Genomic DNA, 144,179 nt, shown 5'->3' on the forward strand with positions numbered 1-144,179 from the left:
AAGGCCTTCAACACCATCCCCCTCTCTGGAATCATAGATAAACTTACTAAGCTGGGCATTAATCCCTACATCACTTGATGGGTTGCCAACTGGCTTACTGACAGAACCCACACTGTAAAGGTAGCTGACTCAAAATCCAGCTCCAGACAAGTGACAAGTGGAGTGCCTCAGGGTTTAGTCCTGGGACGCTTGTTTGGCATCAACTTCTCTGAAGTACAGGCCAACACTAAGGGACTCTGGCTAACAAAGTTTGTAGATGGCTGCAAACTGGGAGCCTTATTGAATCCCCAAATTATGTGGATATTCTAGAAAAGGACCTTACAGAAACAGATGCTTGGTGCCAGAGCCATGGGCTCACGCTCAATGCCAAGAAATGTATAGTTATCCCCTTTTGGAAAAACCATGTACCCATGAATTACCAAATAAGTGGCAGTACACTGAACACCGAAAGCGTGATAAGGGACTTAGGGACACAGGTGGACAGTGGTCTCACCTTCGATAACCACATCGCCACAACAGTCAGGAAATCCTTCTATGTGGCACACCTCATCACTAAGGGCTTTTCATCCAGAAAAAAAGGAAGTCATTGTCCAACTGTACTCATCACTCATTAGACCAATTATAGAGTACAACATCTCGTTTGGTATGTACCTCACAAGACATCTGCAACAACTGGAAAGGCCACAGAAATACCTCACTAAAAGAATCACAAGCCTAAAGCAGATGCCCTATGATGACCATCTAAAAAAAAACTCCAGCTATACTCTGTCACATATCGCCTACTCAGAGGTGATCTCTGCTTAACATACAAGGTCATGTCAAACCCAAAGCTGTTGGACATGCTACACTTAAAGAAATCCCAATCCCTCAATGCCACATGCTCCAGGGATCTAAACCTGGTCATCACAATGAACAAAACATGCTGGAGGGATAGTTTCCTGACCCAGAGACTCCCCATACTCTGGAATAGACTGCCCATACATGTCAAGCTGGGCACCTCTTTGGCCCTCTTCAAAAGGAACCTTGATAATTTGATGGGAAATAGGAAATTCACCTCGGGGATCACATCAGTCGCCCTGCTAGACAGGGGACCAAGGAAGTAAATATTCTGGGAAGAAATAGCCAGGGAATTGTTATGGCTAGGCTTGTATAGGCCCTAGGGCCGATAGCCTAGTACCAACCTATGAACATGGGGAAGTGAATATAGACTATGTACTTGTAAACATTGACTCCCCTACCCTCTCCATTAACCTATTCAATTTTACTCAAGTAATCATTTCACCCATTAGAATCAACAAACACAACAACAGTCATTCACTAACAGACTGGATCCTTATCACCTTACCCTCAAACACAAAAACCTTTGACTGTCTCCCAGATACATCAGGGACCATCTCCCCACATTTATTACAAGACAAACAAATCACACTTCCAAACATACAGTAGTAAAACAAGTATGTAGACTCTTATCTTTTAACAAAGACACCTTTATAAACTACCTCTTCCACTACAACTGGAACAATCTAAAAAAAAAAACTACCACTAGAAGATGTTACTCAGTTCAATAAAGCATTCCTTAACATACTAAATGAGTTAGCTCCCATAAGATCAAAAAGAGCCAAAGGTAATCCTGCCCCATGGCTCAACAAAGAAGCCAAACATCTCCTGCTACATAGAGATAGTCTGCAAGTCATGGTATAAGGAGAGAACGCAGCAAAAGTGGGAAATTTTAGACAATTTAGAGATCAGTGTAAACAACAGGTCAAACTAGACAAAGTTGCATTATTTCACTCATTTCAAGGCAAACATCACAATCCCAAGCAATTCTGGATAACCACAAAATCCCACTATGCTCCAGTCAAGCAACTACCCCATCTCCTACTTCAAACAATAATGCAGACCTATAGCTCTCAACCTCTTAGATCAAGAAATACGGAGAAAGCCCTAAATAATGGGGTGACAAAGGACCAGAAATAGGGACACATTTTAAATACTACTCTTACAAACTTAGAAAGTTGATAAAATAACAGGTCTTGCATCAGCATGAATTTTCAGAAGTGTATTAAGTTTGAAAGCCAAATATCTATCATTATTTTCTGACTTCAATCCTTAATGATTTGCCAAAACATCACAATTTTATGAGAAAAACAACAAAAAGAAGAGGCAAAAATCTGGACATTCTATGAAAACCTTTACAGCTGAGAGGTATGCAAAGACCCCACAGCACCCAGTTCAATATGTATGTTATTCAAACTGTCCTCTCTATGCTAGAATCTACTCCAGCCTTCTGTCTGTCTGTCCCCATCACAATACTCACAATAGCCTTGTCTTTTTTTCCACCAAATACTTGCCTCAGTTAGCAAAAATTGCCTTCAGAAACTGAAAACCACTGCACCATATGCTGACAAACTCCCACCCAAGTACCTTAAATTATCTGCTGATAGCCTGGCATACTCCATCTCACTAATCATAAGTAGATCTATCACAGAAACCCACGTACCTGCTATTTAAAAAAAAAATCACATATTATACCATTTCACAAAGGCGGATCAGCACCTCTCCAACTACAGCTGGATTGCCATTCTCTCCCATCTGTCCAAAATCTTAGGTGTATACACTCCCAACTCCTGACCCATCTCATAAACAGCAAACTACCCTCCCCTGCATAAAGTGGCTTTCAATCACACCACAGCACAACAGCTCTGCTTAGTTTCTCAGAAACCAAACATACCAACAGAAACAATGGTAAACTAATAACCTCCTGTCAAAAACATTTAACACAGTGTCCCACCAACTCCTAATCAATGAATTATCTTCCCTATCAATACCTCATTCAGTTCTTACTGGGTTCACTAGCTATCTCTCCAACAAACAGCAGGCCATAAAATGGAATAAGGACCTATCTCCCTTCCTCCATGTTTCCCTTGGTGTACAACAATTCTAGGCCCAGTACTTTTCAATATTTTCACAAACAGCTTGCACAAAGCCAGCAAACATGGGACCTTAGTGCAATATGCTGCCGATGCCACCATCATCTGCTCAATCTCAGCCCTTCAACTAATTCAACAAATTTCTCAAGACTCCTTCACTTCCATAGAAGTATTGCTAAAGGCTCATCAGCTTATCCTAAATGCCAGCAAGCAAAGGAGAGTAGTATAGCTGAAACTGAATTAATCCTTAAGTCTTGGTGAGTATGTTTATGGGGTGGACCCTGTTTTTAACAAAATCTCACCAAGATGACACTGACATATAGACTGCATTTTATACAGCATATGCTATGGACAAAAATAGATCAAAAATGAAAAAAGATAGCTGGGTGCACAAGAGCCAGGAATTGTGGTAGGCCCACTGGTGCCAGGACTGGAAAAATGACAGTGTAGAATCTTGAAAATAGGGTAACATTCCTAAAATGGGGCCATGCCAGGCCCAGTGGGAGGATGGCTCACCTGTTGTAGAAGAGAGAAGCAGTCCACAAAATATCACACAAACTGATAGGCCAAAGAAGAGCCATAAAGATGACAGAGTGGACTATTGATGATAAGAAAGAAATTATGTATTGTTACTGTTATGCAGAAAGCCCAGAATTTCCACACACAAGATATACAAAAAGATTAATAGACAAATTAGAGGAAAGAAAAATGCTTCCACAAGAAAAACCGTCAGAAGATTCAAATAAATATTTATGTTCACTAATACAACAGATTTGTGAAAAGTATTGTATAGACTGAGAAACTATGAGTTGCTTAGAAAAAGAAGCATCTGAGGAAGTGTAAAAATATAAACAACAAAACCTAGACATATTTGAAAAGTATAAAAAAGAAATATGGACATGGGAAAGAAAGAGAGATTTGATATGGTGCAATATTTATGCAAAGTCAAAAGCCAAATTAATCGATACAAAAAGGCAGGCCCAAAGATATTTGAAGAGAAATACAGGCAAAAGCATCCAGATATGGAACATTTCACAATAAAAAAGTAATATCACAAACAGGGAATGTAGAAAAGAAGATTAGTAAAGTAAGTTAAAAAAATAGAAGTTGAAGTTATGAAATGCATGTGAAGTGAAGAATTTGATGTAGAAGGTGTAACACAGGTTACAGTACAGCATGATGGGAAGAGTCCCCAAAGTAAGGAGAAACAGGAAGATCGGGAGACATCTGAAGAAGCATGGACATGGGAAAGAAAAAGAGATTTAATATGGTGTAATATTTATGGCAAGGAGAAAGCAAAACTAATCAATACAAAAAGACCAGCACTAAAGATATTTAAAGAGAAATACAGGCAAAGGAATCCAGATATGGAAAACTTTACACTACAAAAAATAAGAAGACAAAGAGGAAAATTAGAAAAGAAGATTAGTAACAGAGAAGTTAAAGAAATAGAAACTGGGATTATCACCCTAGGGCCAATAGCCTAGTGCCTACCTATGAACCTATAAATATTTGTGGGAAGCAATAGCCAGGGAATCACTATGGCTAGGCTTGTATTGGCCCTGGGGCCAATAACCTAGTACCTAATTATGAACCTATAAATATTTGTGGGAAGCAATAGCCAGGGAATTGTTATGGCTAGGCTTGTATAGGCCTTAGGGCCAATAGCCTAGTACCTACCTATGAACCTACCTATGAACCTATGGAGAACTTGCAAAATGAAGGATTCAGTGTAGAATATCTAACAAAGAAACCACCACAGCAGGATAAAGTAATGGACAGCCAAATTAAGGAGAAACCAGTAGAGCAGGAAGCAAGTGCTCAGTTGCCATATAAAGATACTTTGGAACCCTCCACAGGAAACCAGTATAAACATTCACTTGAAGCTGGACAGCAAGGGAAGGAACAGGAAACTGTGGCAACTCTGACACAGTCAATGTTGAGAAGTGGTAAGTTAGTGAGTTCCCATATGACAGAGCAATGGATGACACAGGATGAAATTGAAGAGAATGTGCCAAAGGAAGATGCTATAAAACTTTCTATAGAATGTTCGCAGGAAATGAAGAACAAAAAATGTGCCCTCACTTTAGAAGAAAATGAGGTAAGAGAAGAGTTGCTTGATTTAATAAATACAGATAGACATATTAAGATCAATGAATGAAACAGAGTACAGAAGGTCAATAAAACCCCAAAAGTCAGACGTTTGATAAAACAAATGAACACAGCAATTAGCATTGCGCATAGAGATCCATCTGATATAATAGAAGTAAACAGGATATATTACCGTGCAGCTAGATTAATAACAGATACATTTCCACCACAAGAACACAGGGTAGGAAGGGAAAGGACGATGAGAAATTGACTACCATCATGGAAGTATTGAATAGTGAAAACTATAAAGCAATTATGGCAAGAAGTGTTACTGTCAGAATAGTACAGTGGAGGGAACAGATCAACAAGATTTTTTTCAGAAAGATAGGCATGACAAAAGCAATGAGCAGTATTATAATGGATCAGGAGTTATCTTGCACTATCACAAATAATAAACTAAAAAGATCAGCACAAGCAGAAAAATGTAGATATACAGAAAAATATAAAGGAAAAGTACAAAATAAGCAATTTATTGATGACCCCAAAAAGTTTAATAGAGAATTGGGAAAAAAGGTAAAAGGAATTGAAAGACCACCAAAAAAAGAAGACATAGATACAATTTGGAGAAGTATTTATGAAGATCCTGTGGAACATAACAAAGATGCTAATTGGATAGAAGAGGTGAAAGAACAAGAACTATCTGTCTGCTTGGGATGACATGGTCGACAGGCCACGATACTTTGCCAGAGATGGCCTGCACCTGTCCCCCCTGGTATTCCAGATACAGGCTAAGGATCTTGCCATCCCTATAGTGCCTTTTTTAGGCAAGGATCAAAAGACGAATTCACCACCGTAACCGGAACAGGCAAGCAAAAACTGATGGTAATGCTACTGTATGCTAGAAGTCTAAATCTCAAAATGCACTCACTTGAGGCACTCCTTAAAATGGAGAACATCAATACCTGTGCAGTGACTGAGACCTGGTTCAAGGCTCCAGAGAGCACCCCTGCACTACCAGGTTATAACTCATACCACACCTTTCGGCTATGTAACCTTGACCGGAACACCAAAGCCGGAGGTGTGTCCATATTCATTAAGGATATCCACACCTCCAGGCTAGTTGCTCAGCACAATACATCCGAGGTTATCCAAGTGCAACTAACTCAGGGCAAAACTGCAATCCAAATTGTAGCTTGATACAGATCCCCCACCATGCCCCAAGATTCCCTCTCCTCTTTTCTTAATGTACTGGAAAATATTAGGGTTCACCCAAGCACCCTAATAATGGGCGATTTCAAATACCCCACCATTAACTGGGAAAACTACTTGTGTACCAACTCCTTCACATGCTTTCTGGAATTCATAAACTCCAATGCCCTGGATCAACTTATCCATACCCCCACCAGGGGCAACAATATCCTAGACCTAATCATTACCAACATGAGTGGTAATGACTGAAGTCAACTCCTCGTTGGTCCGATCTGACCATAAGTGAATCACCCTTGATATCCACATCCCACCCTCCACCCCCCATTAAGGAAACCATGGTAAAAAATTTCTCTAAAGCCAACTTCATGCTTCTTAAGACAGAACTGGTGAACTTCATGACACCCATGCATATGGACAATACAGTTACGACTGCTGAAGCCTACACAAATGCACTCTATAAGCACTTACACGAGTGCATGGATTATGCTATCCCAAACAGAACCAAGATCTTATCCTCCAAAAAAAAGGAAGCCAATCTGGTGGTCTCCTGCCATAAACAAACTGTAAAACAGAAGGAAGAAATTGTTGCAAAAGAGAGTAAAATCCCATGAGTGGAGGAGCTCCTTGATCAGCCTCAGTAAGAAGTTGAGATCCCTTATAAGATCCTCCAAAGCTAGCTACGAAAACAAAATCACCACTGATTCTAAGGACAACCACAAAGCATTCCATAGCTATGTCAAGAATCTCAATGGCAACACCCAGAGCTGCTCTGAGTTACAGCACAACGGCATGAAAATTACAGAACCAACTGATATTGCCAACATCCTGACAGATAAGTTCAGTGCTAACTTTAGCACCCCTCACCCCATAAAGGGCCCATATCTATACAGGAAGAATGCAGAGTCCCTGTAATCACAACTACGCAGGTAAAAGCTGCACACTCTAAAGCCAAAAACACAGCATCCATGGGACCGGACAACATCCCAGGCTGCATTTTACATGAATTTCAGAACGAACTGGCTCCCCACCTAAGCACCATCTTCAATCATAGCCTCACATCAGGCTTTGTGCCCACTGAAGGGCATACAGCAACAGTTATCCCACTCCACAAAGGGGAACCACCACTGATCCCAGGAACTATTGCCCTATTAGCCTGATGAGCCTGGGCTGCAAGGCCATGGAACGTATCATCATGGAACTCATAAATAAAGAAACTGGTAACCTCCAAACTCTGGATCCTACCCAGTTCGGGATTGTGAAATGCAGATCATGCCTCCTGAACCTGAACGACTTCTTTGAGGCAGTCACCAAAGCCGTAGATGAGGGTAAGGTGGTTCACACAGCCTATCTTGACCTCGTCAAGGCTTTCAACACCATCCTTCACTCTGGAATTATAGCTAAACTCACTAAACTAGGTATAAATCCCTATGTCATAAGATGGGTTGCCAACAGGCTCACTGACAGAACCCACACTGTAAAAGTTGGACACTCCAAATCTGACCTCAAACCAGTGACAAGTGGAGTACCACAGGGTTCAGTCCTTGGACCGTCTCCTGTTTGGTATCTACTTCTCTGAAGTACAGGCTAACACAGAAGGCCTCTGGCTAATGAATTTCGCAGATGACTGCAAACTAGGAACTATAGTCGATTCTCCAAATGATGTGGGAATCCTACAGAAGGGCCTCGCTGAGACAGATGCCTGGTGTCAGAGCCATGGCCTCACGCTCAATGCCAGAAAGTGCATTGCCCCCCCCTTTGGTAAAAACTCTGTACCCATAAACAACTACATAGACAGCAGTCTACTTAACACCGAATATGTGATAACAGACCTTGGGACCCAGGTGGACGGTAGTCTGTCTTTTGATAGTCACATAGCCGCAGTAGTCAGGAAGTCCTTCTACATGGCACACCTCATCATAAAAGGGTTCTCATCCAGGAAAAAAGAGGTCATTGTCCCCCTCTACTCGACACTCATTAGACCCATTATAGAGTACAATGCCCCTTTTGGAATGTACCTCATAAGACATCTGCAGCAGCTGGAAAGGCCACAGAAGTACCTCACAAAAAGGATTACTGGCCTCAAACAGATGCCCTACACTGACCGTCTCAAAAAACTCCAGCTTTACTCCATAGCATATAGCATACTCCAAGGTGATCTCTGCCTAACACATAAAGCTATGTCAAACCCAGAGCTGTTGGACATGCTACACCTAAAGAAATCCCAATCCCTATGAGCTACACTGTCTAGGGACCTAAACCTTGTCACTACAATAAACAGGACATGCTGGAGGGATAGATTCCTGTCCCAGAGACTTCCCATACTCTGGAACAGGCTACCCATCTATGTCAAGCAAAGTTCTTCCTTAGCACTCTAAGAAAAATCTTGAAGAGTGGATGTGAAATAGGAAATACACCCTGGGGATCACTTCTGTGTTTCTGCTCGACAGTGGCACAGGAAAATAACTTTCTTGCGTGGCATAAGCCAGGGAACATTGTTGGCTAGGCTTATGTAGGCCCTCGGGCCGATAACCTAGTACCTACCTATGAACCTATGAACCTATGAAAGAATAAGAAGTTCAAAGGTACATTACATGAAATGGGATGAAGTAACAGCCAGTGAGACTGAAGCAAAGTTAAGAAAAGGCTCTTATTGGAAAACCCCAGGCCCAGATGCATCCAGGCCCAGATGCAGTACCTAAATTCTAGTTAAAAGTATTAACACCTTTGCATGAAGATTTAGCCAGAAGTAAGAGCTATTTATGTGTGCACCCTGAACAGATATCAATCTGGCTAAGAACAGGAAAAACAACGCTCCTACTTAAGAGTGAACCTGCAAGCTACCCTAAAAATTATAGACCAATAACTTGCCTTCCAACAATGTATAAACCATATAGTGGAATTGATAGAGTTTATAGTTATTTAGAAGAAAACTCAGTTATGGCAATAGAACAAAAGGGCAACAAAAGAAAGTCATATGGAACAAAGGGCCATTTGTTATTAAATAAAGTCATAGTGGAAAACTGTCAAAGGGGAAGAATCTAAGTATGGCATGGGTTGACTACAAAAAAGCATTTGACATTATCCCACATTCATGTATAAAAGAGTGCTTAAAAATGTATAAGATATAGTCTACTCTGATAAATTACATCACAGCGACCATGAGACATTGGCTTACCACTTTGCATTTACACTATGATAAAGGGTAAATTATTATTCCAGGGATAAAAATCCAAAGGGGGATATTCCATTGCTCTTTTGCCTTGCCCTTAACCCACTAAGCTGTTTATGTAACAGACTAGGTCATGGCTATAATTTGGCTCCCAGAAAGCAACGAAGTGTAAAGACGTATCATCATCTATATGTTAATGATTTAAAACTGTATAGCTCATCAGACGAGGAACTGAACGCACAACTGCAAGTTATCAAAACTTTTTCAGATGATATAAGAATGTCGTTTGGTCTTGATAAATGTGCAGAAGCAACCTTTAAAGCAGGAAAACTGTCAGCACCAAGAGAACATCAGTTTGGGAAAAGAATGCAATATTAAAGACCTTGAGCAAGAGGGAATACATAAATATTTGGGAATTGATGAAGGATCAGTGATAAAACACAAACAAATATGAATAAAACATAGTAAGGAATATTTTAGAAGACTTAAATTAATCCTGAAAACAGTGTTGACATCTAGGAGCAAAAGTCAAACTGTAAACCAATTTGTTCTTCCTTCCCTAACTTACAGTTTTGGAGTGACTGTCTGGCCCCAAAAGTTGTTGAATAGATTAGACAGGAAAACAAGAAGGATGTGTCATGCTCATCAATTGATTTATAAAAATCAGTACATACCAAGATTATATATTCTCCATTCTGAAGGAGGCATGGGCCTACTTGAAATTGATTACATGTATAGATCTGCAACTGTGGGACTGCATACATATCTGCTGACCTCACAAGACCCAAATATAATGAAAGTTTTGAAACATGAGGAGAATAAATCTAAGATGACTTCCCTTCTTAGTTTAGCAGAAGCATATCACCGTCAAGTGGGAATTGAAATCAAAGCAGAAGTGGATAAAAATCAGGCAGCAACTGAATGTGCCAAAAAAACAAAAGAAAAAATATAAGGCGAAGGATCAGATGAGAAGGCAAGAAATGTGGAAAATGCATAAATATAGTTGCAAGTATAGAAAACTCCTGGAAGAACCTCATGTTGATCAAGAACGAACACAAGAATGGTAAAAGAGAGGCAAATTTAAACCAAAAGATGAAAGGTTAATATTGGCAGCCCAAGGTAGTGGGCTATGTACACACTGGTTTATAAAATCCATTGAACATGTGGGAGAAACAGACAAATATAGGTTTTGTAAAACAGAATTGGAAACAGCCACACACCTTGTTGTTGGTTGTGATTTACTAATGGCAGAAGGACTGTATTCTGAAAGCATAATAAAGTGGCAAGACTGTTGCACTGAGGATTGTGCACACATTATAATACTAAAGTAGCTGAAAAGCACTGGAAACACGAGTCACAAAGCATCATAGAAAATGATGAAGTCTACATCACATGGGATCACCCATTACCAACAGTTCAAATGATAGATGTGAAAAAAAAACAGATATAGTGGTCCATGAAAAGAAGACAAAAGTAACACTGATCATTGAAAACACTACACCTAGTGACTACAGTGGTTTGCTTACACAGAGACACAAAGTCATAAAATATCAGGATTTGCAGGCAGGAATGAGAGCAATGTGGTAGAAAGATACCCAGACAGTTCCAATAGTAGTATGAGCAACGGGTCTTATAAAAAATAATCTACAATCATATTTAGATATGTTACCAAGACATTTAACTTTGTACGAATTGCAGAAGGAGTCATAACTGGGCCCATTGTGAGTGCTGCAAAGAGCACTTCTGGCTGACATCAAAGACTGAAACAATACTAATTTCATGAACTGTAATCATACTTTGACATATCAATGGTGTCTATTCCCATTATGGTATTAGAAACCGAAAAGATTTGGAGAAATTAAAAAAAACAGCCAAATAACAAAAAACAAAACAAAAAAAAACAATATGCTCTTTAATATTACTCCAGCAAACAACAACACCATAGAAACTGTAACACATGCCAAACTACTAGGAGTCATAATAGACAATAATCTAAACTTTGACCTGAATATCACTCAGGCCATCAAGAAAACTCATCAAAACTGGGTTTCATCTACCAAAACAAACCCTACCTCACAGACTACTCAATAAAATCCTTAACATCATCCTACCTTCTCCCCTCCTTCGGAATGTATCGCCCATATTAGCCAGCATTCAAACAACCCTCTCCTACTAAACAAATTAGAGGCAGATTTAACAAAATAACCACATTTTCAGCTAATGCATCCTACTATACACACCACTGTTTAACACTAAAAATGCTGACCTGGCTAGAACTGCTTAATTACCTTGCATTCTCTCAGATTCAAACTGGCCACAAAATAATACACAAACCACACACATACCCTTCTCTACAAAACATTCTAAAGGTCTACTCCACAACATATTGCCTTCACTCAGGTAAACAGAGCCTACTAATAACTTTCAAATCCCATAATACAGCTGGAGACTCACTATTCTCATCCTATGTCACCAGGCAGTTTAACTCCCTGCTTATCCCACTAAAACAGGACATCTGTGCATGTATTTTTAAGCACAACCTAAAACAGCACCCAAACTCCTCCTGTCTCTGTTCTTGTTCACACCTTCATTGAGTTTCTCTTTCTTTCCCAGATATGTAGACTATCAAAAACCCCTAACTTTCCATCTCTTCTACCTTATTCTGTAAAGGTTGATAAATCTTATCTATATTTATAACTTTATACTGCTTTTCATCACTCCTTTGTAAATGACATTTTTATAGTTTTATATTGCTGTATATGTAAATGCAACCTGTTATTGTACCACACTACTACAGAAATCAAATTATATTAACCTCTGGTTTGACTGTATTACCCATTAGATCATTCCAAATCCACATTTCTACTGTTAAAAAACTGACCCCGGGATTCATAAAGCATGCGCCTGGCGTAGCATAGGCGGAATAACACCAAATATGGCCGACGAGCAATTCAGGTATGATCCAATTCCATGTGCACCGGCGTACGCCAGAACTGCACAGCCCACGGCATTGGTATGCTAATCACCCCATGCGCAGTGTCGCACCATGCAAATGACGGCAGATAGCGATTCATGAAGTGGTGCAGGCATAGTGTAAGCCCACGGAAATGTAAACCAAAAAACACAGTTTACATTTTCCCAAACAGAACATCGGAGCTATGGAAGCAGACCAGACTCATGTATTACAAAGTTAACATATGCCAATGGCTAAATACACAGCCAATGGCATAAGAAAAGATGCACAACACCTAAAAAACATTTAATGTCATGTCCACAGTAACGCACAGTACAACTGCAGGACATGTGTGCGCAAACAGGAACATAAAGAAATTATATAAAAATGTTATAAAATCGCAGTGTAATACAAATCAGGTTTACACCATAATACGCAATGGTAGGCATGGAACACCACAACCAAGGTGCAAGGGTTGCTAAGGGCCTGCGACAGTGTTCGGCACAGTAACTATGAATTAGTAGTCAATGCCATGCAAATGAGGCAGGTAATACTGAATCGCAAACGTCCCGCCTGATGAAGGTTGTACCATACGGCACAGCGCTATAACACCGAGGAGTGGCTCAGAGGAGATACATGACATCAGCAGAGGGGTGTGACATCGTAGCAGTAAGCACATTGGATCAATGCAAATCTGGCCTGGCCATTGCTAAGCAAAGCTGCAGGACAGGGGTGGGGAGGAAGGTATAGACTCATTTAGCTGAGAGCACACATGGTGCCCGAAAGCGCATGTGTACGGGGATGAAAATGTGCCCAAAACCTGGTAAGCAGATGCATGCTCCGCAAACAATAGCACAAACAGGAAGGTCAGGGAAAGAAGAGAAGGAAATGCTGAAGTAGGGTAATTGGAGTACTAATGAGCAATTAACACCAATCACCTCATGACAGCCAATCGACGGCAGCTGACAAGTCTGCTCACAGAAACCTGCAAAACAGGATAGGGGAGACATTGGAATGCAAAGAAAGGAGGGGAGGCATTGGATTGCAAAGATAGAAGATCTGTCATAGCAGAGCAAAGCAAACTGACAGTAGACCGGCAATAGCACACATTACGCAAGATAAGCCTGGTCTAGGAAAGTACAAATGAAAGCAGGCTGCTGGATGCATGCCAGAAAATGGTAGGTGGAACATGCAGAAATGTAAGGGGAAGGTCAAGAGGTAATCCACGGCAGCCAAATGTAATTCAACATCAAACGCACCACAATAGTAGTTCCGGTAGTAAAACACATAAGATACCCTGTAGCTACGATCGTACATACACACCCTATGACATCATTGGTGTTCACAGCACAATAGTATAAATTGTGAAAGCACCCCACACACACCTGTGTATTCCCAAACACTGCACCATAGGTGTAAACACACGGGGAACTTTTAAAATGTACATGTTGGGAGCTGCCATAGCTGTGCTTCCTCAGCATGTGTTAGAGACTGACGGTGTTGTGGAGGAGGATGCTGACAACCCCCGCAGGCCCCGGAGGAGGAGAAAAGTGTTCAGACCAAGGGTAACCTACCAGGGGCTACATGATCTGGAGATAGTAGAGCATTACAAGGTGGACAGGGACATCTTACAGCAAATAGTGGAGCTGTCCTGGCCACGCCTGAGAACCAGAAACAACAGAGGGGAACCAATCCCAGTGGACATGAAGGTATGTGTAAGCTTGCAAATACTAGCCAAAGGTACCTTTCAAAGGCCAACTGGAGATATAATGGGGATCTCACAGGCATCGGCATCCAGGGTACTACACCAGTTCCTGGATGCCATGTTACCACATGCCAATGAGCATATATACTTCCCCTGAACTCAGGAGGAGTTGGCCAGCAATATGCGTCACTTCCACCGTGTGGCACACTACCTGGAGGTACTGGGTGTGATAGACTGCACGCACATGCAAATCAAGTCACCACCTGGTGAGCATGGTAGGCGCTACATAAACCACAAGGGATTCCACTCCATCAACTGCCACGTCGTGTGCAATGCCCAGGGCATTATCACGGATGTGTGTACTGGCAGCCCTAGAAGCTACCATGACTCCCATATCTGGCATGCCTCACAGCTGTATCAGGTATTTGTCAGGGGGGACATCCCATATGGCCACATTGTGAGGGATGCTGGCTATGCACTGGAGCCGTGGATGATGACTCCCATCAGAAATGCACACACACCCATGCAAGAACGCCATAATGAGGCACACGCACAAACCAGAATCATCATAGAACGTGTGTTTGGGATGCTGAAATCACGGTTCCAGTGCTTGGACACATCTGGTGGAGCCTTGCAGTACTCTCCAGGCACAATTGCCCACATCGTCATAGTATGTGCCATGCTACATAATATGATCCTGCGGAAACAGCTGCCGCAGGGACAAAATGGTGAAGGCCCTCATAGCCCACCGCAATTGCCAAGGCTATCACAGGCACAGAGGGATGCAGACCACGAACACACTGTGCCAGCCCCAGTAGGCAGACAGAGGCATGCCCAATATGTCTACGCCTTGGCAAAGAGGGAACGTATAGCACATGCTCTGACAGTGTAGGCCCCTATGGACTGACACACCTCTCCACCTGCACACACAGTAAAATGGATGGCACGCAAACATGACCACCTGTAAATTGTAATGTATAGGTGACCCACTGTGTGAATCCTACATAGGCAGCCCTCAAACATTGTACACACAACAGCGATTGGAACACGGAATGTCAACACCTGAACAGTACATGTGCCTATCAGCATATGGTGGTGCTGTGTGTATAGGTTCCCAGGTACATTGGTAGCTAAATGGCCGATTTTCAGAGGCCATACACCAAATGGGGCAAACAGTGTCTGCTGTCACCACAACATCGAGTAACCAACTGTCGCTTAGTGGAGCAGAGGCAATCGCGGGAGCACATGTGTGTAAGCACTGTTCTTCACACACTCATCACGGAGTCCCTGCTGCGTTAAAGAGGGGCTCCACATAATAAAATCATGGATGTTGTGTCAAGGCATGGGTTGTACCCATGACAGGTATTCGTCACCCTAGCATGCCCCACCTACGGTCGTTGGAAGGTGTAGCACAGTATCGTGTGTGGCTCACTGTGATATACATACTCAATGCCGGTAAACATCACATGGACACACCATTAACTGGACTCATCAATATGTAAACTAACTGAGTTACCCATGTGAGTGCAGTATGGAGTAACAGCCGTAGTATACTCCATGTACAAAACGACATAACATGTATACATATCCCAGATATCCATGTGTTAAATGCAGTGACCGTCGTGCATGTTCCCAGTCCCATGTCCTGCAAGGGAGGTAACGTAATCCCAAAGGCACGAGTAATGCATGTCGGATGCAGGTCATCAGATCATGTTTAGCACACATTAGCGGCAATATGCGTTGCCCAGTGCTGGTAAGCGATGTTTAAAGATGACTATACAGATATGCGTGAAACAGGGATAAGCTTCTCCGAATATCGCATAGATCACGGTCAATGATGTCCAGAACAGGTGAAACTCCTGTACTAATAGTGCCTGCCCTGAAGGGTAAAACGACCACTGCCAGGAGTAGAACACACAATCATGTATAGAATCACCTAACACTATTGCTAGCCAAGATGTACCTATGGTAGGGTTGCCACCTCTGCAAATGACCAATGTGGGACATACGTCAGATGTCTGCAGGCCGACACATACATCCGGCCAGTATGAAAATCAGAACTTCACTGTATTGCCTAGATAAATGCTTATTCTTGTAATGTTTTCTTAGTTATTCTGTTTCTATAACTTATAGGTGGTTCAGATACAGAATAACTGTTTTATGCAACTATTACATAAACTATAGGAAATAAGTATGTCCTACAATCTCAGCACATTTGCCATGTTTACAAATATTTTGCAGGACACAACTGCCCAAAGAGGGACTGTCCCTCGCAAAGTGGAACAGCTGGCGACGCTAACCTATGGCAGGTGTGTAAAGTGACAGGTACAGACACAAACGTGCGGAGTCCAGGAAACAGTATACACCGACAAGTACACAATGAAAGGTGTAGCTTGCCTGTCACTTTCCCTGTCAGAGATGTATATATATATATATATATATATATATATATATATATATATATATATATATATATATATATATATATATACACACATATATACATATATATAATACAGATAAAAAGGGCGATAGAGTGATATATGTTGATATATACGGATTCAACGATATCTGCAAATATATATACATAGGTCAACGACATTCATAACACCTTGGAGGTACAAATAAATAGGATACCGCCAACTATGGAATATGTAACATACCGACACGCGTAACCACGAGGCTGAAAGACCGAAAGAACACAGTATCGGAACAGTACAACCGCGAGTAATAGTATGACGATATGAAGGGACATGTAGTTACCGCTGCCCGTGTTGCGGTCCACATAGGTACTGTGTTCAACTGTGTTTGTGAGTGCCGTAGTCTGTGTATGTGTGTGTTGAGGGTGCCGTGTGCATCTCTGTGTGACTGTAATGTGTGTGTGTGTGAGAGTGTCTGCATCGTGTATCTGTTAGTGCCAACTTGGAGGTAGATCATTACAGTAGGTGTGGGTATAGCTAGCCATAGGCATACGGTTACCACCTATCCCACATTAGGAGGGACAGCCCCTCCCTGGGCAGGTGTGTCCTGACATAAAACATAACAAAGGGCAAATGTCCGAGATTGTAGGACATTAATATGTCCCATATATCATGTAAAAGTTGCATTAAATAGTTATGCCTGTATGTAAGAAACGTAAATGTTACATGCAATATGATAAGTAGCCAAAGTCCCACAACAATAGGTATGTATTGAGGATAAAAGTATGTGCTATCCTGTGTACTGACCGTGGCTATGTGTCGGCCTGTAAACACCGCTGTGTGTCCCGCAAGTGTCCAACAATGGCCATATGAAAAGGTGGGAACCCATGGCAAAGAGGTTCTGTTACCAACACAACCGCAATGACTGCAAATATCTGGGACAGAAATACATGGGATAGCTGTCATTTAGACATATCCCTTTACATATCACTGCAATTCTGGAGGTATGGAAGTATCAACCTCACCTGCATACTATATAGAAACCAATTAACAATGGCCCAATGTAAAATCCCGTCACATAAGTCTACTAACTGATAGCTCTTTAATTAGGGACGGAGCCCACACACATATATATGGAATATGTAAAAATGCAAGCCCCACACACCTGTATATGCTACATATACCCACTGACATCCTCCACACTAGAAACTGCAGCAATACAGACTGTAATAACAGCACAAACATTCAGTCAGTCAATTACATCTACAGAACCGTCAACATACCTTGTGAGAGAGACAATTAAAGGTGCCATGCATAATTGTAGCCATTGTATAATGGAACAAACGGCGATGTTACAGGTTTTGTTTGCAATAGTCCGTTATCAGAAGGTTGGGATGACAGGTACACCCACATGTTGAACCACATACTCTAGCTGTCACACACAATCCACGGGGGACATGAATCCAAAGTATACTTGTCTCTACACATAGCAGTTGCAATTACACACAACAAAACACACTGCAGGCCATCTCCCCGAAGGTAGGTCAAATGGGCAATGCCCAAGTGGAGAATTCAATTATACCCCACTGTTGCCACGTAATTGGCGAATGGAGTAGCTGCACAGCTGATGTGCAAGTAATTAGTCACTCAGGAACACCAATTGGCGGCAGGAAACCACATGTTACAGGTATCGACGTATATAAGGATGACTTGCCAGACATTCAAACCATATGTTCATACCATATACCTGTTTAAGCAGTGTGAGAGAGATAAGCAGTGTGAGAGAGATAGAGATGAAAGTCCGGAACAATAAGAAGGTATGTAGAACACTCGGTATGTAAATTTATGTATAGCATGTTTTGTATTAATTATTTACTGTATGTATAGCCTGGTTTGCATTAATTCAAAGTGTCCGCAATGCATAAAGTGGGAAAAGGTATTTATGTAGTGATGTCTTGCTGAGCATACTAACGCTTGTAGAAACTGTGTGTCCAGCAGTGGGCCACAAGGTACACATCACAGACACCACAAGGGATGCTACATGAGTGCTTTAAACTGAACAAATCCACACAACCCACCGTCAGTGGTAGGGTATGTCCAACAAGTACGTGTCATAGCAGGGGATAGTATATGTTGATATACTATCACAGTAGGCATGTGTATGGGCATATAACGACAATGACATGTGTAAGGTGGTCCCGCTGTGCAAGTATGCTTTGCATTATGGGATACTATGTAAAATATGTGTAATGTATAGTATTGTAGGTAGATATGCCAGATATTCTACACTGCATAACAGGCATATCATGCATAGCAAAGGTACCATCTACTGGCATGTGCAATAACAGGATACATATGGCTTGTAGGCACGGGACATTGTAATAGCATGATAGCTAATCTAAATGGAAGAGCTACCAAGTAACCATGCACAAAGGACATGTAATAGCTTCACAGGTTCATAGTGGGGTACTATGCAGTCTGGCAAGTGTATGTGTAAGCACAACTACAGTGTTCACACCAGTGGCACCTCTCTAGGGTAGTGTCCTTTGAACAGCAGAGCCATGTGTTACCTGCACCTCTGCACAGTACAGCAAATGCAGTGATACCTGGCATACATGTGTCTCCTAACTACCCAGGGAGGTATCACATGAACAGCGCTACTGAGTGTCCCTGCGTGATGTACATAGGACTCATGTTCCAAAGCATGGTGAGTGTCCGGTTTGGGAATGTAACCCTGAAGCACATCCCACTCATCATTGCGTGTGTGCACATATCCATGGGCATGTTACTCACAGTGGCTTTTGCTTATGTCGCGTATGTGGAGTATATCCCTTAATATTGTTGTGGACATGGGCCCTGTCTGTTCAGCAGAGGTCACCCCTGAGTATGTAGTATGCAAATGTGCACAGACGTGGTGTCCGTAGTTCAGCCTCATACTTCAACTGTCGGAGCTTAATAAATGTTAAGGTGTGTTAATGTTGTGGTATGTAAAGCTGTAGCTGTTGTGTAAGGTGCACCCTAAACAGGGTGGTGTACCCTTGAATGTGTGTAGAAGTCTTGGGTTCAGAGGTACAATGGGTGCCTATGTACCAGCTATACACCCAGTACAGATAAGTGTGGCAACGTAGAAGGATATCCACACCACAGTGGCAATACGGTAACCACAGGAGTGGGTGCGACATACGTGTATACTACGAACATGTACAATGTGACATGTATGTAGGGGACTACCACCTATGTGGTAGTCAGTGGGTGAATGGTGTAATACAACGGTGATGTTCATGCAGCTTAAGGCCATGATATTCATATCAGGTATCTGTCACAGTGACACCCATATGGATAGAGTCAGTATCAGATGGTGGATCAATCATGGCGCTTTATATGCAGGGGTTTGTAAAGCTAGGCAGGGAAAGTCCCTCTGTGCTAGCCTGTACCTCAGTGAAGCATATACTGAACATGAGGGGCCCTATGACTAAGGACTTTGGTATGCCAAGTGTAACTGAAATTCAGTAGGTACTATGGTATGCGACCCTCATTGTGTGTGTCCTGTCCATGAGCCACATTGCATAACATCCTGAGACATAGGGTACGATGTGCAGGTGGATGTGTATGTTGTCAATACCAGAATGGAGAACGGTGCTATAAGGCAATGAGAGGACAATGTAGGATGTGTGGACCCCCGTACCATAATCAACTACCCTGGTAACTGTATTAAAGGAGTCCACCAGGTGAAGGGGCCATGCTCTGGCCCTAACAAGTCCAACCCGAGTGGCATCACAGGACCGAAGCCCAACAATGTCTCTGTGAATGACGTCCATGATGATGTGCCCCATAGCCATGCAGAACAGTCCAGTCAGGTGTGTAGGACTACAGTCTCACACATGCATTGTGGCACCACCTGTGTGGAGTGTGATAACTGTTGCTGTGTGCCATTCAGGGGCCACAATGTCTGATACAAGGCTATTACTGAATATGGTGGCCTAGTGGGGAGACATGTCATTCAGAGGATTGTGGACATCACAGCCTGGGACTTTGGAAGGTGACATGGGGCCAGTGTCCCAGGACATATAGAGTGCAGGTTAGTACTGTGTTGGTGTGACCGCAGGGACACCGCAATGTTCCTGCATGGATTGTGGCCCTTTAGTGAGTGTGAGGGTGTAATGTTAGCATTAAATCCATCCGCCAGCATGTTGCCTACGTCACCTGGGTCTGTAATGTTCCTGAGTGACTGTTGTATGTGAGAGCAGATGTGGGTATTGCCATTGACTACTGACATACCACCATAATGCCTTGTGGTACACCCCGGAATGTGTTGCAGTAATGTTTACATAGCTAGTCTTGGAGTATGTGATGAGGGATCCCGTGGCCCTACTGAGGCTGACCAGTGAGCTACTCCACCCATGGGAATGTACACCACTGTGCAACAGTCTCCACCTGTTGTTGTACATTATGTCCATGGAACTTGACCACCAGAGTGGCATCTGTTATCTGGTGTGTACCATCATGGCTCTGTGTGGAATAGCATGATCCATGCAGTCGTGTACATGCTAATGCAGTGCACTGGGGTATGTTTCAGCATTTGTATGTGCATTGTCCATCTGCACGGGTGTCATGACGTCAACAACCACTGTCATAAGACGTCTGTAGTAGGTGTTGTAGTAATCATGTACTGTGTATGCCGTGAAGGGTGTGGTGCCGGGATGTGGCTAACAAGGGTGATTAGCATATGTTCGGAATCCACCAATGAGGGGATAACCCCATGTGTGGAACACCAGTCAGATGTTGGTAGTGTTCATGTCAAGGATAATGTTGGTCTTGGAGGTGGTGTGTATGGGTTGATCCAGCCGAGTGGAGGTTATGACTCACGGATGTGTCAGTACATGAGTGGCTATCCCAGTTAAGTATGGGGTAGTGTCAGTCACATATCAGTAGTAGCTGTCTGAGCCCTACTGTCCAGTATACCAACAAATGAGGTCTGGTAACCGTGGGGTGTGTTGTTGAATCTGTAACTGGTTACAATGTGTATAGCAGTTCCAGACACAGTTAGTTGCAAGTGGATCACCTCTGATGCATTGTGCTAAGTAACTAGCCAGGATGTGTGTACAACATAGTGGGATATGGGAACACCTCAGCTGTGGGTGTGCCGGTCCTGGTATGTGCCTGAAAGGTATGGTCTGTCTATAACCTGTCATTGCAGGTGTGCTCTGCAGAGCCTAGAGGCAAGTCCCAGTCACTGCAGAGATATTGGAGTGGTGCATTATAAGGTGTGTCTTGCCTGCATGCGTCACAGAGCAAGATGCAAGCATTGTGTCACATGACCCCATGTCTTGCTTGCCAGTTCCCGTTCCACCGGTGACTGTTATTGGAAACTGTGCAAGACAGGCAGTATAGAAGCAGCAAGAGCCTCACATGTGATCTGTACTCCCAGGGCTGACAAGTGCAGGTCATCTGTGCCAAAGCATTGTGTTTGACCAGGTCAGTCAAAGCGGACAGATACCAGATGCCTGTGGAATGACAGCAGAAGCAAATATTCTGCCACATGTACAACATATCCATCATATAGACAGGCAATAGCACTGGTACGTGACAGTTGGACATGCCTGTATATACAACCATGTCTCACAGGATATGTGAGTTACGTGTGTACGACAGCTGTTGTACCGTAAGCAAGCTGGAAATTTTAGGATAGCCAGTGTACCTGTGGGAAATGGTCTGGAATGGGTGCTATAGAAATCAGTAGCTCATGACATGCTCACAAGTTCTGAAAAAGTGCCTAGCATGTACATACAATACAGATAGGGTGTTGGATAATATCAACCCACAAGTGGTGATGACAGTCATAATGGGTGACACCGCACTATAACCCTGCTGAGTATGGTGTGCATGTCCATGAACCATTATCACTGTAGATGTTAGCAGTACAGATGTACAAGACAGTACGGATGTTTGATTACAAAGACCTTTGTATGTCACAGGAGTGTTCTACCAGTGGCCTGTTCACAGACTCACAACTACAAAAGGTGCCAGAGTTACATGTGCATATCACACCAGTGCCAAATACAGTAGAACAGGGTAAATGTGTTGTACTCCACCCTCATTGTAGCCCATACTACACAGACAAATGTTAGGCATCTGTGTATGTAAGGATGTGAATGGCCATGACCTATGAGCAATAGCTGTGTCAGTGTTGTGAACAACATACAGAATGGGCTGTGTGGGTGAGGTGTGTGACATATGTGCACAGTCTGATGGATGATATCAGCATTGCCACCGCTAGGTGAACATCCCTGTACCCATTAACTACCACCTAGGCTGTGGTCAACATTATGGACACTGTGTAAGGTATGGTGCTGTGCAGTACACCTCCCTGACTTGGTGACATCTCCAGGCCCCTTGGGTAGTCATACTAGGTACCCATGTCATGACAGGGTGCCATCCATGAACATGGAGATCATTGGACAGGCATATACAGCACTGGGGTGACCAATATTGGATCACATATCACCTTTAAGGGGTAATGGCCATGTGTGGATGGGCGATACCAGCCTTTACAATCCTCACTTCCACTACGCAGCATGCTGTCTGCCTTGCATAAAGACATTTGCTACACCATGATGATGGACATGCTACATGTCCATATCCTGATCTGAAAGACTTATGACATGGACAGCCACCATACTAATACTAGGATCGCCACATGCTGGACAGATCCCTGTGCCATACATGCGACATACTCCCACTATACCATGCAACCCTGTCCATCAAAGTTGCACATGTCATCCCAGTCATACATGATGTGATGGCCGCATGGTAAATGTAGTATCAACTGTCTGGATCAGTAATGTGGCACTGATGCACCTCGTGGTGGCATAATGGCTGTTGGTTACAGCTAGGAAACCTTGCCCGTACATGCAATGGTTGATAACCATCCCTGCGAATGACATGCGACTAGCCATTGTCCCATGTCTATCACATGTGCAACACAGGCGATCCGTGGAAGGATGTTGAACAGCTGTACAGTGCTGTGTAGATGTATATGGCAAAACACATGCATGTACAGGTTTCCATGCGTATGGGTGCATTGTCACTGCTCAAGTCCATTAAGGCTGTGTCTGTGTTGATATTTGACATATACACAGCATCAAGGTCAACAGCAACACCGTGGACACATCCAGGCATATGCAGATAGGTAAGAACACCAGTGCAGGCAAACAGACATGCCCACATCAAGACAGCATTCACATGGAGTATGAACACTGTAATGAGATGACACACATATATGGTGATGATATCCAATGCATAACAGGTGTTACATGTGTGTGACACAAACACATCAGTCATGTCAGTGTCATGGTGATTTGCAAAGATAACTGCAGATGTACTAGATGTCATAGAAATGTATGTGCAGCTGTATCTCTGTACATCTCTGAAACTGTGACCTGTCACTATCATTATGTCTTACAGATAATACCTCGTACACGCCTTCCAGCCTACAGCCACCAGGACAATGATGTCCTCATCCCATACCTCCATGAGAACTATGAGGTGTTGTTCAGCCATGTGCCACAGCATGTCCAGCAGTGGGCTGACCTGTGGTAGGATCTGCACAGGAGGGTGAACGATGTGGGTGGCCATAACCGCACCTACCAGTAGGTGCACAGTCACTGCATGGACCTGATACGGCATGCAAAACAGCGTGCCACTACAATCACCAGGGAACAAGGTGGAACAGGTGGTGGGCCACCAACCCAGCCCCCACTCACACACACTGAGGAGTTACTGGCCAGTCTGGGGACACCCTCAGAACAGCATCCACAAACACTATCTGCCATCGTGGAGGTGGGTGTCTCCCAACCAATGAGCCTGGAGTTTCCTGGTAAGTCAGTACTGCACATATGGCTACTATATCCCATTTACGTGCATGTGTCACTGTACATTATGTAATGTAACAACATATGCATGGTATGTGGACACACATGCTGCATACTACAGTATGCTACCCTGTGTATGCACACATGTGCATACTATATGCTATTGTACAGGCGAATGTGTTAACATGCACAGTGCACGCTGTGGCTGTCATACAGTCATGGATAATGTTCATACTGCTGTGTCACCCCTATACAGGTACCTCTGGTGTGCCGCACAGACATGAGTCCGTTGCAGGTGAGACTGTCATCAGTATCAGGCATGTAAAAGCATAGATCTATTTGCCACATGGCCAGTTAACACTTGTACACTTGATGTTCGTTCCATTCACGATATACAGGTCGCATCACCCATCATTCACACAGGCCACCCATGTGCAATATATACAAATGAAATGATACACCGACATGAAACCAGAGTATTTGTCATTGCTACATGTGTGGTCAGCTGTGCATACAACAGTGGAGGTGTTCTACAATGGAGGCATATGTACTATACATTGGAACAGCACTTGTAGTACGCAAACAGTACCACACAGTGAGCTGTGATATGGGCAGCCCACAGGAGTCACCATTGTGTCATATGCCCCTGCAATGGGTGCACACATTGTGATGTGCCATCTGACATGTCCCAGACACATAGTGTATTGGCTGCAATAATGTCACACTATCCCATAACCCATACCCCACATACAACCTGTTGTCTGCATAGCCCTGTGGATGGTGACATATCTGACATTTATGGGTGTATGTCATATGGGACAACACAGACATGTGTGATAGATGGCCATCACACACATTTGTCCAACATGTGCTCACATGGCCATGGGGGATGGCCAGAGATATGTAGCCACACAGTAGATGTGATGTGTATACACCCTGTTTCACATTGTCCACACATGGTCCAATTATAGCCTTAGTTGACCGATTATACAGTTGATGTGGTACACTGGACATCCTAACAGCCTGTTCACAGCCAGTGGAGGTGTCACTGACATCTGCCATATAAGATGTTTTGAACATCACGCCTGTGTCATCGCATGACAGTAGTCACCTCTACAGCTTCCACAGACATTGACACCACATCAGGCCACAGATACTGTACATTTTTCTTGCTGCTGTAGGAGATCACCATTAGCTGTGCACCTCATGTGTGTGGTACAGCAATGTCATGTTGGACATGGTGAATTGACAAGTCTGCTATGTGTGGACATGGTTGCCAGGCAGCTAAGACTCTGTAGTTGTTGTGCATGGGTGTCATCTGTAGGTCCTCCAGTGACCTGTCACATGACACAGCATGGTTTGGTGTGTACACACCTCAGCATCGTGGGTCACAATCCACAGTTATGTCATGGGTATGCATGCAGTTATGGCTATGCAATGTGTACATATTATGCACTGTATAGCAATATAGACACCTCATGATGCCATGCAATGGCACAGTGTCTGTACTTCACACTGTAGAGCAATGCAGACGGCTCACACTACCCTTCCATTCACATACACATTTGCTAAACATGCATTCTATCTGTAGGGCATACAGACAACACTGCAATGTGATGGCCATTATGATGCTGTACATGTCAGGACACCACTGTGCAGTGGCAGCTGGTGACTTCAAATTAAAGGGGGGCTGCAGGAGACAGCTGAATGGGTGGGGCCAACGGGAAGGGGTGTGACCAACTGGAAAGGGGTGGAGCTATGCTCAAAACCACAATAACTGGAACTTTAATTAAATATGCTGCCCTGGGTGCCAAACCATCATTATGACAGACCAATCAAGACAAAATGAAGTGTAGAAGAAAAAAAAATATTTCAATGCATTGGCTACATGACAACTTACTTAATATCTAGATGGAAACATAAAGGTTGTGAGGCATTAAAAAAATAAATTGCTTTTTAAATACATTACAGGAATGCCAGTCAAAATCAAGTATAAAAAACAGCAAGCAGCACTCAGTTGAAACCACTTCTCCTTTTATTGCAGTTCTAATTATAATTTATATTCAGCTTTATAAAATTACCAAGTAACATGCTGAAAGTAGCAATCTCTGTGATACCCCCGCTTGTAAAAAGGTTTCTTATCCAAAAAAGACCTGCTGCCTGACAACAGCTATCCACTTGTTTCATGGAGAACACATGATCAAAGTAAAAAATGAACAGCGAACAAGAAACAAGCTCAAGATAAATTGCTTAAAGGATTACTGCACAAGTTATGGACCACACATGATAGACTGGCATTCTGTTTAGTTTAGGGGTAAAGCCTGCAAAGATAACTGCAAGTCTCCAACAAATGTAATGAGCTTCTGAAAATACTGCAATCCTGTCCTTTATTTCAAATACTGGCATATGCATTTCAATATCTAAGGCTTATACATTATCTAGTTATGTAAATATTCTCTGCATGGCAACAATGAAAAGGCTTTCAATGTTGGTAATTCTTTAACAGTATGCTTATTAAAGTGTACTTGCATCTTACAATCTCCGACAAGCTTACCTGATGGTCAATAAAGCATTGCTACTTAAACACAGAGCAACAGGCACTGCAACAACATGCATTTTCTGAATAATAAGAAGCATAAATCAACAGTATAAAAATATGACAGAAAACCAGAACATTCTGCAAAATCAAGGACAGATGAAAAGCCACGGTCATGCTTGTGGTTTACCTTGGATGAGGGAATACTCTGCACACTTACTGCATAACTGCTCCTTGCCTTGCTTGGACACATCCAGAGCCACTACAATGGGGAGTGGAGTGCAACAAGTAGGTCACAGTTTGAAATGTCTCTGGCTGACAGTGATGGCTCTGACCCTCATACCTCTCAACCTCAGAGTAAGAAATTTGACAAAGCCATACAAAGAAGTGGGAAACAGACCCAAAAATAAAGATTTTTTTTTTTAAATATTGCTCTTATAAACTTATAAAGATAATAGAATAGCAGTAGGTCTTGCATTAGTATGAATTTTTGAAAGGTATGAAATCTGAAACTCAAATGTCTGCCATTATTTTCTAACTTCAATCTTTAATGATTTGCTTTTAATTTGCCAGAAAACCACAATTTTATGAAAAACAGACCAAATATGTTATGCAAAAATATAAAATTGCCACACAATACAGCTGGGAACCTGTCAAAGAAGGGACACCTTTTTAAAATTAGTACTGTTAACTTGAGTAGCTGACAAAAGAAGAGCATCTACATGCATTTCTGAAATAAAAGTAATCTATAACTCTGATCATTACAGTTATTTATAATTGTAAATCCTCCATGTTTTCTTCCAAAATTTCCATTTTGCAGAGGGATTATTAGGGGGGAGCAACATTTTGAGCCAAAATTGGAGACAGTTGAGAGGTTTGGATATTCCTAATTCTATAAAGCAATTTATTTGCACGTACCTCTCAACCTGTTAATGCAGGAAATCTGGATAAGGCCAAATATATTGGGGGAATATACAAACAGTACTAAAAAGACAGTTGATAGAATAACAGGTCTTGCTTTAGCTTGCATTTTTCGGAAGGTTATGACGTCTGAAACTCAATATCTGTCATTATTTAGTGACTTCATTCCTAAATGATTTGGCAGAAAACCACAAATTTTATGAGGAACAAACCAAAAATAAGAAGCAAAAATCTATTCATTCTGCAAAATTCTGGACAGTTGAGAGATATAGTTCAGCCGGAGCTGGCTGAGTTTGCTGCCCTTCCCCCCCTCACAAAATCATGGTTGAATGGACCGTCCCCTCTGCAGCCATTCCAATGTCCCATTCATTGGTTATTTCACCCCATTTGCCATAAACACTGTAATGTGCATACTGCTTTACTTCTGCGATGATATGGATTTCATTTGAAAGTTTTATTTTATATTTTACAGCATAAACCCTAATAGATATCTGCTAAACAAAGCAATGCAGTCTCACAATGAAAATAGACTTAGCATTAAAACGTCTCTGCCCTTGAAACTCACATTTATTGAAACAGCATTGAAACCCACATTCAAAGAAAATACGTTTTGCCAGTGGCAGATAAACATTAATTTTGGGCTGTTTTCAAATCATAGGCCCCTTGAACACAAAACATACACATGCTTTTTGATTCACCTTCCTGACTGTATTAAATTATATTCCTTGCACAATACAGTACAGTTGTTAGAGGGCATTTTAAATTTATTGTTTTGAACATTTTTCCAGTAAACAATAAAACAAAATGCATGCACCAATAATGACAAAACTGCCCAATTCAGAACATTTCCATCATAAAGGTCTACTCATACTTCTACAGTCCACCAGTATCAGTAAATATGCACGATCTCTGAAGAAGTAAAAGTCATCTAAACAATTTCACATTAAAGAAATCTGTTAACTTTACTGCAAGCAAACAACTTTATATGTCATTGTTTCATCTACAAATAAAGTGCCTGTTGCCCTTGAGGAATAAATTGCCTATGTTGCATTAAAAAAATGATAATGCTAGTAATATCGCAATAGGGAATGGATGGCAAACTGCTAACAGGTTCATAGTTACTAGGTATCTTCGCCAAAGAGGACTGCAGCATCCATCCCCTTTACAACAGAGTACAGTATCAGCAATGGATCTACCTAAGGTGGGAGTAGAACCCACAGCCTTCTGCATCAAAAGCAAATACACTACTTGTTGTGCTATTTACAATGGAAGCCAATGGGGCATAAGCAGCACTAAACTTTTGTTCCCCTGCAGCTCTCAGCTCCTTGTAAAATGTACTCGACACTCAGCTGTATCTCTGAACTTTGCAGCACAAGAAATCTGGAAAAAGCCAAAATGTATTTGGGGGGGGGGGCAAAAGCCCAAAAACCAGGGGCACATTTTAAACATTGCTTGTATAATGTTGGAAAGTTGCTAGAATAAAATGCTGTGTTATTACCATACATTTCACTGCCAAGTATTGAACCCAGGACCCTGAGCAAAACAGCCAAAGCAACATATCACTATGCCAAATCATCTATTTTTTATGAAAGAAAGGAAGACTAAAACTTAAATGGCTACCATTTAGTGAATTCAGTTCACACTATAGCTGTCAACATCTTAGCACAAAACACCTGAACAAAGCCAATAATGGGGGAATACAGCCCCCAAACATATTCAGTGAGTTCAGTTATCACCATAGCTCTCAACCTTGGCACAAAAAACATGGATGAAGCCAATAATGGGGGAATACAGTCCAAAAAATAGGGACAAATATCCACTGAGAACACCAGAGAAAACCTACACAAATACAGAGAGACATGCAGACTCCTCACAGAAGGCACCCCAGCCAAGAATCAAACCAGACAACCTGAAGCTGTCAGGCAATACTGCTACCACTGCACCATTGACTTTGTTATCTAACAAAAATACAGAAACCACAGAGTTTATGAGAAACAGAACAAATATGAGGCAAACATCTGCAAATGTTTTACAAATGGTGGTGAGTAGGGAATTCAGGCTCTTGTCACTTGGGCCCAAAGTACAAGGCTCAAGCCTTGTTCTCTACACACACCAATGACTGTGACTGTCCACAACTGAATGAATGAAAATATAACTAATGGGCATACAGAAATGCACCTTCACAACTCAATGTTAGCAGAAAATAATGAATAAATCACTGCACATCTTCTCTTTAACTCTCAACTGCTTAGCTCAGGAATCAAGAAGAAAGACAAAAATAATGGGGGAGAAATGACAAAAATCAGGAACAGATATTGCTCTTACAGACTTAAAAGTAACTAGAATGGTAGGATTTGTGAAAGGATACTTTTTGCTCAAGGTTATAAAATCTGAAACTCTAATCTATGTCATTATTTAGTGATTGTACCCTTATTTGCTTGCCAGAAAGAACACAAACTTTATGAGGAGCAGACAAATATTCTGCGAAAGGAAGGCCAGTTGAAGCCATCTATGTCCACACACATTTGTTCATATATAAAAACACACACACACACACACACACACACACACACACACACACACACACACACACACTTCTCTGTCCTCCATAAACACCCTACCTGTCTCAGCTAAGTAAGCTGCAGCAATCACCTGTCCTCAGCCCAGCTCCTCCATAGTGATCCTGCAGCCCGATCGGTACTCCATAATGGCCTGCGCATGCTGTTGGGTCTCCTGCGAGACATGAGGTGGCTGGAGCCTCCTGCTGTTGGTCCAGCCTGCGGGCGATGCAGTCTGGTGACCTTCCGATTTGTGCGGTCATCACCACACAGACCTCTGGGCTGGAAGGGAGGAGTTTCCTGCCTTCCCTATCTGGACTGCCTAAGAGAGCAGTCTGGAGCTCAGGAATGCCTGAGCATGCGTGCTTGGAGTTCTGGTCTGCCTAACACAGCAGTCAGGAACTAAGCACACATGTGCAGAGTCCGAGAATTTTTTTATTACAGGTGGGGGACCCATTTTACAGGTGGGGGGCTACGGTCCCGCAGTCCTATAGCACGAGCTGCCCCTGCCACTGTGTCAGACATATATGCATGTTAATGCACATGTCAGCAGATTACATGTCAAGGTCACGTCAGCCATGTGTACTGTTATCCTGTTCTGGGCCACATGGTGTATCACGGGGATGCATGCATGCTACCATGATTGTGTGAACTGCATGGCTACTGATATGACACCTGCTTGCTGTATTGTGCACCCCAGGGGGTATGCTTACTAACACTATTAATGTCTGAGATGCATGCCGTCAGCTGTATCACATGCATGCTGCATGCCGTCTGTCAAATCACATGCAGGGTGCGTGTGTCTTTGTCTGTGTGTGTCTGTGTGTATGTGTGTGTGTGTCTGTGTGTGTGTGTGTGTGTGTGTGTGTGTGTGTGTGTGTGTGTGTGTGTGTGTGTGTGTGTGTGTGTGTCTGTGTCTGTGTGTGTGTCTATTGTAATTTAGAGTCTTTCTTTGCATTCACAGGTGATGTAGGTGCATTACCCTCCTGCGGTCCATCTGATGTTAGTGTCCCCACAGATACTAGCAGTGATGAACATATGCATGAGGTACAGGCAAGGTTGTCAGTGGCTGAATCTGTGCCAATGGTTGCCATCCCAGCTACATCCCCCTCTTCCCCGCCCACAGTTCTGCTGCCAACACATACCGCATCACCAGTGGCCATAGAGGAAGTACAGTCAGTGTCTATTAGCATGGAACAGGAATGTGTGGTGGCTACAGATGGTGTGCCTCCACACCATGGTGTCAGTGTAATGTCTGCAGATGTGCCACACAGGCATGTGGCCAGTGCTGCTCATAGGAGGACCTCTGGCAAACATGCAGCTGCAGGACAGAGCACAGCAGCTGGTATCACCAGACGTATGTTCCAGACTGTAATGGCAGCAAAAGCATGTGCTGAACAGCAGAACAAAGAAGGGCAGAGGCTGCAGAGGGCTGCTATCTGAACCGTAAGTGACAACATCCAGGCACTGGCAAATGCTCACAGCAGATCGCTGATGTTCTGGACAGGCAATTGGGTGACATGGTCGGAATCCTTGACCATAGCATGGCAATCTGCGAGCGTGAGCTGTCTGTGCTGGAACATCTGGTAGGAGTGAGGCGTAGGCCACGTGGATGTAGGCCAGCTACACCACCTAGTGCAGGTCGACGTGAGCATGCCACCTCACATGCCTGCTCCCATAGTGCCGGTAGCAGTAGCAGTGCAGCTGCTGCTGCGCTGTCCACACCAGGACACAGCAGGCCACATGGATGTGGCACTGGACGTTCCCAGCGGGGACACGGTTCCAGTGGACATGTGTCGTTGGACAGTAGCCAATCTGTGCCTCCGCCTGGTAGTGCCCATGCAACCCCTGGCAGACACAGGTCACGTGGCCGTGCTCTGACAAAGTGAGCTGTACAACCTCATCTGTACAATCTGGAGCTGTCAATAATACCTCTGTGTAGGCCTCACAAAAGGCAGAACTGTGTGCACACATACACACACAAAGTAAACACATCTGTAGAGCACCACAACACCCACATGTATACTGAACAGACATGTCCAATCATATCACCAGCGCTTACCCACACATATGATGTCACCCACTGGTGCAGCCTATGCCTCTAGCACACATTATCACCCTTTCCATATGATGAAGCCTGTGCTGCATCCCTGTCATCCACACAATCGGTGCAGGGACATGCTCAAATGGTCTGATGCACAGCATGAACAGAATAGTGAGAAGTGTATATTATGTTAGTTGTGTAAGAATGGTGAGAGACGTGTATATTACATTGGTTGTGTACTATTGACATGCACCAGACATACCATGTAGTACAGGTGTAGCATGCATTGTTATATGTGCACAAACATGTAGTACAGGTGTAGCATGCATTGTTATATGTTCACAGTATGTGTCTCGGTAACAACAGTAACAGCATGTTGGTAATGATGCCCAGGTTCCCTTCTTATGGTCTACTTGCATGTGTCTACAGGTAGCAATGTTTGCAGTCTCCCATGTATAACTGTGGAGTACTCACAGGCACGTATGGCAATCTCAGCATGCTATACATGGCCTCAACCGGACAGCTGGAAAGTCTAACATACCACAGATGTCCACACATATACTGATCCAGCAGCCTGTGTGCAGTTTAATAGGCTACAGTGGCTAGAGACGTGACATCCATACCAGGTCACATCACAGGTATGCTGACATGGTGCAGGGGTCGTACACAGTGGTCTGGACAATGATAACGTTAGAGGCCACTTGATAGCATGAGGCCTCACTGTGTAGCAGTAATACCCTGTCACAGTACAGGAACATGCCCACACTCACGGCGTCGACAACACTATTACGCACATCCCATAGTGTTGAGGTGAGGACACTTGCCTATGTGGTCATCATCCTCACAGTACTGTGCACCCACATGACGTGACACAGAGAAGGGACATGTACAGGTAGCCAGTATGGCTGAGACCGATGGCATCAACAGTGTAGTTGACTGCATCACCATGAGCAGTTGGGATCCTGTGTGTTCCGTATGGTAGCATACACCCACACTCCATACACCAGACAGCCATACATACACACACACACACACACACACACACACACACACACACACACACACACACACACACACACACTGTGGAGACCAACTGTCATACACATACGGATAGCTGATATGTGTGATACACACACCACACCTGCCTACGTCATGCTTTCCACACTGCAGTATGTACAGATGTCTACAACAGTGTACAGGGATGTGTCACAATTGGGATGTATTCCCCACCATATGTTGCATATATGGTCACACATGCAAACACACATGGCAGTACTATGAATGACACACCTGCTATATGATGATACGTCTGACAGACATGCAGCCATATTGCCAGCATTATGTGTACCAACACTATGTCCGGCAATTGTGCTGCTATATGCACACGGGAGGATGTAAGTGTTACAGGTGTCAAGTGACGTACAATCGGTAACACCTGACCACTGTGTAGGTATTATGTCTTCACCATCAGGTAACAGTAACATAGCATACTGTTTGCACATGTAATGGTATGATGGCGTTTGACACACCTGTGAGCCATACCCGGCGAACATCCATCTACACAGGTGGATCACCACTTTATGTACACACATCCATCCATACCTGATTTGCATCCTACCGTACTGTCAGTATGTCACCATATACAGGTGTCAATGATGGGGCTGCATTGCAACTACATATTGTATTTCGGCACAGATGAGTTACTTACATCAGCTACTGCACATGCATGGCAGCTGCATGCACACTACAGTTTGTACATGTGTGTTGGTCCTACATGCCTGTCATGTAGTCATGTTTGTATGCATTGCAATCGGTGGACATGTGTGTTGACATACATAGCACATGGACTGTTGTATGATATGATGGGTGTCATGGGTAACTAGTACAGAGGGAATGTGCCCTCGGTCAACATTGCTACCTCATGTACTGTTGGCATTCATCAGCCATGGACCCGCCTCCCATTTGTGTGGGTATGATTGCTGTAGCCACTTGTCTGCATGGAGGACAGCAAAAGCTATGCTATGTACATATGTGTTGTGTGTGTGGTCCATGCACATATTCACTGCAATTACATGTATGACATATCCGAACATGTGTGTTCGTTGGTGTACAGCGGCAGTCATATGTCACAGCTGTGTAAGACCCAGGGCCCCTGGAATGTGTAGAGCCAACTTGGTTATGTACAGTGGCATCATTGCAATGCATAACACATGATGGAACCCTGTCGGTACATGTGTAGTCTGCACAGTTGCTGTACACCTATGTACAGTCCACTGGTCATGCGTCACACAGTGTTGTGTTGATGTATTGCTGGTCCAATGACATGGTGGTGTCTGGGGGCTACATTGTAGACTATGTGTGTACCTCTGTGATCTGCACCTGAGACATCTGTGATGGCTCCTGAGTGTGTACTGGTCAATACATGTGAGTGGCCATCATGTACGTGGGGACAGTAATACCATACTGTGCCCTTCCGTGTTTAGTATCCATGTGCATGCAAGATGGCCCTTTGCAACTGCTAAGTGTGTGAGCATGCCCAGTACGCTGTTGTGTAGTTGGACACACAGTACATTCCAAACTGCGCCCTTATGTGTTTAGAATCCGTGTGGATGTAAGACGGCCCTTTGCAACTGCTAAGTGTGTGAGCATGCCCAGTACACCATTGTGTAGATGGACATGCAGTACATTCCAAACGGACATGTGATACTAAGCGTGTGGGCATGGCCAGTGACACCTTATGCCTCTGTGTATGGGCATGACCACTGACATCCTAAATAGCGATGGTGGACATCCAGGCAACAGATGTCCATTTTCAATGTCACGATGGATGCTTACATTGAACACACTGGCTGACTGTCTTGCAGGGTGTACTGTCTGTGGCGCATGCCGTATCTATGCAGGGTTGTTGTGGTGCTTCATAAATAATTAGTTGCCCCGATCCCACCACTGCCGTGCGTTTACCTACATCTACCTTGGGACAGTAATATGCTTTCAGACTGCTCACTCTCTATGCATTCCCTATCGGCATCCTTGCCTTTGCGGAAGATGTCACCCACCTAGAAGTATGCCTCTGGGAGTGCTGTGTTCAGTAATCTCAGTAGTGTATTCTGTAAATGCATAATGCTGTAGTGTGATAAGGTAGTTAGGTGTATGTTCGAATCCTAGCCCTGCCAAGTGTGTGTGTGTGTGTGTTTCCTGCAGTCTGGGGACATGGTAATACTTTTAGATGCCTCACACCATATACATTCCCTATCGGCGTCTTTGCCTTTACGAATGATGTCACCCACCTAGAAGTATGCCTGTGGGTGTGCTGTGTTCAGTAATCTTGGTAGCGTGTTCTGTAGATGCGTATTGCTGTAGTGTGATAAAGTAGTTAGGTGTATGTTCGACTCCCAGCCCTGCCAAGTGTGTGTGTGTGTTTCCTGCAGCCTGGGGACATGGTAATGCTTTTAGACGCCTCACAACAGATAAATTCCCTATCGGCGTCTTTGCCTTTATGGATGATGTCATCCACCTAGAAGTATGCCTCTGGGAGTGCAGTGTTCAGTAATCTCAATAGCGCATTCTGTAAATGCGTATTGTTGTAGTGTAATAAGGTAGTTAGGTGTATGTTCGACTCCCAGCCCTGCCAAGTGTGTGTGTTTCCTGCACCCTAGGGACATGGTAATGCTTTTAGATGCCTCACACCACATACATTCCCTATCAGCGTCTTTGCCTTTATGGATGATCTCACCCACCTAGAAGTATGCCTCTGGGAGTGCTGTGTTCAGTAATCTGGGTAGTGCATTCTGTAAATGCATATTGCAGTAGTGTGATAAAGTAGTTAGGTGTATGTTCAACTCTCAGCCCTGCCAAGTGTGTGCCTGTGTGTTTCCTGCATCCTGGCGCATGGTAATGCTTTTAGATGACTCACACCACATGCATTCCCTATCAGCGTCTTTGCCTTTACGGATGATGACACCCACCTAGAAGTATGCCACTGTATGACAACAGTACATTGCTTTTACACTATTCACTCTCTGTAGAATCCGTACGGCGTCTTTGCCTTTGATGCTGATGCCAGCAAGCTGGACGTATGCCTGTGTGAATGCTGTGATCTAGTAATCACGTTAGCGCATTCTGTACATGCGTAATGCTGCAGTGTGATAAGGTAGTTAGGTCTGTGTTCTGATCACAACCCTGCCAAGGGTGTGTGTGTGTGTCTGTGTATTTCTATTTCTATATATGTAATGTAGATAGATATCGATATGTATGTGGATATTAGCACTATTGAATGTGCTGCATTATGTGTACGTGAACACCTTTGATGTATGTAAATCTGCCATGGCTCTGTGATAGTGCACATACTGTGTGCTGTAGTGATCCTGGGTTATAGTTGTGTAGTGACCAGTTATTCTGTGGCTGGGTATTACAAGGGACATTGACAACAATGATAGTACAGCACCTTTAAATGGTCGTGTGCACATCTCAGCAACAGTCAGCAGTGGTTGTTACATTGGAGGATGAGTATGGCTCATATGACTATGTATTACCTGACACTACTATGCAAATCAGGTTAACATTACTGACTCCCATTTATCCACAAGCTGTGATACAGATCCCAAGAATGTATGTGTATACATTGACAGGTGCAGGACTGGAATATTGTTGAGTGCATGCAAGGGTGTCCATGGCCAGTAATGGTGATCTGTACAGCCTGGCAGGTACAGTCTGTGACTGTCCCACAACCTCCTGTATATGCATGACACATGCTGAAACTGTGTACATGCAGACACACACATCAAACAAACAGCTAGGGCTAACACATACACACACAGATTGCATCAACATTGGGCCATGCAAACACTGTTGTCCTTCACACACACACATACTTACATGTTGCTTGGATGGCTCAATGACAGGCTCTGGAAAAGAAACACCATACCCTGTGCATATGATGACACCTGTGCCACCACCTGTAATGTGTAACATAGATGCAGGAACAGACTAACATGGTGCTGATGCTCAGGGTGGCTTTATTGCACTGTATTAATGTTAAAATGTTGTTAACACAAAGTGTGTTATCCTTCTAGGTGTATGTAAGCAGGCATGATGCATTGCAGCTATGACCATCAATGTAGTATAGTTTACAGCACTGTTGATTCTGATGATTTATTATCCATTAATGTGCCATTTGACTGATGTGTGTAGTATTGGCAGCATGTGTTTCAGAGTGTGCGGTACGTGTGTGATGTGTGTAGTACAGATTTATACATGCTTACAAATGTGTACACTGGCTTACACGACATTACACGGGCTTCAACATGCTTACACTAGCTTACTCATTCCTCAACGTGCGTACACGGGCTGACGTGTGCACACATGCTTACTCTGGCTTACAGGCGCACACAGGTGTGAACACACTGTCAGCAGGTTTGCATGAAACTTCAGTGATATCCATGGCATACACCATCAGTTTCCTGACTGTACCTAGGATAAATCATAACACGCCTCTTCCACTGATGAGTAACTGACAGCAAACATGTGACACATTGCTCCGATAGGATTACAGTTTTTTATACATACACATCCATGATGTCACCTATCTTCTACTCTGATAGTCCCCTTAACCTACTCTCCCACTGTAGTGGCTTGGCCCATATAGCATGACAAATTGTGATTCACTATACTCAGCCTCAATTGCATCGGATTGCCTACTAATGCTTGGTTACATCTCTGACAAAGCGCTTCCACACATAGTAACCAGTACTCAGTAGCCATCTTGTCTTCAGCTTGCCATTCACCTGCATGGCGAACTAACTGTTAAGGATAATTACATTGTCTAAGTGTATTTTAAATATTTCTCTTGTTTTAAAAGCGCAGCGCGTTTTCGTGCCGCTGCGCTATGCTTACACACCGGAGATCGGGGGAGGAAAAATAGAGTTTTATTAATTTACAATGGAAAAATATGCCACTGGCCTTATATTTGGCCATTGGCATGCTTCTTCAACTGAATTCATCCTTTATTTGCAGTTGACATTGCTCCGTTTAGCTACTTGCAGAACATAACTTGGTTAACATCCGAGTACATTTCTGCACATAACTCTACTTTTGCACGGACAGCTTATTGTTACATGTATCACAGATTTACATCATTTGCATAGCTTTCACCTACAAATGGGGTAATCTGCATATCCTAGCATTGTCTATGCAACGTTCGGTTTAGGGGTTATCTTACACGCCCCTACAGGATATTGCTGAATAGCTCGTCAGGCATCTTACCTTGTTCTACACTTCCTCTACTCGTACATGCCGGCCAAGGCTCCATGACCCCTGGCCTAAGCTTTGATGTGTGCTAATATGTCTATTTGTGGAGTATGCATGGCTGTAGGTATGGTTTGACCTGCTACGTCTGACATTTCTACAAAGCAGCTCCCACCTTCATCATTTGTAATGGTGTCAGCCCTATAGGTTCTATATATACAGCTGTGACATTTGACATGTCAACACATACCTGCAGTCAATACTGAACTGACTACTTCAGCACTTTTCATACCTCCTGAGTTTTTTTGTAGTGGTATAGTCGATAATACTGTTTCCTATCACACGTATCTGTTTCTGATACAAGATATATCATTGTATTACACCACTACACACAAGAAGAAATCACAGGCCAGATGCCATTACATTCCTTTTGCAGGACACACCCGCCAAGAGTGTTGTGTTCCTCACAAAAGCCAACAGGTGCTAATCAAAACATATTATGCTATCATCTACCTTATGTGTTCGCCGGTATTTGCGATGTCCATCAGTGGCAGAACTCACATGCGAGTGTGGGAGACTGGACACTGTATTGGGGACACTGCATAACACCCTGAGGGACACTATTAACCTTCCACATTGATGATCACAGGGCATAAGTATTCATTCACATTTATCAAAGTACATGCTTTTAACTTATTCATGTTTTGTCATTTGTCATCCCGTCTTTCTTCACACCTGTCCACCTGATATCACTAGTTCTGTACATTTATTTAGGACAGGGTTACCTTCATATCTCTCAACTATACACATGTTGGGTAAATGTCCTGAACTTAGGCTTATAATGTTGTTCCTTCTTTGTTATTATTGTGCCTTTCTGGTAGATTAGTGGCAGGTCATTAAGGACTGTGAGGTTATATAACAATGACAGACATTAGTAGTTTATAACTAATAACCCTCAAAACATTCATACTAATGAATTATCCATTATTCTATCAATGTTCTAACTTTGTCAGAGGAATATTTAACATAGTCCCTATTAGTACTTATTTAAATATGTCTTTGTCCAGATGTCTTATTCTGAAAGGTTGAGAGGTATGGTTACCATCTTATTCATACGCATGTACGTCCATGATAATCACTTACATGACACTGATATTAGTCCCTACGTCTTCCCACAATGGTTTACACAATATCCAGTAGATGGGTTCTTCATTTTTGGAAGGTATAGGCGTGTGCTATACCCACATAGGAATGAATATTAATCACTCCCATGGGGCGGACCTAATAAATCTGTGCCAACCAACACCTATCAACCTAGGCCCATTCTTGCATACCCATGATTCCCATATCTGACACCCCTCCACAGTAGTCATAAGACATATTTAACGTGAGCGATAATAAAGTATGAAGATACTTCTAAGCACTATCCACTCTCCACGTATCAGGACATATGTCATACATTCTGTCAACCCATGTTTTATTACCCTTGCACAAGCTACTGTTGCATGTACAGCTATATTGTAGCTGCGGATGTGACGTCCTTTGCGTCGATAATTACTGGCCGTTGCTTGTAGGCAACACTTTTTGGAGTCCTGCAAAAGACACCTATATCCATATTTAAATAGTAGAACTTGCAGATTTGGCACACTGGTACTTTCCAGGCAATGGTTTGGAAAGCAGCAGTGTATTTACCTTTCTTGCATGTCTGTATGTCTATCCATAATAGCTATGATGTAGCCTATTTATGTACATGTGTTATATCTACAAGGACAAATGTTTCTGTGTTTGTTATGTATATATCGATTAATGTAATTGTGTGTGTGTGTGTGTGTGTGTGTGTGTGTGTGTGTGTGTGTGTGTGTGTGTGTGTGTGTGTGTGTGTGTGTGTGTGTGTGTATATGTATATATATATATATATATATATATATATATATATATATATATATATTATATCTATATATGTCTGTACATTCTTTCTTTCATATATTTATTTAGTTTAAGTCTGTGGATATATATCTATACACAAATATACATATCCATATGTAGATATATAAATAAATGTGTAGAAAACAGCATTCATTTGCTATGCTGTGAGCGGATTACACATGCGCAGGCGCACTTGCATATCCTTATTGTGGGTTGCATATGTTTACTAAGTCTTTGTGCATACATGGACTTTCTTAATTGTGACGGTACCAGTACAATATCTGTAATCCGGTTAACGGACATATGCGAAACACACGTTCACCTTTACATATTTAAATGTCTTTACAGCACACACGCATTCATTAACTCATATGTGCTGAAGATGTAGTCGACCCGGGACTGCATTCACGTTGGCCGGATGCTGTAACCACTATAGTATTGGTGTTCTGACTAATTTATATGCATACCCATAGTACATAGCTATATTACCATTCTCCTGCTGGGAAAAACGCGGTGCTACATATTACACATTCCCTATTCCCTACTGCTCTGGACCCAAGCTGCATATTTAATCACTCCAAGGATATGCAGAACTCCAAGGCTTATAGTCCTGGCACATACAAGTCTTTGATTGTCAGGGTGTTCCTGTGGTGATCTGGGTTTAGGCTTGTCCGCCTTGTGAACGGAACTGCCCTGACCGAGTTGAAATGTCAGACGAAGCACATGGACAGCATTTGTCGATTTTATAGAGGTTTCCCTGTGTTTACAGACACAGGTCTTTTGGCACCTGTCAGCAGCTTTTTATGTTGGCAATATGTACTATGGGTGGGGGTGGTTACAATACATAATCCACGGTGAGGGGTGTTCCCATTCACATTTGACTATTTCCTGTATGCATTCATACAAGGATTATTATTTTGGACATGAATTAACTACAGGTATGCAGTGATACAGTAAACAAATGTGAAGGTTTGTTACTGTAAATATGTATGGACCTCTGTAATACACTGTTGTTTTCTGGCAAATCAGTAGCTAGTCATTAAAGACTGAAGTCAGAACATAATGACAGACACTTGTGTTTCAAACTTCATACTCTTCAGAAAATTAATGCCAGTGTACAAACTGTTATTCTATCAACTTTCTCAGTTTCTTTACAAATCGTCCATACTTTTGGGCCTTTGTCCCACTTTTATTCACGGCTTTGTCCAGATATCTTGCTCTCAGAGGTTGACAGGTATACTTTTATTCAGGGCTTTGTCCAGATATCTTCCTCTCAGAGGTTGACGGGTATGGTCGGTCACACCTGCACACACATTAAGTGTCCCTCACACAGTAGATCAGGGTTATCCTGTTTACGTCAGTGCCTTCCTCACCCTTATACCATTTGCCACTATGCGAATGTGTGCAATATATTTCTGATTATTCGTGTCGGGATACGTGCGTCACGGGCAAGTGTTTGATCTTGGGTAGTAGGTTATGCATGACCACTTAGGGCTGGACAGTGTCATACACCTCTAATGCACATTCCAACTTCTATCCAGATATCTACAGGACTGGACTTCGTATCTTCCGTTCTAATGTTTACACAGGTTACATATCCCATGAGGGATATCCAAAAGTTGTACCGATCCACAACAAGACGTATACTGAACATCGTTTTGGAGTTACGAAAATGTGCTGAGGTCGTGTGCAATCCTGCAACCGCCTAGGGTGACACTACTGACTACATATGCATAGTGGTCACTATGTGTAGCTGTGGCTGCACCACACCAGTAGGCCAAGTACAGCTGGATTTGGTGGACGTTCAGGTACGGGAGTGGGTTGTGTGATGTGGAGGGGATGCTGGGTAGTCCATTATGCATCCAGGTGTGCTGCATTTGTTATGGCCTGTTCCATCAGGACCAATCTGTGGGTATGTGCCGGTGACATATCTATACATTTGTATCGCACATTTCAATATTCATCTGTTTGTGGGATTGTGTTCTACAGTATGGCCTGTCTGGTTGTATTGCAGCTGTTTATACATGTGTTAATTTTTCTTTCAGCTTCACCCGCTGCTCCTGCATACACCTTCGGTTCACCTATTCTACATACGACACAGTATCGTTTTGGAGGATTGTACCATTACCCATCCACCCAACACACACAGATTCCTCATGCCCCATACATCTGTGCTTTGGTTGTTGGCCCATGACACAGCCAGAGTAACACATTGAATACCCTACATGTGTTTGGTACCTGTATGGTTGTGTGGACTACCCTGCCATGTTTGCTTTCCACATGCTATACCTCTTGCACAAAGGTACACACCCATACTTCTCTTTCATTACATGTTTGGTATACCCGGGTACTACCCATTCGACTGTGACACATCCTGACAAGTTCGGCTTGTACCGCTGACTTCCGGATTTTGGTGGCCTGTTGTACTCATTGGTAGGATGCCAACTTTTCCTATGTCCAAGATGGGATATATTCCATATACATATCGACTGCAGTGGACAACACCTCTCCACAGTCGACAGTAGGGTTACCACCTTTCCAATTGGCCAAAGTGGGACATTTTTGGTACACACATCACATTTTACAGGCTGACACATACCCACAGTCAGTACACAGGATAGAACTTAGACTTCTTGCCTATATCAAAGCTTATTCATGTAGCAGTTCAGTTGCTTATTCTGTTTCTTATAACATTTATGTAATTTAGATACAGAAAACCTGTTTAATGCAACTATTACATAACGTATAGGGAATAATTTTGTCCTATAATCTCAGGACATTTGCCATTGTTACAGGTTTTTGTCGGGACACAACTGCCCAAGGAGGGACTGTCACTCGCAAAGTGGGACAGGTGGTAATCCTAGTCGATGGTACGGATAATACTGTTCCTTTCAGCCTACATGAGTCCTTGTTGTTGTGGCTGTCTGCATGCTCCTTCTGTTTTGTTTACATGCTTATTCTATTTCCTATCACATTTGGTATGTGAAATACGGACATACCTTTTGTATGTGACTATTACATGCCTTGTGGGATACAATTCGGACATACGGTCGCTAGATATCTACATTTCTCATGTATTGTGTTATGGACACATCTGCCCAGCTCTGTACCCTCCCTCACATTATGGATCAGCTGGTGACCCTCACCATTGGGCTGGACGTACCTACTGGTGGATCGCTAACATATGATGCGTTTCACTTCCACTTGGTATGGCTATCTACACTGCGTTGGACTACGGCCACACGTTCTTCCATGTCATTTGTTCGAGGGATAGGGACCCGTTATTCCCTACCGTGCATTTCTGCTTGCTTCGTCACTTTGTGTTCACAGGTACTTTCTTGCATGCTTTGCATACGTTTCAGTATCCAGGGACACTGACATGGTTACTATCTTGCAACCTGTTATATGCAAGCGTTTTAGGTTGCACATTGACAGCTGCCATTTCCACACCTCCGTGCTGCACTTTGACACGCCCTATGCACTCACGCTCCTTTCCTGTGCATGTGGATGTGTTGGCAGCGCGCCTTCATTACTATGCATTTGGTGCTACTGCACCATCCTCACACCGCATGGCTGGTGCAAGCCTAACGCCGGCCTTGCGCTGAGCTTCATGAATTCTGGGGTGATTCTTTTTTTCTCTATAAATTCTTTGTAATTTTGTAATTTTTGTAACTGTAGTGGACCCTCCACTGAAAATGGGCCTGAGTGCCCAAACTGACCATCTTAGTAACAAACGGTAGTAAATAAATGAATAAATAAATTATACATCATTTGCATATATCCCTTTCTCAATATTTTTAGGCCATTCCTCATAACACTCCATTATTTTATATATTTCTACTTATCAGCTTATTTTAATTGTCAGTGCAAGGGCATGTTCAAAACATCATACACTTACTACAAATACCTCAGAATGTATTTAGTCTGTAAACGGTACACACTGAAATATGTAAGACGTAACTTAAGAAATTATCTCATTGGTTACATAAGAACAATACGTGTGTTGTGCATTAACATTTTTTCTGTATTTCCAGATAAGTTTGCTTTGTGATTTATTTCAGTGGAATAAGGATGTAGCATAAGTTGTTTGAAGAATAAGGTAGGCTACGTCATTTTTATAACCTGTTTTATGAATGCTTTTCTTCTGAGATATCAATGAGTCTTTTTTTTTATATTCTTGACATATTTGTTGTACTATTTAGTGGCATAGTCATGGTCAGGCAAACTGATTTATGGTTTAGATATAACTTTGGTTTAATTTGTTAATGCAAATGTGTAGATTTGAGCCATGTTGCCATGATGTTCATAGGTTCATAGGTTGGTATTAGGCTATCTGCCCAAAGGCATTTATAAGCCTAGCCAGAATGTGTTGGCTTTCGCCGCCCCCTTAGATTAGTTCCCTGTGCCTCTGTCCAGCAAAGCCACCGAAGTGATCCCCGAGGTAAACTTTCTGCTTCCCATCCAATCTGCAAGGTTTCTTTTGAAGAATGTTAGTGGGGAGCTCTGCTTAATGTAGATTAGGATCTTGTTCCAAAGCATGGGAAGTCTCTGGGACAGGAATCTATCACTCCAGCACATCCTATTTATTGTTGTGGTGAGGTTTATATCCCTAGAGCATGTGGCTTGAGGTGATAAGGTTTTCTTTAGGTGGAGCATGTCCATCAATTCTGGGTTCGACATGGCCTTGTATGTCAGACAGAGATCACCTCTGAGTAGGCGGTATGCAACTAAGTACAACTGGATTTTCTTCAGTCGAGCTGCATAGGGCATCTGTTTGAGGCCAGTGATCCTCTTGGTGAGGTACTTCGGTGGTCTTTCCAGCTGTTGCAGGTGTCTTGTAAGGTACATCCCAAATGGGGTGTGGTACTCTATGATGGGTCTGATGACTGATGAGTAGAGGGGCACAATGACCTCTTTTGATCTGGATGTGAACCCTTTTGTGATTAGGTGGGCCACTTAGAAGGATTTTCTAACCACTTTGGCAATGTGATTATCAAAGGTGAGATTACTATCTACTTGGGTCCCTAGATCCCTCATTACGTCTTCTGTAGTTAGGGTACTACCACCTATGTGGTAGTTTGTGGGTACTTTGTTTTTTCCAAAGGGGAAGACTATGCACTTTTTGGCATTTAGCTTGAGGCCATGATTTTGACACCTGGTATCCATCTCAGTGAGACCCTTTTGGAGGATGTCTGTGTCAGCCGGAGAGTCAATTATAGCCCCTAGTTTTCAGTCATCTGCAAACTTGGTCAGCCATAGTCCTCCTGTGCTTGCCTGTACCTCTGAGAAGTATGTGCCGAACAGGAGGGGTCCTAGGACTGAGCCCTGGGTTACGCCACTTGTAACCGGTTTAGAGTCGGACCTAGCTCCCGCAACTTTCACCATGTGGGTTCTGTCCGTGAGCCAGTTGGCAACCCATCCTGTGACGTAGGGATGTGATATATATACATATATATATATATATATATATATATATATATATATATAGATATATATATGTGTGTGCGTGTGTGTGTGTGTGTGTGTGTGTGTGTGTGTGTGTGTGTGATATATATATATATATATATATATATATATATATGTGTGTGTGTGTGTGTGTGTGTGTGTGTGTGTGTGTGTGAGTGTTAAATAACGACATTATGTATGTGACAAACATATTTAGCACCCACTCCCTTTCCAATGTCCATTTCTAGAATAATTAAGTAAATAAATAATTGATAGAAAGACAGATAGTGAGACAGAGAGATAGATAGGTAGAGTTATTTATATGCATAAGCTATCTAATGAAGGTTTTGCATGTTATTTAACTGAATCAAACTAAATAAAATCCTTGAAGGCATCAAAACATGAAATTAACTGAATCCCACATAAAACTGAAATTTTATGTACTATGTAAAATAAATTATTCAGGTTATAAGGGGGGTGACATAAAGGTATAGCCGGGGGCAGTTTGTATGCACTATGAAAATGCTTCATGGAAGAAACACAAAGATAGATTGGTTGTCATATTCTGGCATTATAAAATCATGCAACAGCTAAGACTGTTTGAAGAATGCATATTTATGCATGCAGTTAAAACAATCTTTAAGGATGATGACATTTTGCAATTTAAACCTAAGAATTCATGAAAATATGAAGATGTATGGTTGTCCCACATTTAAATGTGAGCCTTCTGACTTGTTAAATAAAATGACTGGAAGAAATGCCAGTAGCCTATTTTCTGGAAAATCATATTAGAATCATCTAGAAAATTCTGTTGAAGACATGGATTTTGAGCATTTCATAGAAAACAAAATATAATAAAATAATTGTTTATTTTGCCAAATATATTGAGGACCTTTTTGTGAAATGCTTATGCTTTGCTAAATCATGTAGGTTTAGTGACTATTAACAAACATAACTGAACTAATCAATTAACCTCATATTTCTTTGTAATGAATTCATTAAGGCAAAAAAGCATAAAGACCACAGGGAGAACATTTTTCTTTACTGCATACCTCATTCCTACCAACATATCATCAGAGACAGACAAAATAGTTATGATACCAGAAGCAGGCTGTTTACTGAATAGGGATTTATATAGCCTATACACCACATACATACACTTTTTACAGCATTACTAAAACAGTGTGTGCCAAGGCAGTTTTATTAGCTCACAAACATTTTCATATGAGAAATCCCTCTCTGTCAGTCTTAAATAAATTAAATCACCAAAACATACATATTGTATTACTGTATGTGAGTTTTTGCCCCACAAATTACATACTATAATGGATTGATTAATTACTTAAATAAATGATTAATGACTCAGTTAATGTAACCAGTTACTGTGCTTTTGTTGAATGAAGATTAACCTTTTAGATTTATTTTAATGATGTAGGAGAGTTATGCTGTCACATTTTACTTATCTATGAAAGTATGTAAGAAAACTGAAACTGTGATATTGCTGCCATTATGTACATTGCTTGTAAATATTATCTAACCAGGGAATTCTTATAAGGCAATGAAACAATAACTACAAAAGTTCTTTTAAAATTAAATGTTACAAATTGTTTACTATAGTATTGTCGAACCGAACCCCATCGAATGATGGGATTGTCGACCCACATCTGTGAAAACGACTATGTCAAATTCTGACATTGTCCAAATACGACTCATCTTTGACCTCGAAACAGGCTTTAACATGGGTCGAGATATGGGTGAGATTCTTACTTCGACAATGTCGTATTTGACATTGTCGCCATTCGGCCTCCGGACTTCGACTAAGTGGGTTGATCGAACCTACTTCGACCCTACCATAGTAAACTATTACAAACATCATGTGTCATCGCCCTCAACTTACACCAAAGAAGCATCATAGATAACCTAGCCTGCATGCATTTATACACACAACACATGTACATACTCCTATTTTAACTGATTGAGCAAGATAATCGGTGTGGATGGGTCATGATTTTTAGGAGATGACTAAGGAGAAAAGCTCCATCATAAGAAAGTATAATTCGATTTTAATACTTTTTATAAAACAGGAGAGATGTGACTAAAAATAGTCCAGCAGCACTACTTTTTCAATGAAATAACAGTTTAACAGCTAAAGATGTACCATTTAGAAAACAAGGAGCATACGCAACTGTGTTGACGGGCAGGGGTGGGGTTTGCCAAAGAAGATATCCTGATTTTTAGTGAATCCTCAAGCAGAACTGGACTCACCCCATCTGAATCCAGTGTATACTATGGCCATTTAAAGTGTAATGGAACAAAAGAACCAAAGCAGAATACTGTTCTCCCCTTAAATTCAATAGGCAAGAGAGTAAAAAAGCAGCACAGTTTTTTTCTTAAATTAAATATAGCAAGGGAATAAAACAGCAGAGAGATCTTTTCTTAGATAAGTAAAAACAGCAGTTGGTGTGAAATGCAGTCAACGTGCAACAAATGCAGTTGTAAAACTGAAACTTAAAATGCACAAGAATGTTATACTAGTCCAAACTCACTCGTACAAAGGTTTCTGGACATTGTTAACTCAAATGCCCTAAAACAAAGAGTGCACCACCCCACAAGGGGCTCTAATATTCTAGAACTGGTCCTCACCAACATGAGTGACTGACTAAATGCCTCAAGTCTAGGGCCCATGCTGGTTAAAGCCGGCCACAAATCAATCATTTTTGAAGTAGCAATAGCAACAGACCTCCCCAAAGGAGAGATCAGGCTAAAAAAACTTCACCAAAGCTAACTATACCCTCCTAAGCGATGGTATAATAGACTTCCAAGTTCCAGTTTCCACAGATGGCATTCACTGCTATACCAAGGTATACACTGATGCCCTGTATAAACAGTTGCACAAATGTATAGACACAACCATACCTGACAGGATTAAAACAACATCCTCAAGAAAAAACAAACCACCCTGGTGGATGTCTAGCATTAACAGATTATATAATAAGTGAAAGAAGCTGCTGTCTAAAAATATGAAAGTGAGAACCTAGAATTGGAAGAGCACCCTCCTCAGGCTTAACAAGTAAAAAAGGCAATTCATATAATTCTCAAAGAGAACTATGAAAAAATTTAGCAAACATAGCCAAGGATAACCATAAGGCCTTCTTCAGCTACATCTGCAACCTAAAAGGTAGGACTCAGATGTGTGCTGCACTAATTGTGGATGGTATCTCACACACTGACCCTGCAGAAATTGCAAACCTGTCAGTAGACAAGTTTGACAAAAATGTCACCCCCCCCCCATTCCCCCCAGGCATACCACATACCATGTCTTCAGCATCACCTCCTCCCTTCATCTCCAAAGAGCAAGTCATCGATGCTCTCTCCAAGACTAAGAACACAGCCTTCATGGGATCAGATGGGATTCCAGGTTGCTTTCTTAATATTCTTAAACAAGAGCTAGCTACTCCATTAGACACCCTATTCAACCACAGCCTGAGTACTGGCTCTGTCCCCACTGAATGGAAAACATTGACTGTTATCTCCCTCCAAAAGGGCAGCTCAGCAACAGACATAGGTAACTATAGACCCATGAGATTAACTAGCCTCATCTGTATGGCAATGGAACAATTCATCATGGATCTCATAAATAAGAATATAGGTATATTTCAAACCCTAGATTCATCACAGTTTAGTTTTGCCAAGTAGGTTGTGCCTGCTAAACCTGGTGGACTTCTTCAAGTATGTGACCAGAGCCATAGATGAAGGCAAAACTGTGCATACAGCCTGTTTTGGCTTGGTCAAGGTCTTCAACACAATCCACATTCAGGCATCATTGCAAATTAACCAAGTTGAATATCAACTCCTGTGTTGTCTATGCTGTCAGGTGGGTTGCAAACTGGCTCAGAGATTGACAGCACAAAGTCAAAGTGAGAGACTTCACCTCTACCAGCCGATCTGTCACAATTGGGGTCCCACAAGGGTCAGTGCTGGGACCCCCTTTTGTTTGGCATATACTTCTCTGAAGTTCAGTCCAAAATGGAGGGGCTGTGGCTTACATGGTTTGTGGATGACTGCAAATTAGGTGCTATTATTGAATCCCCTAGTGATGTCAGCATTCTTAAAAAGGGGCTTACACAGTCCAGTGATTGATGCCAAAACCATGGTCTTAAATTAAATGCTATAAAATGCATCATCATTATCTTTGGTAAAAACAATGTCCCTGCCGATAATAAAATAAACAATAATACCCTAGGTATCAATTCTGTAGTGAGACACCTGGAAATACATGTTGAATGTGACCTCAACTTCGACCACCATGTGTCTATTGTGGTGAGGAAAGCATTCTATGTCACTCACCTGATTAGCAAAGGCATCGCCTCAAGAGCAAAAGAAGTTACAACTCCCCTGTACTAGTCCCTCAACAGGACTCAGATATTTCTAACTAAGAAAATTCAGGGTCTCCAGCACATGTCTTATGGAGACAGACTGAAGTAACTATCACTGTACTCATTAGTGTATAGACTACTTAGAGGCGACTTGTGTCTGGGTTACAGGGCTATCTCTGACCCAAATCTAATGAAAATGCTGCACATCTGTAAGTCAAATGGGATTAGAGTCACGTGTTTCAGGGAACTCAATCTAGCCTGCTGGACAGACAGATACATCTCTCAGAGGTCATCATCCCTCTGGAATAGGCTTCCAATCCATGCCAAACAGAGCACCTCAATGACCCTTTTTAAGCAGAAAAACACAAACGGCCAGCAAGATGGTTCCAACGCTTTATTGGTAAATCCAGGAATGGACATAAAAATGTCCAAATCAACAGTAAATTCAAACCGGTTTCGGCACAAAGCCTTCCTCAGTGAGACAAGTATATAGATAACTGTGCCAACCTTGCATGAAAGACTATTTATATATGATGGTACATGATAGGTCCACCAATCATATCAGTTGCTATAGTTCTTATTAACATAAAATTTTTCAACTTAAATCTCCACTTTATACATATATCAAAATATATTAATGAAACAACAAATGAAATAGAATGTAAAAATAACAACAATAATGTAATATAATATACACAATCCATAATTACATCAAGGATATGGGGCAAAAGTAATAAAAAGAAATGTATCTAAATCTATGATCATGTTGACATCAACCTAATATCAAAGATACCTAATCTGCTGGACATGATTTGAAAAAAGTCATATTAAATTCAACAATACTGTACAATAATGATAAGGGGTATATATAGTATATACATACTCCATCCACTAGCAAAAGTAATATATAAAAAACTTGGCAATTAACAACAATATATGGTAATATTTATAGTATATTTAGATGAAGAAATACATCTGTGAGCCATGTGTGTTGTGTTCCAATAGGACAACAACACCAAGAAGAACTATACTTCATAAATGGTCATTAAGACCTGGAGAAAACAAGGCTCCAAGATGAATTATCCAATATCTTTCCTTAAAAGTGAGTGTATTCTCCCAACCTTGTTGATGGCTTCTGTCTCCCACTATTAGGTCAATGACAGTAAACATAAAATTGACTGTAGGATGTTTGAGTGTGTGTTGATACAATGCATTTGTGGTTTTCTTATTCCTAATATTGCTCCTGTGTTCACCGATCCTAATCCTAAGTGAGCACGATGTTTTCCCCACATAAAAGGCTGAACACTGACATGTAGCAAGATAAATAACCCAGCTGCTAGAGCAATTACCAAAAATTCTTAAATCGTGCACTTTACTGGTGTTAGCACTGCTAAACTGTTTTGTTTTATTAACCTGATTACAGGACATACAGTGCCCACATGGAGAGGTGCCCACCAGTTCATTTCCACTCATGGTCAATTGTTTATATTTAGCTCCACCACTATCATGGTGTTTATAATGGGAAAAAATTGAGCTCAGTGTTCTACCCCTTCTATATGAAAATTGGCACTGATGACCCAGTTGTTCCCTTAGGTAATCATTGGCAAGTAGAATATTCCAATTATTGTCCATGATATTCCTAATGACCTGATGATTTCTCCCATAGGTGGATACAAATCTCAAAGCGCAATCCCCTTTCCTGGCTTTGTTAGTCTTATACTCCAGCAACTGTGTTCTAGATTGTCTGTCCGAGCATGTTTTAGCTGATATTATATCAAATGGACGATATCCTCTATCCAAAAATTGTTTAGTTAGATCCATGCTGGCATCCTCATAATCATCCAACGAAGAACTGATACATTTCATCCTTAGAAACTGAGATTTTGGGATATTGCGGACAGTGTGGCGTAGATGCATACTTGATGCATGTAGTAATTTGTTATATTCAGGATATTTGCAGTGTATCTTAGTACCCAGTGTATTGTCCAGATTTCTATAAACAGTAACATCCAGAAATTCAATTTGTGTTGGATTACTAGTTACAGTAAATTCAATACCCCAAACATTACTGTTGAGGTATTCAATGAATTCCTGGAGATATTCAGTATCTGCACGCCACACCATCCAGCAATCATCCAGATATCTTCGCCAAATGTCCATTTCTACCAAGTAAATGTTGTGTGATGTATTGTATATCAGGCATTCTTCTAGGTAGGCCATGAACAAATCCGCATAAATGGGAGCAAAAGATGCTCCCATAGCGGTGCCCTGAAGTTGCCAGTAGCATTCCCCTTGGAAAAATAAGATGTTTTTATTTAAAACATGTTCAGACATACAAATAATTAGTGTATTAAAGCCAGGTGGGTATAGATTTGTTTTATCAAGCCAAAACTGGAGGGCTTGTAGTCCTGCCCAATGTGGAATGCTTGTATAAAGGGATTTAACGTCCAGTGTACATAGTAACCAATCCGGTTCGATTTGTGTCTCCTGTATGATCTGCAAAAATTGCGTTGTGTCTTTAATCCTAGCTCTAACATGGACTAAGAGTGGTTGCAATTGTTGTGTAAGAAACACTGATAGAGGTTCAGTCAATGAACCATGGCCAGAAACAATTGGTCTCCCTGGTGGAGAAGTCAAAGATTTATGTATTTTTGGTAATAAATATAGTATTTGTTTGCATGGGTCTTTGACCATAAGATGTTTTGCTGTATTGGATGATATAATCCCTTCCTCAACTGCATTCTGCAAAAATGCATCAATCTCCTTTTTGAATGTCGGAGTAGGATCTATGCCCATATACATGTAACATCTTGAGTCCGACAATTGTCGAAGACCCTCCTGGATATAATAATCCATGTCCAGAATAACCACAGCTCCACCTTTGTCAGCCTGAAGGATAGCTATTTTATTATTATTTTTGAGTTCCATCAAGGCATTCCTTTCTACATCATTGATATTATCATGTAGTATATCACTAGTATATGGTGGGAAGTGTAATTCCCTGAGCACAGCCTGTTGAAATGCAGCTACATGGGTATTCATGGGGGATTGAAATGTGGATTTGAGAAAACAGAATTCAGTTGATCTTTGAGAATTGTTGTTATCTTTATCTAAAAAAAATATTTTGAGGTTAAGACAACGGCAAAACTCTAGCAAGTCAGTGACAGTCTGATATTGATCACAGAAAAAACTCGGTACGAATCCCAAGCCTTTATTTAAAATCCTTTGTTGATCCAAAGTTAGAACAGTTTTAGGAAGGTTAAGAACATTATTGAACACAGTCTCATTTATTTCAATAGCACTTGTATCAACCCATCTATTGAGTCCATATCTAGACCTTTTTGAGTGTTTACGCCCACCTTTTTAAGCAGAACCTGGACAATCGGATGAAAAAACATAAATTTCTGCAAGGGATTGCCTCTACTTCTATTCTGGACATTGGAAATCCTTGCTAAAAGAATCCTGGGCATAGACAATAGCTCTCATCAAGCATTATACTGGGATTTTCCAGCTAGGCTTGTAAACATAATCAGGTCAATAGCCTAGTAACATCCTATGAACCTATGAAACTATTAAGCTATCATGAACGTGTGACAAAGAAATGTGTTTTCGGACAAATGGAATAAAAGGATTCAAAGATAAATCTGACCAGTGATGAGCAATGATACTTAAAGGCTAATTTCATGTTTTGGTTTCCATACAGTTTGGTTTGTATGGGACTCTCAAAGCATGGTCTCAATTTAGTAGTAGAGCAATTGGTGTGGGTTTTCAAGCTTTTATTTTTGGTGGTGCCTGCAATTGTAGTATCTAGGAGATAGAGCAAGATTTTTCAGGTCACCATTTCTATAAGCTGCAATAATTTCAGAATGATGATATGAAAGTAATGAATCACAGTCTTGCAAAAATGTATTTGGGAGAGTTACCTATGGGTGCTATAGAATGGAAACCTTTCAGCATTGTGCTCATCAATTTAGGTACCTTGTGAACTCAAGCTGTAGATTTCCTGCAATTACATAAAAACAATGTGGTTCTAGCTTCTGTAGTTAGTCAGACTTAGTAGAACAAGTACACTGGCAGTTCTCCAGTGATGAATACCGGTGAAATATGGGGTTGAGAAAGAAAGGGAATATAACCACACCTAGCTCCAGCGCCACCCTATGCCAATGCCAGAATGTGCTTTAATTTATTGCCCTTTGTCTTTGCTAGGCAGCACTTGAATAATCAAAGAGAAGTGACTACAACTGTAACCATCAATGTGCTTAGTAAAAAGCATATAAAAAAGGCAAAGTATATAAGTTAGAATATGCTGCTTGGAATACAGCATTTAAAACTAGACAGAGCAAAATGGGAGGGTGGGAGAAGAAAGAAATAAAGAAAGAATGAGAGAAGCCACAGAAAATAAAATGCATTCAGTTAAAGTATAATAGACACCAATGATGCTCAAAGAGCAGAGCCTGGCTTTATAAGAATAACTTATGTTTAAATGTAAACACTGATAGAATCATCTCATCACCTGAAATACATATTTATTATTTCCCATGTGGCTGCTGAACATTGGTCTATTGACATTGTAGCTGGAAGAAGGGATGGAGCATAACAACACTTTGCGATGTCATGACCTTCAATGACCAAATCATTATATGGAAGGCTAACTCTCTCTAGAATGTGTAAAAAATTGTTAACCAGTTTACTGTGTAATTTAATTTAATCCTGACTTGTGCTCAGGGTTAACTGTAACCTGTGGAACTTGTTTAACTTGCTTATTTATGTAATCTCTGTAAATAGTCTGTTTGTAATATGTAATGCTGGTATTATGTAATGCTGTATCTGCTTACCCTTGGAGCTTTTCTCCCCGGGCCTCCGCTGAAAATGGACATGCATCCAGTCGGGACTATCCCGGTCAACAAATGTAAAATAAATAAAAATAAAATAAATATATTTTAACCTGACACGAATCTTATCAGACATAACATATTTGTATCATATGAGACTATTCTTGCAATTTATTTTTATATCCTTCTTGTGCTGCTAAAAAAAGAAGGTCTCCTCTGAAAAAAAAAATATTTTGTCAATAACTAGCCTCCTGATGACCAGCTATTAATGGCTGCAAAATGCTATATTAGTTTGACTGTTATTTAGTTAGTGAATATGTGTATATCTGTGCATTTTTTGTTTGTGTGTGTTTATGTGTGTCCATGGGATTCAATAAACTCCAAGTAGGCTTCATGTGAAGGCTACACGGAGTTTACATATGTGCATGTGTGGTGATGCGTGATGAGCAGTAGCACTCATTGCATATTCATGGCATGCACTGCATATAAATGTAAATGAGCAAGGTTTTGTAGCTGGCAACAGTGTTGCTGGCCAGGAAATCATGTAAGTGAGCACAGATAACACTCCTGTTTAAATCGGCGCAATGAAGATTTTCGGTTTTGCACTGAATGCCGCAATGATCACCATGACTTCACAGTTAGCTCTCAGTCTCTTAGCACAAGATATTTGAAAAAAGGCCAGCATAATGGGGGGACAATGACCCAGAAATAGGGACATAGTTGACACATTTGAGCTAGAGAAATGTACTAGAATAACCAGGGGTTTGTGTGATTACTGAGTAACATAATTCCTGAGATCATCTCAGTGATATGGCAGAAAGCCACTAATTTGAAAAGGAACACATCTGGACATTCTGTGAAAATCTGGATAGTTGAGAGGTATGAAAGTTAAATATATGGTTCAAACACAGTATAGGACTGTATACCTATGGTGCAGAGTATTGTGAAATCCCATTCTGGCATTCTTTACTGAAGGTGTGTAAATAACCTTTAATGGTACATGCACTACCATGTGAAATATACACTCAGGGGAAGTATGTGTATTGAATAAGGAAATACAGAGGAATTGTAGGAATGAACACAGGCAAAGAGGACAGGTAAAGCAACTTAATGTACAGCAGAGGAGGGCATGTCAATGGAAGACGGTTGTAGCAGCAACAACAGTCACGTATCAATATGGTACAGTAGGGACTGCAAAGTAAAAAATGTGTATTGTGTGACTATCACAGAAGGTGACATAACAATGGGGAGGATATCTGTGTGAGATAAGCATCCTTACAAGAATAATGCAGAGGAAATCTGTCAGGGTTCTGACATACAATTGGGGTAGGGCGCATATTGTGAAGTTGTACAAACTAATATCCCTGAATATGAGTGTTCTCTCAGCTGTGGTCTCCAGCAAGTGGGACACAGGTAAAGGCTCATGGAAAACATTAAAAGAAGCAAGCACAGTCATTTACAACATCAGAATAATACCACCAGTAATCCCATGTCTCTCACATATGTAATGTGGAGTGATCAGAGATGATTCTGACAAACACACCTGTACAACTATTATGATACATCCACACTATGAGGGTAATCACACATTGACCTGGCATTAGGAGAGACACTGCTATACCTGTATGCAACATTATGATCAATACAGGCTAGCTGACTGGTATGCATGGTATATGTATATATATTTATATATAGCTATATATATATATATATATATATATATATATATATATATATATATATATATATGTATATACAATATATATTTATTTATGGCACAATCCACACTGTCATGAATGTTAGCCAAGTCATTAATGTTGTAAAACACCTATGTATGTACTGTGTGCATCACCACAACAGGTAGCACATATGCATCTGGTGGAATACCTTGAGGGGTGCTCTATGCCATCAGACAGTAATGTTTATGCAACAAAAAGAATACCTAAGTAGGCCAATACGCTGTGTGACAGCTCACTTTGACAAAGGTGGTGCACTTCAGTTATACATCACTCAAAGATGTGTAGGAAGGTACATGAGGAAGGGCACATTATACTCATTTTTTTGTATGATGAAGGCTGGGAACAATGGAGGTATTATGGCTTCTGATGTGAATGTCCTTCCCATACTCAGTACTTGTGTCACATATAAGGGAGTAGCCAGCACTGTGACCACATAATGGTGGATATTCCATTTACCATCTACCCCAGGACACAGGAAACATACCTACTGGTCTGATTATAGGGTGTGATGTCCACATTATAACTAGGTCATTTGTTTGTTTGTTTGTTTCCCTGAAGTAACAAACCCCCCTATGTTTTCTTGTCATCGCAGGCGTTGTCATGGTTGTGGCAGCAATCTTTGGTGTGTGTTGATAGTTTCTGTATTATACTAATATCACAGTCGGATTCAATGATTGCCCTTCACAAAAACGTTGGACACAGGATCTGTATTTCATCTGTGATATACATTACTTAAATAATGGACAGGAAAGGACCCAGAAGACAGCCCTGATGTACAGACCTGATCACTGGACTTGAGATATAGGTCACTTCACACAATTCAACATAGTTAGATGCCACATATGTGATTCATTGCTCTACCCACTTGGTGATATAGCTGTTTATGACCACATATGACAGTGTTGATTGAATTCCTCAGTGTGGATTTGTGTCAAATGCCTTGGCCTGGTCAAGTTCAACAAGATGATAGTGTTGTTATCATGCATGCCCTCGATGACCTCTTTGAGGGCATGTTTCAGATGTAACAGACATGATGTACCATTAACAACTCACACAGGTCTGTCACATACAACTGGGATATCTCTAGTGTCCATTTTAAAAAGGTTCATGAAGACATGTTGCTCTACCTCACAGTTGAGGAGAGTCAGGATGTGCCTTTGCATGCATGCATCAGGTGCTTCCCCCACAGCTCACATGGATGCATGTTGCTGTACAACCTTCAACAGGAACATAGCCCATGTGAAGGGTGTGTTGAAGTGTGTTTGCAACTGTATCAGGAAGGTGTATGTGCTGAGTCATGCCATAGGTGATCTGTGATGTTGTCATAGTTCATTGATCCCATGTGTTAGGACTGGAAGAAGGTAAGACAGTGCCTACTGCCTGTCTTGACTTGGCCTAGGGTTTGGACACAATCCCCCACTCACTATTATTGAGAAACTCTCCCAGCTGGGGATTAATCCTTACCTCACTAGATGGGTAACCAATTAGCTCACCAGCAGAAAACATACTGTAAAAGCTGATGAATCAACTTGTACCAATAGAGCTGCCAGCACTGGTGTACCCCAGGGATCTGTGCTTGGCCCTTTACTGGTTGGAATATTTTTCTTGAAAGTTCAGGTTAAAGTATATAGCCTTTGGCTTAGCAAGTTTGTTGATTTTTGCATACTTAGTGGAAATCATTGAGTCCGCCAGTGATGATAACATACTACAGGAGGAGCTAACACAGAGAAATGATTAGTGACAAAGCCACACAATCTACACATAAAGACAGAAATGTGTCTTTATTTTGTCCTTCTAAAAAGGGGAATTCCATGCTAATTACAACACTGACAACAATCCTGCTATGCTGAAACCCAGTGATGCAAGCACTGAGAACACATGTAGATAGCAACCTGAACTTCAACCACCAAGTGTCTGCAGTGGTATTGAAAGCCAATGTTGTGCACATCATAAGTCATGCCATCATATTTAAATCTTAGGATTGTATGACAGCACTGTACTCGAACCTCGTCAGAACACTAAAAGTGTATCATATAGGGGTCTGCATGGAGAGATGATAAGTCAGCAAGCAAAGAAGAGTAGTATTGTTGAAATTGAAGTCATCCTCAAGTCTTGGTGAGTACCTTCATGAGGTGGACCTTGTTTATCACAAAATCTCACCAAGACGACACTGATATATAGACTGTATTTTATATAGCATATAGACAGAAGTAGGTCAAAAATTAAAAATGATAGCTGAGTGCACAAGACCCAGGATAAAAAAGTGCCCAATCTTGGTAGGTGCACTGGTGCCAGGATTGGAAAAGATGACAGTGTAGAATCTTCAAAATATGAAAACATTCCTACAATGGTGCAAGGCCAGGCCCAGAGGGGGGATGGCCCCCGTGTTGTAGAAGGAAGTAGCAGTCCACAAAAATTACAAAAACTTATAGGCCAAAGAAAAGCCATAAAGACAAGAGAGTAGACTATTGAAGACAAGAAAGAAATTATGTATTGTTACAATTATGCATTAAGCCCAGAATTTCCAGACACAAGATATACAAAAAGATTAACAGAGAAATTAGAGGAAAGAAATATACTTTCACAAGAAAAACTGTCAGAAGCTTCAAATGAAAATTTGTTTTCACTAATAAAACAGATTTGTGAAAACCATTATATAGACCTAGAAACTTTGATCTGTTTGGAAAAAGAAGCATCTGAGGAAGTGCAAAAATCTAAACAACAAAGCCTAGAGATTTTTGAAAAGTATAAAAAAGAAATACGGGCATGGGAAAGAAAGAGAGGTTTGATATGGTGCAATATTTATGCAATAGTGAAAGACAAACTGATCAATACAAAAAGGCAACCCCAAAGATATTCAAAGAGAAATACAGGCAAAGACATCCAGATATGGAAAAATTCACAATACAAAACTAATATCACAAAGAGGGAAAATAGAAAAGAAGATTAGTAAAGTAGAAGTACAATTCCAGTGAAAATATTACAAAGGCTTCTCTGAAAGCACAGCTTTTCTTCAAATTAAATGCAATATGTTTAAACATCTTGGGCTACAGGTGCACCCCCCTCCAAACTTGAATAAGTACTATTGCTGAAGTGCAATTCCAGTGAATATGTTACAAAGGCTTCTTTGCAAGCATGGCTTTTCTTCAAATTAAACACAATCTTTTTAAACTTCTTGGGCTGCAGGTGCACCCCTATCCTCCAAATTTGAATTAGTACTATTGCTTAAGTACAATTCCAGTGAAAATATTACAAAGGCTTCTCTGCAAACATGGCTTTTCTTTAAATTAAACGCAATGTATGTCTTAACTTTTAACATAAAGACTTAATGTTAATGCCTTCATATACTGAGTTTTTTTGTTGTTTAAAGCATGCACACTTGCAGAGGCCTGTCTAACTAGCCCAGTTTTCCTAACTTTAATCCTGTAAGACCCCATTTCAGACTCTAGTTGATGACACACTGCTGGATTCTGTACCTCTCTCTGAGTAACAAGACAAAATTTAAATATTTTATCTATGACTTTTACATCCAACTGGGACTTTTTCCCCAGTTTCATCTGTGAACAGTCAATATTAGACTATTTTTGTATGGCAATAGCTATCCACTTCCAAACTAAACTGCACTACCCCAGAATTAGTAACACCAGAAATAATTAACTTGTGCTAGTTTAGTTCTCCCCTTGAACTGTACTGCCATTTACTTAACTGCAGTTCATCTATTCTCTTGGTACTCTCTCCCTTTCACTTACCTACAGTTTGAGTCAATTGATTGTTTGTTTTTGTTTGAATTCTCCATCCTCCACAATCTGGCTGAGAGACCTGTCAATCACTCCCACAGGACTCCCCCTGCAATTAGTCCCTACACTCCTCCCCCACTAGGAATGCATAGGACAGAAGTTATATAAGGGCCTGAATTCTCTGTTATCTGATTGTTGTCCAGCCCATAACCCCCTAAGAGCAGCTAACAGGTCTCTGCCCACTTCCCTCCCCACTCTGCCCCCAATTCCCACCCACCCCTGGTGGTCCTACCTTTATTAGAAGAACAAACCCCTCCCATCCTTTTTACCACCAACCACAACAATACTCCCAATTATAACTCCACCATCTTCCCACTACTACCCGTCTTCTTCTAACTTGAATAAGCATACCATACTTATACTCTTTGCATACCCTCTCCTTGCATATCTTACCAAAACTCCATTATATCCCCACTCAACCACTTCCACTGTACAACTATTCACACCATCACTCATGACTCACCCTCACTCTGCTCCTCTCCCATCAACTCAAGAACCATCCCTATGCATCTCCCACATATTTTATCAACTAAAATACTCATACTAAATGCATCCCTGCAAGTTAACAAAATAACCCTCCCACCACATCCATTACTGACTGCACCCAATCATAAAGTTTCCCTAAAATGCAAACTCTTTCACAAACTGATAAAACTAATAATTTCATGCATATTACAACTTGCCCTCAGTGGAGATATCCAACCCAGCCCTGACCCCTCCATCTCCAACCCCACTTCTAATAATCAGACTAACAACCACAACATCTCCCAAATCCCAGCCAGTAGAAAACCAAATGACCTCCTTCTGCTAAGCCCAAATATCAGAAGTATAACCAACAAAGTCCACGAACTCCATGCCACCATAGACTTGTACTCCCTGGATATAATCATCCTGACAGAAACCTGGCTAAAACCCCACATTACCAGTGAGCAAATCCTCCCTAATGGTTACAACATACTAAGACTAGACTGACTAAACAAGAAAGGAGGTGGTATAGCTATAATATTTAAACAGCATCTTAACATCCAGATCTTAAACTCATCAGCTCCCCAAATTGCCAATGAAGAAATAATATATACCAACCTGAAAATAAACCAGAATAAAGCCATCAACATAATAGGATGCTACTTCCAACCTGGCCAAAATATCCCTCCAATACAAAACCTCCTCAGCTTGACTACCCACCATCTCTCCCAAGAGACCATCATTTTAGATGACTTCAATATTGATTGGCAAACTGGTTGTGGCAACCATCCAACCCATCATCTAAACCTTCATGGCTTCACCCAACTAGTCCAGTCACCAACCAGAATAAATAAAAACTCCAACAAACACACTACCCTGGATTGGATAATAGTCATCAAGATTCCCCAGTCATATATAGCAGGCTGCCTATCAGATAGCCACAGTGATCATTCCCAAACATTCATACTCAAAAAACACCTATACCAAGTTAAACCTGTCATCTACCATCAAATATGTAAAAAACTACACTTTAACCCAATCACATTCATCTCATCCCTCAAAAAATGTAACTGGCACCCTCTAAATTACCTCAGCCAAGATGACGCAGTCCAATTTTTCAATACTACCTTCCTAAGCATCTTAAATAACCATGCCCCCATAAGACTTACCAGACCCGAAGCCCAACCCACCCCATGGCTACAGAAAACCAATAGGTCAGAAATGAAATACAGAGATAAAGCCTAGGAACACTGGCATAAAACCAAAACCCCCTCAACTAGACAGAAATTCATAGAACTACGCAATAGAGTCAAAAAGCTAATAAAGCACGACAAAATCCAATACTACCAGTGTACCCTGAACTCCTCCCAACACAACCCCAAATAATTCTGGACCTCCATAAACTCCATCCTCCATCTAGGTAAAATCAATACTCCTCCACCTAACATTCCTCACTCCTCAGAAAATATTGCTACCTCATTCAACACACACTTCATACAAACCGTATTACCACTAGCTAGACAACACAACCCCCCTCCCCTACACCCCACACCTTCACCCAGTAATCTCCCCACACTCTTCTCATTCTCTCCCATTCCTACCTCCAACATAAGCAAACTCTTAACTAAACGTAAACCCACAAAATTAGCAGAAGACAACCTTCTCAAGTGAATTCCTGCAAATTGCAGCTGACACCCTAGCCTACCCAGTATCAATCTTGATTAACCAATCTCTGTCAGAATGCTAAGTCCTTACACTATGGAAAATATCACACATAATTCCCCTTCCCACAGGCAGCCCCTCCACAGAACTAACCAACTACTGCCCCATAGCAATTCTATCTCCACTCTCCAAAATACTAGAGAGATGCATTCACTCTCAAATCTCTAACCACCTCCTTACTAACAATCTCCTTTCTAATACTCAACATGGTTTCTGACCAAACCATAGCACCACCACTGCCTTACTCTCTTTTACTAACACTATCCTTCACCATAAAAACAATGGCCGTCTCTCCTCTGCTACTTTCCTAGATCTTTCTAAAGCATTTGACATGGTCCCACACAAACAACTCATCTCTGTACTCAATAACGTATCCTTCTCTCAATCAATCACCAACTGGTTTAAGAGTTACCTGTCTGACCACCAGCAATCCATTGTATGGCAAAATGACATATCTCCCTAACTACCTGTCTCTATTGGTGTTTCCTAAGGATCCATCGTTGGACCCCAACTCTTCTCTATTTTCACCAATAATCTAGCCTCTGCCACCAAACATGGCACACTCCTACAATATGCAGATGACTCAATCATCATCTGCTCAGCCCAGTCCCTACCCAAACTGCAAAAGGTCACACAGGATGCCTTTTCCTCTGTTGAAACTTGGCTATCTGATGTTCAGTTAATACTCAACTCAAACAAAACTAAACTCCTCATCTTCAAACCCACCAAACATACTCAAAACAACTCTCACTTTAACATCACAGCGAAAGACAACACCACTATCCATCCAACAGATCACACCAAATTGCTAGGAGTTGAAATAGATAACAATCTCAAATTAAACATTCACGTATCCATGACCAGAAAAAAGTCCACAAAAAACTAGGAGCCTTATACAGAAATAAGCAACTCCTCACCAAAGCAGCAAGGATTTCAGCTGCAAATTCGCACCTTATCTCCACCCTACTTTATGCCTCTACAATATATACCAACCTAAGGCAATGCGATCTAAATAAACTCGAGACCTGCTACAACAAAATCGCCAAATTCGCCACTGGGGCATCTTACCACAGTCACCACTCTCTCTCACGTACTGAACTAGGCTGGCTAGAACTCCCTCACATTCTTCAGTGGTATCAACTTGCACTCACCTACAAACTAGTAAACCATCCTCTAAAGGTCCCATCCCTCCAGTATCTACTCCAACCCTATGTCACCACCAGACCACTATGATCCAGCAACAAAAATCAATTACAGGTTACTGGAGCCAATAACACTGCTGTAGAAGCACTATTCTCCAGCACTATAGCCAAATTATGGAACACCCTCCCCCCACAATAACCTCTGTACCATTATGCACCCACTTCAAAGCTTTACTTAAAGTGCACCTACAAACATATTGGCTATGCCCTTGTAACTATACCCTCTAACTTCTCCCATTTCATCTACCCTCTACCTCTCTTCCACCCCACAAACTAACTTTGATTACAGCAAGCTCTGATACTTCCATACCTTTCTACTTATTATACAGCAGTAACTTCTTATTGTAACAATTGTTAATATCTGCTATGACTTCGTGGATGGAACAGATGCTAGTTATCTACTGAATGTACTATGTTCTTCATCTGTAACTATGTAATATTTTGATTGCTTGGATTCTTCATCTGTAACTATGTCTGTAATATTTTAATTTGTGGAGCTTTTCTCCCCGGGCCTCCGCTGAAAATGGACCTGCATCCAGTCGGACATTCCCGGTCAACAAATGCAAATAAATAAATAGTAGTTGAGCTTCTGCCTGTGAAGTGAAGGGTTTGGTGTAGAAGGTTTAACACAGGTTACATCACAGCATGATGGAGCGAGTCCCCAAAGTAAGGAGAAACAGGAAGATCAGGAGACATCTGAAGAAGAAATATCCACATGGGAAAGAAAAAGAGATTTCATATGGTATACTATTTATGCAAATTCTGTCCAGAAACAGCCTACAATGAGAGTAGAAGAAGAGCCCAGCTTAGAAGAAGTAAGAGCAGCACTAAGGAAAAGGAAGTCGGGGAAAGCAGCAGGCCAGATGAGGTAAGAGCAGATATGATAAAGATGCTGGGTGAGCTAGGTGAGAAATGGCTCCTGAGGGTACTAATTGCAGTGTGGAGAGAAAGGAGTATTCCAGATGACTGGAGAATAAGCATACTCATGCCAGTGTACAAGAACAAAGGGGACATCCACAACTGTGGACAGAACAGAGGCATCAAACTCCTACCACATTGCATGAAAGCTCTGGAGAGGGTGATTGATAAACGGATACACAGAATAGTAGAATGTAAGATGGGAGATGAACAGTTCAGATTCAGATCAGGATGCAGCACAATTGACCCAATGTTTGCATTGAGACAGATACTTGAGAAGAAACTAGAGAAGAGGAGAGAGTCAAACTGGGCTTTCCTAGACTTGGAGAAAGCATATGACAAGGTCCCAAGAAAGCTGATCTGGGCAGTACTGCGCTGGTTTGAAGTCTCAGAAACATTGGTAGAATTAGTACAGGCTATGTACAAGGACCCAGTGACTCAAGTACGAACAGTGTTTGGCCTCACTGAGGGGTTCCCAGTGGGAGTGGGTGTACACCAGGGTTCAGCTCTGAACCCACTGCTGTTCATACTGGTAATGGACTACATCAGCAAACAGGTTGGAGGGGTCAGAGCAACAAAGCTGCTGTATGCAGACAATGTGGCAGTACAGGCAGACTCTGATCTAGAACTTCAGCAAAGGATAGGAGAATGGAATGCAAATCTGAAGGCACATGGGATGAAACTAAGCACAGATAAGATGGTGGTAATGGCAGCAGATTGGGGAAATCAGAAGAAGCTGAGAATAGAGATAGATGGGAAGATAGTGGTACAGGTAAACAGCTTCAAGTATCTGGGAGGGGTGGTTGAGGAGAAGGGTAGTCTGAATGAAGAGGTCAAAGCTAGAATCAGAGGGGCTGCAGCCAACTGGCATAGAGTATCAGGTGTAGTATATGACAGAAGAATGCCAAAGAAGCAGAAAAGTAAGGTGTACAAGACAGTGGTGCGACCAGTACTACTGTATGGTACAGAAACATGGGCAGTAAAGGCAGAACAGTTGAAGAAGCTAGAGGTGATGGAAATGAAGTGCCTGAGAAAGGTGATAGGATGCACACTGTGGGACAGGCGAAGAAATGAGGACATAAGAGCAGACGCCAAAGTAGCTCCAATTGCAGAAAAGATCAAAGAAAACAGATTATGATGGTATAGGCACATGTGTAGAAAAGCAGAAGACAATCTGGTGAGGGAGATCTGGGACAGACAGGAAGAAGGTAAGAGGAAGCGAGGGCAGCCAGCAAAGAGGTGGATGGATTGTGTGAAAGAAGATCTATGACAGTCAGGCATGAGTGTTGAAGAAGGCAGGAGAGTGGCACTGAATCAAGAGAGTTGGCGACAGTTAACACAATACCCCGACCCCATGTAAATGGGAAAAAGGGGATGATGATGATGATGATGATGACTATTTATGCAAATTAGAAAGCAAAACTAATCAATACAAATAAAGCAGCACCAAAATATTTGGAGAGATATACAGGCAAATAAATCCAGACATGGAAAACTTTACAATACAAAAATAAGAAGACAAAAAGGAAAAGTAGAAAAGAGGATTAGTAATGGAGAAGTTAAAGAAATAGAAACTGAGGTTATGGAGTACCTGCAAAGTGAAGGATTCAGTGTAGAAAACCTAACTGAGAAAGCACCACAGCAGGATAGAGCAATGGACATCGAAATTTAAGACAAACCAGTGAAGAGGAAGCAACTGGTCAGTTGCCATATGAAGATATGTTGGAGCATTCCACAAGAAACCAGTAAAAATGCTCGCTTGAAGCTAGACAGCAAGGGAAGGAACAGAAAATTGTGGCAACTCTGACATAGTCAGTGTTGGGGAATGATAAGCTAGTGAGTTTACATATGATAGAGCAGGATGAAATCAAATACAATGTGCCACAGGAGATACTATAGAACTCTCTATAGAATGCCTGCAGCAAATGGAGAACAAAAAATGTGCCCTCAGTTTAGAAGAAAATGAGCTAAGAGAAGAGTTGCTTGATTTAATAGAGACAGATAGACATAATAAGATCAACGAAAGAAATTGAATGGATAAGATCAATAAAATGCAAAAAGTCAGAAGTTTGATAAAACAAATAAATACATAATTAGGACTGTCCATAGAGATCCATGTGATGTAACAGAAGTAAAAGGATATACAGTATTACTGTGCAACTAAATTAATAACAGATAAAATTCTACCAAAAGAACACAGAGTAGTAAGGGAAAGGAAGGAAAGAAATCGAATACCATCATGGAAGTATCGAACAGAGAAAACTCTAAAGCAATTAAGACAAGAAGTGTCACCGTTAGAACAGTATAGAAGAAGGAAAAGATCATCAAAGATACTCAGAAAGAAATACATGATAAAAGTAATCTGCAGTATTATAATGGATCAAGATCTATCTTGCACTATTGCAAATAATTAATCTCAGCACAGGCAGAAAACTTAGAAGATACAGAGATAAATACAAAGAAAAAGTACAAAAATAAGCAATTTATTGACAACCCCAAAAAATTCTATACAGAATTGGGAAACAAAGCAAAAGGAATTTAAAGACCACCCCAAAAAAGAAGAAATAAATACATTTTGGAGAAATATCTATGAAGATGTGAAACATAACAAAGATGCTAAATGGATGGAAAGAAAAAGAAGTTTAAAGGTACAAGATATGAAAGGGGATGAAGTGGTAACCAGAGAGACTGAGATAAAGTTAAGAAAAGCCTCTAATTGTAAAACCCCAGGCCAAGATGCAGTACCTAACTTCTGGCTAAAAGTATTAACATCTTTGCATGACGAATTAGTCATGAGTAAGAACTACTTATATGTGCACCCCGAACAGATACCAACCTGGTTAACAACATGAAAAACAGTACTCGTCCTTAAGAGTGAACCTGCAAGTTGTCTTAAAAATTACAGACCAATAACTTGCCTTCTGCTGACATATAAAGTATACACCGGAATTGTTGCCGACAGAGTTAATGGTCATTTAGAAGAAAATATAATCATGACAATAGAACAAAAGGGTAATAAAAGAAAGTCATATAGAACAAAGGATCATCTGCTGCTAAATAAAATCATAATGGAGAACTATAAAAAGGGGAAAAATCTAAGTATGGCATGCATTGACTACTAAAAAGCATTTGATAGTATCTCACTGATCAACTACATTACAGTAACCATGAAACAGTGGCAGACCACTTTGCAATTAAGCCATGATAATGGACAAATTATTATTCCAAGGATAAAAATTCAAAGGGGATATTCCAGGCTGACTCCCTGTCACCACTACTATTGTGTTTTGCCCTTAACCCATTAAGCTGCCTACTTAACAGGTTAGGCCATGGATATAATTTGGCTACTTGAAAACAACAAAGTGTAAAGACCTCTCATATTTCCTTTGTCAATAATTTAAAATCATTAGCTCATCAGATGAGGAACTGAAAGTGCAACTGCAAGTAGTCAAAACTTTTTCAGATGATATAAAATGTCATTTGGTCTTGATAAATGTGCAAAAGCAACTTTTAAAGCAGGAAAACTGCACCACCAAGAAAACATCAGTTTGGGGCAAGAATGCATTATAAAAGAACTTGAGCAAGAGGGAGTGTATAAATATTTGGGAACTGATGAAGGATCAACAATAAAACATGAACAAATGCGAATAAAACTTAGTAGGAATATTTTAGAAGACTTAAACTAATCCTGAAAACAGTGTTTACATCTAGGAACAAAATTCAAGCTATAAACCAATTTGATCTTCCTGTCCTAATGTACAGTTTTCAAGTGATTGACTGGCCCCAAAATGTGTTGGATAGGTTAGACAGGAAAACAAGAAGGTTGCTCCATGCTCACCCAATGATTTATAAAAATCAATGCATACCAAGCTTATATATTCCTCATTCATAAGAAAGTATGGGCCCCTTTGAAACTGATTATATGTATCGATCTGCAGTCATAGGACTGCACACATATCTGCTGACCTCACAAGACCCAAATGTAGTGAAAGTTTTGAAATATGAGGAGAATAACTCTAAGATGACTTCCCTGCTTAGTCTAACAGAAGCATATCAATCTCCGATGGGAATGGAAATCAAACCAGAAGTTGATGAAAATCAGGCAGCAACTGAACTGGCCAAAAAACAAAAGAAAGAATATAAGGTAAAAGACCAGATGAGAAGGCAAGCAATGTGAAAAATGCGTAAATGTAGTTGCAAATATAGAAAACTTCTGGCAGAACCTCATGTTGATCAGGATAGAATGCAGGAATGGTTAAGGAGAGGCAGATTTAAACCAAAAGATGAAAGATTAATATTGGCAGCCCAAGATAGTGGACTATGTACATGTTAGTCTACAAAGTCCATTGAACATGTGGGAAAAATAGACAAATGTAGGTTTTGTATAACAGAAATGGAAACAGTCCCACACCCCGTAGCTGGCAGTGACATACTAATGGCAGAAGGACTGTATACTGAAAGGCATAATAATGTGGCAAGACTGCTGCACTGGGGATTGTGCAAACATTATGGTTGAAAACCACTGGAAACATGAGCCACAAAGCATCATAGTCTACATCACATGGGATCACCCATTACCAATAGATCAAAAGATAGATGACAAAAAACAGATATAGTCATCCACGAAACAAAGACAAAAATAGCATTGAGCATTGAAATTGCCACACCCACTGACTAAATTGTCTTATCTACAGAGAGAGACAAAGTCATAAAATATCAGGATTTGTAGGCAGAAATAAGAGCAATGTGGAAGAAAGACACCCAGACAGTTCCAATAGTAGTAGTAGCAGCATGTCTTATAAAATAAAATCTACAATCGTATTTAGATATGTTACCAGTACAAGTAACTCTGTACGAACTGCAGAAGGAGTCATTACTGGGCTCCTTGCAGGTGTTGCAAAGAGCACTTCTGGCTGACATCAAAGGTTGAAACAATACTTATTTAATATATTTCACATTTGTTTACTGGGAAAGTCTGACTTGGAACAAAGCCAATTTTAGTGGAAGTCCAGGGAGAAACACTCCAGATGCATGTCTTTGTAACATGGGAGGAAACTGGAGCACCCAGAGAAAACCCACATGGATGCAGTGAGGACATGCAGACTCCACACAGAAGGCACCCGAGCCGAGAATTGAACTGGAGAACCTCTTGCTGTGAGGCAACAATGCAACCCCTGCACCACTGTGCTATCCAATACTACTACTACCGGTACTAATTTCATGAACTTTAATTGTACTTTGACATAGGAATGGGGTCCATTCCCATCATGGCATTAGAAACCCAAAATATTTAGAGAAATTAAAAAGAAAGCGTATCATGTTATCTTTTACATGTACCTCAACTGACACATGCAGCATCTGGAGAGACCATTGGGGTTTCTGACCAAGAAAACACGGGGCCTACAAACCATACCATGATGTATGTGGTTAGACTCAATGCCATTTCACTGTAATCTGTATCGTATAAGATAATGTGACTTTTGCCTGACCTCCTGGCCAGTCTCTGACCCTGCCCTAATGAGACTAGAACATACACACAAATCAGATATAGCTAATGATATCAGCACTGTCTGTTAAGGAGAGTAGAGTAATAACAATATGCCATATGCTGCTGTAAAAGGCTCTCTATAATGTCAAGCAATAGCACAAACACATACCCAGTTGAATACAGTGAGAACAGAGTCCCTACCTATCTAAGTACACAGACTACAGATCTCTGTATTTAGAGTAAGATACACACACACACACACACACACACACACACACACACACACACACACACACACACACATGCACACATGCACACATGCACACACGCACACACGCACACACACACACACACACACACACACACACACACACACACACACACACACACACACACACACACACACACACACTTACAGTTGAATGCAGTGAGAATGGAACACCTACCTATCTAAGTACAAAGGCTACAGATCCATGTATTTAAGGCAAGCCTCACATCTCAATTCTGACTTGGAGTGTCTCAGACAACACTTTATAGTTGATTACATCAGCAGTGTCTATTGAGGAGAATACAGTAATAACAGTGCCCCACATGCTGGTTTAAAAGGCTCTCTGTAATGTCAAGCAAGAGAGCAAGCACACATATACACAGTTGACTGCAGTGAGAATAGAACCCCTACCTGAGTACACAGACTACAGAACTCAGAAATTTACACAAGCACCATGGCATAAGTCTGAATTTTATAAGACTGCAGATCAGCTTAAAGTGGATGACATTAGCAAGGCATGTGGGAGAAAAAAATGCTGGGAGACTTGCATGAAGTGGATATGTAGGCATGTGCATCTATCAAAATACTGTCAATCTATGGTATTGGAGTGGTAACTGCAGGATACACACTTATGCTCTTCTGGCTAGACACACACACACACACACACACACACACACACACACACACACACACACACGCACTTGACTGCAGTGAAAATAGAACCCCTACCTAAGTGCACAGACTACAGAACTTATAGTGGATGACATCAACAGAGTATGCTGGAGAGAAGATGTTGGGAGACCTGCATAGGTTTATAGCTTCATAGGAGGCTACTTACCTAATGGTTTTAGGGCATTTATAAGCCTAGCCATGTCAAAACACAAGTACCCATTGAACAAAAGCACTTATTTTTTATTTTATTTTGGCAGCCTATTACAGAGGAGTGGCAATTGTTGGGTGATATATCTGTCTCCCCAGCATGTTTTGATTATGTCACAGGCTAGGTTGACATCCCTGGATCAATTTATTCTTGTCCCAGTTGATTTGCAGATGTCCAGCATTTCCAGTAGGTGAGGGTCTGAGACTATTCTGTAAGCCAGACATAGTTCACCTCTCAGAAGCCTGCATAATACTGAGTACAGTGACAAGTCTTTCAGTCTTTGCATGTATGTCATGTTTTGGAGACCCTGGATACTCCCGGTCACAAACATCTGTGTTTTCTCCAGTTGCTGCAGGTGTCTGGTAAGGCACAGACAGAAGGGAACACTGTACTCCATTAGTGGTCTGATAAGGGTAGAGAACAGCAGAGCTATAACCTCCCTGGTCTTGGATGTGATGGCCTTATTTATGAAGTGCATAAAGTAGAATGTGTGTCTCACCACTATGGACACATAGTGATTGAAGTGTAGATTGCTATCAGCCTGTGTTCCCAAGTCTAGCAATACTGTGTTTGATCTTAGAGGGGTGTTATTTATATCATAATTAACAGGGGAACTTCATTGCCAAAGAGGACAAGGAGGCATTTGTTTGCTTTAATGCTCATGCTATGAGTTTGGCACCAATCATTTGTTTGTGTCTGCCCCTTCTGTAATATGTTAACAGAGTTGGGGGACTCTATATGACTGCATCCAGTTGACAGTCATCTGCTAACATGGTAAGACACAGGCCACCTACCATTGCCTGGACTTCAGAAAAATAGTTTTCAAACAGTTGAGGGCCCAGTACAAATCCCTGTGGTTTTTCACTAGTGGTGGGGGTGCAGTCTCCAATTTTGACAGTGTATGTTCTGTCGTTGAGCCAATTGGCTATCTATCTAGTAATGCATGGGTTAATACCCAGATGGGAGATTTTCTCTGATACCTGAAAGCAGGATAGTGTCAAACACCTTGGATAACTCAGCATAGGCAGTATGTCCTGTTATCCTTCATTCAGGTATTTGGGATCAGTATCAAAGAACACTATACTACAGATTGCTGAAAGTAATCCTTGTAATGTGCATATATTGCACATATGCATGTTCCAGTTATACAGATTACAGTTTACAGTAGGGCATTTGTGCCACTGGTATAGAGTTTTTAATTTAAGGTAAGTATTACTGAAGAAATAACAGTATTGTATTGTTGTGAAATGTGATATTTGAGCCCATAACTACTGACTACAGTCTAATATTGGACTCTTACAATTGGTTTATGCTACAGACTAATGCATGCATACTCGCTTTTACAGTTGAAATATACATGCTCAATTTGATACAACTCTATATCTTTAACTTTTAATGCTACAATAATACTTCTCTTTTGCCGCATACATAACATTTGCTTCCCTCAGTCTCTCCAATCGAGCAACTCGAGTCTGTCAATTGAACTCAAATTTAGTGGGAGCTGAGGAAAGCATAGTAAAGAACAGAAGAGCATTATGCATACTGGTCTTGCCTATATTTAGCTTTCTAAGTCTTACATGTATACTGTCTTATTGTCATACTAATACAGCTGTGTGATGTCTGCAGTTTCAAATACCTGCAACCAACAGTTGAGAGTATCCTTTTTTCTCCTGTGTGGGTCATTAAAATGATGCCTACATTGCTCTCCAGTGTGTGAGATACCAATAAGACTGGATAGAGTCTGGGCCATATTATTCCATGCCTCAGACTTGTACTGGGAGCCAGAATAGTCCCCCTGCAGAAGCCTTTAGCTGTGGTGCTTTACCAGGGGTCCAATAAATATGCTGGAGTCCTGGACACACCACTTCTGTGCCCTAAACTTGGCACCTTCATCTCTAATATCAGCTATATTTATGAGATGAACTAGAGCAATGAAAACTGATGCTTTCCAACCAATTCCAGTTATCACATTTACTGGTAGTGTACAAACCCAAGCAACAATGCCAACCATGAGTGTGTAATGTTAAGTGGAGCACAGCATTGCCAAGCAGGGAGGAATTAAATAATTGAAACTGGAAGGATAATCTGACACTTAGTCTTAATATGGGGTTCTGTACAAATGTAGCCTTGAAATATCTATTGGAAATTGCAAGATAATTGTTAGGTGAGTTAGGTTTGCAGACAAGCACTGGAGACATAAATATAATGACCTGATACTCGTGATAGTTTGAGCTGTTACATGTGTAACTCTGTGACCTGACAACATTATTGACTATAGATCCAGCTATGTGTTGCTTAGGTAATTTTAAAGGCCATGCAAGTTCAGGCAGCAGAATTATACTTACAGAAATATAGTAGCCAGTATACCCTCAGTCAGACATCTGAAAACACAATAATGGTGTCTCATCCCTCATACATATAATTCATATCAGCTCCACTATTTAAAGCATTATAAGCGAGAGTGAATATAATGGGAAGTGCAAAAACAGTAAAAAAATGTTTGGAATATCCTGTATTAGATCCTAGAACCATGGATATGGCCATCCTACACTTACACCTGTTACTACAACAATGTTGAAACAACACTTGTCTATTTTTCATTGCATTGCTATAAACTGCACTGTCACAACAGTATCAATAGGGTGCATACCCTGTACTAGAACTTAAGACCATCTGTACTCCAGCCCTACACTTATCCCTGCTTCTACAGGACTAGTTACATGACATTTCCTAATTTCTTAATCATTCTTAATGTTTCTGTATTAACCACTGCATAATACTACATAGCAGGCTTGTGAAGTACCCAAAAAAACTTAATAGAATGTATCCATTTTCAATTATTGGCTGTCTGAGTCCTGTCTGCAGCTGCTGGGGACCCCTGCTAACTGCTGCCAAATGCTGTGCAATTCTGCTAAGCATAACTGAGGAATCAAATACAGAAATTGCAACAATGTATTATTTTTTACCTTTGCTCTTTTACAGACACCCTATTTGTAGGTGTTCTTTCTGCTTCCTGGGTGGGCCAGTAGTCCAGTTTGCACACTGCTGCTCTTCGTGCAACTGAGATAAGCACAACCATACCTGACAGTCATTTTACTGTGTTTCTCATATTTGCGCTAAGCAGCGCATCACACAAATACTGTCCCCCCCAAAAGAAAACAAAAGAAAAAAGGGTGAAGTAGTCAAAATGAGGAAAAGCGATCTATGACATACACACTAGAACATTTTGGTGCACATGAGATATTTCATAGGTCTAGATTTGAACTCTCATGCCAATGAACCTTATAACACAGGTAGGGTGCCTTATCCCTCTTTGTCACACAAACAGCTTTGCAGCAAGGAACTGCAATCATTCTGTATACAACCAGCTGCAACATCATCTACAGTTAATATGAAATCATACAACTATTTGCACATTTATTATTTATTGATGTAGTACACTGATCACACAATTGCTTGGAAATATACAGCTTTGTCTTAACTCTCTGTGTTTGTTGGTCATGCTTCTCTTATCTGATCAGTAATCTGAGACATGCAGTCTGTAAGGCATTCTATATCATTGTCCTTAAAATGTGTGAGGATATTAAATGGCAATAATATCATATGCAGTTGCCAACAAATGAAGGGGAGGTTGGATGTTAATGAACAGATTCTGTGACCTGTGTGCTGCTTACTTATATTTTCCAACCTTGCATCTCACACTTTGTAAGTCTAGCCTTAGGGCAGCTTGCAGTGCTGTTGTGTTTTCCTTCTCTCACCAGTAATCATTCACAGTTGCAATCCATTAAAAACAAACACTGAGTAAGTGCCTGCATTATATTTACATCAGCTACATGGAGGCACTTATTTGAGATTCAGCAATTCTAATTAGTTCACATGTGATTTGCATCTTCACCATGCTTATAGTCCTGAATATACACGATAAAAGGGCAACTGTGTAGCTGGAGAAACTGTAGGTGAGGAGACTTGCTTATGTGGAGAACAAAGAAAAGAGGCTATTGCTTTGTGATATACCTGCACAGAAGACTACTGAACTTGAGAAGGTATGCATGCATTTTGTCAGCTATGCACTGCATATGCTGGAATATCATTAAAACAAATCTGTATCAAAGGCTTTTATACTTTATTTGCATGCATTAGTTAGACGTGTACTGATGCTATGGGCATGTTTATCAGAGTATTTTACAGGTATACGTGACTGACAGTAGCTTAACATGGAATGTTCTGTGTTAAATCTGTAAACATGTTTCAGGGACGGTTCATTTGATACCAATTTTAGCATATCAAAGGTGATTTGTTAGCAAAATGTGTCATTTGTCTGTTCTTTGGGGGGGGGGTAAAGCTGCATTTTTGTTATGGCACAAACAAGGGTATGTTGCTGTTGTTACTCTCCTTTTTTACATCCATCCTGTTCGTATTTCAAATCTCTAGACTGTTTTATGCTTCTTCGGTGGGTAGTACTGAAATGGTACCTTTTCTGTTTTATCTGGGGACAGTTATTTTGTAGCTATGTGATACTTATGTGTATTATCCTTCTGTTGTCTTTTAGGGCACCTAGGACTATGCCACCTAGACATCTCAATCCTCGAAGACCACACTTTACTGACGGTGAAAATCAGGTCATTGTTGACGCTGTTATACAACATGGTGCTTTCCTGCTTGAAAGGGGACAAGGAGATATGTCACTCAGAATGCAGATTGTCAGTGATATTAATGATGTGGGTGTACATAACAGGACATATGAACAGGTGTGCCACAGGCCCACTGACATGGTCTCATCTGCATTGAGGAGACCAGCTGTGGTGGGGGGGCTGCTACAAAGCCACCACTAACACCAAATGGTGAGTTTCTGTCCCCTGTCAGGGATCTAGACAGCTCCCAGGAAAGTGCAGAAAAGCATGTCCTTAACACTGGTGCTACCGATTCAGCAACAGCAAGCATATCCCAGGAGGTGCTTCAAGGTAGTCTTTTCTATATCAATTTGTTTTATTATTTATTTGCATTTGTTTACCAGGATGGTCCACTGGGTCAAAGGGCCTATTTTTAGTGGAGGTCTGGGTAGAAAAACTCCACAGGTAACAAGACACAAAAAATCCAAGACATACAATAGGTACATAACAAGTGCATAATATACAGCAAATACATTTGGCATGAGTATGTAGCATGTGAAACAATAATATGACATGAATTAAGTACAATTGGAGTAAGTTCATTACAGTGCTATATACAGCCAAGTGAAGCATTTTACATTGAGCTGATAAAAAAATGACAAGATTCAACCCACTGCATAACATTTCTAACAGGTGAATTAAAGTTACAAAATGAGACATGATTCCAAAATGCATAAAAAAAGAAATTCTAACAGTGGATAATAGTAAGGCTTGCACATGGCATTAGTATAGATAACTCAGACAGCATAAAATAGCAAGGCATTACACCTTAAATTAAGTATATTATATGTCCACTATGAATGCCTACATTTAGTAGAGGCTGATAATGATTTGAGGGAGGAGAACAAGGTGCAGGTACAGTTCCATTTGGAAGATAAAACGTTTTTTTTAGGGAGGTATTGAAAGTGTCAGGATTGTTTGTAGTTCTAATAGTCAAGGGTAAAGCATTCCAGGCCTTTGTTACAGAGCAAGAGCATGAGAGCTATCCAGCAGACAGGATTGTTTTTGTACCAGCAAAATGTGCTGACTCACAAATTCTGAGACCCCTATTTGTTTTGTAGGCACTGAAAATCTGGCTAAAGGCAGGGCAGTCTGTTGGTTTAAAAATTAATTTGTGGGCTGTAGTCAGTTATAGGTAGGACAGATAGTGAGGCAGTTCAAGCCAGATGGCAGAGTGAAGAGCAGTACAGTGATGGGTAAAATGTATGGTGTTAGATGAAAATTTTGAAATTGTTCAATACTGTTGTATAGTAAAACAATTTAAATCAATACATTACTTCTGTTTCACAAGATATTTTTTTGCAGGGGGAGGGGGATTGAAGATTGTTCCAGTTAACAACACATTCTGATTGATTAGCTTAGGTTGGAGTTGTCATCCAAGTTCTTGTTGAAAGACTAGTTTATGGACATATAAAGGGGGAAAAGTATTACCCCCTGTTACTCTTAATTGTGATGATGTTGTCCTTACCTTTTACTTAACTTCTTCCAGGACCATCTGGCATGCAGGGGATACCCTCATCTGCCCATGGTAAGCCAAACATTTTTATGCAATTACTGATGAGCAATTGAAATAAATATTTTAGTGTGTCATGTTGATATCAGGACTTGTGTTTATTGCTGTACTGTCTAATAGTGGCAGCACTGTTATTTTGTTAGCATATATTGGAGTATAGTAGTTTAGGTATTCATTTTTTCTGTGTTTGTTACTTATTAAAACAGGTGATCTTGACAGTGGAAGTGTGGGACTTCTACCACCTCATGTCAGAGTATCAGCAGACTGATGATGATTGTGGCCAAAGGGAGGCACATTCAGAGTGTGCACAGGTTAAATCTGACACTGAGGTTGACATACAGCCATCCCATGAAATTTCATCAGACACAGCCAGTAGGTCTATGCCTACTCATTCCAGTGAGCCCACAGATATTGGACAGGTGGAGGGTGAGACAATTGATCAGGGAAGTGTGGTTACTGTGGCTTCACTGCCTGTTAACTCTGGCCGTAGCCAACGTGTGGGTGAGGTGCCATGCAGGAGGGTTGTTAGGGGTACTCAGAGGAGGCCTGCTGTCCTTCCTCCACCTGATCCGGGTGTCTCTTCCCGTGCAACTCAACATATGTTTAGGGCCATCATAGATGCACAGGCATGTTCCTGTAGGTGCTCCAGAAAAAAATGCTTAGGGGTGTAGATGTGCCACAGGCTGACATGCATGACTGCCTCCACTGTGTTGCCAATTCAGTGGATCAGATGAATGACACAATGGAATGAGCGGTGTCTGTGATGGAATGTCTGCTGGGAGGGGCACAGCATCCTTTGTGGGCATAGATCAGCCACATCATCTGCTGTTATCCAATGTGGACATGCCTGATCATGCTCCCATAGTGGCAGTACTTCCACTGCTCAATCAGTGGGAGAGCTGTTCAAACCCAGACATGGCAGGGCATAGGGCCGTGGTCCTGGGCATAATCGAGAGTGGAGCTCATCCAACAGACATCAGTCATGTTCAGGTAGCAGCAGTACATCTGACCGTGGGCATGGATGTGCAAGTGTAACTCTTGGCAGAGCCAGTTCTCATGGTTGGGGATGACAATGATGAACTGCCACCTGTACCAGGCATGGCTCAAACCTGTCCAACATACCAAGACAGAGCTAGCAAAGAGTTTCACTGTGTTCATGCAGACATTCCCAGACTAATTTTACCTGGAGTACCCCTACAGACACACACACAACAGTTACATGTTTCAGTCGTGCAGCATAAAACTCATTTTGTCTCACTGGCCATTTGTTGCTTTATCCAAATGTCTGCTGCTTCTCTTTCTTACTCACATATACTCAGTGACCTTTTCAGTAAGTGTAGGCTTCCTGCCCCCCCCCCCCCGACACCCTGTGCAAGTGATGATAACTGTGCCATACCCCTGTTTTGTATCTTTTGGATTCAGGGATACATAAGCTTTTTGTCTGATGGTCAGGATGCATAGCTAACTTAATGCTTAGTATATCAGCATGTGATGTTGAACTGGTAATTCTACCCTTGGCTTATATTGGTCTTAGAAATTTAGACAGTTTATAGCATCAACATTTTCCAACTTTATTGTGAATGATCTTACCAGGATTATGAAGTCTGAAACTGCAATATGTATCTTTACTTTCTAAATTATCTATTTAATGATCATCCAGTACAAATCTATGGTGCTAAACTGAGGGTACACAGATACCATCACTACTTTTGAGAGGTATGACTGTGTGAATCTTTGATGCCTGAGGTCTACTACTTAATAATGGACATGTATGTCAAATAAGTGTCTGCTGTCACATGTTAAGGTCATTTTTGTACAAATCTCCAACCTTTCACTTGCTTACACTACCAAGTAACAAAATGCAAAGATATGCCAGTCATTCATATTATTACACAATACACTCCAGCTTCAACACTTACCTTGTAAATCCAACAGTTGCTACAGTTTTAGTTCAGGGATGACTCTGTCTGATGCTAGCAGTACACAGCCAGTGCATGGGGAAGTAAAGGTTGTGAGAGTTGCATGGCATCAATGTTACTATACGTATGTGGATAGGAAGAAAGTTTTAAGCCCTTATGTGTTGAATCAGTGTGCAATACATTGCCTTTTAGCCAATACAAGAGCATATTGAGCATGCCTACATCTGCCTATACCTATAGCAGCTGCTGGTTCTTACAGTACTCCTCATCTATGTATGGTTATGATGACCTTGGAACTGGTGGTGGGATTTGTGCTCCTTATCCTTGTTGATCCTGCTGAAGCTCTTTTCTCAGGATGTAGCATGGTATGTACTGTGAATATTTCAGTGCATGCCCATGGATTGTACTGCAGAGCTCCCCAAGATGTATGTAGACACCAGGACAGCAACTTCAGCAGCCTAAACACATGCTCTATGATATTTCTGGTTTCAGAGTGTGCCTCATTATGGTGTTCTTTAGCGAGTGTGTACGCATTTCTGATGGGTGTCATCAGCCATGGTTCCAGTGCATAACCTGCACCCCCCAATAAATGACCCTGTGGAATATCCTCCCTAGCGGACATTTGAAACAGTATGCGAGTTGTGGTAACTGTCATGGTTGCCTGCACACACATTCACGATGATTCCCCTAGCATTACACATGACTTGGCAGTTAATAGAGTGAAAGCCTTTTATTTTACTTACTTATTTATTTATTTATTTATTTATTTATTGATGTAGGATCCTGGATGCTGATGCCTGTGACACCTCCAACATGTCCCCTGTTGGTCTTTGAAAGGTATCTTAGCTAAGATTCTAAGTGGTATACATACCTTTGTCTCCACTGGGATGGGTTCTCCTTGGTTTGTCCTGCCTCTGAGTTGAGGACAACAGAGGTTGCAGAGTTCCTATAGTGTGCTTCTACCCACCCTGTACTGATCTACAATTTTCACATTATGTAGGTTGTGATCAGTTACCTGAGGTCTGAAAAACTCTTCTCCCTCTTGGCCTTGGTCTATTAGCAGCAGCAACATTATAGACATCAGCCTGTTGCATATAAACATGAATTAAAGCAACAGAAGCCCCTAACATTATTTCTATTGCTGCATTCCAATAGGTTTTGGAATTTACAGGATAAACTATCTCTGCGCCTACATGGCTGCTTTATAGCTTGTTGAATAGCTCCTCCATCTTGGATTGATTAATTAGCATCCAGTTCAGCTGCTTATGTTGTAATTTGCATACCACGGTGTTTACCTTACTTGCGTGGCTGTACGCAGCTCTGTGACATGCATATAGTGTAAACTGACCATGTAGGCTTTATTGAATCTGGCTTTGTGTGATTTTGTGTATATGCATGTGCATGTGATACTCTGTGTGTGTGTGTGTGTGTGTGTGTGTGTGTGTGTGTGTGTGTGTGTGTGTGTGTGTGTGTGTGTGTGTGTGTGTGTCTGTGTAAATGATATCATTAATACTCTTTTTATGTTTTTGTATGAATTATCTCACTATTTTTGTCTTTTAATGTACCTTATAGGTTCATAGGTGGGTACTAGGCTGTCTGCCCAAAGGCATTTATACACCTAGCCAGAATGTGTTGGCTTTTGCTGCCCCCTTAGATTAGTTCCCTGTGCCTCTGTCCAGCAGAGCCACTGAAGTGATCCCGAAGGTAAACTTTCTGTTTCCCATCCACTCGTCAAGGTTTCTTTTGAAGAATGTTAGTGAGGAGCTCTGCCTAATGTAGATTGGGATCTTGTTCCAAAGCATGGGAAGTCTCTGGGACTGGAATCTATCCCTCCAGCATGTCTTATTTATTGTTGTGCTGAGGTTTAGATCCCTAGAGCGTGTGGTTCGAGGGGATAAGGTTTTCTTTAGGTGGAGCATGTCCATCAATTCTGGGTTGGACATGGCCTTGTATGTCAGGCAGAGATCACCTCTGAGTAGGCGGTATGCAACCGAGTACAACTGGAGTTTCTTCAGTCAAGCTGCATAGGGCATCTGTTTGAGGCCAGTGATCCTCTTGGTGAGGTACTTCTGAGGTCTTTCCAGCTGTTGCAGGTGTCTTGTAAGGTACATCCCAAATGGGGTGTTGTACTCTATGATGGGTCTGATGAGTGATGAGTAGAGGGGCACAATGACCTCTTTTGATCTGGATGCAAACCGTTTTGTGATTAGGTGGGCCACATAGAAGGATTTTCTAACCACTTTGGCAATGTGATTAACAAAGGTGAGATTACTATCTACTTGGGTCCCCAGATCCCTTATTACATCTTCTGTATTTAGGGGACTACCACCTATGTATGTGGTAGTTTGTGGGTACTTTCTTTTTTCCAAAGGGGATGACTATGAACTTTTTGGCATTTAGATTGAGGCCATGATTTTAACACCAGGTATTCGTCTCAGTGAGACCCTTTTGGAGGATGTCTGTGTCAGCCAGAGAGTCAATTATAGCCCCTAGTTTGCAGTCGTCTCCCGCAACTCTCACCATCTGGGTTCTGTCCATGAGCCAGTTGGCAACCCATCTTGTGATGTAGGGGTTTATGTTCAGTCTGGTGAGCTTGTCTATCACCCTTCCCTCATCTATAGCCTTGGTAACTGTCTCAAAGAAGTCCACCAGATTTAGGAGGCATGATCTGCCTTTAACAAAGCCAAACTGGGTAGGGTCCAGTGTTTGGAGTTTCCCAATGTGTCTGTTAATGAGTTCCATGATGAAACGCTCCATAGCCTTGCAGACTAAGCTAGTCAGGCTTATAGGATGATAGTTCCTAGGGTCTGTTGTGGCTCCACCTTTGTGGAGGGGAATAACCGTTGTTGTGCACCACTCTATGGGTATGTAGCCTGTGGAGAGGCTGAGTTTGAACAGTGTGTTTAGGTGAGGGGTTAGTTCATCTTTGAGTTCGTGTAGGACTCAGCCTGGGACACCATCCAGTCCCATTGATGCTGTGTTTTTGGCTTTAGAGAGCGCTGTTTTAACCTGAGTGTCTGTGATTTCAGGGACTCTACATTCTTCTGGTATGGTCATGGGTCCTTTTAGGGGTGAGAGGGGGGTGAAGTTTGCTCTAAACCTGTCTGCCAGGATGTTGGCAATATCGGTTGGTTTAGTGTATTTTGTGCCATTCTGCACTAACTCCGAGCAAATCTGAGCATTGCCACTTAGATTCTTGACATAGCTAAAGAATGCCTTGTGGTTATCTTTGGAGTCCTTGCCAATTTTTCTTTCAAAGTTTCTTGCTGATACCGATCAGGGATGTCTTCCCTTCTTGGGATTTTACTCTTTTCTGTACTAGATTCCTCCTCCTATTGTATAGCTTGTTTATGGCAGGAGTCCACCAAACTGGTTTCCTTTTCTTGGAGGAGTGAGGCTTGGTTTTGCTTTGGATGGCATGATACATGAATTCTTGTAGCTGCTCATAGAATGCATTAGTAAAGGATTTTGCAGCTTGGACAGTGTTATCCTTCAGCATGGGGGCTTTGAAACTTTTCACTTCGGTGTTAAGTAACATGAAGTTTGCTTTTGAAAAGTTTTTCACAGTGGTTTTATTGTCCGGTGGTGCAGGCGGAATATGGCTATCCAAAGTGATTTGTTTATGGTCAGATCTAACCAGCGAGGGGTTGACCTCTGGTGTGGAACACTGGTTGCCCATGTTGGTGATGACCAGGTCCAATATGTGGTCACCTCTGTTGGGAGTGTTGACCAGTTGAACCAGGGCATTTGAGTTTATAAATTCTAGGAAAAGTTGGGCAAGAGAGTTAGTACTTGAGTAGTTCTCCTAGTTAATGTTTAGGTAATTGAAATCACCCAATATTAGGGTATTTGGTAGGACCTTTATGTTTCCCAGTGTTTCCAGAAACATGGAATGGGGGTCCTGGGACATGGTGGGTAATCTGTAGCAAGCTACAATTTGAATTGCAGTTTTGTCCATTGTTAGTTGCACGTGGATGATCTCTGAAGCATCGTGTTGTACCACTAACCTGGAGGTGTGGGTAACCTTGATGAATATGGATATGCCCCCACCTTTTTTATTTCGGTCTAGGTTCTGTGGCCAAAATTTATGGTATGAGTTGTAGCCTAGTAGTGCTGGGGTGCTCTCTGGATCCTTAAATCAGGTTTCTGTTACTGCACATATATCAATTTTCTCCATACTGAGGCATGCCTCGAGTGCATGCATTTTGAGGTTTAGACTTCTGGCATTGAGTAGCATTACCCTCAGTTTTTTATTACTTGTGCTATTTATGGGTTTGTCTTTTGAGCCTTGCCTAAAAAAGGCACTATGGGGTGGCAAGAGCCTTGGCCAGTATTCAAAAGCCTAAGGGTGGCAGCTGCAAGCCATCTCTAGCAAAGCAGCATGACTTGTCAAGCATGTCATCCCAGGTGGACAGACACTGGATCCCCTTTGAATGACACCAGAAACTTAGCCAATTTTTGAAATTGAGATTTTTTTCATTATACCGTGGTATCATTCTTGGTGAGGGCAGGATGCTACTCAGGGTCAGGGTCATACTGGCCTGGGCTACATGATCAGAGAGCTCTTCCATGTCTGTCTTCATGTAGTCCAGGGAAGTACAGCTCAGGTCATTCACACCAACATGGACAATGACAGCGTCATATTTGTACTTGTTCTAGAGTGACTTGAGTGCTTGTGTTATGTGGTGGATCCTGGCACCTGACGGGCAGCTAACAGTAACCTTCTCATTATTCAGCCTAGTGAGTGGGGTGTCAGTGTGCCTGACTATAGAGTCACCTATTACTAGTATGTTGGGTATGTTATTTTGCCTTAAGGGCTGTCATTGCATGGCACACTGGTTTTGTGAAGTATGTGTTTCATGGTTTGTGTTGGGGGGTGGAGGTTGCTTGGATGTTTGCTTTGGAGGTCTCTGTTGGTTTTGCAGATTTTTATTTAGACCCTCCGAGTATGTTTTCAAGTATTTATGTGTGTTTTTTGCTGGTGCTGGTTTAATGGGTCTATGTAAGACTGGTGGTGTGATGCAATTATTTCCCTTTTCCTCTTGACTGTCTGATCCAGTCTTGGGTAGAGAGAGCTTAGCCTCTATTTTCTCTGTATAACTGCATCTCCTGCATGTATTAGTGTTTGGTGGTAGGAGGAGGGGGTTGACTGTGTACATGAGGCAGTTATAACATTGCCTCAAAATGCTCAGATTCACCAGTTGGACTGGAGAGTACACCTAAAACTTCTCTTTGGACAGGTCTGGATAGGTACAATGAACTGCTTTACTGGATGGCTGATAAGGTCGAATAGAGAGCCTTGTCCTTCTGTACAGTATGGGAGGGTCTATTGCTAGGGTTTATAAGTGTTTGCTATAAGTTTTGAGCAAGTGCTGCGCTGAGAAAGGAATGGCTTGAGTGCTTAAGTTGAAAGTTTGTCTAGTTCCAAGAGAAAATTTGAAGAGGAGACTTTATGGAGCTGGGAACAGTTTTACCCTAGCAAACCAGCACTGCCCGGCATGCAAAACTGGGCAAATATTGTATTTATTGCAGGGAATTGAAAGAGATAGAAATTAGCCCCAAATGGACAATAAACTACTAATTTCTGGGCTGAAACCACTCCTCCAGGGACAGGCTGCTCAAAGCTCCCCTCTCTCACAGGTGAACAGAGAAACTTCCTTCTATCCAAGTAAGGTATGGGCAAACCAGATTTGTAACACAACCCCGAATTCAGCACTAACCTGAAAACTGGACTATACTAGCTTAGAAAGGTGGGAAGCAAATATATATATATATATATATATATATATATATATATATATATATATATATATATATATATATATATATATTCTTTTTTTTCACAAAATAAAGCAGATACACTCAAAAAACAGTTTAAAAGCACAGAAAAGGATACTTATTGTTATATATCGCAGATCAGAGTTGTAGTCAATGTCCCCAGTAGTAAAGTAGGAAGAAACACAAATACAGTAAAAGCAGATGAATAAAGTGCAATTTATATATATATATATATATATATATATATATATATATATATATATATATATATATATATATAAAAAACAATAGAAAACAAACAAACTGACTTAAACAAGTTACCCAATTAACCAGAAAAAGGCTCAAAACTGAGCCCTGTTCCAGCAGTCATTAATCAGACAAGTTCTAACTGCACACCCCTGCTTACTAGGGTGCAGGGGAACCTTCTCCAAAAAAAGATGGCCTAGATTTGTGCTCAAGTTATACAAACAAAGCTAGATTCAGCAGGCCTGAATCTGGTCTATGCTACAGCAACAAGGTGCACCAATTTCAGAAAAAAAAACAGTTCAAATAAGCAGTCACAATAAGCCTGTGACCAGAAATTCCCAGCTCAGAAGGTCAGAATCCAGCCTCTCCTCCCACAAGAGTGCAGACCACAAACCTTCTTAATGTAGAAAAACTGGCCTGAAACCCAAGTGCTTAAGCCAAAACTAATACACTTTTAGAATAGCAGACACTGGGCCTTCAATCAGCAATTCCCAACTTAGAAGAATGTAAGCTACCTGTCCTGCCACAACAGTGCAGACCACAAACCTTCTTAATGTAAAATGAAGCCCAAGTGCTTAAACCAAAAGGCTTAGAATAACAGTTACAATTTAATCAGGCTACAACCAAGCAGTAATAAATGCAGCAGAATAAATAAAATTGAGTACTTTTAAGAAAAGCAAAATAAAGTAGGAGGAAACACAAAAAGAGTAAAAGCAAATGAATAAAGTGCCATTTTTTAAGTGCAAGAAGAGAGGAAGGAAGAACCTAAGTGGGCTGGCCTTCTCAAATCTTCTCTCTGTATTAAGTAGAGTGAACACTAGTCTCAGAATATGATCTAACTGTACTCGGTTAAGTGAGCAAATGAGATGGACTCAGGAGGAGTGTTCTAATACAGACTTACAGGAGGGGCGGGCAATTCCAGAGCCACCAACACTAATACCAACACAGGAACAGGGAGGGAGTGTGTGGAACTAACTGCAGAGAGACACACAGCACACTGTTCAGAAACACACAATTAGGAAACAGAAAATATGAAAATACAGTACTTTTAAAACTGCAAGTTTGTAATTAACAGAAGACTAAAATTCATTACTGCAAGTTTCACTTAGTTTCAGCTTGTAATGCAGATGTTTGTAGCCAAGCAAGTCGCTCAGGAGTTCAGCATAAAATAATTTCTCAAACTCTGTGGCTAGCACTTAAAGTACAGGGGAATCCCTCTAGACTATTAAATATAAGATAACAAAGAAGTGATAACACCTGCTCTTATAGCAAAATAACTGCAGAGAGACACACATCACACTGCTCAGAAACACACAATTAGAAAACAGAAAAAATGAAAATACAGTACTTTTAAAACTGCAAGTTTGTACTTAACAGAAGACTAAAATTCACTACTGCAAGTTTCAGTTAGCTTCAGCTTGTAATGCAGATGTTTGTAGCCAAGCGAATCTCTCAGGAATTGAGCATAAAATAATTTCTCAAACTTTGTGGCTAGCAGTTAAAGTATAGAGGAATCTCTCTAGGCTATTTAATATCAGATACCAAAGAAGTGATAATATCACCCACTCTTATAGCAAAAAGAGAGACACACAGCACACTGTTCAAAAACACACAATTAGGAAACAGAAAAAATGAAAATACAGTACTTTTAAAACTGCAAGTTTGTACTTAACAGAAGACTAAAATTCACTACTGCAGGTTTCACTTAGCTTCAGCTTGTAATGCAGATGTTTGTAGCCAAGCAACTCTCTTGGGAGTTGAGCATAAAATGATTTCTCAAACTTTGTGGCTAGCACTTAAAGTACAGAGGAATCTCTCTAGGCTATTTAATATCAGATAGCAAAGAAGTGATAACACCATCCGCTCTTATAGCAAAATAACTGCAGAAAGACACATAGCACACTGTTCAGAAACACACAATTAGGAAACAGAAAAAATGAAAATACAGTACTTTTAAAACTGCAAGGTTGTACTTAACAGAAGACTAAAATTCAATACTGCAAGTTTGACTGGGTTAGTCCTACTAGGTAAGGGTAGACAAGAGGTCATGTTCATAGTGACTAGAGGAAATTTGGCTAGGATACCATGGAATTCCCATTTGCAATATATGCCATGGGATCTTTTATATCACATAGGAAAATGAGACCAAAATATGTCATGTCATGCACATTTTTGCTTTAAGCATTTGTTTGATTTATTTCAGAGAAGTCCACGATGATGTACTGTCTTAGTTTTATTAGAAATTATGACCAAATAATACTTTTGAGTAAAATGATTAACCCATTGCATTGGAGAACATTCTTGGTTTTGCATAGTCTAGCCATTATAAAATAATAAAAAATAAAATAATAAAATGCATCCTAATACTGTAGTTAAACACTGTTACATGATCTACCACAATTTTAGCTGCTGCCTTTACATACATAATTTTAACATAAGCACAGTTGTACAATACTCTGCCTTGTCCTATGTAAATATTACAAACAGTAATCCATTGTATGACAGCAGCATAAAAACGTGGTAAGACTGGCCTCACAGCAGCATGAAAATGTGGCGAGACTTGCATGAGTAGTAGTCCCGCATTAGCCAAACTAGTGATTCCCCTCACTTATCATTCTTGGCTAACCTAAGTCTTTCTTTTCAGTAACTACTGCTTGATGTGCTGCTGTGTAACCTAACTTTGGAATATATCCCAAAATATGTAATCCATAAATCACCGGGATCAACTTGTTAGTTTTCCCTCAAGTGTTTGTCAGTGCCCTGCATAGAAGCAGACTCCTTGAGTTGACATTTTTCCTGTAAGAGCATTCTTGAAATTTTGCCAATACCTAGTTGCACACAGGGCAACTATTTTGCAGTGAGAAGCACCGCTCCTAGAGCTGCAAACCACATACTCCTGACATTATCTTATGTTCTCACTGCAACCATTTAATCAATGAAAAAAGGCCTGTTGCCTTGGATATGAACTGTCCCTCTATCTCCATTGCTTCCTTTGTGGATATGGGCATCCACAGGCAATGTAGAAACTGCCTTGTGTTTACTAACAACCAGCTAATTTTCAAACAAATTGACAAGGTATGTAAGAGATGCATTTACATGTCACTGGATGCAAAGCTCTCACATAAAAGAACTCCTAATGTCATTCAGGTTGTCAGTAGTAGACAAGCTGCACCCATTACACCCAGTTCAAAGCAGTCACATAGACTCCCATATGCTGAGGCATTTAAATGTAAGTTTCCAAAATCCAAAATCCTTCTAGATAAAATACAAATAACATATACACTCAGCAGCCCCAAATGTACTCTTTCAAAACAACATCCACATCAACTTATAAAGCCACATTTCATGGAGCCTCTATGTGTAATCCCATAAGGCAAGCCACCAGACAATCCAACATTCTGGTTATTGGAGACTATTGTGAGACACACTGAAGTCCCTCTCACAAGACTGAGTAAGGAGAAAGTCATGGTCAGTTGCTTATCAGGAGCTAGGATCTGCCACATAATGGACCTCTTGAATTATGTGTCCCAGCCTGGTATGAGCCTAGCACTGAGCAGTATTTTACCCTCTATAAGGATGATAATATGAGCAGAAGATGACTGGCATTAATAATTGGCTTAGTTTCTGGTGTCATTCTAAGGGGGTGCAATATTTGTCAGCACGGAAGGATATTGTCAACAGACCAAACTGCTTTGCCAGGACTGGGCTGCACTGCCTTTTATGCTTTCAGATATTAGTAAAACATTGTTCTTTCCAATTTTCCGTTTTTTAGACAATGCCAAACTGAAAGCACTTCTGACATCGCAAATCAAAACCAAGGAAATATAAAGATGTTACTGCTCAATGCTAAGAGTCTCAACCAGAAACTCAACTCTCAACAAACTTTTCTTGCCCTAGAGAAGCAAATGCTTCTGCAGTCACTGAGACATGCTGTAAAGCTGCGTACAGCACACCAGCAGTGCAAGCTATAATACATCCCACACATTTAGACCAGCTACTACACAGACAGGGACTAAAAGTGGAAGTGTCTCAATTAACATCAATAATAAATGTACCACAAAAAGCACCATCAAATATGTAGTAAAACAAATAATCAAATTAGATATTGGCTAAAAGAGCAGATGAGAGAATGAACCGATTTGAAAACATTTTACTTCAGTGAAAGTTAAGCACTTTCATCCCTGCATTAAATTAAATCACTCAATCCATTAAAAGAGATAATTCCAGCATTAAAATGCCTAAAATTATTAGATCACTTGAGAATACTACACTTGTTTAAAACATTTTAAAAATATTCTGTCACAAAATAAGTAATAAAATTACAAAGCACCTTTATGAATGACCTTTAAAAATAGATATGCATGTATTCATTTCACAGTTTTGCAGCTCTTAATTTTAACAAACTAGCCAGTGAAACATTGTCATTTAATCCTGACTTTTCACCCGCAACTAACCTCACTTGCCACAAGAGTTCCCTGTATTCCATAGTTTGCTCCCAGGGAACACCTTTTGGGTTTTTCATCACCTGTTCTAATAAAAAACAGACTAGAAGAAAATCATGGCAAAAATTAGGAGGTATAGCACATAGCAGGATAATAGCCCTCTCATTGAAAGAAAACAATCCAGAGGACAAATAAAGTCTACCAAGGCCACATTTGAGGTAAATTTGAACTTCCAGGCAAGGGACAACCACAAGGCATTCTTTAGCTATGTCCATTACCTCAAAGACAATGCACAATTGCATACAGAGATCATTGGTAACATAGCCACATGTACTGTGCCAGAAGATATAGCAAAACTATTGACAGAAAAATTCAGCTCTAACTTTACCACTGTCTTCTCCTCAACCTCCCCTCAGGAAATACCATCAAATATAACTCCCATTCCTATCACTAGAGAACTGGTCATCATTGCTCACTCTGAGGCCAAGAACACTGCATCAATGGGCCCAGACAATATCCTAGGATGCATTCTAAGCAACATTAAACATGACTTATCAGGCCTTCTGGAACTGTTGTTTAACTGTAGCCTCCAAGCAGGTTTCATGCCTCACAAATAGAGAACAGCAATAGTCATCACTCTGCACAAAAGTGGGCCATCTACAGACCATGGAAACTATAAACCCATAAGTCTCACAAGTCTCTTATGCAAAGCAGTGGAAAGAATTATCATGGAAATGATCAATAATGACAGGAAACCTCCAATCACTGGACACAACCCAATTTGGTTTTGTCAAGGGTAGGTAATGCCTACTCAACCTGGTGGACTTCTTTGAGAAGATCATCAAAGCAAAGAATGAGGGCAAAATGGTTCACACTGACCTGGCCAAAGCATTTGACACAGTACCCCACTCAGGCATCGTTATATTCCCTCATGTCACCAAGTGGAGAGCCATCTGGCTCACAGACAGGACCCAGGAAATTAGAATTGCAGAGTTCACCTCTAAAACAAGGCCAGTCAAACATGGAGACCCTCAGGGATCAGTCTTGGGACCACTCTTTTTTGGTATTTACCTCTCAGAAGGCAAGGCCAATGTCAAGGGCTTCTGTCTGATTACATTTACAGATGATTACAAATTAAGAGCAGTCATAGCATCCCCCACTGACACTAATGTTCTTAAGAAAGGGCTGACACAGACAAACAACTTGTGTCAGAGCTATGGACTAAAACTAAATGCCAAGAAATGTATAGCAGTATCTTGTGGGAAGTCATCTGATCCTGGTAACTATCATACTGACAGCACATCTCCAAGGGTCAAGCTAGTTGTCAGGGACTTAGTGACCCACACACTGTCAGTAATCTAGCCTTTGACCATCTGTGTCTACAGTAGTGAGGAAATAATTCTATGTTGTGCAACTTATAAACAAAACTATGGCATCTAGGCCAAAGGAGGTCATTATTCCATTGTAGTCAGCATTCATCAAACCTATCATTGACTATAGTACCCCTTTGTTATGTACCTAACCAGACACATACAACAAATGGAAAGTCCACGGATGTTCCTCACTAAAAGAATACAGAGCATACGTAATATGTCCTATGCAGACCACCTCAAAACCCTACCCCTGGATTCTGTCTCCTACAGGCTTTTGGCGAGAGATCTATGCCTGGCAAGCAAGGCATTTTCAGACCCCTCCCTGATGGACCACCTGTATATCTGCAAAACAAACATCACCAGAATTACCCATTCTAAAGACTTAAACATTGCCTGTGATATAAATAGGACCTGTTAGAGAGATAGGTATGCATCCAAGAAACTACGCATCCATGTGATGCACTGTTTCTCTTTAACCCATTTCAAGTGTAACATAGACAGTTGGATGGGGAACAAGAAATTCATCCCTGGTTTGGCAGCTATGCCTCGAATGGACACAAGTAGCCTGTAAATGGTTCATCTTCCAGGCTCCTGCTTGTAAATGTTTCCTCTCCCAATCCCCTGCTTACACTTATCAAGGGTACTGGAACTTGTCAGAGATTTGAGATGCATGGCTAGACTTAAAACGCTGCTTGTAGTCAATAGCCTAGTACACACCTATGAACCTATGCAATGATGACATGCTCGATAAACCACATTGCTTCGCAAGAGATGGCTTGCACCTGTCATCCTTAGGCTTTTGAATACCGGCCAAGGCTTTTGCCACCCCCCATAGTGCCTTTTATTAGGCAAGGTTCAAAAGACAAACCCACCACCGTAAATACCACAAGTAACCAAAAACTGAGGGTAATGTTACTCAACGCCAGAAGTCTAAACCTCAAAATGCATGCACTTGAGGCACTCCTCAGTCTGGAGAACATTGATATCTGTGCAGTAACAGAAACCTGGTTTAAGGCTCCAGAGAGCACTCCAGCACTACCAGGCTATAACTCATACCATACCTTTCGGCCACAGAACCTAGACCGAAACACAAAAGGTGGAGATGTATCCATATTCATCAAGGATACGCGGCTTCTCAGCGCTTCTGTGGATCACTAGTGATATCTGCATTGCTTACTGTACTTATTTCCTTGTTTCACTTGAAAGAAAGTTACTGTTTGTCGTTTTTGCATATAAGTTACCTGTAACACATTGCACTTAAGTTACCTGGCACTTGCTCACTAAAGCAATTATATAAGTCAGCACTAAAAATTAAAAGCAATACACCCTCACTCCCCACTGGCCCTGGTTTTCAATTATTAAGGAATTCCCAATATTATTCTAGCATGTCCAAAGGTCAGTTGTCAATCTCCTCTCCGGTCCAGCTGGTGAATCTGGGAATCTTGAGGCAATGTTACAACTGCCTCATGTACACAGACAACCCTCTCCTCCTCTCAACAAATTCCAACACATGTGAGAGATGCAACCATATAGCCAAACTAGAGGCTAAGCTCTCTCAACTCAGTACTGGCATAACCAGTCAGGAGGAGAAGTAAACCACACTCACTACAATTCCAGTCTCACATAGACCTACCACGACGGCAAACCAAACACATAATCACACAAAAACATACTCGGAGGCTCTAAATAAAGATCTGCCGAAGCAGCAGAGACCTCCAAAGCAGACACCCATGCAGCCGCTACCCCAAAACAAAACACGTGCAACACATATCTCACAAAGTCAGTGTGCCAAACAGTCACAGCCCTTAAGACTAAACAACACACCTGATACACTTGTAATAGGTGACTCTATCGTCAGGCACACTGACGTCCCACTCACCAGGCTGAACAAGGAGAGGGTCATGGTGAGCAGCCTGTCGAGTGCTAGGATCCACCACATAACACAAGCACTCAGGTCACTCCAAGGCAAGTACAAATATGACTCAGTCATTGTCCATGCTGGTGTGAATGACCTGAGACGTACCTCCCTGGACTACATGAAAAGAGACATAAAGGAGCTCTCTGAGCATGTTGCCCAGGCCAGTATGACCCTGACCTTGAGTAGCATCTTATCCTCACCAAGAATGATGCCACAATATGAAGACAAGATGATCAATTTCAACAATTGGCTTAAGTACTGGTGCCATTCAAAGGGGATCCAATGCCTGTCAGCTTGGGATGATATGCTCGACAAGCCACGATGCTTCGCTAGGGATGGCTTGCACCTGTCACCCCTGGGCTTTCGGATATTGGCAAAGGCTCTTTCTACCCCCATAGTGCCTTTTTTAGGCAAGGCTCAAAAGACAAACCCACCTCCATAGGTATCACAAGGGATAAGAAACTAAGAGTAATGCTACTCAACGCCAGAAGTCTAAACCTCAAGATGCACGCACTCAAAACTCTCCTTAGCATGGAGAACATCGATATCTGTGCAGTAACAGAAACCTGGTTCAGGGCTCCCGAGAGCACCCCAGCACTACCAGGTTATACCTCATACCATGCTTTTCGGCCCCAAAACTTGGACCGAACCACAAAGGAGGGGAGTATCGATATTCATCAAAGATACCCACACCTCCAGGTTGGTGGCAAAGCAAGAAGCATCAGAGACTATCCATGTGCAACTAACAGTGGGTAAAACTGCCTTCCAGTTTATAGCCTGCTACAGACCACCCTCCCAAACCCAGGAACCCCACTCGGCCTTCCTGAGAACACTGGAAAATATGAAGGTCTCTCCAAACACCATTATATTGGGCGACTTCAACTACCCAAATATAGACTGGGAGCATTACTCTAGCTCCAACACCCTAGCCCAAAGGTTCCTAGAATTTATAAACTCAAATGCTATGGAACAACTTGTTACCACTCCCACAAGAGGGGAAAACATACTGGACCTGATCATCACCAACATGGGGACTCTATGCTCCAGACCAGAAGTGTATCCCTCACTGGTAAGATCAGACCATAAACTAATCTCACTGGATATTCACATCCCGACCCCACCCCCTGCCCAGAAAACCACAGTGAAAAACTTCTCTAAAGCAAATTTTACACTCCTCAAAACTGAGGTGGAATCCTTCAAAGCCCCCAGGCCTGTGGAAAATACTGCCCAGACCGCAGAATCCTTTATAAACGCATTCTATGAACACCTTCAGGAATGCATGGATCATGCGATCCCAATTAAAACCAAGACCCAATCCTCCAAAGGCAGACGTCCTGTCTGGTGGACCCCAGCCATAAACAAACTATACAATAGAAGGAGGAAGATACTAAATGATAAAGCAAAATCCCAAAAAGGGAAGGCATCACTGATCAGTATTAGCAAAAAACTACGGGCACACATAAAATTGTCTAAGGCCAGCTTTGAGAGAAAAATTGCACAGGACACTAAGGATAATCACAAGGCTTTCTTTAGTTATGTTAGGAACCTGGGTGGTAATTCCCAGATATGCTCAGAATTAGTCCAAAATGACAAAAAATACACCGAACCCACAGACATTGCCAACATCCTAGCTGACAGGTTCAGCGCAAACTTCTCCCCCCCCTCCCCACCAAAAGGGCAAATATCTATCCCAGCAGAGTGCTGCCCCCCTGACATCTCAGATGCTCAGGTAAGAGCCGCCCTTTCCAAAGCAAAAAACACAGCATCAATGGGACCAGATGGTGTCCCAGGCTGCGTCCTACATGAACTCAAAGAAGAGTATCGCCCCATAAGCCTGACTAGCTTGGTCTGCAAAGCTATGGAAAGGATCATCATGGACCTCATAAATAAAGATATTGGGGACCTACAAACACTGGATCCTACCCAGTTCGGCTTTGTTAAGGGCAGATCCTGCCTCTTAAACCTGGTTGATTTCTTTGAAACAGTCACCAAGGCCATTGACGAGGGGAAGGTGGTCCACACAGCTTACCTGGACCTCGCAAAAGCCTTCGATACAATACCCCACTCGGGCATTATAGATAAGCTCACCAGCTTAAATATAAACCCCTATGTCACTAGATGGATTGCAAACTGACTCAAGGACAGAACCCACATGGTTAGAATTGCTGGAGCCATGTCAGACTCCAAACCAGTTACAAGTGGTGTCCCACAAGGCTCAGTCCTGGGACCTCTCTTGTTCGGTATATATTTCTCGGAGGTACAGGCCAACATGGAAGGACTGTGGCTGACCAAGTTCGCAGATGACTGCAAACTGGGCACCATAATCGACTCTCCAGCTGACACAAGCATCCTCCAAAAGGGCCTCATAGAAACAGACAACTGGTGCCAGAGCCATGGCCTCAAGCTAAATGCCAAAAATGTATAGTCATCCCTTTGGCAAAAACAAAGTGCCCACAAATTACCACATAGGTGGAAATCCATTAAGTACAGAAGAAGTAATTAGGGACCTGGGGACCCAAGTTGATAGCAATCTCTCATTTGACAACCACGTGGCCAAAGTGGTTAGAAAAACATTTTATATAGCCCACCTAATCATGAAGGGATTCACATCTAGATCAGGGGAGGTCATCGTGCCTCTTTACTCATCCCTCATCAGGCCCATAATTGAGTACAATGCCCCTTTTGGGATGTACCTTACCAGACACCTGCAGCAACTGGAAAGACCCCAAAAGTACCTCACCAAGATGATCAAAGGGCTCAAACAGATGCTATATGCTGCCCGGTTAAAGAAACTCCAGCTCTACTCAGTGGCATACAGCCTGTTCAGAGGCGATCTGTGCCTGACGTATAAAGCCATGTCCAACCCGGAATTAATGGACATGCTGCACCTCAGAAAATCCAAATCCCATCGAGCTACGCTCGAGACTTGGACCTCAGCACTGAAATAAATAGGACATGCTGGAGGGACAGATTCATAACCCAGAGGCTCCCTTCACTCTGGAATAAAATCCCAGTCCAGGTTAGGCAGAGTCCCTCATTGACTCTTTTCAAGAGGAATCTTGATGAGTGGATGGGAGATCGTAGGTTTACCCCGGGTATCACTTCTTTGTCACTGTTAGATAGAGGCACAGTATACTAACCTTGTAAAAGGGCATAGCAAAATAAATTTAAAATGGGTGGCGAAAGCCAAACACATTCTGGCTAGGCTTATAAATGCCCTAGGGCAGATAGCCTAGTATGAACCTATGAACCTATGAACCTATACCCACACCTCTAGGTTAGTGGCACAGCACAGCGCCTCAGAGATCATCCATGTGCAACTAACAATGGGCAAAACTGCAATTCAAATTGTAGCTAGCTACAGATCACCCACCATGACCCAGGACTTGCATTCTGAATTTCTGGAGACACTGGAAAATATAAAGGTCCCACCAAACGCCCTAATATTGGGTGATTTCAATTACCCAAACATTAACTGGGAGAACTACTCAAGTACTAACTCCCTTACCCAATGCTTCCTAGAATTTATAAACATCCTGGATCAACTGGTCAACACTCCCACCAGAGGTGACAATATATTGGACATGGTCATCACCAACATGGGCTACCGGTGTTCTACACCGAAGGTCAAACCCTCGCTGGTTAGATCAGACCATAGACTAATCACTCTGGATATCCACATTCTGCCCCCACCCCAAATCAAGGAAACCACCATGAAAAACTTTTCTAAAGCAAACTTCACGTTACTTAAGAATGAGGTGTAAAGCTTCACAGCCCCCATGCTAAAGGACAATGCTGTACAAGCTGCCGAATCCCTTACAAAGGCACTATATGAGCACCTGCAAGAATGCAAGGATTGTGCTATCCTAAGCAAAACCAAGACTGACTCCTCCAGGAAAAGGAAACCAGTCTGGTGGACCCCTGCTATAAACATGCTATAAAATAGGAGGAGGAAACTAGTGCAGAAAAGAGTAAAATCCCAAGAAGGAAAGACATCCCTGATCAGTATCAGCAAGAAACTACGATCCCTCATAAAATCATCCAAGGCTAGCTTCGAAAGAAAAATTGCCAAGGACTCCAAAGATAACCACAAAGCATTCTTTAGCTATGTCAAGAACCTAAGTGGAAACTCTCAGATCTGCTCTGAGTTAGTGCAGAATGGTACAAAAATACGCTGAACCGACTGATATTGCCAACATTCTGGCAGACAGGTTTAGTGCAAAATTCACCCCTCCCTCTCACCCCCTAAAGGGCGCATAACAATACACTAAGAATGTAGTGCCCCAGCAATCACTGACACACAGGTTAAACCAGCCCTATCCAAAGCCAAAAATGCAGCTTCAATGGGACCAGATGGTGTCCCAGGCTGTGTCTTACATGAGCTCCAAGATGAACTAACCCCTCACCTAAACACACTGTTCAAACTCAGCCTCTCTACAGGCTATGTACCCATAGAGTGGCACACAGAAACAGTTATCCCATCCACAAAGGTGGAGCCACAACAGACCCCGGGAACTATCGCCCTATAAGCCTGACTAGCCTGGTCTGCAAGGCTATGGAGCCCATCATCATGGACTTCATTAACAGAGATGTTGGGAACCTTCAAACATTGGACCCTACCCAGTTTGGCTTTGTTAAGGGCAGATCATGCCTCCTAAATCTGGTGGACTTCTTTGAGACAGTTACCAAGGCTTTAGACGAGAGAAAGGAGGTCCACACAGCCTACCTAGACCTCACAAAGGCTTTCGATACCATTCCCCATTCTGGTATTATAGACAAGCTCACCAGCCTGAACATAAACCCCTATGTCATGAGATAGGTTGCCAATTGGCTCACGGATAGAACCCACATGGTGAGAGATGCACCCTCTATGTCCAACTCTAAACCAGTTACAAGTGGCATCCCCCAGTGCTCAGTCTTGGAACCCCTCCTGTTCGGTATATACTTCTCAGAGGTACAGGCAAGCACAGGAGGACTATGGCTGACCAGGTTCGCAGACAACTGCAAATTGGGGGCCATAATTGACTCTCCAATTGATACAGACATCCTCCAGAAGGGTCTCACTGAGACGGATACCTGGTGTCAAAATCATGGCCTCAAGCTAAATGCTAAAATGTGAATAGTCATCCCCTTTGGAAAAAACAAAGTACCCGCAAACTACCACATACATGGTAGTCCCCTAAATACAGAAAATGTAATAAGGGATCTGGGGACCCAAGCATATACCAATTTCTCCTTTGATAATCATATTGCCAAGGTAGTTAGAAAATCCTTCTATGTGGCCCACCTAATCACAAAAGGGTTCGCATCTAGAACAAAAACGGTTATTGTGCCCCTCTACTCATCACTCATCAGACCCACCATAGGGTACAATGCCCCATTTGGGATGTACCTTACAAGACACCTGCAACAGCTGGAAAGACCACAGAAGTACCTCACCAAGAGGATTACAGGACGGTGCAGTGGTGCAGTGGTAGCGGTGTCACCTCACAGCAAGAGGTTCTCCAGTTCGATTCTCAGCTGGGGTGCCTTCTGTGTGGAGTTTGCATGTGCTCCTTGCATTTGTGTTGGTTTCCTCCGGGTGATCTGGTTTCCTCCCACATTACAAAGACATGGATCTGGAGCCTTTTTCCCCAGGCCTCTGCTGAAAATTGGCTTTGTTCCAAGTCGGACTTACCCGGTTAACAAATGTTAAATAAATAAAAAATAAATAAATGACTGGCCTCAAATATATGCCCTATGCAGCCTGACTGATGAAACTCCAGCTGTACTTGGTTGCATACTGCTTACTCAGAGGTGATCTCTGCCTGACTTACAAGGCCATGTCCAACCCAGAATTGATGGACATGCTCCACTTAAAAAAAAAACAAATCCCCAAGAGCCACACGCTCTAGGGATCTAAACCTCACCACAAAGATAAATAGGACATGCTGGAGGGATAGATTCCTGTCCCAGGGACTCCCTATGCTTTGGAACAGGATTCCAATCTACATTAGGCAGAACCCCTCACTAACACTCTTCAAGAGAAACCTTGACGAGTGGATGGGAAACAGAACATTTACCCCGGGGATCACTGCAGTGGCTCTTCTGGACAGAGGCACGGGGAACTAATGGCTCTGCTGGACCGAGGCACAGGGAACTAATCTAAGGGGGCAGTGAAAGCCAATACATTCTTGCTAGGCTTATAGATGCTTTCGGGCAGATAGCCTAGTACTTACCTATGAACCTATAAACAGTAAAACACTTTTTACAGAGGTCAAACTCCCTTCATCCCTACTGTTTCATGATATAAAAATTGACGTCATTACCACAGTACTAGTAATAGACCATCTTAGGGAATTTTGGTGTTATTTATTTTATTAATGATGTTATCCAGTTTGCATTCATCAGCGCAGCTGATTATACATAGGCTGTTTCCCTAAGTTTATATCTAAGATGAATAGTCCTAAAAGAACTGCCCCAGTACAACAGCATATATAACATTATTGGTAATCTTCACTGGGATAGATGGGATACTATCTAAGTTTCCCTTTCTATCTCTGATTGTGTAACTACTATCAATCAGTCAGTAATAGGAAAATGACTTAATACTCCTTTAAATTATAAAGCTATATAGAAAAGGTAAGAATAAAAACTTAGGGAATAACTAACAAATGCACATGCAAACAGACAAATGGCATTGCATTTCTTGTAAAGATCACTACTTTGAAATTCTTGCTATTTGATCCCATTTAATCTTTACCATGATAACCATGGAGGAAAACCCACCATCCCAGTTTTTCACCTCAGGAGAGCGAGTAGAAAACTGGTAATAGTGCTATCCTCCATACAGACGATCAAAGATTTTTCTTAGCTCAGATTTCTACACTTCACCTGTAGCGACCACTTTCATGTTTGCATTGCAGGAGACATGTTTATTACCACATTGTTTCTAGATGCAGAGAAATGTGGAGCTTATTCAAACACAGGAGTCATGGCCCTCTTTCATTGATTAACCAAAGCTCCTGTCCCCAAGGTGAACCTGCTGACACCAATCAGCTTACACCCATTTCACCATGCCAGATCCTCCAGTACTCCAGCCAGTAATGGAACTTAGGTCATCTGAAACACATTCAAGAATTTGAAAGCAACTGAAACTGCTTTGAATTAATTGCTTTGTTTGAGAAAATGCATACTTCATCCAGTCTCTGCTTTGCATCAGTAGTGTTTAGTGTAAATTAAAACAATCAGAACGAAATGTTGATAATACCATGCAAATCCAATACCAGTTTTCAGTTTACAGCAAACCTAATAAGGCCTAATACATAGAAAATGTAAACTGTTAAAAGTGATTTTATTAATGCAGCTACTTTTAAGTGTATTATTTCCTAATATAACTAAGCACCAGCTACAGATATTAAAATACAAGTACATTTTACTGTATAAGTTAAATCTACTTCAGATAAAATATTCAGAATGTTTTGAAGAAAAAGCTGCTATATGAATAATCTAGAAAGCAGGTCTCCATCCTGATAAATCTCTTTGAATCTGACATTTAGCATAACTAAGGTACTCCATTTTATTCCCAAGTCCCTTTGTGGTAATGTACTCTACAGGATTTACATATCAATAGTATGTGTAGCTAAAATGAAGGCATTACCATTTAGAATATTGCAATACAGTACACATTGTATTCGCTATAAATAACATCAAAAATATAAATGGCTGTGCCTGTTTTTAATATCATATTCAGGATCAGACTGTTCAGCTTTATGAGGCACAAAATAAGAGATAAAATTGAATCAGCATCATACACTCTGTAAATGTACTGTCTTTTTCATCTTTAAACAAAGTTTGGTTCATTAAGAAGGTCAAATAAATAAAAGTGTCTCAATACATGCAAATGTGTATGTCGATTTTGTTTACCATTCAGAGAAGTATGACATCATTGGTCAATTTCCTGAATTCATTAATATTTTATATATGTATATATATATATATATATATATATATATATATATATATATATATATGTATATGGATTTAGTTCATAATCTCGAAAGACTGAAATCTCGAATTTCAGTTTTTCAAGACCACGAAATTGAATCCATACAACACAGAAAGCCCAAAACCGTGAAGCCCAAAACCACGAAATTTAAAACACTGAACACACAGCACATACCAGACCACACATATACCACAACACCCACAAAACAAAATAAACAAACAAAAAAACAACACGCATCCACAAATGTACATCACAAATAAGCAGGGGAGCAAGTGCTTCTGCAGCCCCCATGTGGGGGGCTGTGCCCCCCCCTACTTATACATACTAACTCTGAGATCGCACAAACAGAAAACAAAAGCAAACTCACACACACACATTCTGCAGTCACACACACACACACACACACACACACACACACACACACACACACACACACACACACACACACACATCACACATATCAGCACACTCACATACACTCAAACTTCCACCCAAAACCCTTACAAAACATTCACTTATCTGACATTACACCTAAATCCACACACGGCACCACATACGATCCACATACAATCCTGGACATTACGTAGCATAAAGCCATAACTGCGAATTTAGGATATTCTAATTTGTGATTATACACTTTAGCTATTTCAAAACTTCGACTTTATAGTCTCGAGATAATGAAATTTGACATTTCGGTATTTTGAGATTATAAAGTGTTTCTATATATATATATATATATATATATATATATATATATATATACATATAGATATATATATATATATATATATATATATATATATATATATTATTTCCTAAGTTATAACAATACGTAGTCTGATTAATAAAGGGTTTTAGAAAGTAGTAATTAAACTAATACAGGCCAGACCCAATTTTAAAATTTTATGAGCACAGAAATCAGTACATCTCTTCTGTTTACTCATTAGTTAATCACCCATCAGTTGTGAATTTGGGCTGACCTAATAGTTGGAGCATTCTGGGTAATGATATGTACAAAGTACAAAAAGCTGTAGAAAATGAACACAATCAAGACAATTCACTAAAACAGTATGATATTTACAGTTTGCTGTATAGTCATAATGGCACAGTATTTGTTAAGCTTTTGTTGATGGATCCACCCATCCATCCACAACCCCTTTTTCTCATCATTGCACATGGGGTCGGGGTGTCACTTCGATGGTGACAATCATCTAGAGCCAAGATTTACACCACCAGGTGGCGAGACCTGCCATGGTAGTTCTTCCACACCACAAAAATGCATGCACACTCACTCCTATGGCCAATTTAATGGGTCCAATACACCTACTGCATGTCTTTAGATAATATCCATAAATAACAGGCTATTGTGTTACTTATTTTCTTTTACAGTTAATAAAGAAAGTTTATATTTTCCTTGAAATTAGTAATGGAAAGGTAAAACAATACTGTAGGCATCAGTATCACAGCCTCACAGCACACCTTTGATTGACTTCTCATAAGGCATGCCTTCATTGTGGACTACACATGCTCTACTCATGTACATATGAAGTTCCTGTGAAGTCTCCAATCACCATCCACAATCCGATGACATGCTGATACGTTGCATAGGAGACAAACTCGACTTGAAGCTGTTAATGTGGTCTATCTTCCCTTCTGTCTCTCAATTCTCATTTTTTACTGATCTCTCCAGTTTGCTGCCATTACCACTGTCTTATCTGTGCTCAGTTTCATCTCATGTGCCTTCAGTTTTACATTCCATTCCATTATCCTTTGCTGAAGTTCTTACTCAGAATCTACCTGTAATGCTACATCGTCTGCATACAGCAACATTTCTTGTTCTGTCCCCTCTGACCTGTTTGCTAATGTAATCCACCACCACTATGACCAACAGAGAGCTTTGAGCTGAGCCCAGATGCACACCCACTATCACTGGGAACTCCTATGCGAAACCAAACACTGTTTTTACTTGAGTCATTGGATCCTTGTACATAGCCTGCACTAATTCTACCAATGTTTATAGGAATTTGAACCATAGCAGGACTGCCCAAATCAGCTTTCTTGGGACCTTGTCTATGCTTTCTCCAAATCTAAGAAAACTCCCAGTTGGAGTTTTTTCTCCTCTCTAGCTTCTTCTGAACTATCTATCTCACCACAAACAATGGGTCAGTTGTGCAGCATCCTGATCTGAGTCTAAACTGCTCATCTCCCATCATGCTTTCAACTACTCTTCATATCAGTCAGCCTCTCCAGAATTTTCATGCAATGTGACAGGAGTCTGATACCTCTGTACTGGCCACAGTTGTGGCTGCCCCCTCTGTTCTTGTACACTGGCATGAATATGCTTATTCTCCAGTAATCTGGGATACACCTTTCTCTACACTGCTATGTGTGAGAGATATTTTTTTCTCCTATCTCACCCAGTATCTTTATCATATCTGCTGTGACATCAATTGAGACTGCTGATTTCCCTGACTTCATTTTCCTTAGTGCTGTTCTTACTTCTTCTATGGTGGATTCCTCCTCTTCTCATATCATAGGCTGTGTCTGGGGCAGTACAGCTTCTTTGTTTTTTTTTTCATTCAGATGCTGCTGGAACTATTTCTTCTTTTTGCCTCCGATGTCTGTGGACTGGTGAGCAGGTTGTTGCTGGCATTCCTTATGAAAGGTATCTGACTATCTTCTTTATCTTTCTGTCTTTGCCTTGCAACCTGATTTACTTTCTTTGTGCTACCTACTAAGTCCCTTTCCAGAAGCTGGTAGAATGCCTCTGATGCCCTGTTCTTTGCCATTGCAACTCCTTTCATAGCCAACCAGTATTCCTTCCTTGCCTGGTCTGTCTTCTCTATCTCCCATTTTTTCTTGCACTCCTTCTTTCTTTTGATAACTTCCCATACATCTGTATTCCAACACCAGCTTTCCTTCTGTACCTTATTTCTATAACTGTCTTTGCCATATAAATAACGGTTCTGTAGTCCTCACACACCCTGTTTTGAGGTGCTGCCATTCTTCTCCTACTCCACCCATTTTATCCTTTTGTTAGGGTTCTAGAGCTCTGAGTAATTCCTTGAACTATTGCACTTTCCCTCCAATCATTTTCCAGATCTTCAGGCCTGGTCTCTGTTGACTTTAGAGCCTTCTCTGACCATTGCTTGCAGCTGATTTTGGCAACAACTGGTTTATGTTGTGGGCCGACTGTTTTACTGGGAATGACTTTGCAATCACTGATTCTATCCGTGTCCTTTCCTTACTAGGAAGACAGAGATAAGACATTATGATAAAACACATGTGTAAAGGCTATTTTTAGTACATGAGCAATGTTAGGGAAGGAGGAAAAAATACGGCCACTCTGTTACCTTCACACTGTTCATCTGAATTAACCTTGGCCTTTGTAAAGTCTTTGAGGATTCTTGAAGAGGAGTAGGGAAGTATTTAGTGTAAATGAGATTAGATAAAAGCAAACCTAGCAGAAACTGTGCTGTAGTAAGCCTTTTACTTTATATATTAATCATTCTTTCATATGCTACTGAGCTGTTCCTTATATGACTATACTACAGTTAACTATATCCAGTCAAAATGTGACTGGAAAAATACTGTATCAGACAATATAATTAGTAGCATACTATAATATCAGCAACATATAATTTCAGAAATATTGTTCTAGTTTCTACAAGGACCATGAAATTGTAAGAGTATCTACCCCTAATGTAATGTAAGGCCATCAGCAGTTACTAAATATTCAGCAAGAGGTGTAACACTGAGTAGTTAATCATTAGTCAGCTAAAACTTGCAACACGTGTGTATCATTAATATAGAAATATGACTCTATTACAATTACCCTCTACAGTCATGTGTAGTCACCAATAAAAATGAAGTTTATAGGAACATGAAAGAACAACACATGCACAGAATGAATGTACCTATATCCTTTTGCTAACCAATAAAGCCTCTAAAAGAAAACACATTTCCTGAAAAAAATATGATATACCATAAACTAGGCAACTTATCAACAGTAACTTCTCCAGGGGCTGTTGATACAAAAAAAAAAAAAACATACATACGTGCTTTAAGACCATGTAATTAGGCAGCTTAATGTATAGTACAAAGAACAACGTTGGCTGTAGTTATGTTACTGTAGTTAGAAATCAAGCAAGTACACCCTAAATGTAGGTACATGAATTCACTGTCCACACCTGGAATTAACCGGAAAAAAAAAACAGTTTCCAAAACCTATTTACTGTTCCAACTATGGTATTAAAAACAGTAGTAAAAGTCGTATACAATTCATATAAATGGAGTGCTGCCTCAGTGCAAGAACACTGTTTCTATGATTTATTTGTCAACCCTATAATTGCATAACACTTTGCTTAATTTCTTACTTGAGGACATTTTCATGTCTGCATCATGTAAAAAAAATGAACACTTAAACATCAAACCAACAGGATATGTTTATATAAAAGATTTACAACAAATAGTCATTTCTGTACAAGAACTATCTCTGAAAATGGATGCTTTCCCAGAAGAACTGTAAAAAGCAGACATAGCTCCTTGAAACTAAGGTTAAGCAAAATGGAGTTCAGATTAGAAATACAGAATATTTTGTAAAAAAGGCAGCAAAAATATAGAAGAAAAAGGAAAAAAATACATCTGAAATCCCTTATAATATAAACACTTAGTTGTTAGATAAAATGAAGGACTTAGAAATATGGAAAAGAATTTAAAAAATTCAGGAATTAAAAAGAAAGTGGCAGGGACTATCATGGTGAATTGTTTAATTATCTGTTCCCCAAAATACTAAATTTGCAAAGAAGGACTTTATCAGATTGAAAGAGCTCACAGATCAGTTCTGTAAACCCATAAAAAACAGAAACTCCCCACAGATACACAATTGTAAAATTTATTTTATATTTAGGCAAGTAACTGTTATTAAAAACTGATTGATCTGATCATCTGATGAATTTGGGTAAATCATGGCCTTGTCATTACCCGCAATGATGCATACAGAAAATACTTAACTCTAAACAGGGTTCTTATCTTTATAAAATGGCATAGTGGTTATTTAGCTTGGTTTTCCATGCCTGTGCTCAGGCTGGGGTCAGGGTAATGGGGTGAATGAGGGTTGAAAGTCTATCTGCAGGAGAACATAAGGAGGGGGGAGTCAAAAATTCTCACTGGTGTTAATGGAACAACACTGAGAGGGAAAAGTGACAAGGTATGCAGGTGCTGATGCAAAATGGAATGCTCTGCTGTAAAATGGAAACCCATTATTTTGCTGCAATTACATTCAAGAGTGAGGTAGAGAGGAATTAAGTCAGAGGGCAAGAAGAGTTCGTACAAGAACACACAAGAACTTTTCTTGCATGGGAGGTAGGCCTCAGGAAAATCAGGTTTTAATAAACAACAAAAAAAGTTTTATTAGCAAGGAGATGTTGGTAATATTTCATAAAGCAGTATCCCATTATTTGGCTCTCTACCTTGAATTACTATAGACACAGTTCAAAACTGTCAGTGTGCATAGCATTTTCGTCTTTACTTTTGCAATGATTACAGAGATGTGGATTTAAATAAAAACTTTATTTCAGATTTTATAGCACAAAAAACTGTTGGTCAGTTGCTAAATAAACAAAACAATTGCACACTGGAAACAGACTTAGCATGAGCAACCATAAGTGCCTCTTCCTTTGAAACTCACACAGTAAACATTCATCTGGCAACCTATTAAACTACAACAGACTTGCTGGGATTCATAATCAAATAGCATATGCTGAAGTACTAATTAACGTCTATGTGAGAGGGACAAGAATTCAAAAGACAAATATGTAACACATTTGCTAACAGCCAGGGACAAGTCACTGTTTATGTGTCCGTCTTTTGGAAGACACCCAGGAAAACTGTCTGGTGAAGTAACTTGGCGGAATCACAGAAGTCAAAAGAAGGCTCAGTGAAACAAACTATGTACTATAGGAAGCAGTTCTTTAATAGCTCATTATCTTACTCATCGACACTAAGTGTTAGATAAACTGCTGTATCCCAAACACAGTGCATCTCACACTTGTGCAAAAACAAGCTAAATTAAAAATATATTCAAAGTTAAAATTTTAGCATTAAATTTCTAAACTTCATGTTGCCCAATTTATTCATATCTAAATAATATTATACCATGACCCCCCCAAAATGTGCATGCTGATTGGCCAGCGTGCCCATTGTAAATCGAGTTATACTAATGGAAAAAGGTCCGGTCACCCGGACTTTTTTCCATTAGTATAACTCGTTTTTTTAAAACACTATCTCGCTATGTTAAATGGGTTTAACATAGTGAGACAGCTTTAAAATAAGCAACGGAGATCTCCGTTGCTTATTTTAAAGCTGTCTCGCTATGTTAAACCCATTTAACATAGCGAGACAGTTTAAGCAACGGAGAAAGCAAGATCTCCATTGCTTTTTAGTGTTCGCTATGTTAAATGAGTTTAACATAGCGAGACAGTTTTAAAATAAGCAACGGAGATGTCCTTTGCTTATTTTAAAACTGTCTCGCTATGTTAAACTCATTTAACATAGCGAGACACTAAAAAAAAGCAACAGAGATCTTGCTTTCTCCGTTGCTTTTGCCCACAGCTCTGATGTACTGCGCAGGCGCATCTGCGGAAGGGCAGTAAACAGGCATTATACTATGCCATTATTTAAGAAAAGTAATAGTTTATTTTCTTAAATAATGTCATGGTATAATAGCAATAACCCACTTCTGGGTGTGGGTAATGCTAAATTTACCCACGGTTGGCTTTGTTTGGTCCCTCGGGCTTCGCCCTCGGGACTAAACCACGCCAACCGTGGGTAAATTTAGCATTACCCACACCCAGGCGTGGGTTATTGCTATAATAAACATACTGTCAACATCAAGAAAACCAAAGATTGCATCCAAAGAATGTTGCTCCTGTTTACTATAATTAAAATGTCTTCCTTTACACCATAATGACTATTGTTCACAGTTACTAGTTATCAGGCTTGCAGTCCAGAGGACCATTGAGGAACCTAGCCCAAATTTCCAGTTGTCCCAAAGCACTGTCTGGTTAAGTGAGGAAAAACCCGTAATGGAAACAAATAAAAGAAAACTACCCTAAATCACTTAAATCACTTGAAGTTAAACGAATTTTACATGAAAATGAATGTTGTGAAACGCAAAAATTGTAAAACTCTTAATGACTGACATTGACTGTAATCCTCACTGATTTGCCAAGAAAACAAAGCTAATAGCATTTGGTGTAGAAATAAACCAATCCTTCTCTGTCCAAAAGTTCAATACCAATAACAAAAGGGCTCTGACCCATTTTTTTGGCGTTCTGACTGATTTTTCAATAATGCTGGGTTAAAACTATTAGAGCTTTTAACTGAAAATAATACTAAGAATATGAATGTTTTGAAGGATGAGATATTGGAAATAATCAGCGGATCAGTGTCCAATTTACGGATGGCTTTAAAGAACATTCATATTATGTTGGGGCGTTGGAGGAAGTTGAATTGTATGAAAATATTGTCATCACTAGAAATAAATTGAAGAGAGATTTGGGAGCATATGAACTTGGGAATGCTGATTCACATTTTGATGCTGTGAAAAAATCAAATAAAAATAAAAATGGACAATGAAATGCTAATAATGGTGGCAGTTTGGCTGATGGATATAAGCACCAATCAAGATCCAAGTTAGACAGGGGGCAGGTAGTTCAAACGGAAGTTATAAATAGAGCTCTAGCAGTTTCCGGTGGTGTTCAAAACAGCGTTCAGCCAGCGTCTAAAGTTATTGAAGAGACTGAATTAATTAATGGACTATTAGAAACTTCTGAAAACAATTTAAATGTTAACAGTGGTGCTAGACCAAAGACAGGTTTATCCAAAAGGGAAACAAAACCTTACAGAACAAGGGGAATTTGAACAAGAGTTAAGATGACTTCAGAATCGTCTATGGACAATTAATAGGTAGTAATACATATTTTTGCTGCTTCAGTGTTTCTACTGCATCAGTGTTGTGTTTTCCATTATTTTGTTATTGCAGTTGATATAGAAGATTAAGACTTTTACCTCTCTTTGAGTCAATCTTCAGGGTTTGAGTCTGAGCAAGTCACTTAACTGTTCTGCCATTAATAAGTAGGGCATTTCTCTCTCACACACACACACACACACACACACACACACACACACACACACACACACACACACACATATCCAATGCTTACTGATAATACTAACATGACCATACCTCTCTAACATCCCTGATTTTGCCTCATTGTTATCCTGTCCCTTGAAAAATGTATGGTTTTCTAGTAAATCACTGAGCATTACATTCAGACAATAGTTGAAGCATTACTAGGGTTGCCACCTTTTCAAATGGCCAAAGTGGGACATTTTTGGGACAAACATCAGATTTTTACAGGCCAACACATACCCACGGTCAGTACAAAGGATAGAACTTAACTTTTTTGCTTAAATAAAAGCTTATTCTTGTAGCATTTTAGTTACTTGTTCTGTTTCTTATAACATTTAGGTATTTTAGATACAGAATAACTGTTTTATCCAACTATTACATAAAATATAGGACATAATTATGTCCTACAATCTCTGGACATTTGCCATTTTTAATATTTTTTGTCAGGACACAACTGCCCAAAGAGGGACTGTCCCTCGCAAAGTGGGACAGGTGGTAACCCTAAGCATTACAATCCCATACTTTTTATTGCTAACTAAAACAATGAGTGAGAAGGTCACTGAAAAAACAATCAATAAAAACAAAATGAAAACTCCAGCAAAGCTAGAACTTCCACTGAGTGACCTCCCAACCTCTTATATCAGAGGCACATGGGATATATGTAAATGATCCATTATGAACATCAGGTGTTTCAGCTAATTGCTGAGTCTGAATGCCCATGACTTGTTTTGTCATTTTAATGCAAAATTTCAGGCCAATAAAGCCAAACCCCACTAGCTGTGGATATGCATATTTTGGCCTTGTTATGACCTCATCAGCACAGCACCAGCAGAGTGTTTGACTAAACATTAGAAACACAAGGCTGTTACACCCAGCTGATCTTCTTACTGCTCAGAAAATATGTGTTGATACAAAACCTGTTTTTTGATTGAACTAAAGTAATTAAACCAAAAACCTCACAAATAAAAACAGTGGTCATATAAAAACAATGCAATAATGAACCACGAAAGTATAAACTTTATTACATAGGTTCATAGGTTGGTACGAGGCTATCGACCCTAGGGCCTATACAAGCCTAGCCATAACAATTCCCTGGCTATTTCTTCCCACACTATTTACTTCCCTGGACCCCTGTCTAGCAGGGTGACTGATGTGATCCCTGGGGTGAATTTCCTTTCTCCCATTAAGTCACCAAGGTTCCTTTTGAAGAGGGCCAAAGAGGTGCTCTGCTTGACATGTATGGGCAGTCTATTCCAGAGTCTGGGGAGTTTATGGGTCAGGAACCTATCCCTCCAGCATGTTTTGTTTATTGTGATGAAAAGGTTTAGATCTCTGGAGCATGTTGCTCTGAGGGATTGAGATATAAGTTAGTACTAATCTACCTGCCCTTGCAAACCATTTTAAGCCTAGCCAATTATCCCTTGTGAGACTTAAACCCTGCACCTTGTGTTTGTAAGGCAGACACTTTAACCATTAGGCCACCCTCCCAACCTCCCATAAACCTGGTAAGCGCTTTCATTCCAAAAGGAACTTCTTCAGCCTGAAGAAGTTCCTTTTGGAATGAAAGAGCTTACCAGGTTTATGTAATAAAGTTTATACTTTCATGGTTTGTTATTGCTTTGTTGAACTAAAGTAATATTTAAATTGTCCTTGAATATTGTTTTTTTTTTGTTTCCCTAGTTATTTTTCCCTTTGTCCAAAATTCTTGAGCAAATAGGTTGAGAGGCATGATCAGAAAAACTCCTCTCATTTTAATAATTTTATAGTTAAAAAAAAAAGAAAGAAAGAATGTGTTAGATATATCTGGTGTCTTGCCAGCATGTAGAGAAACACCTGAAAGAGATAAACTATCCTTGACCATTCTGTTCCGCATAGCATTGCCAGGAAGCATTGAGATTTCTTGCCTAAATGGGATCATAAACCTATCATCCATGCACTCAGATGGATATAATGAATATTTGGGTGTTTGAGTGACTTCTTGTCTTGTGTGAGCCTTTATTATTCTAATGTCACATTAATAAATAGTAAAAATGAAAAGTCTAGATATACATGGTATCCCACTGATATGGACAGAAACACTTGAAAGGGGAAAGTGGTTCTTGAAGAGTCTGTTCCCATTAGTATCTCAGGGAAGCCCTAAGTTATTGCTTATCTGAAATACTAACAGGGAGCCCCTATCATTTCAATCATTTTGCACTTAGAAAAGAGAGAAAGAAAGAAAGAAAGAAAGAAAGAAAGAAAGAAAGAAAGAAAGAAAGAAAGAAAGAAAGAAAGAAAGAAAGAATGAATGAATGTATAGATTGCTTGTGTGAGTGGTGTAGTTTTACTACTACACACAGATGTATCAGTGATCTGCCAGCATTCATAAACACTGATACAAAAGGAATATCATCCAGGAAGTCTAGTACACAGCTATAGTACAGACAGCTCAGTTTCATTTAACTGCAATCATTTTAAAACTTAAAAAAGATTGCTTCTATGAGTGCCATAGACTATTTTTACTGATCACAAATATGTTTGATGTCTAGTCAGAATGTAAAGAAACAAGTGCAAAAGAAAGAATTCAGCTTGAAGACTGTGAGTGTTTATTCCTGATCTATTTTCAGCTAAGCAGAATGGCAAATGCACTAACAGGATCATAAATATTTTAAAGCAGACAGATCCCATCTTTATATCTAATGTGTGGCTTTTCTGAAGTTGGGACAAAGAAGACAACAAACTAACAGGTGTTAATGAACTTGAAAAAAAGTCATCATCACATTTTTTCTGGCTCCACATTGCTGGTCAATTATTATACTTCACAAATCATTGTCATTTAATGATCTTTTGACATATAAAAGATAGTGGCACTTTAATATTTGATTACTTGTGTTGCCTTGTTTTACAGGTGGAAATGTTGTCTTCTTTGGTCTTTTGTTTTCTGAACAATAAAGAGAGTTTTAGTCAGACCCAGTGGATCCATGTTGGTATTACAGCAGGACAGCTGGAAGGTTTCTTGGCATGGATTTCTAAATTTAAAATGACAGCAGATGTTGGGTAAATTTGATCTGCCAAATCATGCATGCACTGAAGTCATTACATGTAGGGTAAATTTGACCCAGCAAATCATGCATGCACTCAAGTCATTACACCACAGGTACTAGTATGATCCCATCATTGTTCATGTAGCTGTAAGTGCTCTGAGATGTACCCCCCTGGACTATATGAAGAATGACATTATGGAATTGCTAGACTATGTTTCTCAGGCTGGTATGAACCAGGCACTGAGCAACATATTACAATCATAGAGGATGATGCCACAATATGAGCAAAAAATAATTGATTTCAACAACTGGCTGTCTTTCTGGTGTCATCCTAAGGATATCTAATATTTGTCAGAGACATTTTATATGAGGAAATAAAATTCCATAATTAGATTTGGAGACTTATCTTTCTATCTTCCTGGACTTTGTTAAAACCCTAAGTAAAAAAATGATTTTAAAACTCAAAATATCAATAATTTTGGAAAAGGTAAGTTTGTAATTGTATGGAAAAGCTACAAAAGATCTGCATGAACATTAAATTTATCAGATTTTTAAACCAGATCAAATAAAAAAAATCAATTAGGATTCCAGGAAGTAAATTTTACAGGTATTGATGATGTCTTGATGACATGCAAATGATTTTATTAAGAGAGTTTGGGACCCATAGAGGCATTATTCAGTCATAGCCTCCTCTTAGTCTTTATGACCAGTGAATGGAGGACTGCAATTTTTATCCCACTATACAACTGCAGGCCATTCATGGACCTAGAGAACTACCAACTCATAAGCCTGACTAGTCTCGTATGCAAGATCTTGGAAATAATTATCATTGACATGATAAATAACAACATAGAAAGCATTCCGAAACTATATCCATCTCATCAAGGGAAGTCATGCCTACTTATCCAGGTGAACTTCTTTGAGAAGATGACCAAAGCAGTGGATGAGGACAGAATGGTGCATACTCTCTACCTTGACCTGGCCAAAGTATTCAGTGCAATTCCCCACTCAGGCATTGTAGACAAGCACACTGAATTAAATATAAACCCCAGTATTACCCAATGGATAGCCAAATAGTTCATAGATTGGACCCAAGAAGTAAAGATATGGAAGTCTTCACCACATAAAAGGCCATTCACTACCAGAGTCCCTCAGGGCTTGGTGCTGCATTCACTCCTATTTGGCATTTACCTCTTTGAAGTCAAGGCTATCATTAAAAGCCTCTGTATGACCAAATTTGCATGTGATTTCAAAGTCATTGAGTCCAGCGAATACACAAACTTCCACCAAGTGGGCCTGACACAGATGTATAACTGTTGCTGGAGTATACGCCAATGGTCTTAAACTCAATGCTAAGAAGAGCATAATAGTATCCTTCAGTAATACAGCCCTCCCCTGGAAAATTACTTAATTGATAATGCACCCATATTAGCTGACCCAATAGTTGGAGATTTGGGAACAAATGTAGACAATGGCTTGGCCTTTGACCATCATGTGTCTACAGCAACAAGCAAAGCATTCCATATTGCTCAACTTAAAAGTAAGGGTATGGCATCCAGATCCAAAGATGTCATTCTTCCATTGTACTCTGCTATCACAAGAACAATCATCAAGTGCAATGTAACTCTTGGCATGTAGCAAATCAGGCATGTGCAGCAAGTGGAGTGACCACAGACATTCCTCATAAATAGAATACATAGTACAGAAAACAAGTCCTTCTCAAACCACCTGAACATATTATCCTTATGCTCAGTCTTCTACAGGCTGCTGAGAGGCAACCTATGCCTGGCATACAAAACATCCTCTGATCCAGCCTTAATGTACCTATTGTATGTACATCAGCAAAATGAATAACACTAGAAACCCCAAATCCAGGGAAATAATCCTAGACTACAACATAAATAGGACATGCTGGAGGGACAGGTATGTGTCTCAGATGCTGTCTCTTCTCTGGAACGGACTTCCTATCCTTGTGAAGCAAAGTTTTTCTCAGCACTTATTCATGTATGGGTCAGTGAAATGGGAATCACAAATTGACCCCAGCTTTACAACCATATTGCTATTCAATAAAGGGAACTTGTACATGCTTCACCCTTCAGCACAAGATTATATACCCCCGCATAACTTGTGGGACCAATACCTATCTAATACTACTTGAAAGCATGGCTACGCTTATAAAGAAAGGCCCTTTAGCATAGTATTCTCCCATGATCTTATGATCCTATATAAGACATCTATCAAGTAGATATGGAAGATTCATAAGAAATCATATTTGTTTAATTTTAAACAAGAGCACTGCAAATACATTTTCAAAATATCCCAGAAATCTTCTAAAAGTCACAGCAAATTAAGAATTAAATTAATAATATAAAAATAAAAGTTAACAAAGCCCCACGTTTTTATTGATTAAGTCCTGGGATTTATACATTGTTTCTAAAAGAGTTATTCTAGTATGTAAAACAATTGTTGCATAGAACAATATACTTACAGCTTGAATATGGATTTGCTCCTGTGTATCTGCAGGATAAATGCCACTGCAGTCTTCAGCTTGTCATATCATCAAACCATTTCCCTTCACTCAGAATCTGATGCCCCCAAAACAATTTTCACTAATACTTAGATAGTTTTAATTGCACTGCTATAAATGTAATATAAACCTTGTAACAGCTGTATATAACTGTCTCTGAACGTGCTTAATATCCCTCCTCTTAATTGCAATATTACCATATTCTACATTACCAAGTTACTTCCCTTACTTCTAGTTCTTTGACTTCATAAGCATTAACTAAAGATCTATTATCTGTTTAACAAGACCACTTATACACCCCTCCAAATGCTTAATTTTAACAACTACTAAATGCGTGTGTCTTTATATCCTAATAGTCACCTTCATTTCATATGAATGTAATCTAATTAGCAAATGTATGCTTATTCTTAGTATATATTACTTAACGTCGACTCATTTATATTACTGAATATAATTTTAAAAATGCTTGTAATGAGTTGGAGCTTTTCTTTCCAGTCCACCACTGAAAAGTTTTTTTTTTGTTTTTACTAAACCCAGTCAGACAAGCCCAGTAAACATCAGTAAATAAAAAACAATAAACAATTGGCCTGATTCAGAAATAATTGATTGCTCTTAGAGTAAGTGGCCACTTGGACTGAGAGGTGTTTTGGAATCTGTTCCCTGGTGTAAATCTGTTTATAGATAGGCCTTGCACCAAAGTAAATCACTTATACTAAGAGCAAGTCTTTTGGAATCTGGCCCAATGTCATTGCTTAAACAGTCCCAAATTCATGCATTCCATATGCACCAGTTTTGTCATGAAACATAGATTTTAAAATGTTCATGTCAATCTTGGCAAACATACTAAGGTTAATTTTGCCAGCCCTAATCAATTTATTATAAAACTACAAATATACAGTAACATAACAACGTAATTACATACATGTGTTTTACAAATACTAATAATTGAGATTTGGCAGCAGTTAGTTTATCTTTAGTATTTCAAGCTAAGGACTCAACTCTCCCTTATCTCATCCATGTTCACAAAAGAAATAGCTCTGCAAACACTCTTCTACAAAGAAATATGACATGTTGAAGGGACAGGTGTATTACTCAATGCTACCCGCATAACTGGGATAATTTTATGTTACATATAAAAGAGATCCATCCCCAAAATTCCTTTAAGGCTAACCTTGACAATAGGTTGGCTACCATATATTTTTATTTGGCCTGGCTTGCTTTGCCCTCTGGGAAACAGCAGTTGCCCTTTCCGGGTATGTATTAGCAAGGTGATTATGTTTCATGGATAGACTCTGCCTTATAAGCTCTATGAGTCAATGAATCTGTGATTGTAATGTATAGTACTAAATGAATCGACTGTACATGTAATTTTAGTTATTCCACACTGGTACTTAAAAATCACACTAATTTTCTTTTAAAAAATATAGATACAGCCAGTATGTTAGGTTGAGTTAGAACTACAATGTCATCATTATTGAGAAAATAGTCACTGTGAAGTTATTTATTTTCTTACTCTGGATTGAATTGGAATAATATATAAGATAATTGCCACTGTTGGATGTGTAATGTAGAGGCAGCGGGTAATTTAAAACATATTTGAAAAAAATATAATATGTTCAAAGATTTTTGAACACATTTTTGGTCATTTATTCAATAACTGTGGTCATATAAATTTGATTTACCCAAGTAGTTAGATGCAGTTAATGCTCCACTTTGTATCCATGTTATGTCCATACTTTAAAGATCATTTGACACTTCTTGGTGTCTTTTGAAATTTTCTCACAGGAAAATAAATAAGAGTTAGAAAAATCCAAAATATTCAGATGTTTAATATAACTATTATTGTTTATGAAAAAAGAAAAAGTGTTAATGATATAAAACTAATAAAATGTTTATATTTTAGTCTAAAGTAACCATATTACTGGAAAAACATTTTTATTTATTTTATTTTATTTATTTTACATTTGTTAACCGGGAAAATCCAGCTGGACCAGGTCCATTTTCAGTGGAGGCCCGGGGAGAAAAGCTCCACAATTAAGAAGACATTTATACAATTACAGATATACATACATTTATACAATTTGAGATACTCATACAAAAACAGGTAGCAGTGAAAAATGTATTTACAAATAGAGTTATTCTTACTTTGTTTGTATGGATCCTACCTGATAGTGATGTTTGGGGGTATTTACTAATGTCCAGTCAATAGTGGCTTGTTTGTGGGTTTTTTATCTATTCTGGTGGGATGTTGAATTAGTTGTGTGAAGTTGTAGAGGTTAATACTTTTGGTGGGGTTTTTGGAGCTGAAACATTGCCAGTCGGTATTGAGGTTGCCTAGTAAAATTGTTTCCTGAGGGCAATTTTGATTCAACCAATAAAGGATTTATTCTATGGTTTGGGAGTTATTTCCAGGAGGAATGTAGCAACAAAGGATGTTAATTTTCTTCTCATTGTTTATTGATAGAATATAGCCTATGGTTTCAGCATTTTGAAATGATGGTAGAGGGGTTTGAAATGGTTAGAGGTTTATTTCATTTTTAAATAGAATTGCAACTCTACCACCCTTCCTATTTGTTCTATCTTTTCTTAGGATGTTGTAACCTGGTGGTAGAATCTCATCACTAGTGATATGTGGTTTAAGCCATGTTTCGGTAATGGTTACAATGTCAGGGGAGTAGTGAGCAATAAAAGCGTGTAGGTCTACTTGTTTATTTGAAATACTTCTTATGTTGATGTTCATTATTAGGAGATCAGACTGAGCTCTGTTTGGAAGGTTAGTAAAGGAGGGCCCTGGATTTGGGTGTATGTCACCAGCTATGAGGAGTCTTTTACTAAGATTAAGTATGTGTTTGATAACATAGGTTAGGTTTGAGAATGTTATGTATAGTGATTTCCTATTGATAGTAGTAGGTAGATGGGTGTTAGATGTGTGTGGCATAATATTTGTGGAAAATAATGTTGGACAGACTGTAAAGCATACGTGGGGGGTGATGTGTCTTATGGTATGTGTAGTATGGAATGAGGTGGTGTCTAAGGGTAGGTTAGTTTGTATGGCTGTAGTATAGGAAAGGGATGTCAGGGCTAGTAGGAGTAAGGGTAGTAGGACTTGCGTTATGTTTGGAAGATTTTAGTAGTGTTATTTGATAAAGGGGTTGAGGTAGGGGTGAGTGAGAACAGGTATGGGTGTGATGTTAGAGTAGGAGGAGCTATAAATTAGTTCTGGATAGTGATTGGAGTAGGAAAAAATGAGGAGTGAGTGCAGGTATGGGTGTGATGCTAGAGTAGGAGGAGATATGAATTAGTCATGGATGGTGATTGGAGTAGGAACAAAATCAGGTGAGTAGGGTGATGTATAAGTTTAGGTGTAGTGGGGGTGGGTGGAAATTGGGGGTAGGGTAGGGATAGGTAATACTTTGGAAGTTTATGAGATATTTTTCTTTCTCTCTTTGTAACATAATAGGCTATATTTTTACAACTACCTAAATATCTTTCCAATTTTTAATTATTTAGTAAAAACAAAATGAAAACTCCAGCAAAGCTAGAACTTCCAATAAGTGATGTTCCAAACCTCTTGTGTCAGAGGCACATGGGATATATGCAAATGATCATTATGAACATCAGGTGTTTCATCTAATTGGCAATTCTGAATGCCCATGACTTGTTTTGTCATTTTAATGGACAATTTCAGGCCAATAAAGCCAACCTCCTCTAGCTGTGTCAATAAAGCCAAACCCCACTAGCTGTGGCCAATAAAGCCAAATACCACGAGCTGTGGCCAATAAAGCCAAACCCCACTAGCTGTGTCAATAAAGTCAAACCCCACTAGCTGTGGCCAATAAAGCCAAACCCCACTAGCTGTGCCAATAAAGCCAAACCCCACTAGCTTTGGCCAATAAAGCCAAACCCCACTAGCTGTGGCCAATAAAACCAAACCCCACTAGCTGTGGCCAATAAAGCCAAACCCTATTGACCTGAAATTATCCATTAAAATGACAAAACAAGTCATGGGCATTCAGAATTGCCAATTAGCTGAAACATCTGATGTTCATAAGGATCATTTGCATATATCCCATGTGCCTCTGACACAAGAGGTTTAGGAGGTCACTTATTGGAAGTTCTAGCTTTGCTGGAGTTTTCATTTTGTTTTTACTGGTTGGTTTTTCAGTGACCATCTCACTCATTGTTTTCATTTTTAATTATTTAAAAGATGTGATACTCCTTGTATATAGTGTAGATAGTTAAGTTTTTGGTAGGACTTTGACATGTATCTGCTAGCTTAGAACCTAATCACTAGTTTTTAATTAAGTTCATTTTCACTTGGAGAAATTAAAAACTGACTGTCATTTGTATTCCAAGTCTTTTGTGTTTCTAATACCATGATGGGAATGGACTAAAGTTCATGAAATTAGTATTGTTTCACTCTTTGATGTCAGCCAAAAGTACTCTCCGCAGCACCCGCAATGTGCTCAGTAATGACTCCTTCTGCAGTTCGTACAGGGTTACATGGATTGGTAACATATCTAAACACAATTGTAAATTCTTTTTTATAACTGCATGGGTATGTTTCTTCCACATGGCTCTCGTTTCTGCCTGCAGATCCAGGCATTTTATGACTTTGTGTGTCTATGTATGCAAGACACTGTAGTCACTGAGTGTGGTGATTTCAATGATCAGTGCTACTTTTGTCTTCTTTTCTTTTTACCACTATATTCAGTTTTCTAGCATCTACCTTTTGAACTGTTGGTAATGGGCGATCCCATGTGATATAAACTTCATTATTTTCTATGATTTTTTGTCGTTCATGTTTCCAGTGTTTTTCAAACACTTCGATGCCATAATGTTTGTGCAGTCTCTGGTGCAACAGTCTTGCCACATTATTATGTCTTTCAGTATACTGTCCCTCTGTCATTAGTGTGTCACAACCAGCAACAAGGTGTGTGACTGTTTCCAAATTGGTTTTACAAGACCCGCATTTGTCTGTTTCTCCCACATGTTCAATGGACTTAGTAAACCAGAGTGTACATAGCCCACTATCTTGGACTGCCAATATTAACCTTTCATTTTTTTATGTAAATTCACCTCTCCTTAACCATTCCTGTATTCATTCTTGATCAACATGAGGCTCTTCCAAAAGTTTGCTATGCTTACAACTATATTTATGTTTTTTTTCCACATTTCTTGCCTTCTCATCTGGTCCTTCACCTTATAGTCTTTCTTTTGCTGTTTTTTAGCGCATTCAGGTGCTGCCTGGTTTTTATCTACTTCTGGTCTGATTTCCATTCCTGCTTGACATCGATATGCTTCTGCTAAATTAAGCAGAGACATAATCTTAGATTTATTCTCCTCATGTTTCAAAACTTTCACTACATTTGGAACTTGTGAGGTCAGTAGAGATGTGTGGAGTCCCACAATTGCAGATCTATATATGTAATCAATTTCAAGGAGACCCATCCATCCTTCAGAATGGGGAATATATAATCTTGGTATACACTGATTTTTATAAATAATTTGGTGAGCATGAAACATCCTTCTTGTTTTAATATCCAATCTATCCAATTCTTTTTGGGACCAGTCAATCACTCCAAAACTACAAGTTAGGACAGGAAGAGCAAATTGATTTATAGCTTGGATATTGTGAGTTTTATTCACATTTGCTCATGTTTTATTGTAGATCCTTCATTAATTCCCAAGTATTTATACACTCCCTCTTGCTCAGGTTCTTTTATATCACATTCTTGTCCCAAACTGATGTTTTCTGGTGCTGCAGTTTTCCTTTTTTAAAGGCTGCTTTTGCACATTTATCAAGACCAAATGACATTCCAATATTATCTGAAAAAGTTTTGACAACCTCTAGCTGTGCTTTCAGTTCCTCATCTGATGAGCTTTACAGTTTTAAATCATTGACAAAGATAAGATGAGAAGTCATTAGACTTGTTTGTGTCTAGGAGACAAATTGTAGCCATGGCCTAAGCTGTTAAGTAAACAGCTTAATGGATTAATGGCAAGGCAGAATAGCAATGGTGACAGAAAGTCACCCTGGAATATCCCTCTTTAAATTTTTATCCCTGAGATAATCTATCCTTTATCATGGCTTAATTACAAAGTGGTCTAGCACTTTTTCATGGTTACTGTAATGTATTCAGTTAGTGTAGGGTGTATCTTATACATTTTTAAGCACTCTTTTATCCATGAATGTGGGATACTATCAAATGCTTTTTTGTAGTCAATCCATGCCATACTTAGATTCTTTTCCTTCTTACAGTTGTCCACTATAACTTTGTTTAACAACAAATGATTCTTTGTTCCATATGACTTTCTTTTATTGCCCATTTGTTCTACTGCCATATTTGAATTTTCTTTTAAATGACTATACACTCTCCCCAGGATTCAGCAAGCAGCCACGCAGGAATAAGTTATCCCTGCACATCAGGGACCATTCCTGTTCAGCACGGCAGCGCGCCATGCATATTTATGAAAGCACGCTTCCAGGTTCTAAAACGGACATGGTTCCATGTACGAGTGCAGGCAGTGTGTCTGAGAGCAGAGCTCTCACAACACATATGCCCCTGCACTCCCAAATTGCCTTTCATCAGTTAAAAATGAGCAAAAATGCTCGTAACACCCCCAACAAGTCAGGAAAAAAAATATGTGGTCAAAGGCAAAAGGGACAATCGTCCCTACCAAGCATACCTCTCAATTGTACAGATTTTCGCAGAATACCCAGATGTTTCGCTCATATTTTTGATGTGTTCCCGCTAAAATGTGTACCTTTCTGGCAAATAGCTGAAGACTGAAGACATTAAATAATGCCAAAACATTTGAGTGTAAGACTCCACACATCCATCAGAAAAATCATGCTAATGTAAAACCTATTATTCTATCAACTTTTTAAGTTTGTAAGAGCACTATTTAAAATCTGTCCCTATTTGTCCCACCATCATTGTAGGCTTATTCCAGATATTTTGCTCTAAGAGGTTGAGAGGTATGCTACCAAGCCAAAAGTTATTAGGATAACACATAGTGCACTCCTTCCAACCCTTCAGAGTAAGGAATGCGGACAAAGCCAAAAGGGACAATTGTCCCAAAGAAGACAGTTGATAAAATAACAGGTTTAGCATTAGCAGGGATATTCTGAGGGGTATAGATAAAATAACACAACAAAACTTTTTTTTTATGAATGCAATAAAGTTTAAGCATAGCTGTGTGGGTGTGCCCATTGCTTAGCTATGCTTAGTCCAGCTTAAACAGCACAAGAAGTTAAATAGCAAGAGACATCCAACATAAGTGGTATTGCAACAGTGTCATGGTTAGAGTGTACGCTTTGTGAGCAGCCATTCCCAGTTCGATCCCCACTGTAACCAATTAACTTGTGAAAGCAGTCCATAAGCATTTTTTTTTTAGTGTTACCTACCAAATAACATATATTTGTGAACTGGAGTACTGCATTAGGTCCAGATGTGAGGTGTCAGTTTAATAAAGTTGTGAAATCCACATATAAACACAAGTGCCCCCATACAGTATAGTCACACATGAATAAATGCAATGTAAGCACATTGGAGGATGTCAGGGACAGTAAACAAATGTACATGTAATAAATGATGAGTCAATGCTATACAGAAGATAGTCTATAAAATGAAAAATAAACAATGTAAGCATTGCACAGCTCTGCTTACCAGGTGAAAGCATTGTGTAAATATGACTGCTAAGCAATGAGTAGCCCAGCTAAGTGGATTTGTCCATTGGTAATCAGTGCTGAACCTGTCCCTTTAACCAATGCCAACCTTAGCTAAGCAGGTATACCCATAGCTTAGCTTAGTTCAGCATATTCAAAACCATCCAATCACAGCAAAGGGTGGGAAATCAGCCATATTTAAACCCCACAGGTGGGAATACAGCTCATAACTAGTTGCAGCTTCCCACTGAAGGCAGGATGGCAGGAGTTGGATAAGGATTGTGCTTCTGGGCGCACCGTTGAGGCATGTAGGAGTCCAAGGTCATGGCAGGACTCCTGGTAAAAAAACATGATGAGAGACTGCTGCAAGGCCAGTACCAGGGCTCCCAATATAAAGCAGAAGCCTGGGACCGTCTTGCCCATGATCTCACCAGTGCCACTGGTATCCCTCAGACTGATGAGCAGGTAAGGCACCACTATGCTGATCAGAAGTGAAAGAAGGAGGTCTTGGATGAGTGGGTTCAAGAAGCAAGACAGAGGGGTGATATCCCAGCAGTGTGTAAGTAGTCATACCATTACTGTTTACTAAAGTCCAGCATGTGTATGTAATGGATAGGTATGCCTAGATATGTGTATATTTCCTTTACAGCTGCAGCTGAGTGGGCTGTGAGTCAGGAATCCCATGCAAGTGAGCTGCAAAAGCTGCATCGAGAGGCTGGTGAGTAACAATCCTGCTTGTAGTAGTCATACCAAATAAATATAAAGCAGTAGAAAATTATCTGGCAGTATAAAAACTGTTATATGGGTTATACTGAATAAACCAGACGATATGACAGTAATAGTCCGATATAGGTCATATTTAAATAAAACTATAACTGCCTGGCAATTAAGCTCTAAATCCTGGACTGGTTGTGTTTACTCTGGTATTGTATGGCATTTATTGTTGCATTCTCTGAATAGTAATGTTGTATTAACCACTGTTACCCACTCTGTGCTACATATAAAAATGTCTAGGATTGTCTGTATAAGACTGTTGTAAGTACAAGATCAGATTGTATGACCAAGAGAGACTTAGACAGAAAACACTGAAGAGATAGACAGCAATATCCAAATAGCACACTCTACTGTGACTTAAAGTGTTGTATTTTTAGCAGGCACAGCCATGGTTCAAATCCTAGGAGTGGCAGTAAGCTGTATGCATAATCATACCTCCCAACTGTATAGATTTTTCAGAATGTCCAGATACTTTTCTCATATTTTCTGCCTGTTCCTCTGTCCTCCTGGCAAATTGGTGTGACGATCTCAGAATTGTAGTCATGAAATAATGACATACATTTGATTTTCAGACCTCAAAACCTTCAGAAAATTTATATTAAAACAAATCCTGTCACTCATGCAACTCTCCAAGTTTATGACAGCAATATTCAAAACATGTCCCTATTTGTACCCCCATGTTATCAAGCTTTGTCCAGAGTGTGAGCATTAAGAACTTGAGAGGTATGTGCATAATATTAACTTTGAATTTGTGAATATGTGTAGTGACAGTCAGGCACTGTAAACAAACATTCCCTCCACAGGTCTACCAGGTAAGAGATGTAAGAATTTATGAAAAACAAACTGAAAATATGCCTCTGTACAAGTGAAGATTTACAGATAAATATACAAAAAGCACATGCAAGGTGTTGCAATAAATTCCAAAAGCGCTTAAGCCTGTATTTGTGTTAATAGAAGGAAGTTTTCTTTGGAATTCACCACTTGGCAGCTTTTGAATTTTACTGCAACACCTTGCAAGTGCTTTTTGTATATTTAGAAGAATTTAGCTTTTAGACAGTTGAAGTATACACTGTGTATAAACATGCCACTACCCAGACCAAGGCCATAGAATATTGTAATAATACCTGTACCTTAATGATTAGAGCAATGATCATTAAAGTTGAGTAGTACAAGGATATATAAGTGGTTAATTGACATCTCCCCCACCATATCTGCAACAATAGGTTCATAGGTAGGTACTAGGCTATCAGCCCTAGGACCAATGCAAGCCCAGCCAAAAAGGTACCTGGCTTTTGCCACCCAAGAAAATTATTTTCCTGTGCCACTGTCGAGCAGAGCCACAGAAGTGATCCCCAGGGTGAATTTCCTATTTCCCATCTAATCATCAAGATTTTTCTTGAAGAGTGCTAATGAGGAGCTTTGTTTGATATAGATAGGTAGTTTATTCCAGAGTATGGGAAGTCTCTGGGACACGAATCTATCCCTCCGGCATGTTCTGTTTATTGTGGTGACAAGGTTTAGGTCCCTAGAGCGTGTAGCTTAGAGGGACTGGGATTTCTTTAAGTGGACCATGTCCAACAGCTCTGGCTTTGACATAGCTTTGTATGTTAGGCAGAGATCACCTCTGAGTAGGCAATATGCGATGGAGTAAAGCCAGAGTTTTTTGAGACGGTCTGCATAGGGCATCTGTTTAAGACCGATCATCCTCTTTGTGAGATATTTCTGTGGCCTTTCCAGTTGTTGTAGATGTCTTGCGAGGTATATACCAAAAGGAGTGTTGTACTCTATAATGGGTCTAATGAGTGATGAGTACAGGGGAACAATGACTTATTTTTTTCTGGATGAGAAACCTTTTGTGATGAGGTGTGCCATGTAGAAGGAATTCCTGACTACTGTGGTGATGTGATTATCAAAGGAGAGACTACTGTCCACCTGTGTCCCAAGGTATCTTATCACACTTTCAGTGTTAAGTATACTTATCACCTATGTTGCAGTTCATGGGTACAGAGTTTTTACCAAAGGGTATGGCAATGCTCTTTTTGTCACTGAGCTTGAGGCCATGGCTTTGACACCAAGCATCTGTCTCATTGAGGCCCTTTTGTAGGTTGTCCACATCATTAGGAGTTTCAATTATGGCTCCTAGTTTGAAGTCATCTCCGAACTTCATTAGCCAAACACCTTCTGTGTTAGCCTGTACTTCAGAGAAGTAGATACCAAACAGAAGAGGTCCCAGGACTGAACCCTGTGGTACTCCACTTGTCACTGGTCTGAAGTCAGATTTGGAGTCTGCTACTTTCACAGTGTGGGTCAGTGAGCCAGTTGGCAACCCATCTTGTGACATAGGGATTTATACCTAGTTTAGTGAGTTTATCTATAATTCCAGAGTGCGGGAGGGTGTTGAAAGTCTTGGCAAGATCTGGATAGGCTGTGTGAACCACCTTACCCTCATCTATGGCTTTGGTGACTGCTTCAAAGAAGTCTATCAGGCTTAGGAGACATGATCTGCCTTTTACAAACCCAAACTGGGTGGAGATTACCAATGTCTTTGTTTCTAAGTTCCATGATGATACGTTCCATGGCCTTGCAGACCAGGCTCATCAGGCTAACGGCATGGTAGTTCCCGGGGTCTGTGGTGGGTCCTCCCTTGTGGAGTGGGATAACCATCGCTGTGCACCATTCAGTGGGCACAAAGCCTTAGGTGAGGCTATGATTGAACATGGTACTTAGGTGGGGTGCCAGTTCATTCTGTAGTTCATGTAGAATGCAGCCTGGGATGTTGTCTGGTCCCATGGATGCTGTGTTCTTGGCTTTGGAGAGTGTGTTTTTTACCTGTGCAGCCATGATTACAGGAACCTTGCATTCTTCCAGTATAGAGATGAGCCCTTTAGGGGGTGAGAGGTGGGTAAAGTTAGCACTGAAGCTATCTGCCAGGATGTTGGCAATATCAGTTGGATCTGTATATTTAGTGCCATTGTGCTTTAACTCAGAGCAGATCTGAGTGTTGCCATTGAGATTCATAACATAGCTATAGAATGCGTTGTGGTTGTCTTTAGAATCAGTGGCAATTTTGTTTTCGTAACTAGCTTTGGAGAATTTTATCAGGGATTGCAGCTTCTTACTGAGGCTGACCAGTGAGCTCCTCCACTCATGGGATTTTACTCTCTTTTGCAACAGTTTATTTCTTCTGTTGTACAGTTTGTTTATGGCAGGGGACCACCAGATTGGCTTCCTTTTTTTGGAGGATAGAGTCTTGGTTCTGTTTGGGATAGCACAATCCATGCACTCGTGTAAGTGCTTATAAAGTGCAATTATGTAGGATTCAGTAGTCATAACTGTATTGTCCATCTGCATGGGTGTCATGAAGTTCACCACTTCTGTCTTAAGAATTATGAAGTTGGCTTTGGAGAAATTTTTTATCATGGTTTCCTTAATGGGGGGTGGGGGCAGGTTGTGGATATCTAGGGTGATTAGCTTATGGTCGGATCAGACCAATGAGGCATTTACTTTAGGTGTGGAACACCGGTCACTCATGTTGGTAATGACTAGATCTAGGATATTGTTGCCCCTGGTGGGGGTGTGGATAAGTTGATCCAGGACATTGGTGTTTATAAATTCCAGAAAGCGTTGACTGAAAGAGTTGGTACATGAGTAATTTTTCCAGTTAATGGTAGGGTAGTTGAAATTGCCCATTATTAGGATGTTTGGTTGAACGCTAATATTTTCCAGTACATCAAGAAAAGAGTAGTGGGAATCTTGGGGCATGATGAGAGATCTGTAGCAATCTACAATTTGGATTGCAGTTTTTCCCAGAGTTAGTTGCACTTGGATAAACTCAGATGCATTATGCTGAGAAACTAGCCTGGAGGTGTGGATATCCTTAATGAATATGGACACACCTAAATCTAAATACACGAATCAATGGGTATGTTTACAGCAAGCCTACTGTTGGGACATATGCCCTATTGTTCAATAAATATTGAAATGTGTTTCTATTGATGTTTCATGTTGAAATACTATCATTGGAGGCCTGTTGCTATCAGTGTAACCTGCATGCCTTTGTGATGGCCACTGTGGCTCCATATATGTATGTGTTGTGTTTACTATCTAACTGTTCCACATCTGGTGTTTTGGGTTAATGGGAATATCTATGCAAGCTGTTATAACTAACTCTGGATTGTGTTGACTATTACTAACCCACATATATTTTAAAACTGCAACACAATAGCACATATGGGAAGACCGGTCCCAGTGACCCACCTCTCCCACCTCATCTGTCCATGGAACCGGGCCCCAGCATGCCTAGGACCCACCCAGGGACCTACCTGTCCACTGGTCCAGCACCACCTTCAGGTGGAACAGTCTCAGGTGATGGGGCTCATCCCCCCCAGGAAGCGGGCGTGGACAGGATCCTGTCACCCAAAGTCATGTCAGGGGATTGGTGCGTAGCGAGCTCTCAAGAGAGTTTGGAGATCTGCTATGCCAGTTTCAGGGCCACATGGCACATTTAGAGGGTCAGCCTGCCCTTTCTGCTCAGCTCCCAGCACAGCCACCTTCAGGGCCATGAAGGTGCAGTGGTGGCTGCCCATGGGTGGGGACCTCAATCCCACTGTTTCCATTTGGGGGCTCATGTTCCAATTTCCAAACACTCCTCCACTTCCAAGGTGTTTACTCCCCACATGTGTCATGTACCACCCATGTATGCTGTCTTGTCTGTCTTCCTACCAACCTACCTCCCCAATATACCTACTATCCTTCCCCACCATCCCACTCTCACCTTAGAAAAAAAAGATCAATCTGTTCCCCCAAAAAAAAATTGCCCCATACATAGCTGTCCATTTTGCACACATGTCCACTGGACACAAGTAATCTAGTCTAATTGGCTTCACAACACATTATTGTTGTCCTCACCCCTCTCTCATGGGTATGAGTGTCCAAATCTACCTCCAAATGTACATATGCACAGCTGTTAATGTAGAAGAAATGGAAAGCTATGGACCTTCCCTACACCCATACCGCAGATCCCTAGCTACTTTCCCTATTGTTTTGCCCTCAGTGTGCCCCCATTTTCACCACTTTGCTATCACCCGTTTTTTCTTTTCTTTTAAAGAAATTAGCATGGGCTAAGAAAGAGTAAGTGCTTTTAAGCAGTAGTAAGCAGTTTTAAGCCTGTTTGCATGGCGGCAAGCAATGGCTACACAGATTAAGCACTGTCAGGCTAAGTGTCTGTAAGCATATTTAACCGGAAGTTAGCATTACTTACCATCTCGCAAACCCGCAGAAACCCGCTTACAACTGCTTAAAAGTGCCTCAATCACTCTGTGTCCAACAGCCCTTGTTCTGCCCAGCAGCAAAATAATCTGCCCTTGCAAATCTTAAACTCAGAACCCTGCCCACTATAGCTACAAGTCTTAAACTCAGAACCTTGCCCACCATAGCCACAGTGATTTACCACTAAGCCATTTGAGCTATATATAAATGTAATGTTTTCTCAAGCATATCATTCAACAGTAGGGAAAATGTATTTATATATGTAGATGTCATCATCATCATCATCATCTTCTTTTGGCTGTTCCCATTAGGGGTTGCCACAGCAGATCACCTGTTTCCATTTCTTCCTGTCCTCTGCATCTTGCACTGTCACACCAACCACCCGCATGTCCTCTCTCACCACATCCATAAACCTTATCTTAGGCCTTCCTCTTTTCCTGTTACCTGGTAGCTTCATCCTTAGCATCTTTTTCCCAATATACTCAGCATCCCTCCTCAGCACATGTCCAAACCAACGTAATCATGCCTCTCTGGCTTTGTCTCCAAACCTTCCAACCTGTGCTGACCCTCTAATATACTTATTCCTAATCCTGTCCACCCTCGTCGCACCCAGTGCAAATCTTAACATCTTTAATTCTGCCACATCCAGCTCAAACTCCTGCCTTTTTGTCAATGCCACTGTCTCCAACCCATAGCTGGTCTCACTACCCTCTTGTAGACCTTCCCTTTCACTCTTACAGGTACTAGTCGGTCACAAATCACTCCTGACACTCTTCTCCACCCACTCCATCCTGCCTGTACTCTCTTCTTCACCTCTCTTCCACACTCACCATTACTCTGAACTATTGACCCCAAGTATATAAACTCATCCACCTTTGCAGCCTCTACTCCTTGCATCCTCACCCTTTCTCTATCCTCCCTCTCATTCACACACATATATTCTGTCTTAGTCCTGCTGACCTTCATTCCTCTTCTCTCTAGAGCATATCTCCATCTCTCCAGGGTCTCCTCCACCTGTTCCCTACTTTCACTACAGATCACAATGTCATCTGCAAACATCATAGTCCATGGGGACTCCTATCTGATCTCGTCTGTCAACCTGTTCATCACCATAGCAAATAAGAAAGGGCTCAGAGCTGATCCTTGATGTAACCCCACCTCCACCTTAAACGTATCTGTCACTCCCACTGCAGTCCTCACCAATGTCACACTACCCTCGTACATATCCTGTACCACTCTTACATACTTTTCTGACACTCCTGACTTCCTCATACAATACCACAACTCCTCTCTAAGCACCCTGTCATATGCTTTCTCTAAGTCTGCAAAAACACAATGCAACTCCTGACATTCTCTGTACTTCTCCATCAACACTCTCAGAGCAAAGATCGCATCTGTAGTGCTCTTTCCCGGCATGAAACCATACTGCTGATCACTAATCATCACGTCCCTTCTTAACCTTGTTTCCACTACTCTTTCCCATAACTTCAGGCTGTGACTGATCAATTTAATCCCTCTGTAGTTACTACAGCTCTGCACATCACCCTTATTCTTAAAAATTGGTACCAAAACACTTTTTCTCCATTCCTCAGGCATCCTCTCACTTTCCAAGATTTCATTAAACAATCTGGTTAAAACCTCCACTGCCATTTCACCTAAACACCTCCATGCTTCCACAGGTATGTCATCTGGGCCAACAGCCTTTCCATTCTTCATTCTCTTCATAGCTATCCTTACTTCCTCCTTGCTAATCCATTGTACTTCATGATTTACTATCCCTACATCATCCAACCTTCTCTCCCTCTCATTCTCTTCATTCATCAGCCCCTCAAAGTACTCTTTCCATCTCATCAACACACTCTCCTTGCTTGTGAGTATGTTTCCCTCATTATCCTTTATCATCTTTACCTGCTGCACATCTTTCCTAGCTCGGTCCCTCTGTCTAGCCAATTGGTACAGGTCCTTTTCTCCCTTCTTAGTGTCCAACCTTTCATAGTTTCATAGTTTCATAGTTTCATAGTTTAGTACTAGGCTATCTGCCCTGGGGCATTTGTAAGCCTAGCCATAGTGATGTGGCTTTTGCCACCCCATGAAATGGTACAAAAATGTACAGAATAAATTTAGAATACTGTGCCTCTGTCTAGTAGTGACACAATGAAGGTCCCCTTATATAATAGAATTAGTTTACTGTGCCCCTGTCTATCAGTGATACAGATGTGACCCCTGGGGTAAACTTACGATCTACCATCCACTCATCAAGATTTCTCTTGAAGAGAGTCAGTGAGGGGCTCTGCCTAATATGAACTGGGATCTTGTTCCAAAGCATGGGAAGCCTCTGGGTTATGAATCTATCCCTCCAGCATGTCCTATTCATACTTGTGCTGAGGTTTAAGTCTTTAGCTCTTGTGGTCCTGATGGATTTGGATTTTTTGAGGTGGAGCATGTCCATCTGATCCTGATTGGACATGGCCTTGTACGTCAGGCAGAGATCACCTCTGAGCAGGCGGTATGCTACTGAATAGAGCAGAAATTTCTTTAGTCTGGCAGAATAAGACATATGTTGGAGACCCTTGATCCTCTTGGTGAGGTACTTTTGTGGTCTCTCCAGCTGTTGCAAATGTCGGGTGAGGTACATACCAAATGGGGCATTGTACTCAATCATGGATCTGATGAGGGAGGAGTATAGGGGTACAATGACATCCTTGGATCTGGATGTGAATCCCTTCATGATGAGGTGTGCAAGGTAGAATGTTTTTCTAACCACTTTGGCAATGTGGGTGTCAAATGAGAGGTCGCTGTTGACGTGGGTCCCTAGGTCTCTGATTACTTTTTCTGTACTCAGTGGGTTGCTGTCTATGTGATAATTTGTGGGTACTTTGTTTTTCCCAAAGGGGATGACTATACATTTTTTAGCATTTAGTTTAAGGCCGTGACTCCGGCACCAGTTGTCCATTTCTGTGAGGCCTTTTTGTAGGGTGTATGTGTCCGCTGGTGTATCAACTATGGCGCCTAGTTTGCAGTCATCTGCGAACTTTGTCAGCCACAACCCTCCCATGTTTGCTTTAACATCTGAGAAATAAATGCCGAACAAGATGGGTTCCAGGACAGATCCCTGTGGGACACCACTTGTGACTGGCTTTGAGTCTGACATTGCTCCAGCGATTTTAACTTTATGGGTTCTGTCCTTTAGCCAGTTTGCAACCCATCTAGTGACATATGGGTTTATGTTTAAGCTGTTGAGCTTATCTATGATGCCTGAGTAGGGTATTGTGTCGAAGGCCTTAGCCAAGTCCAGGTAGGCTGTATGGACTGCTTTGCCCTCATCAATGGCTCTAGTGACTGTTTTGAAAAAGTCAACCAGGCTCAAAAGGCAGGATCTGCCCTTTACAAAGCTGGACTGGGTGGGGTCAAGTGTCTGTAGGTCCCCTATGTCTCTGTTTATGAGTTCCATAATGATTCTTTCCATAGCTTTGCAGACCAGGCTGGTTAAGCTTATGGGGCGGTAGTTCCCAGGGTCTGTAGAGGTACCCCCTTTGTGAAGTGGGACCACTGTTGCTGTACGCCAGTGTTCAGGTACATATCCTGTAGTAAGGCTAAGGTTAAATAGCATTTTTATGTGCAGGTTTAGCTTCTCTTGGAGTTCACATAGCACGCAACCCGGGATACCGTCAGGTCCCATTGATGCTGTGTTTTTAGCTTTGTTGAGGGCAGTTCTCACTTGGACATCTGAGATGACAGGGAGATTACATTCAGCTGGGATAAGTATTTCTTCTTTTGGGGGTGAGGGAGGGGAGAAATTTGCACTGAACCTGTCAGCCAGAATGTTGGCAATATCTGTGGGTTCAGTGTATTTTTTGTTGTTGTGAACTAACTCTGAGCATATCTGAGGGTTTCCGCCCAGGTTTCTAACATAGCTGAAGAAGGCTTTGTGGTTATCTTTAGTGTCCTTAGCGATTTTTCTCTCAAAGTTGGCCTTGGATGTTTTTATGAGAGAATGTAATTTTCTGCTAATGTTGATCAGAGATGTCTTCCCTTTATGGGATTTTGCTCTGACGTGCAGTAGCTTCCTTCTTTTGTTATACAATTTGTTAATGGCTGAGGTCCACCAGACAGGACGCTTGCCTTTGGTGGAGAGGGACTTGGATTTATTTGGGATTGCATGATCCATGCATTCTTGGAGATGTCCATAGGAAGCATTTGTGAAGGATTCGGCATTGTGGGATGTGGTATCCACTGGCCCAGTGGGCTTAAAGGATACCATCTCAGTCTTAAGAAAAGTGAAGTCTGCTTTTGAGATGTTTTTCACTGTGGTCTTTTGTGCTGGGGGTGGAGGTGGGATATGTATATCCAGGGTGATTAGTTTGTGGTCAGATCTCACTAGTGAGGGGTATACCTCCGGTGTGGAGCATTTTGCCCCATGTTTGTGATGATCAGGTCTAGTATATTATCTCCCCTAGTGGGAGAGGTGACTAGTTGTTCCAGTGCATTTGAATTTATGAATTCCAGGAACCTTTGGGCTAGGGTGTTAGGGCTAGAATAATGTACCCAATCTATGTTTGGGTAGTTGAAGTCTCCCAGTATGATGGTATTTTGTGATACATTCATATCCTCCAATGTCTTCAGGAAGGCTGAGTGGGGTTCCTGAGATTGGGAGGGTGGTCTGTAACATGCTACCAGTTGTATAGCAGTTTTGCCTATGGTTAGTTGCACCTGTATGTTCTCTGATGTTTCATGTGTTGCTACTAACCTGGAGGTGTGGGTGTCCTTGATGAATATGGACACTACCCCTCCCTTTGTGGTTCGGCCCGGGTTTTGGGGCCGAAAAGCATGATACGAGGTATAGCCTGGTAGCACTGGGCTGCTCTCAGGAGCCTTGAACCAGGTTTCAGTTACTGCACAGATGTCGATGTTCTCCATGCTGAAGAGTGCATTGAGTGCCTGCATCTTGAGATTTAGACTTCTGGGGTTGAGCAGCATTACCCTTAGTTTTTTTCCATTTTTGTTTTCTAAGGAGGTGGGTTTGTCTTTTGAGCCTTGCCTAAAAAAGGCACTATGGGGGTGGCAAGAGCCTTAGCCAATATCCGGAAGCCCAGTGGTGACAGGTGTAAGCCATCCCTTGCGAAGCAGCGTGGCTTGTCCAACATGTCATCCCAAGCAGACAGACATCGGATCCCCTTAGAATGACACCAGTACTTGAGCCAATTATTAATGCTGATCATCTTGTCTTTGTATTGTGGCATCATTCTTGGTGAGAGCAAGATGCTGCTCAGGGTCAGGGTCATAGCAGCCTGGGCTACATAATCACAGAGCTCCTCTATGTCTCTTTTCATGTAGTCCAGGGAGGTACGTCTCAGGTCATTTATGCCAGCATGGACAATGACGGAGTAATATTTGTACCTGCTTTGGAGTGACCTGAGTGCGTGTGTTATGTGGCAGATCCTAGCTCCCGATAGGCAGCTCACAGTCACCCTCTCCTTGTTCAGCCTGGTAAGTGGGACATCAGTGTGTCTGACTATAGAGTCACCTATTACTAGTGCATCAGGCATAGTGTTTGGCCTTAAGGGCTGTGATTGGTTGACACACTGATTTATTGAAGTATGTGTTGCATGTGTTTTGTTTTGAGGTGGTGGATTTTTGGATGTCTGCTTTGGGAGCCTCTGTTGTTATGCCTTATCCTTAGCCTTCGCCACCTCTCTCTTTGCCATGCACCTCATCTCCTTATACTCCTGTCTACTTTCTTCATCTCTCTGACAATCCCACTTCTTCTTTGCCAGATGTATATATATATATATATATATATATATATATATATATATATATATATATATATATATATATATATACATATATTTACACACACACAGATATATATAGATATGTATATATGTAGACCATAAACTAAAGACACCATCCCGGACAAACACTTCCATAAGATAATGTAAATTCATAAGCGTGGATTCAACATAGTCCTATTCACGCTTATGCACTTTCATTATTTTGAAGTTTCGGCTTAATGGACACAAATTGCTGAAATTTGATATTTCAGCAATTCATGATTATGAAGTGAAATCAAATATATATATATATATATATATATATATATATATATATATATATATATATATATATATATATATATATAGATAGATATACTCACACATACACACACATATAAATATATAACTAATTATAGATATGGCTAAAAAGAGTATATATAGTGGGTGCATAGCATATCAAACAGCCATTATTCCTGCAGTTGCCACCTTTTCAAATGGCCAGTGTCTGATTCTTTCCTACAAATGACAATTATTGCATGAAACATATACCTACACACAATGCAAAGGACATGACACCACACACAAGTTTGCATACATAGAAATGTTATTTGTGTACAATTTCAGTTGTTTATGCCATTTCCTATAGCAGTTAGGTGTTTGAAATACATAATAACTGATTAATGCAACTCTTAAATGAATACTCTCCAACGCCACCAATGCCACAAGAACCAAACCAAAAAAATGCACAGTTCTGATGTTTCCAAATGACCACAAGCGGACAATCACTTTTAGCACTTTCATTCACTTTTAATTTGAGTCTATTATTTTTTTTCATTCATGCTTTAACAACTTGTAATTTTTAAGTGATTTGAATGCAATTTAAATGGCTGCTATGTCATTTCCTGTTTAGCAATTATTATTTAGATATAAAAGGAAGGTTTACGGTAGGGATTTGTTATTTCTGAGGAAGTTCACATATTAAAAGTGAATGAAAGCACTAAAAGTGATTGTCCGCTTGTGGTCATTTGGAAACATCAGAACTGTGCATTTTTTTGGTTTGGTTCTTGTGTCATTAATGCAACTCTCAAACAAAACATATGATACAGTAATCTGACAAACATAACATACTTTTTTGTCCAGGCTAAGGCCTTCAAGTAGTACAACAGTAAAAAAAAAAACACTTGTCTTGAAGATAAGAACCAATCAACACTTAATTACAGATGTAGTTCAGCAGCCTGCAATTACACTCTGTACTCAATCCCTAGGGGGAAAAGTATTAGTTGTTACAATGTAAATGTATCTGTTGCATAACAATGCTTAACTTAAAACATCACTATTACATCACATCACTATCACTATCACTATGACAAACAGAACTGTGTGTAAGACAATAAGCTCTAACCCACCACAGTTTGCATGGTGAAACGTTTGAAAATGTACAGCCATATACCTTAAAGTTTCTTACTACTGATATCCCTCACATGTTGTAACAGCCTAGGTTAAAACAATTAATACCCCGCCTCCATAAAATGTCTTACAAGGGCATATAACAGTGTTCTCCATATACTGACCTCTGGACTGTACAAGGTCACACATGTTTTGTCCAGCTGTAGCCCACGTATATATGGACCCTACCTCACAATTTGTGTGAGAGTACACAACATCACTGGAATGATAGCAGGAATGCCAGCACTAAATAATGATAGGCCATTACCTAACAACCTCTTACTGCATGACATCTGGACAAAGCCTGGTATATAGGTGGAGGACAGAGGTTGGAACACAGGGCCATATTTGTAATATTGCTGTTATACACTGTGAAAGTTGCTGGTGTTACAGGATTGGTTGAAACATACCCTTACTCAGGAATATGAAGTCAGAAACACAAATGGATGTTGCCATGTACTGATAGCAATCAACGGAGAGAATGACACTGACATGTCAGAGACATGACCTATGTGGTGAACAGACAAAACCTAACAGCCAGGCCTCTAACCATCATGTGGATAGGCCCACAGTTGAGAGCTATGCTGACAGACCGCATTCCATGCAAAACTAGCATGTACACACAAACCCTGTAAAACTAGCAGTATTCAATGCATATAACAGCAATACTCACACACTGTCCTTAGGTCTGGAACATTATACAAACATGTAGTTGGCCTGTGTCTACAAGTCCTGTTGTAAGAGGTGTTGCTACCTGCAGTCTGTAACACTGCTGCCCACACGCAGGAAGGATGTCTTCCATACAGGAAAGGTAAAGGGACAATGCCTACATGATGTAGCCATTTATAGTAGTGGGTTGCTCTGACATTGGCTATTGTTAGTACTACACATTTGGCTGCATGCAATTAGCAAGTGGGGTACACCAACTGGTGCAGAGGCCATCACCTGATCATGACCATCACCTACAAAAACCATGATGCAACCTGTTCAAACCAGCTTGAGTCCTGTAGTGGAGAGAGAGAGAGACATAGAGAGAGAGTGTGTGTGAGATAGAGAGAGAGAGAGAGAGAGAGAGAGAGAGAAAATAACACTAAAAAAAAATACAAAAAATAAAAACAACACACCAACCAAGGAAGATATGTAATAGTTATGTTGAAAGATTTATATGTGCCATCAAGACTTGCTGTAATGTTGTCTTGCTGTACAACTGCTATGGACATAACATCTGGCCCTGTGGGCAGTGGGCCATAGCTGTCAAAAGTGCAGATCTGCACAGAATGACAAGATTTAAGCCATCATACTGTTTGTTCTGTTGCTCCAAACATGTATATTAGTCTGGCAAATAGCTGATGGTGGAAGTAATGAAGTCATGACAGACACATGAGTTTCAGACCCCACCACCTTCAGAACAGTCTTGGTAATGTGAAATTTATCATGCACAAACTTCATAGGTTTGTAATAGGCATATCTACAATCTGTCCCTATATATCCCCCCTCCAATGTTAAACTGTGTCTACATGTGATGCTCTGATTTGTAGCAAGGCAGAGCAGTGCAGCTGTGGAGGAAGGAAGTTCAGAGTGTGGATCCGATGCCTGAATGCACTCCATACACACATATATATATATATATATATATATATATATATATATATATATAGATAGATAGATAGATATATATATTAACATATAGACTTGTATGTCTACATATATACAAACACACACACACACACACACACACACACACACACACACACACACACATATACACACTGTGTGTGTGTGTGTGTGTGTGTGTGTGTGTGTGTGTGTGTGTGTGTATATATATATATATATATATATATATATATATATATATATATAACATTTTCCCTACTGTTAAATGACTGTGCTGCATGATATGTTTGAGAAAACATCACACACATCTGCAGATCAGATGGCTTAGTGTTAAATTGTTGTGGCTATGGTGTGTAGGCTCCTGGGTTAGACACTTGTAAGGGCTGATAATTTATTTTCTGGCCAGAACAAGGACTGTTGGATACAGAGTGATTAAGGGACATGTAAGCGGTTGTAAACGGGTACAAAATGGACAGTTATATATGGTGTGAAATTTGTGTTCGGAACAGATTGCCCATTTTTGTTAAGGTGAGAGTGAGATGTTGTAGCAGGATAGTAGGCATATTTGGGGAGGTAGGTTGGGTTGGAAGACAGACAAGACAGACAAGACAGCATACAGGGGTGGTATACGACACGTGGTGAGTAAACACCTTGGACGGGGAGGGGTGTTTGGAAACTGGAAGCCCATAAGCCCCCAAATGGAAACAGTGGGACTGAGGTCCCCATCCATGGGCAGTCAGCACTTCACCTTCATGGCCCTGAAGTTATCTGTGCTAGGGGCTGAGCAGGAGGGGCAGGCTGGCCATCTAATTTCATTATGAGAACCTGAAGCTGGTGTAACAGATCCCCCAATTCTCTGCAGAGCTCCCTATGCACCAGACCCTGGACCTGACTTCAGGTGACTTGATCCTGTCTGGGAACACTCACAGGAGTGGGAGGAGCACCATCCCCTGAGGTGTTCCACCTAAAGCTAGTGCAGGACCAGTGGATGAGGAGGTCCTGGGGTGGGTTGTAGATGTGCTGTGGCCTAGTGCCATGGCCAGATGAGGTGGGAGAGTTGGATCTGCTGGAAACAGCCTTCCCAAACATGCTATTGTGTTTCAGTTTTAGAATATATGTGAGTAGTAATAGTCAACACAATCCAGGATTAGTTGTAACAGCATACATAGATATTCCCATTAACCCAAAACACCAAATTTGGAAAAGTTGCATAGCAAACAGAACACAAGCATATATGGAAACACAGTGGTTATTACAATGGCATGCAGGTTTCATTGTTAGCAACAGGCCACCAATGATAGTATGTCTACATATATACATATCTATCTATATATATATATATATATATATATATATATATATATATATATATATATATATATATATATATGTATACATGCATACATACATACATATACATATATAAATACATTTTCCCTACTGTTAAATGACTGTGCTGCATGATATGTTTGAGAAAACTTCACACAAATCTGCAGCTCAGATTGCTTAGAGGTAAATTGTTGTGGATATGGTGTGTAGGCTCCTGGTTTAGGCACTTGCAAGGGCTGATCATTTATTTTCTGGCCAGAACAAGGGCTGTTAGATGCAGAGTGATTAAGGCACCTGTAAGCAGTTGTAAGTGGGTGCAAAATGGATAGCTATTTATGGTGTGAAATTCGTGTTGGGAACAGATTGCCCTTTTTTTGATAAGGTAAGAGTGGGATGTTGGGGAAGAATAGTAGGCATATTTGGGGAGGTAGGTTAGGTCAGAAGACAGACAAGACAGCATACAGGGGCTGTATATGACATGTGGTGAGTAAACACCTTGGACGGGGAGGTGTGTTTGGAAATTGGAAGCCCATGAGTCCCCAAATGGAAACAGTGGGACTGAGGTCCTCACCCATGGGCAGTCACCACTGTAGCTTTATGGCCCTGAAGTTGGCTGTGCTGGGGGCTGAGCAGGATGGGCAGGCTGACCATCTAATTTCATCATGAGAGCCTCAAGTTGGTGCAGCAGATCCCCCAATTTTCTGCAGAACTCCCTATGCACCAGACCCTGGACCTGACTTCAGGTGACATGATCCTATCTGTGCACGCTCCCAAGAGTGGGCCAAGCACCATCCACTGAGGTGGTTCCACCTGAAGCTAGTGCAGGACCAGTGGATGAGGAGGTCCCGGGGTGGGTCCCAGATGTGCTGTGGCCTGGTGCCACGGCCAGATGAGGTGGGAGAGGTGGTTCTGCTCGGAACAGCCTTCCCAAACATGCTATTGTGTTTCAGTTTTAGAACATATGTGGGTAGTAATAGTCAACACAATCCAGGAATAGTTATAACAGCATGCATTGATATTCCCATTAATCCAAAACACCAGATTTGGAACAGTTGCATAGCAAACAGAACACATGCATATATGGAACCACAGTGACTATTACAATGGCATGCAGGTTACATTGTTAGCAACAGACCACCAATGATAGTATTTCAGCATGGAACATGAATAGAAACACATTTCAATATTTTTTGCACAATAGGATATATGTCCCAACAGTAGGTTTGGTGTAAGCATATCCATTTATTTGTGTGTTCAGATTATTGTTGCAGATATGGTGGGGGGGGGGATGTCAATTAACAACTATTATATCCTTGCAGTATGAGGTCCTCAGACCTTTTCTTCCTTTTTTTGTCTTCCAAGTACCATGTCCCGGGAGTGTCTTCTTGCTTATACTCCACAGGAGAATGAAATAATAATCAACTTCTGCATCACCACAGAACCCTCTTTGGGCATATGACCCATGATCTGCAGGAGATGACTGCCCTGTGGAATGAGCTCATCCACAGGGTAAATGATGTCAGCCTGCATAACCGCAGTTATGAGCAGGTGCAACATTGTTGTACTGACCTCATCCACCATGCCCGTCAGTGGGCTGCTGCAGTTAGGAGAGACCAGGTAGCAACAGGTGAGGGGTCATGCCATCCAGCCCCTACTGACCCATGCTGAGGAGATCCTCTCCAGTCTTGGGACACCCGGCCACCAACCATGCCAGGAAACTGATGATAGCATTGTGGAGGTGAGTGATACCCACACAATGGATGAGGAGTGTGCAGGTAAGGCCCCAGTGCACATTAGTAGACCACTGTTGCTTATCCTTCTTCATCTGTAAAGTATCTTCATGCATGTGTCAGGTAAAATAGTCTGTTTCTGCAGCATAGTAATGAACAGATGTGCATAATCTCTAGTATTGTGGGTTTGTACTGCTGATGACTGAAATGCTGCTCCCACCCTGTACCAATGCCACAGGTGTGGCTACTGACATTACATCTCTCACACAACTATGTAGGTCCCTCTGGTATGCCTCTAGGGCAGCAGCCTGTAGCCGGTGAGTATGGAGTTTTTTTGTTCAGGTTTGCCAATACACCGGCCAGGTTTTGGCCACGGTATTTGCCATGCACACATTTAACACACCTACCCATAATGCATGCTGTACATGTTCATTTATTGTTGCTGTTAACTGTACTGCATCACAGTAGTCACCATGGTGGCATATCTGACGGGTATGTAAGAGTCCTGCGGTATAGCTAACAACCTGTCAGTGCAAGATGTGTGAACATAGATGAACATAATGATGGGACAAATGGCCTACAGTAGGGACATGTCTGAAACATTACCCTTATACAGTGGCTACAACAGTGTATACACCACTATTACAATGGCAACTGTTACAGATCTACACAACAGTATATCACAATATCACATTTCACACCTTTTACAACCTGTAATGTGATCTTAACATGAGTAATGAATGTGTAATATGGAATCCTAAGTTAGGACAACAAATATGGGACTACATACCTTAACAAACACTAGAAACATATGTGTGCACACATTCCAAATAACATATTGTGGAAGCAGCTTTTGAGGTACTGACAGCATTTACTCTTCTTGAGTATGCATCTTCCATTAAGTACAGGGCCTCAATATTACACCAGGTAATGGTCTGCCGTCCAAGAAGTATGTCCATGACATTTGCCCACTCACCTGCAACAGAGGCAGCCATGGCTTGCACACATCATACAAATCATGGAATGGATTCCATATCCAAAATGTAGCAGTCAGGAGTGGGAGACGTAGCCTTACGTCACCATTGCATATACCATGGCAAACAGTGTAGACAATCGTGTATGTGTTCATGACGTATGGGACAACATTAATGTAGAAAGTAAACAGATGCCATTGAAGACCGATGACAACACACATTGCAAACTGGTCATGGAGGCTGCCCAGAGACATACAGCAACACTGAGTGTCTTGCAGGAATGTCTAGCATGTTGACAATTGCCTGGACTCTGCATAAGTGTGGCCTATGGGTTAGGGTAATCAGATAGAAGAGTTGTTCCACAGGAAGCATCATCCAGGGCTCTCTTCAGGTAGCATATGCAAAACATCAAGTCTCCCAAAGGCATGTGTTGTGATGTGTAATGGTGTACCGAGACCAAGACTGAAACCTACAGACAGTATTAATAAAGATACATGTGGTGCACAAGCAACACCTCTCTCCACCTCAGGCCCACAATCCCCATCTGTACTTTTCTGGTGCCAGTGTACACATTTAGGTTTGCTGTTCATTAGCAGGAACTAGGCCATTAGATATGGTGTTATGCATTTAGAACACTGCAAAATGACACTCATGTGTGGCCCATAGTTGTCAAGCATCTACAAAAAGGCTGAGGATGTGGAGGGGTGTCTTCCTGAAATACAACAGTGAACTGAAGCATACATCCAAAGCTCACTAAGAATGGCTGTATCTGAACACAGTCAAGGTCATGAATTGTGCCAGACATAACCCTGACTACACAGCAATTGTGAAGGCACTGTGTGACCTCCAAGGGCTGTGCACATGAGCTGACCTTGCAATCTGGCAGAGTTGGGGAACATGTGTAGGGTGGAGTGACCAAATAATGGCAAGTGAAGATGGGCCATGCTAGTATACCCCTCCCAGGAATAGTGACTGCTGTAGTTCACTTAGGTGCTGCAACAAACCATCATGTTAAGGGTGTGCACACGTATGCAACCTAAATATTGTATGCATCTCAGTCAGCATCTGCACAACTAACACATTTGTTTAATACTGCATTTGATTGCACAGGTCATATGTCACATATCAGGTGTGTGTAATGTTAACATATGCAGTATTGTGGCCCCATTGCATATCAGGGAAGAGGCTGACATGTCAATAAGGGTATGTACTCTCCTCATAACCACAGTAAGCTTTGAAGTTTGTCAGTGCAATTGGATTTTATTGCTCATACATGCACTGCTGATGATGTGATCTGCAAACCAGAGGTTAGGCATTAACTACTGATATTAGTCCTTATATCATACCAGGTATATGTCAGACAAACACATAGGGGCTGTGAGCAACAGAGCAAACATAACTGCCACTCATATACACATTCAGCAATGGTGTGTACACTCATGAGGTATGGTGCACAGTACATGCCAGGGTGCTGAACAGGTGACCAGCAATACTGTGTACATGGGTGCAGTGTGTTCCAGGTGAAGAGACATCACCTTCTAACATAACTCCTGCATCACAGAGATGTATAATGCTGGTAACAGGAATTGAGTATAGCTGCAGTGCATGCTGTTGAGTGCCATATGTTATGCATGTTGACTGTTGTGTAATGAGAGGTCTGTGTAATATCTTTATACCACCTCATCTGTAAGTGTGTGTGTGTGTGTGTGTGTGTGTGTGTGTGTGTGTGTGTGTGTGTGTGTGTGTGTGTGTGTGTGTGTGTGTGTGTGTGTGTGTGTGTGTGTGTGTGTGTGTGTGTGTGTGTGTGTGTGTGTGACTATTTGTAATGGTAAGCAATAACGTACAGGTCTTAAATTAAGTTTTTTGTTTTCCCCTCACAGGTGGTGAGGCGGGTCAGGGTCCCTCCTGCAGGCAAACTGATGTTAGTGTCCATAAAGACTCTGACAATGATGATAGGCATGATGAGGGTCATGCAGGGTTGTCAGGGGCTAGAGCTGTGCCATCGGTTGACATCCCACTTTTATCCACCCCATCCCTGCACACAGTCACATTGCTTATACATACCCCGTCACCAGTGGCCATAGATGAGGAACAGCTGTCAAGTGGTGGCATGGGACAGGACAGCGTGGTGACTATGGCAAGTGTGTCTGTACACAGCAGCCATAGCCTGATGCCCAGCAAGGTACCACACAGGCAGATGTACAGGGGTGCTCACAGGAGGCCTGCTGACCATCATGCCCCTGGCAGAAGTGCCACAGCAAGTGTCACCAGATGCATGTTCTGGACCATCATGGAGG

This window comes from Protopterus annectens, chromosome 2.part2 (genome assembly GCF_019279795.1).
Source record: "Protopterus annectens isolate FY-2018-M chromosome 2.part2, PAN1.0, whole genome shotgun sequence".
Classification (NCBI taxonomy): domain Eukaryota; kingdom Metazoa; phylum Chordata; order Ceratodontiformes; family Protopteridae; genus Protopterus; species Protopterus annectens.